The 132,223-nt window shown below is 32.0% G+C and overlaps 1 protein-coding gene across 6 annotated transcripts; it reads left to right on the top strand.

The window, feature by feature from the left end:
* The first annotated feature begins 506 nt into the window (after nucleotides 1-506).
* LOC142327935 (immediate early response 3-interacting protein 1-like) lies at nucleotides 507-120,136 on the top strand. Of its 6 annotated transcripts, XM_075371348.1 has the most exons (12): nucleotides 9,291-9,401; nucleotides 10,087-10,181; nucleotides 12,071-12,172; nucleotides 49,196-49,345; nucleotides 65,496-65,589; nucleotides 69,385-69,630; nucleotides 71,420-71,565; nucleotides 77,388-77,494; nucleotides 105,778-105,973; nucleotides 108,355-108,594; nucleotides 110,643-110,906; nucleotides 119,882-120,136. In XM_075371348.1, the coding sequence occupies exons 4-12, from the start codon at nucleotides 49,197-49,199 to the stop codon at nucleotides 120,036-120,038; spliced, it is 1,599 nt and encodes a 532-aa protein (XP_075227463.1). In that variant the 5' UTR covers nucleotides 9,291-9,401; nucleotides 10,087-10,181; nucleotides 12,071-12,172; nucleotide 49,196; the 3' UTR covers nucleotides 120,039-120,136. The 6 variants fall into 6 exon arrangements, with proteins under 6 accessions (XP_075227489.1, XP_075227452.1, XP_075227463.1 ...); XM_075371337.1 differs by lacking the exon at nucleotides 10,087-10,181 and having other exon boundaries at nucleotides 9,269-9,401; XM_075371329.1 differs by lacking the exons at nucleotides 9,291-9,401; nucleotides 10,087-10,181; nucleotides 12,071-12,172 and adding an exon at nucleotides 12,183-12,328.
* The last annotated feature ends 12,087 nt before the right edge of the window (nucleotides 120,137-132,223 follow it).

Below are 132,223 nucleotides of genomic sequence, written 5' to 3' on the forward strand. Positions count from 1 at the left end.
CCAAAATCCAAAACATTTGGATTTTGGCCTTTCTTTTAACTGTAGTAACAAGCCCTCATTGAGAGCTTTTCAACGATATATCATAAATGGTGCTTATTTTCATTGGTTCAGAGTTATAGCAAAATAAAATTTTAATTAATGAAATATTTGGATCTAACAAGGAGAATGCAGATCGGTTGGAAACACTTCCTTTTCTTTAGTTTAACTATATTGATTAATTAATAGTTTAACCTATGATTGTAACAAAAAATTACAATAAATAATAATACAATAATAACCATAAAAATCAATAAAAAAAATTATATAAAAAAAACAGAAGTTATTAGTGAAATAAAATTTTATGTAAGTTTCATTAAAAAAAAAAAAAAAAAAAATAAATGTAATTTAATATGCGTACAAGGAAGTCATGTGGTGTCCATATTTATCAATTTTTTTTATTTTATGTAAATTTCTAGTTCTCAAAATTTTTAATTACGTTCGAGTACAAATTTTATTTTGTTATGTTGCTACGTCTGGTTGTCAGTAAATCATATGATTGGTTCTGTTTACTTCCAACATGGCGTTTACGTTGTGGAACTTATTTGAAGCTGCATTGTTATGTTTAAATGCTGTCTGTGTTCTTCATGAGGAACGATTTTTGGTCAAAAGTAAGAGACAGTGTCTAATTTAATTTTCATATAGTAGTTATTCTAATTGTTATAATGTGTTTGGATTAAGCTTGTTTTATAAAAAAAGTAAGGTTAGCTGTCATTTAAATTCGACATCAATTTTACTGGACAATTTATTCATTAATTTTTGAAATTTTAGAAATGTATTTTCTGTTCTGTGCAGGATACTTTATTAGTTAGATGTTTGTTTTAATAATTTACGTCTTCTTAGATTAACGAGCTTACTCAGACTCATACAAAGTGTCTCTAAAAATTAATGAATTTCTGTTTTTGATTGGAAGTTACATTCATTGTTAAATTTAATTTATAGTTAATCTAACTGGTTTACATCTTAATTAACTTAATTTGCAATGTTAATGGATAACTTTCCCCAATTGCTATAATGTGATTTGAATGAGGCTTTTGCTTAGTCAGATGAGCAAGTATACATTCACTTTTATTAGTATATGTTTGATATACAGTAAATGGGTGGTCATTTTTCAATTTTTAAATAAACTGCAAACATTTCGACTGCTGGAATTTTTTTTTCTTTGAAGTATATACTTCTGCTGGAGTAACTACTGTAAATCAGCCCCTCAACGTCCTTTTGAAGAAAAGGTTTCAGTGATCGGAAAGCAACAAAATGAGCCATTTAATATTTAGTAATTTTGAATTGTGTTCTTATCATGCTATTCAACAGATGTAACTTTTTATTATACTTAATGCATTAACCACTGGGATGATTATATTTGTCTTCAGTCTGTAAAATTTATATTAATTATCTAACTACATTAAAAATGTTAATCTTTTTACTGAAAGAATGACGTAATGCTAAAAATCAGAATAACATTATCTTCATACATTGGTGTGTTTTACAACAGTTGTTATTAAATGTTTTTTCTTAATTTTAAATATGATTTTTTTACATTAATGTTTTTTATTTCTAATGAATTTATACATTTTTTTAATATAAATTTAATCTGAACTTTCATGAGTGTTTATATTAAAGTTAAATAATCTATAGGTTTATTTTTTGACTGTTGAAATAAAGTCTTCTGTAAATATATCTATTATTAAACATTTTATTTGGTTGATTAGTTTTTCTTTTTTCATTTATTTTTTGGAGTGTGCTATTTTACTAATATTAGGTCACAAACGGCTACCATAAAACCTTACTATAGTTAACCTAGCGCTTTTAATAGCTACTTTTAACTAAATAATCTAAATATTGAAAGAAAGAATATTCAAAACCTAAAATCAAAAATTAATTAGTTCATACGAATAAATGAAAAACAATGAACTCTTACAGGTACAGGTAACGGAATGACTTCAAGGCAAGAATTTTGTGCTGAAATTTTTAGAAACATTTATAAATCATGTAATCCATTTTATTGCAGTATTTAAAACTTAATGGCAAAAAGAAAAGTTGCCTTAGTACTATTGTCATTGAAATTCAGCCAACAAAATTGTAAATTGTCTTTTTTTTCCCAACATGTTAAGTTATTTTTAATATTTTATTTTTTTAATTTTATCTGCTAAATGTAATTAATTAAGTGAAGATCCAGATTACTTATGTAAAAAAATAGTGTAGTTTTCTTGATTAGATTTACATTATAATATTGTCTGGTCGCAAACTTATTAATTATAGACAAAGATGACAATTTTATGCATCATCCATTAACTGTATACTCCTACAGAAGAAATTTTTTATGTGGTGTTATATTGGCTTTTGCTTGTGCTTATTTGTACATAGATTTTAAATTGTCTAGCTTGACCTTTAGAATTTGCAGTTTGCATAGAGGTTTCTAGAAATTACATTAACAGAATTATGATATATATGGTGAGGATGCGTTTTGCTTAAAACTGTTAAATTGCTTGATGTGACAAATAAGCAGTTCTGTTTTTGTTAATAAATCTTTTTACAAAATAGTGCATTTGACAATCTGAAAATCTCTTTTGGAAAACATTATTTCATTTTGTCCATAATTGATAAATATAATACTTAAATATTTTTATGGAACTGTTTTAAAAAATGTTGTGATTTTTCCATTTATCTAATTTTATGTTTATTCTTGAACTTTATGATACTTTATGCAAAGGATGTTTAACATATAGCTATGCTTTGTGCTTAGTTACTTCTAAAACATGTGCTTCATCTGTCCTTGGACAGATTTATGCTACATCTAAAAAAAAAATTACAGGGAAGTAACGTGTAGGATGTAATATTTTATTCATTATTATAACGTAGTCTAGAGTTAATTAATATATTCATTTTCTAGCATCAATTTACCTTTCTATTGTAGTGGTGAGACTATTTATAAAAGTTTCTTTTTCACTGTTGACTATAAAATTTTAGTGATTTAATTTGTAGTCTGTCACAATGTAATTAGTTATAATATAGAAATGTTTTTTATGACTATGAAGATAAAAAATTGTTATCGTCCCATTTTGTTGATTATCATTTGCAATAATATGGCCATGTAAATAAAATATATTGAAAGTATGTAAAGTTATTGTAGAGTCAGGTACCATATAATATAATATGTTTTGTATTTTTAAACCTGAATGGTATATTATTATATTCATCGGTATATTATTTAATTTTTTTTTATAGTAATTTTGTTTGCATAGTTGTATTATCTGGAAAATAATCTAACAGATAATAAAGTGCAACTTTTATGTGTGCTTTGATATGTCTATTCTTTACTTATTCAGAATCTAATTGATTATAATTTGTAAATATTACTTTATTATTATTTTTGTTTAGATAGACAAACTACTTACCAGTTTTTCAATTTAAAAGTGTGATGATTAGAAAATTATACAAAAAATTTTTGTATCACTGTAAAAATAAATACATAACCTTAAAATTCTTGTGTTGTGGTTTCTTTTTTTTTGAGTTTACAGTATAGGAAGTTAAGATGTGTTGTCATAGGAACAAAGTAAACAGCTTGTCAAGTAATGAGTCCCTTTGAATACACCTGATAGAATTAATTGAGAATACTGTTGCAAATAAATTATAAATTTGAAATCAACGCTTATGAAAAGTTTTGTAATGTTTAATTTAAAAAGAAAAATTAATTTTATTTGTTATAGTTATTTACTTTAAAAATCTTCTCTTTTTATTATGTATATCTAAAAAAAATAATTGAGAATAGGTTGGTTTCTTAATGAGTAAGTAAACAAAATCATTCTGAAATTAGGACAGCTTTTTTGTCACTGCCCCAATCATTTTTGAAACTTTTCAAGAGATGCCCGCAGAAGAAAGGCAATCTGTAGTTAGTTAGTCACTGAAGTTAGTCAGTTAGTTGTTAGATGGCGCCACTGAAAGGAGAAAATAAATTGAAATTATAATCTCATTTTATATAATAAATAATTATAAATATAATCTAACCAAACATAACCTATGCTCGCTTCACTCGCTAACCTTGACTAGTGAGTGAAGGTTAAGTTTGGTTAGATTATTTTTAGATTTATTTATTATATGAAGTTAGTTTATAATTTTTACATATTTTTTTGCCCCTTTCAGTAGAGCCATCTAACAACTAACTGCAACGACTAACTTGTTAACTACAGATTGCCTGTGTGCATCTTCTTGAAAAGAACCTAATTTTTTTGTAGGATAAAGATTTTTTTATTTGCTATTCAACATTTTTTCAACTTCATTCCTTTCTAGCTGATTTATAACTGTTTCCTCTCCCGTTTACAATTTAGTTTTTCGATGATTTTTTTTTTTTTATCTTAATAAATTTAAATCTTCAATTCATCTTTCACCACACCAACTTGTGTCTCCTTTCTTCATTTTAACTACATTTAATTTTTAATGGTAGTATTTGTATTTACTCTTGTTAGCAATATATGGAAATAATAAAATGGCTGATTGGTCTGTCAGATTGTATATTCATGAATATAAAAGTGTGGATTTGAATGGTAGTATATTAAAAACTTTGTTAATTCAAATAATGATAATTCAAATTCCTCCCCTCGCAATAAAACAAAACTAGATTTTGAAGTTATACAAGTTTTTTGGCAATTAGAGCAAGCTTTTATTGTTAATTCTTATCTGTTTCCAAGTGATTAATTTTATTTTAAAACATACTTGGTACCCCTTTTCAATCTTTGGTTATTTAGTCGTAGCAGCAGTTTTCAAACTAACTGATGGATACATATGATGTTATTTAAGCTAATATAGCTTAGATAAGTCACGACTATTCCCCTTGCTTGTGTATTGATTTTTGTATCTATAGCTTATTACAGTGGTTCCAAAGTGTTCACCTCAGGTCCTGGAAAGTCATGAAATATTACATAATTTTCATAATTTAATTTCTATTTTCATATCATAGGGAATAACATCTGGTGAAGCTGGTACAAACCACCTAGTGATTGTAGAAATCTCTGTAAATGGTTTCTAGATCACGTGAAACTAGTTGCAATTGTTGTAATAGAAACCACTCACCTCGGTTATTAAATTTTGTGATTACTTTAGTATAAAGCAAAAAGAGTTAAATCAAGAAAAGGGTAGTTTTTATAAGCAGGCTTCACTTCCAAGCAATTCTTTACAAGATACCACAGTGAATTACAAAATGTAAGAAGTTCCATATAATTGCAGATCTCACTCTTTTGGCGGCTGTAGATATAGTAAACATTATAATCATTGTGTCTGCTGGGAAGATAATTCAAAAGGCCTTTGTCCAATAACTTTCTTAGCCACAGAATACTGATGATAGTGGATAATTTTAAAACCTCAATGATAAATTAACTGAAAAGGGAAGGAATTTGGCTTCCAGCTGGATAAGGTTACAAATAGTGAATATTAATAGTAATGATGATAATAGTGATGGTTACTTGATTTTCTATGTACAGTTTACAAATGATAGTAACATTGTAGAAGACTTTCTCTTCTGTAAAAGTATTACTAGTAGAAATACTCCAAACTTAATATCTCAAACTCAAATATCTTTGATATTTTTTTACCTTCTTTCTTTTTCTGTTTAACCTTTGGAACTACTATAAGGCATTACTTCAGAGGATGAGTGAGGATAATATGTATGAATGTAAATGAAGTGTAGTCTTGTACAGTTTCAGGTCAACCGTTCTTGAAATGTGTGGTTAATTGAAGCCCAACCACCAAAGAACACTGTTATTCACAATCTAGTATTCAAATCCATATAAAAGTAACTAACTGACTTTTCTAGGATTTTAATCTTAGAACTTTCATCTTCAAAATCAGCTGATTTGCAATGATGAGTTCTCCACTAGACCAACCCAGTGGGTTGATGTTTTTATACCTCTAAACTCTTTGGGGTGGTCTAATTGCATTGTCTGTAGTTAAAGTGCTCATTCTATGTCCAGCTATTTTTAAGGATTGGAGGTTTTTTGCGATGCAAAGCCCCTGAAGCACTGTAAACGCTGTTGCATTATTCATAGGGAATATTTAGGGAATGTAGTAAACTTTATAAAAACTTGGTCATTTGTAAGATTTTTCAAAAAACTATCTGAGGATATGAGATCCGAATACATGTCTTTATTGTACTAAGCACTTCACAATGGCTTTCTCATGTTTATGTATTGCCTCATACATGTGGACTGTGACAAGAATTTTGTTTAGAGAGAAGGAACAGTTATACCGTGCCATTTTTTTATTATAAAACTATCAAATTTAAATATTTGAATTTAGGCGTTTTTAAAAACAAGATTGCTCTAAATATCTCTCTGCAGGGGAGCAACATGCATATTTTAAAGCTAATTGAGAAAGTTTTAGCTTTTATAAAAAAAAATAAAGCTGTGGAAAAGAAAAACAGAAAAGAACACATGTTAAAATCCACAAAGAAAATTTAGTAATAAGACCCGTAACAAATTAAATGAATATGCTAGCGTATAAATTAGCAAAATGTTTAGCAAATATATTAAAAGGTATGAGAATATTAAAAACCAATATACAGTTCAATCGAAGTAGCAGAAAAATTAAAAAAATATAAGAATAACGAAGACTGTAGAATTGTATCATTTGACATAAAAAATTTATATCCATCTGTACCATTAAAAGAAACTTTTAAAAATTTGAGAAAAGAAACTAAATAAGGATAAGATAAATAGTAACTTAAAAACAGAAATTATTAAAACTTGAGAAACAATTCTTCAGCAAAACCAGTTTAAATTTAATAATAAAATATATAAAACAAAGGATGGATTGTGCATGGCTAACCCACATCAGCCATAATAAGCAAAGTATTCCTACCGAATATGGAAGAAGATAATATACCAGATGTGAAAAAATACAGATGTTTAGATTATATTAGGAATGTGGATGACACTAAAAAGAAATAAATAGTAATGAAGAAAAAATTCTAGAAGAAATGAAAAAAATTCCACCATAACATTAAATATGTGATGGAAATGTTAGATAAAATAAAACGTTAGGAAATCTATCTATAACATTGAACACAACAGGAGAGTATGTAAACACTTTCAAGGAGAGTATGAGTTAAACTGAGTCAAGAAATTTGGATTTAATTCAAACCTGAGTCACGGGACTCAAGCTTGCTTACTAGAACAAGTTCAGATATACCAAGACTAGTCTCATGCAAGCAGCATTATAAGAATAAAATAATGAATAAATAATAGGTAACAAGACTTTTATTTTTATCTGAACTTATTATTTCATAAAAAGTAGATAGCAGTTATATATTATCTAGCTCATTCTTAGCTCACCTGATGAATACATTTCTAAAATTCTTTTTTATTTTGGAGAGGGAATTTCCCAATTGTCTGTAAATTTTTCTGGGTAATTTAAGTGGAAGATGGGAGATTTTTAAGGGAAAATCACATCTTCAAATCTGATGATTTGAAGTTCATTTTTTTTATCATTGCTAGTATTGAATTAATGTAGTGTAATGATGTTTAGTAATATACTATTCTGATATTTAAAGTGCTTTTACCCAAAAAACTCTGGAAAATTAGTTAAAAAATGTATGCTAAAAAAATAATACATATTCCCATGTTCTAGAGAGGTTAGCACAATTTTTGAAACTAGGTGAAAAACTGAAGACTCTTAAGTTGGTGGTGGTAGTTTTATTTATTTGAAATAACTTATTAAAGTTGAAATTTAGCATTATTGAAAAAGTTCTTTATTTCATTTTTAGTATTTTTAAAGTTAGATTTATTTTCATAAAATTATTTTACAAAGAGTAACAGTTTCTATAATTGTAATGTAGTTTCAGTTAATTGTAGCAAATAATGATTAATAAATATGTTATACAGTGAACTCATTACTTGAAAGCTGTTTACTTTATTACTATCACAACTTATCTTACTTTACTATAAACTCAAAAAAGTGAAAAGCACAACTTAACAATTTTAAGCTTATCTATTTTTATAGCGATACAAAAACATTTTATAAAATTTCTTAATTGTGATGCCTACTTTTAAACTGAAAAAGTTGGTTTTTTTCTAAAAAATAAAAGTAATAATAAAATAATATTTACTGATTATAATCAGTTAGATTCTGTGTAAGTAAAGAAAAACGTTTCAAAGTACATACCACATTAAAGTTACACTTTATATTTTTGGCAGATTTTTAATTTCAGGTAATACACTATGCAAACAAAGTTACTGAAAAAGAGAGGGTAAATAATATATTATTGAATTGCTATACAGTTTACAAATATAAAACACATTATCATGATGTGTAGTATCTGGCTCAAATGATTTTCCTATTTACATTGTACTTTATTTACGTGGTTTGGAACATATTTCTCTGTTAGTTTTAACTGCCAAAGAGCTTTCTTTTTACTCAAGTATTATTGCATATAATCAAGAAAAAGGTACAATAACAAAAATTTACCTTCACAGTTACAACAAAACCATACAATCAGTGACAGAAACTTTCCTATATCATAATTAACCATATCCTGATATATGTGTGGTTATTAAACCATTAAAATTTCAACATTATCACTCAGAAAAATTAAAATCTTTGTTGTAAAATTCAGTTTAACAACTAAAATAGAAAAGTAAACTGATAATGGAAAATGAATATATTTTACAAAGAGTAACTATGTTAAAATAAGAATTTTTTTACAGGTAGATGTATTCTTTTCCAGCATAGATGTATTTTAGAGGTAATTCAGCATAAAGCAAAGCCAAATATCTATGATTCTTTGTATAAAATATTATGAAAGCAGAGGAATAAAAATAAAATTAAAGTAATTGGAAAAATCAGAATATTTTAAAAACATTTGGATGAAAATATGACTGTGTATATTAATAAATCAATTGTGATAGACTGGAAGGAATAACATAATCTTCTTTGACACAGAGACTTTCAGACTGTCAAGTGGGTTATTAAATGAATTATTCAGTTTAACAAAAACAGAACTGCTTGATGTTCTGCAAATCAATTTCATAATTTTATACTTCACACCCTCAGCACACGTGTTAAGAGAAGTAGCTGATATGTAATCCACAGTTGCTCATAACTTTCAAATGAAAAGAGATAGTAAAATAAATATAGCTTGAAAGTATACTTAATTTTCTATAAAAATTAATTAATTTTTCCAGTCTGTCAACATTTTCACCTACACATTTCTCTGAATTATGATTCAGGTTTTCCATTCCATCAATAAAGAAATGCTGGTGATCTTTCCTTAATCCATGCCCCAATGCATCCTTCATTTCATCATCCTTAGTGAAATAAGTATGCTGTATATCACTTCAATTAAGGAAAGAAATGAAAATCACAGGATATCAAATCTGGTGAGTATGAGGATGTTATTCAAACTTTCAACTTCACAAGCCTCAGTGGTTGCACATGATTTGTCTGTGGCTGAGCATTATTGTTTGGAAAATTATTGTCTTTGTGGATTGTTTAATACAATACACACATCATTATTAGTTGTTTTAACATCTGTATGTCAGAGAATTTACATTGAGCCAGCTTCCAAGTAGTCTGTCACATACACATGTTTGGAATCCCAGAACACTGTCATGAGAATTTTTTCAGATGGTTGTGTTTTTAATTGTGGCAAGTCTGATTTAACACCACTAGATTACTTCATTTGGGGCTAAATGAAAACGATAGTATACGAAAATGTTAATATGAAAGAAGAGTTACTCATAAAAGAAGAAATGCTATTGAATTTGTACAATAAATAACACATAATAAAGTGAATTGTATGAAATTTAAATTTTTCTATTGTTACCTTATTAATAGTTCAATATTAGTTTCAATCAGTCATTATAATGTTTTAAGTAAAATCAGACTGTTTTGGTATTTATAATTTAATTGTTCCTAAATTAATTTTTTGTTGTTTTTGTAAACAAAAGGGGATCAGTTTAAAAAAGAGACCAAATTTATCTGCATTAAAAACATTTCGGGTGCTGTTTTTTTAATTTGAAATTGCTTAATAGTTATTCGGCTTCTTTTTTTTTCATACTCTAGTACGATCCTGAGATGATATGGAAAGCCACCATAAATATTTTACATTGGGCTGAGTGCTGTGTACATTGCAAAGGAGTGCACTTCAAACAATTACTGTAAATGAGTTTTGTTATTCTGTTACCATTTATAATTTAATGTGTTTTATTTTTTTTCTTTTGTTACATTAAGAATAATTTTTATTAGGAACAGAAAGAGTATTATGATTTTCTGTCTGTTTTTTATCTGTTTTGCTTCAATAAAAAAATGATTTTTGAAAGTTTTTATTTAATTTTTATAGGCTGTATTTACATTAATTTTCTCAGAATTAAATTCTCTACAGGTTTTGTTACTAAATCTTCTGCATTTATTAGACACTTAACAAAGCTATTGTACTACAAACCTAAAAAAAACTTTGTTTTTTATGTAAGATATATAAAAACTATTGGAATTACAGCTCTGGGACATGTTTTATCCTATTTCCCAGCTCAAATTGCATAAGAAACCACAAACTTTACTCTTTAATTTGGGTTCCAAAGATTACAGTAGGGTTTTTTGTTTTATTAGATCTGAAATCCAGGCGAAATCCTTTTGCTAGCTGTAACTTGAAAACAAAGCGTTTCTAGAGCTATGTTTGTGTGAATTTTTTTCATTATTTTCACCAGTAGAACGTCTAAAAAATTTTCCATTTCTATGTGGAACACTCTGTAGTTAATGGTGATGCATAAAATTTATCATCAGTAAGGCATAGACAAAATCATAATGTTAATGTAATCAAGAAAACATTATTCTTTTTACAGAAGTAACTTGGATGAAGAAATTCAAACCAAAAAATATTTCTAAAAATTACTTTTTATATATATTGTAATGGGTAAAGAAGCTTCCAGAAATAAGAATCTAGAGAGAACGACCAAGGGATTCTTTCTAGAAAAAGACTTATAGAAAAGCATAGAAGGTGCAGACAATAAAAATTATGCTTAAACAATTAAAAGGACATACAGTACTGTAGGTCAGGAGATACAAATACTGCCAAGGACCAGCATAGTGACAGTTAGTTTTTTCAAGTTTGAATTCAGTGCAGTGTACATTAAAACTGATTTCAGTAAGTGTTAGGTAACGAATGAAGAGTGCATCATGAGTATTCAACATTGGACATTTGTTGAAAACAAGAAGCTGTTCGGTGAGATATTTGTAAACAGTAAAAGCAAATAATACTTGCAAAAAGGTGAATTGTATGAAGGTTAGATTTTTATATTGTTACTTTACTAATAATTCAATATTAGTTTCTGTTAGTCATTATAAAGTTTTTAGTAAAATCAGACTGTTTTGGTATTTATAATTTAATTGTTCTTAAATTACTATTACTATCTTATATAATTCTATTTATAAGAAATTTTTACCTCTCAATATCCTTGTAAAACAATGTATACCATTATTAACTAGATAACTTGTACTAAATTAGGTAACTTGGCCAGACAGTCTGATAAATGAAATTTTGATTTTTAAATGATGTATATATAAAAAATGAATCTTTTGATAATTCATTGAAAATTTTACAGATAAAATCACAATATAAAGTTAAAGACTTCAAACTTTTTATTGTTACTTTCTTTTTAGATGTGAATGTTTTAAAAATTCATTTTCTGGCACTACAAGCATAATGTTCTCAATTTAGACATTTTGTAAAAATTAGCAATATTTATGAACATATAAGAAAAAGTTTGTTTTAAAAAGTAATCATCTTTCACAAACATTAAAAAACTAGCAGAGAGGAATATCATTATTCATGATTTATATCAGTTTGGATGTTTTTAGTTATCTCATAACTACTGAGACTTTTTGAAAATCATTTCTCATGGCTGGATTCAGGGTAATATTTTATTTTTTATTTTATTTGGATTTTTAACTGTAAAACTATTATTTTAAAATTCTTCTGTTTAGTAACTTATACCTTTAGTTTGATATTTGTATATCATGGAGTAGTTGCATTAATTCCTGTCATTTTCAGTGGGATGGGGTGTTTCTAATACGGTACAAGGATTTGGAGAACAGCCAACAGTGAAACATCAAATACTTAACTTAATTAGATCTATTAGGACAGTTATGCGCAGTAAGTATTATCATATCAACTTTTAAGTATGGTATTAAATTATAACAGTCAGGTGGGTGTACCAAGAAAATTAAATTTTGTTATTCAGGACAACCATGCTGTTTGTAACTGAAAATAATATGATCAGTGCATGAATTTTTGCAGTCCCACCAAAATGTAAGGTATGTCTGTAAATATTTATTTCAGTGAGTGAATCCAGTTTACTATAGTGATTCAGCCACTGGATTTAACTAAAATGTAGATATTGAAATTGATTACTGAAAAAAATTTGTTTTGCATTTTTGATCATCCTACACATGAAAATAATGAGTCGGTATATATTCAAGAAAGATAATGTAAAATTAAAAATTATATTTAATCTTCTGGCATCGTGTGGTGAAATTCTGAAGATTAATATTATTTTGTGAAGTTAATAATTTGGCTTTTAAGAAACTGATGTGATTTTTATAAATATAAGCTATTTGGGAATAATATTACTTAAACAAAAAAACAAGGAAATTCATAAAGGTCATTCAATTTTAGTATATAATTTCATAATTTATGTTGTTTGTTGAACATTTTCTGTAAAGTAATGTCGACTTCACAATTCGTAATGTAGGTTTAATGTTTTTGTTTATAATCGTCATGTATAGTTCCATTATATATAATTATTACAGGATTTTTATTTTTTGTTAAGAAAGTTGAAAATTTTTCATAAATTCCTGCTTTATTTTTAATTAAAATTTTGTAAACTTTTGTATTTTTTATTCATACTTAAACAAATACAGTAAACTCTGCTTAATACAATTTTCATGGATCGGACACAAATTAGAATCTTAGGCGGAGAATTATCTTAGCTGAGAAGCAGCTAAGAGTTTTAAGATAATGCTTCTTAAAAAAAGCATTTTTGAGGGTGGTAGAGTGTTAATGTTTTAACATACAGTGTTATGTGAGAAAATATTAATGGCAGTAATTATAAATTCAAGGATAAGTACGTATACATTCATACTTTTTTTTGAATATCATGCATTTAATTAAAAAAACAAATCACTGAATATAACTATAATATAGATCAGAATGTTCCATTACTTATTTTAAAATAGTCATCAATTTTGCTTTATCTTGCCATTTTGAAATGTGAATTCAAAATTAAAGTTTCTAAAAAAATTATTTTGTATACAGTATTGCCCAGTAAATCAGAAAGACTGAATATATAACACCTAACCTCACTAAGAGCGTATAATGTGGCAGCTATTATCAGTGGTGGTGCAAGCTCATCTTCTTATTCATTATCACTTTTCTCATTCCTTGCCTCTTGTATAATTTTTTACCTTCTCACATGTTTTCTCCTTTTATGTTAGTATATTGCCGTCAGCTGATAAATACTCCAGAAACTGTCTTATATTAGCAGCCTCTTTCTCTTTGTTTTCAACATCAGTACTGTCAGTTCTTCTTTTGCCCACTTTATCCCAGTTTATAAAACGGTTTTAGAAGTAAGTGGGTGACTGCATCCCTCGCCTCAATGATGAAATTCATAGCATCCAAAATGGTTACTGTGGGAAAAGGTGAATCATAAAGTTGGACCAGTACCTTATGATAATGCTCTTTCAGTACTTTAATTACACCCTGTCCGTAGACTGTAGATGACTCATCCAGCTGGCAAGTAGAAAAAAAAATTTACATTTGATAGTTAGATGCCCTGCACTGTTATCAATAAAAAGAAGAAATTTCTGGTTTTGCCTTTGAAACGATCACATTCAGTTCTTTAGCCCAAAAAAAACAAAATGTTCCATTAGTCATCCGAGCCTTTACATTGATTGGTGTAACTACATTAGAATGTTTTGAAATTAAAAACATCTTTGTGATTTTGCCTTTCCTATGACAAGAAGCTTAATTTACTTTGTACTGTCTACATTAGTACAACCTAAAACCATAAGTATTCATTTACTTTTTTTGCCACTGTGAATTTGTCTTTTTTGTAAACCAAGAACTTATTTGGGATCACTTTAAAAAAGAGACCAAATTTATCTGCATTAAAAATATCTTGGGGGCTGTAATCCTTAAGCAGAGTAGGCAGAGTATTATTTTTCCTCGATGCAGCATCTTCTCCATTCACAGACTCTGATTCACAAAAGATTTGTTGATACTCAATTCTGTGTCATGATTTAAATCTGTCAATCCAACTATTAGATACAGTAAAATCAGCAATTTGGAGTTCCTTGGCTATTTCCAGTGCTTTTTCCTTTAACTGTGTACCATTCATTGGCAGGTGTAAGTTACGGACTTGCTGAAACCATTTCAATAATACATCTAACTGTTCATATGTACCAGTTTTTATCTTCTCTCTTTTTACTTTTTTGCATGGCACTTTCCTGAGTCTTTTTTCATTTTTTTAAATATTGTTCTTAATGTCGAATCTGGCATGTTCAAGGTCTTTAGCTATTTGAGTTTGAGTTTTTACTTAATAATTTTGATCATATGTTTTTAAAATTTTTAATTTATCAACTGATAATGTTTTTTTATAATGTTGCTCTACACCAATTTCATGACTGATGCTAAAAAAAATAAGTTTATGAAAGAAAAACAATTCAAACAGTTCTTACTCGGAGAAAACAACAAGAAGATCGCACATTACATCAGCTCAAGTTAACACTGAGCTGCAATGAACTGAAATCTATGATTCATATCTACTGTTATGATTGGTTATCAGACTGTTTTTTTCGGGGGAAATTTATGACAAACTTCCGGTGTATCATGTTTAATCTTATTTTCATGAGTAAATAAATTGCTAAACAGCTTTATGTAACAGTTTTCTATTCATCAGGTACAAAACGGAGAGCATATTAGGTGGAATTGAGTGTGTATTAAGCAGAAATATATTTATTGTTTTACAATATTGGTCTATGGACTTGGTAAAATATCACGTTTTCAGCAGAAAAACGTTTTATCAGAAACTGTATTAAGTGGTTTACTGTATTTCTGTTACTTCTACAATTTAGAAGTTAAATTTTTAGTTTTTTTTTCTATTTATAAGTTTTTGTTTTGGATTTTAAGATTGTTTTTGTCCAAAAAGAGTGTTATTTATATTGAAAATAATGTTAACAGAGGACTCTGTTTTTAACTCTTTTTTAACTCTTTGCTAATGAACTATTGGACTTCTTTGAAAGTCAAAGTGAGTCTCAAGAAGTTCAAATTTTAAATGACAATAGTGATGATGGAAGTATTAGTAGTAGGCACATCAAATTTGCAAAGGCTACCAAAATGTTGAGTAATGTTTAATGAAAGCAAACTGGATCATCTATAATCAGCAATTCTATAATTTTGATGATTCAGTTGTTGAATGATCAAATTAACTTGGCATCATGACTTGATTGGCACAGCAATCACCATTGGTCTACAAGCAACTTAACTTCACACAAAAAAAAAGTGAATCATTGGAATAAGGTGTGATAACAAAATTTGGCTGCATAATAAGCACATAGCAATGGACAATCATTCATACAGGTGTTATATTATGTGACAGTGGCATGTATTGAATTTAGTACATGATAGTTCAATACTCACTGTTTTGTGTACATTGCAAATGGTATTTATTAGAAGAAATAAATGCATCTCTAATGGTTGTAAAATCAAAATGAAACAGTATTATTTGTTATTTAATCACTAAATAAATTAAGAATTAAAAAATTAATTTAAAAAAACTAATTTGAATCTATTTCTGTGAACCCTGAAATGCTTCCTTATTGTTTCTCCTGAAGACTCATCAAGATGGATAACCAGTTGCTGAACCTTTTCTTCCATTTAACAATCATTTACTTCTCCAGGTCCTTAACCTGTTTCACAGTTGATCTTTATTGTTCATTCATTATTTCTTTAAAACATTTGGTTGGTATTTTTATATATTTTATTCTATTTTTTTTTTTTAGCAATAGCACTTTCACTGAACCTGATATTCTGTCAGGTTCAGTGAAAGTGTTAAGGTGGCAGGCTTATCATCTCATGCCCTTTCTCTTGTAAAGATTTGTTGGTGATATACCATCCATCATCTTGAATGTCTCATCATCTTGGATGTTGAAGAACAATTTGAAACAACTGTACTTTCATGTCAGATCATAGTGAATGTTATTTGTATTTGTCTACAACCACTCTTGTATTTCACTTTTTCTAGCAGCTGCCAATATGATTTGTCAATTTGTACTGAATGTTATGACATAGTATCCATGACAATAGTATAATTTTTCAAGTGAGAATTTTCCCTGAACCCAATCAGGAAAGTTTCAAAATTTATTTTGTGTGGTAATTGTCTTTTTATGTCTCGAATCAAGTATAATGAGCACCCGGAACAAATCCATCCGCACTACTACCATAAATAACTATCCCTTGTGAGCCTTTGTTGTCATTCTTTAACATGCCAACTTCAGTAGAAACTTTGCAGAATTTGCCTACAGTGTATCATGCATACCCAAGCTGGTCTAGTGGTGAACTGTTCATCGCAAATCAGCTGATGTTGAAGTTGATAGTTCATAGATTCAAATCCTAGTAAAGGCTGTTGCTTATATATGGATTTGAATATTAGATTGTGGATACAGGTGTTCTTTGGTGGTTGGGTTTCAATTAACCACATATCTCAGAAATGGTCAACCTGAGACTGTCCAAGACTAAACTTAATTGTTGCTGATGAAATCAACACATTGTTCTGTCGTAGTTACAAGTTACTGTAAACTGGATATGTAGAGGGAAATCATTGTTGAACAAATATTATATCATTTGTACTACTAAAACCCCACATTATTGCATATAAAAAAGCCCAATAATATGAGAGTGCTGGAGTTAAGATTTTTTTTATAAGCTAAAATTATTAATTATATAAATTAATTATTAACTTTTTGCTAAAATTATGTCACACAGTAGATTCAGTGTAATTCTGTGTATTACACAGTAGTGTAATTCTATGTATTACACAGTAGTGTAATTCTATGGAAAGGACAATTTATATTTAGGTAGGCAACATATTTCATCAAAAAGGGCTAGATTTTTAATAAAATTATTTTCAATTTGTAATTTTAAAACTGTGTTTTGTGTAGATACAATCATGTACACGGAAAGAAATATGTCAACTGCATCAGTTTGAACATGACCTGTCGGCAAAAATAGTAATAATATAATAAAACCCTATTTTGAAGAAAGCCACAAATAATTTATTAAAATGAATTTGTACACTTGTCCTTAAATATTTGAGCTGCTGTTGGTGAAAAAAACTAATGCATGTGACACAGTTAGATACAGCAGAAGAGGTCTTCCCTATGATGAAAAGTAGAAAACTAGATAGTTGAATGTGTTTTACTCTGACATACTTATATTCATTGGGATGCCATTTCATTTTTCATAATGATTGCTATTTTCTATTTTTAGTACTATCCACAAAAAATAAAATATGGCTTAGTGTGCTATGTATACTCTACTACCACACAAAAGACAAAAACAAATTTGACAAATTCCATCACATTTGTAAGAATGTTGAACATGTGTTACTCCCTATTTTGCAAAATATTCATTGAATAAAATTAGAATTTTATTTTTTTTACTTTGCTGTAGATAAACTTATGTAGCTACATGTTTAACTTAGTATACTTGTTTGCATAATGCAATAGAATTTATAAAAAAAAAAACTATAAAATTAATTAATTAATTGCATATGAAACATATATTTCTGCTTGGGACCTGAGAATAAACTTTTACTACCATTTAAGAAAAAAAGTCTCCTATATAAGTATGTTTTCAGCATAAAAAACTATATACCAATTTTTTTTCTTTTACATTTGTATTGTGTAGTCTTTTAAGTAGCTCTAAAGTTGTGTACAATATTTACCAATTGAAATTAATTGCTTAACCAAACTTCTTGTGCATTAATTATTTGGGAATAATGAATGAAATTACGCTGTATGATTAGAGTATTTCTTTTAAATATAAAAACAACCATTATTGGGTATATAGTTTAATAAATAATTTCCCTAGAAGGTCATTTTCTTTCCAAACTTTTGAGTATTGTCAGTATAATCTTTTTTGACAGTGTTGTTTACTTGTAGTTTAAGACAAGATATAAGGATTAATTAAATAAAGTGGTGGTATATTTAAATACTACTCAATTGGAATGTTAAACCAGGTTAACATAAATTATTGAATGTTAACTAGTAAAAAGAAATCTGTTTAACATTTAAAAAATATTTTTAGGTAACTAGTAAATTGTGCTTTTCAATAACTTAATTATATTACAGTTTTATCCAACGTAATAATATTTAAGTGGTGTTGAGTATTTAAATGGTTTTAAGACTGATTAGTTGATTTGCCGCTTTAATATTGTGATATTATTATTATCACAGAGTGGAGGAAAACTTGCAGAAAATTTTCCATTATAACTTAGTTTTCTAAAGTCTGATTTGAAATTTAAGTTATAATTTTGTTCACAATTAAATATTTAAAATTTTAGCTTTGTCAGACTAACAATAACCAAATAAAATTTTCAGAAAAAAATTATAGAGAATTAATTCTGAGAAAATTAGTTAATAAAATCCGAATAAGTTTTTTAAATTTGCTTTTATTGAAGCCAAACAAAAAACCAATCTGAAAATCTTGTACTACAAAGAGGTAAAAAGTTCTTTTTACTATGTATATTTAATTTTTTATTATTTTATATTCTTAAAATTGCTGTTAGTGATTTAATTTGATGAATAATTTAGAAAAATATTGTATAAATTCACAAACAAGAAGTACATAGATGTACATTTTATCTGTGAATACACTAATCTTAATGCTAGAAAAACTATTGAGAATTATCATTAGTAATTTCCTAATGGAATTATTAGCAGTAGATATGTATTTAAAGATACTCAGAAAACTGAGAAGAAGAGGGTCATTTGTAGTAAATTTAGAAAGGTAATTGCACATTTATAAATCCTGCCTGTAAGCATATGAAGAAAATTATTTCATAAAAGTCTTCGTTATAGTCTTTTGTACATTGTGGTTCTAACATTGTCATTCTAATAACATTTTTTAAAAAACGTTCAGTGTGGTGCAATGGAAAATGTTCCGATAAGATCTTATGTCTGTAGTTCATGTCTTTCAGAGATTTCTATTTAAATTTTCATTAAATGAGATTCCTTACCTGTTAGTCGATGCCTCTCTGATAACATGAACTTCAGGTATTTCCAGTTCCAGCAAGATGTAGTGCTAACTTGTTTGTTTAACTCAGCATCTGAGTGAAACATTTACTATTAGATGGATTGAGTGAGGAGAACAACAAAAGTGGTCACCAGATACTGTGATTTGAATCCTACAGATACTTATATGAAAATTCATAATGCATTAGTATATACTCTAAGACCCAATAATTAAAATGAATTTTTACACAATCATGTTTGCTGAAGAATGCACTCGTTCGTAAATCAGTATGGATTGACATGTTGATTTGGGGATTTTGAATAGCTAATGTAATATTATCACTGTTACTTAATTATATGGCATCTTAAATACTTTAATAAATGGTTGAAATATACTATTATTTTACAAGAATTAGCGTAACTTTTAACTCATCATTTTTAATGCAAGATTTTCATCAGTTTATTGTTGCATTTGGTTTTCAATAAAGATAAATTTTTTTACAATTAATAAAAAATATTAGTAAAAAATAGATTAAAAGATATGTAGGTAAATAATTTTACTGTTTCTCTGTTTCCAAATCTTTATTTACCAATTTTCTCTAAAAGTTGTGTTTGGATGTAATTTTGCATTTTAGCATATATGAAATATAGGAATATGTAATTGAAAATAAGTATTTGTGAGTTAGAACATTCAAATTACTTGTTTTAAAACTGCTGTTTAATTATTCATTCATAATATCAAACATTTAAAAAATATTGAAAGTTTTATTCATTCCAATTGAACAAGAGTGTTTATGCAAATGCTGGGAAAGTTCAACAAATAGCATTGATATTAGTATCGTTTTTATGTTTGTGCTGTCAACTGTAAACATCATGTAACTTTATCATATATTACTCTGTAATATTTTGCGTAGAGCAAATTGTGTAAAGTGAACCTTGCTCACTTCAGCAAATGAAAATTAAGAACAACAAAATATTACTTTAAATTCAAATTGAATTTGTTGCCTTAAATCCAAATTGAAATTAGCCATCCAAGGATGGCAAGTTAATCATTGTGATAGAGTTGATTAGTTGTGTTCTTTATGAATTATACATTATACAAGGACTTACTTAGCATATTCTGCCCTTCATTTTATTTTTATAAATATGTAATTAGATACGTAATGCCTTCAAAGAAAAGACTGATTTTATGAACTACTTGACTGAATGATTATGTTTTATATTGTTTAAAGTTGATTTTTTATTTAAAGTATATATATATATCTTATTCCTTTTTCTATGATCTTAAATTTTACTACTGTCGCATAATTTTAAATTGAATTTACTACTACTACTACTACTATGGAAAACATATAATGCAGTTATTTTACTACTTGTTCTGTAAAAATTATATGAATCATTATTTTATTTACTTTTTCTGATATCTTTTTTTATGTCCAAACAATTTTAGCTATCACTTTAATGTGTGTTATCAAATTTGGATGCTTACAGAAAGTGTTGGTTTTTTTTTATTTATTAAAATATGAAATTCTCATTAAAAAATTTTGTAATGTTATTTTCATGATTGTTTTTTCTAATCTACAGTTATCAGTCTAGAAAAATTGACAATTATCTAGAAAATCCAAAACAAAAACAGAAGTTGAAAAAGTAGAATTACATTTTGAAATTTCTTTATTCAATGCATGTTGTATGGTTGGTGTTATCATAATCTTTTTCTTTGATGTCTGGGCATTTAGGCTTTGTTTAGTTTTAGGCATGAATCATATAATCAGTATGATTTATGTGAAAATTAAAAAAAAATGAATTTGTAGATATGAAATTATTACTACTATAAGGTGTTTGTCTATATTATCCATAATAAATTTATTTTATTTTTTTACAGTACCACTAATATTTTTGAATATCTTTGCAATGGTTATAAAGCTTCTACTTGGGTGATAATTAAAGTGAAATCTTGAAGTGATTTTCTTAAGCAATCAACTGATAACAGTTCATCATAGGACATCATTTGTAATTGAACGTGATATCTAAATTACAATTTTTGTGCTGTGTATAAATATTTTTAAAGAAAGGAGCTTTAATTGTATGGTGTGGCCTCATTAACATTAAATAAAATATTTGTGTGTAATGTTTTCTATGTGTAAGAAGGATGTTTTTTTGGGGGGGGGGGGAAGTTATATGTATGAATAATGGTTTATTTGCAATATGTTTACCATGTTCCTGACTGACCTTAAAAATAAATAAGTTTTCCAAAATATAAACAAACTTTAATTAAAAAGTTTATTCATTTAATTGTTTTATTTTTTATTATTTTTGTATAATATTGATTATTTCCGTACCTGTAATAATCTAAAAAATATATATGTATTATTAAAATCTTTCTGAAATGCAGATAACATGTTTCAACAGGATTATTGAATTGGCTTAGTTTTTGTAATAAATTTTTCTCAGAATTATATGCAAGAACTTCTAAAACATTTGTTTTTACATTCCTTTTAAAAATGTTTATTTCGATTGCAGATAAGTGTATTTAATTAGATCCATTGTGATGGTCTAAATAATGGACGATTTTTTGGTGTTACTTTTTTTTAAGGTGGAATATTAATGTATTATAGTGAAAATACTATATCCTGAAAAATCATTTTTGTTCTGATTTCTCTTTAAGAGGAAATTATCAAAATATAAAAAATTGTATTTAAGTATTTTTAATATACAGTTATATATTAAATCATGTACAATACACATGACACTTTATAATAATTATTATGTTTAATCTGTTTTTACAATTTCAGATTAGAAAAAAATAATCGTTTTATTTATCAGAAGTTTTATTGATTGAAGTTTGATTGTTATTTTTGTATCTGACTTTTTGGGGCTGATTTTTTGAGGATATTTTAATTTTAACGAATATAAAATTTATAATACATTACATTCATATATTTATATTTCATTTATATACATGTGATTAATTTGTGCGTGCATGTGTGTGAATGTATAATGTAGTTGTAATGAAATCAGTTTAATAAAACATATTTCCACACACAATGTAAACGTGCTCATGCAGACTGGTAAACTAAAAATAATAACTGGTCCAATGGACTGGTCCAATGTACAATACACATGACACTTTATAATAATTATTATGTTTAATCTGTTTTTACAATTTCAGATTAGAAAAAAATAATCGTTTTATTTATCAGAAGTTTTATTGATTGAAGTTTGATTGTTATTTTTGTATCTGACTTTTTGGGGCTGATTTTTTGAGGATATTTTAATTTTAACGAATATAAAATTTATAATACATTACATTCATATATTTATATTTCATTTATATACATGTGATTAATTTGTGCGTGCATGTGTGTGAATGTATAATGTAGTTGTAATGAAATCAGTTTAATAAAACATATTTCCACACACAATGTAAACGTGCTCATGCAGACTGGTAAACTAAAAATAATAACTGGTCCAATGGACTAACACAAAATTCTCATTTTGGGTCTGCAGGAAATAAGAAACACCGACTAGAACACTATGGAGTCTCAAGAGTATAGACTCTACAAAGGTATACATGGAAAGAGAGTGATGAAAAATGTCCCACAGTTTGGAACTGGCTTTTTATAGTCAGCCTCAAAATAATAAAATTCCATACAAGTATTCATGTCACAATCCCCAAGAATATCAATACTCACCATAAAAATCTACACTATAATAAACGCTCATGCATCCACTAATAATAAAAATAACTCTCTAAAAGACCGAAAAGAAACAGAAAAGTTTTGGATCTACTCTACCTGACTATAAATTACATCCCCAAAAACCGTGTTAAACAATTAATCAGAGACTTTATTGCTCAGCTAGGCAGAGAAAGTAGGAAAGTAGATACCACATCATCATTGTAAAATTGCGTGCCCAAAAGGAAATAAAAAAAACAGACAGAGACTCATCGATCTCTGCAGAAACCACAACCTAATCTTGAAATCTACATATTTCAAGAGGAAACCTCAAAAACTCAAAACCTGGCAACACCCCGACTGCACTAAAGAAAAATGACAACTAGATTTTGTCTTCATGGACAAACACTACAAGGAGATCTACAACATAAAAGTCCTCCGAGGAGTAGACAAAGGTTCAGATCGCTATGTAGTCAGAATTAGAATTAAATTTACTCCCCAAAGAAAGCGACAAAACTCAGCCCATAGAATAAAAAGAAAAATGGACCCAACCCAACCAATCAGGAATGAAAATTACCAAAAACCAACCAAAAAGAATAATCAGTGATAAACTAAAAAATCTAGTCAACTGTAAACAAATCACAGAAAATGATTAATTTCCATAAAAAAACAACAATGGTGGAATGCGAATTTGATGAAACTGGAGAAAATACCTCAGGTATGGTTGTTTCACCAATCCCAAAAATCAGAAACATCCTTCCAAAATCTAGTAAAACAAAGAAAAGAATCCACCTGTACCCTAAGGAGAATAAAAAGACAACAACATAAAGACACACTGAAGTCAATAGAAGAAAAATTCAATAAAATAGTTTTGAGACTACTGCAAAACCTTAAAGAATTACCTCCAAAAATATGAACCCGCAACCCTATTAATAAAGAATGAAATGGTAAACTGACCAATAACAATAAAGATAGTGTGAAAACCCTAGTTAAATATTTCAACAAACTCCTATATTGCAAAGAACAAATAGAACTTCTGAACTTAAACATAAACACCACCAGAAAACATCAACCCTCCCACAATAAAAGAAGTCTACCAAGCACTGTGTGAGATGAAGAATTACAAAGCAGTGGGAGAAGATCAGACTTTTGTAGAGATCTGAAAACATGCAGGAAGACCAGCACAAATTGCCCTTCATCAACGGCTTGCCAACATCTGGATCAAAGAAAAACTACCAGAACACTGGATGGCAGCCCTTATTCATACATTACACAAAAATGGGGACAAAACAGACCCTAACAATTACAGGGGAATCTCACTCCAAGACACAACATACAAAACTCTTTCAAGAATCATTCTCAACAGGATCGGTTCATTACTCGAGAAAGAAGTAGAATACCAGGGAAGTTTCAGACCCTGAAGGAATTGTCTAGCCCAGTTCTTGAGCCTCAAGTTAATAATGAATTAACAGGAAAAAATGAGACATGGTGATAATGTTTTGAAGATTTCAAGAAACTCTATCCACACTGCACCCATAGAGAATCCTTACTAAAAATTCTAAGACACATTGGACTACAAACCAAATTAATAAACATGATAAAACAAGGCCCTCACAAACACTGACTTAAGGTAAAATTCAGAGGTGAGCTCTCAGAACCATTTATTTGAGATCAAAACAGGACTGCTCAAGGTGATGGGCTTTCACTGCTATTATTCAACTGCGCTCTAGTAATGGTAATGAGGGAAAGGCTCAGAAATGCCCCCAAAAGTAAAAATAGGCTGAAAAATCAAAACAAACTCTTGGTTTTGCTGACAACTTGGCATTGCTAGCAAATTACATCGACGAAGCTAAATCACAGATATTAGAACGTGAAAACACTGCAAATAAAATTGGCCTCAAAATATGAAAAGAGAGAAATTATGTCCCATAAACAAACACAATTAAAAAAGTATAAACATAAATGGTAAACCCAGCTTAAATACCTTTGAGAAATAATAACAAACAACCTAAGTGAAAAAAATCTCAATCCAAATAAGAAAAAACAAACTAGCTAAGGCTCAGAAATTAACCTGGTACACTTACAATAAAAAATACCTATCAATAAACACAAAAATAAGATACTAAGACATAGATATAAAACCAGAAGCTACTTATGTAACAGAAACAGTTTTCCACCTGAGTGAACAGTCAAAGACAGGCAGACTCCAGAAAATCAAAAGAATTGGTAGAATCTGCATCAATAACCAGAAAGACAGGCAGCGGTGGATTGTACAAAGAGTTAAAACCCATCACTGATACTAGGCATAAGAGGAGACTAGGATTCTTTGGACATACCATGAGAATGCAAGATTCAAGACCTCTGCTAGTACAGTACAATCTCGACTCGAAAAACACCAAGATAGAATGCAGATGGATCAGAGAAATAAGAGAGGATCTGAAGAAAATCAATCTTACACCAGAAGACATCACAGGTAAAATAAAATTAAACAAGAAATTCAAGAACAAAAACACTTCCTTAACACTCACTTGAAAAAAGTGGCAACATGAACATTTTCAACACTAGAAAGGGCACAAAGATCGGAACATATGAAAAAATACTGGGAAGACCACAGTCCCATCGAAGAGACTTTAATAATGGACTGACTAAAGTGATCCTATGCAGTCATAAAAGATAATAATAATAAAAGATATTTCTTACCATAAAGAAAATAAATTAGCTGTAATTGGTTGCCAGCCTTGAAGTTACTAAAGTGTATAAAATAAATAAATTATCATGAAATGTTTTATTTCCTGTAATTTTTTAATATAGCCTTGTATATGAGCCACAAAAGTAATGCTATAAGCCATAAATCCATTCCTTTTCTTTTCAAGAGCTATTTTCTATTCACCAATGACCTGAAACTTCAAAATTATCCTGTTGGCGCAATTGAGAGACTGGAAAACTCAAAATTTAAGTAAAGCCAACATTTCTTTTGATCTATCTTTGCACTGATTGTTAGTTTTCAAGAAATCTAGATTTAATCTCAGTGATATTAATCTAAAGTTTATTATAAAAAATTCACCTCCTTTATTTTGATAGCGCTACTGAAGTATTTGAGTTAAGTGTAGATATTTCTCCTTGTGTACACCAGCACTTCACCCTTCATTTAGCATTCAGTATTTTGTTGCATGATTTTTGTGTGTGACTGTACATTATTTTATAAAGTGAAGCTTTTGAAATGATGATTCAGAAGTAATGAAATGCCAACACTTGGGTTCTCATTTTTTAATCTGTTTATCATTATCATGTGACTTGCCATGCTCTCACATTTTAAGGATTTTTTTCACCCTTCCTTCAGTTATTGTTGCTACCTTATTATCTCTTCAGTCATAAACCTCAACAATTTGCCTATTAATTTCAGCAGCATTATTTTTTTTCCTAACAGAATAGAACATTGCAACTGTTCAGATTATTTATTGATGAATTCACTGTAAGTCACTCATATGGCACTATACAAGTGTCCAAGTGTTACTACTTAGTCACTTACTGTCACTTGCTTAAGTGACTTTAAAAAATGCACCTCATACTTATTTTATTTTTGAATCAACATATTCTCCTGAACTAGCATATGTTTCTGTGGATGGAATTGAAATCTTTGTTAAGATTTAATTTAACTTTACAAATAAATACTTTCTTGTCATTTGTCTAATGAATCTGTAAAAAAAACACTTTTCATAGGTATTGATATTAATGCCACCAATTGTTATTACTCTTTTTTATTGATGAATCTGTTAGTGAAAAATACTGAACTATGTTGTATTTATTTCTAGAAGAATTACTTTTTTTTATTTGTAGCATAGTTCTAAATGATGTAATATCATATAGTGTAAAGCTGCTGATGAACATTACTGCTAAGGTAAATATTAAGAAAATTTTTATAAATTATTAAAATAATTCTCTAAGCATTTGAAGTAAGGTTAGTCTTAAGTTTATACGGAATTGTAAGATGATAAATTTTGATGAAAAAATTAATTGCAGTTTAAAATAATCATTTTTGTGATTTATAGTTTCTTTGATGGGTTTTCTTTCTGTGAAAACTGTTATTGAAAATGTAGAATAGATTAGTTGGTTTTCGTTTTATGAAAATGTGAATGTCAGTTTTCTTTTAAAGGTTGTTAAATAAATGATGTGCTACATATTACTATGTTAACAGTAATTATTTAAAGTGTGTATAAACAGATTACAGGTAAGAAGCAAAAATAATTTTTAAATTATTTAGTTTTGGATATGTTTCTTCAAAGTTTGTTTTACACGTGTAACTTAATGGTTAAAGTATTTCAAATTATATTCTGTTAAGTTTTAAAACATAATCATACTGTATCAGTGAGTCAGCTGCAACACTTTGCTGTAACACAGTTATAGTTATACAGTAGTGTTTATTCAATTTCTCCTTATTAGCAGCATCTTTCCACCTCTTTAATTTAATTATCTTGTTGAACAGGTAATCTATATCCTACAAGTTGAATGTCTGCTTTCAGGCATCACTTTCAACATCTCATCATTTTTTATGAAATTCGTAGCTGATTTACTCTTGGCTCTGATTTACATTTAATCATCTATTTCATGTATTTGTAATAATAGTTCAACATGATTTTGATCAGAATCTGTTTTTTACCACTCTTGCATGAATGCCATTTTAGTAAATATTAAAACATTCATTTTCATATAATTATTGAAAAAATATCATAATTGAAGAATTATGTTTAGAAGAGACTTAAAATTTTGGACATTGTCACAAATTATTATTTATATCCAACAAGGTACAAGATATCACTTTGTGTATGGCTGATTGAATTAGTAATTGGTCTTAATTTGGAGAGCAAACATGAGCCAGTTAACAGTGGCATAGTATGTAAACACCATACTTCAACATAACATTGCTGGGTCTGCCACAGGTTTTTGGAATAATCCCAATTTTTTTTTTAAATGCAATGAAGACTGCATTAAAAAACTTATTGAATAAATAACTTAAGTTTTTACATACATGTGTGGCCCTTTGTAGTGTGTGTCCCTGTTTTGTATGTACGTGCCCCTCATACACTTTTGTTTGTAGTTAATTAAGCATTCGGATTGCTATTAAATATTGCATGCATAGAGGAGACAAATTTACAAAAATGGTTGATAACAAATTAGGTTACTTTACTTTTAATCTCCATTGAAAGCAGTCATTTATTATGTTCATAAGTTAGGACAAATTTGTAACTAATTGTTGCAAAGATAAGATTAGTCTACTACAAATATTGTATCATTAACTAGAGTGTTTTTCACTGACTGAAAATAATGAAAACTGCATAAATTTTTATGTATGATTCAGTTATTTCCTTAACATAAATTAAGTGTGATGTGTTCTCATAGAACATGAAGGTGATTTGTGTGAGTTATCATGAAGACCTTCAACATTACACTTTTAGGGATTGGCCTGTTCATGGTTGGGATCACTGCTTTAGTTTGTATTCATCAGAAATAAGCCAGTTTTAATGAGGTAGTCAACTCTCAAAGAAGGCCACAGTTAAAATTTGCGCATAATTTTTGGCTGTGGGTGGTCAACAGACTTATATCAAAGTAAAAATTCTAACTGCTAATCTTTTTTGTTGAGTCACATCTTTCTAATCTATATTATCTTTATTATTATAAACTGTATGCAATGATTAAGTAATATATTTAAAGGGAAGTCGGGAAGTCTAGGTGATATTTTGTGGCATTTTTTTATTTTAATTTAAGGCCTACAATCCTATTTTGTTAGTCTTAACATTTTTCTATAAAATGGTATGTTACTTGTAGCTGCATTACATTATAGATTCATTAAGCCTAAATATATTGTTAATTGGAACCTGAGAAACTTATTATTAAAATTTAATTGGTAGAGCTAAATTTGTTTATCTTGCGCATTTAAAGACTACTTTTCCAACACTCCAAACACAAAAATATTTGTTTATAGAAGTTCTTAATATGTGTTAACATTCTTTTTAAACATGTGCAAGGTGTTGTTGGCTTTATTAGAAAAATACATGATATTTACAGTATTATCTATACACAATTAGGTAACCTTCTGAAAGTTGTTTGTTTTGGTTTAAATGATTTTTTTATTCTTCTAATAATGTTAATTACTATGCTTAACTGCAATTTGTTCATACTAATTTTATTTACTTTTTTTTTTATTAGTTCACATAAGCAGAAATAGATTTGAAACCTAAATTAAGAACTCCAAATAAATAAAAGCACTGATGGGCTAAATATTATAAGGCCTATTGTACAGTTTACTCAGTATTAGTGTAGGTATTGAAAATTAATTGATTGTCTTTCCTGCCAACTGTAAGGTGCATGGTTTGATTAGTTTTTTGCAAGCAAAAGAATGTACTGATGCTGAGATTGAATCACATTTATGGTAATAATGTTTTGAGTAATGTTACTGTGAGAGACTGATCCCAAATATACATTTGGGCTGAAAATGTATATAACAAATTGTGAAAAAAAATTATACTCATTTCTGATGGAACTCATTCAAAAAGTTCAATAGATTTTGTGTGATTAACATTTGTACCGCTTTTTTAAATTTCAAGTGAATTTCTATTAATGTTGCTGGAAACTTCTATATGATTGTTATTAAACAGATTGGATTTCCATTAGTTGAGCAAGATGTATCAAAACAACTCACTAATTGTTAACAAATTTCAAAGAATAGCCATGGCATTGATATTACTTGTTAGTAACTGTTGAATATCTGGCAATGGAGATCTTTTACATTGGTATTCAAAAGCTGGTGACTATTGCAGTAATTGCTCAGAATAGATAGTGACTGTCTTAAAGTAATTGTGATAAATGTTTAGCCAGTTGAAAGTTTTGGAATAGCCTCATAATCATTAAGAATCATCTTAAGAAAATACTTTTGTATTGTGAATTAACTTATTTTAATTTAACTGTATTTTCAAATTACATTCATTTCTTCAGTTATATACTTATATGTTTACTATTTTAGTACTATGATAAACTACAAAGACATATGTAAAAAAAAATATTTCATTTTATTTAATTGACCTTGGTTGTTGTATAATTTATTGTATTTTCAAATTACATTCATTTCTTTAGTTATATACTTATATAATGTTTACTATTTTAGTACTATGATAAACTACAAAGACATATGTAAAAAAAATATTTCATTTTATTTAATTGACCTTGGTTGTTGTATAATTTATTGTTCATTGGACACATCACTTCCATCAGAAATTATTTATTCACAAATTTGCTTAACAAATGTTCATATTTAAATATTGGCAACTTGTATGGAAATTATAGCATTCATTTGTGACTATAATTGTTAGCATTTCTGTAGTTGCCTAAAATTAAGTTTTTATTGTATTATTTTTTATCTGAAGTCCGATTAGAAACACGAAATTACTATACCAACAAGAACAAGGTAAAGAATTTTTTTTTTCGTTATTTTCCAAGAGTATCCTTTTTTAAGTCAAATTTTAATCTATATCAATATTTATAAATGTAAGGTATCCTTTGCTGGTTATTATAATCTACAAATGAAGTTCTCTGAAGAATTACTATTTTTAGAGTTAGACATTTTTTGAAATTTATTTCTGTATTTGCTTGTATTTTCATTTGCATAAATTTATTGTTACTAGTTGTTAATTTTTGTTTTATTCAGGTAATGTTAACCATTAAACAGTAACACTATTTTAAAGTCTACTTGAAGGCATGAGAGGTGTTAACTACTTTTAGCTCATGAAAGACTTGTCATTAGTCAAAGTGACCTTTACAGTATTAATTATTCTGTGTTGCAGTAGTTACTAAACAATTTATTTGTAACATCTTCACAGTTTGACAGAATTTCAAGTTATTAATGTATACAAACTTTAATTTATCTATATTATTGTACTAAAAGCAATAGCATTAAAAAAGAATATAATTTAATACAGTGCATTCTGCTTAATTGGGCCATACTAAGGTTGATTTAAGGCTTAAGACCGCATATATGATTTGGCCCAATTAAGCGACTGACTCTTTTATGCAAAGTTGTATATATGTGTGTGTTAGTAGATTCAGTAGCTGGTATTATACTTTATTAAAAATAAAACATATAGACATTTCCAACTCACTATTTTTTAATGAATAATAATTAAATCTCGCTTATAGTTCAAAAGTACATATAATACAGGACAGAGAAGTACAATATATATTAACTTGTGAACAACATTAATGCACATATATTAAGAATTATAATACAATACAGTAATAATGTAATTGAAATTAGTACAGACTTATTTTATTTTAAAATTACAGTGTTAACTACGCATGAATGTCTGATTTACAGAAAAAAAAACAAAAATTCAATACACTGAAAACAATCTTAAATGCTAAGTGTCCACATGAGAGTACATATAAAGAATACAGAAATAGTTAGGCCATTGAAATTTATAACATTCAATAGAGAATTTACTTATATACTACTGAATTATTCTGAAAAAGTCATCTAAATTTAATTGCCTTATATTTTTAAATGATTGTTAACAAAATCAGCAGTGTCATCCAATGGGTGTATTGAAAAATGGGGCATCTTCTTCGTGGATAAAAAATTGTTGCAACCCACTGATGAATTTCTTAGTTTCCTGAATAATTAACTTATCAACTCAGGTTCATCGTCATCAGTTTTTTCAACAATTTGTGTATTTTCATTTTTAGATTTAATCCATTTAATGATTGTGCCCTCACATTCTCTTCTTCTTCTTTGTAACAATCAAGGTTTTCATCGATATGAAAAAATACATCATTATTTGTAACAAATTACAACTTTGTAGGTCATCTTCAATCATAGGCTCATCTGACGTTTCAGAATCGTAAAGCTTAAAACTGCAGCGTGAAAAGCAGTTATTAATTGAACTGTTGTCAGTTATCAGCAGCAAACTGTACAACTTGCAGAATATTAATTTTTGTGCTGATTTCTCTGGCCGTTGACTGTGATGAAAAAACATTTCTTTCAATTTCTTTAAGAATGTGCCTAACTAATCTTCCATGACACAGTGATGAGGGGTTGTATCAAACTTGTGGCATTTAGTGAGAAAAACTCTAATTGAATGTTGTGTGTAAACTTTAAATTTGGTTTTGGTGATCAACAACCAGAACGTTTCATGAATCTCATTTTAATTCAGCATCTCATTTCTTAAGCCGTTCTAAAAACGTTGTGTTGGTCATCTATGCATTTTTATGAGAAAAATATTCAATTGGTAACCAGTCAATTCGAAGTCCTTTGAAACAGCTTGGTTTTGCTGACAGTTATAACTAACAGTTTTTTTCTTGTTGTTTCCGGACATATTTGTGCAACACAACACTGTCAGACGATCTAATTCTTTTTTCGATCCTGAAAGTATTGCATGTTTGTTAAGTTAGCAACCCAAAATAAGACAAAAGTCCTATTTTGTCAGCATTGTAAATGTCATCTGAAAATTGTTCACGAAATCCAGCCAGTTTTGTTAATTTCCAGTCTTCATCAATTTCTGCATTTGCACTGCCCTTTTCACCATGCACTCTTAAATTTAATGTCGTGCCTGTGCTTCCAATGGGACAGCATCCATCCATGTCATTAAAGTCATCATGACATAATTCTGAGCTAATTCTGCTTTACTTTGAAGCATTGGATCGCTGATTCATACACTTCATGCTATTACGGCTTAAAACCACTCAATAAGTAGTTCCTTAATTTCTAGATCCTTACCTTCTGGGCTATCGTTTTTGAGATGTACCTGGCTCTCCTTCTTTTAAAGCCCACTCTTCTTGTATTTTGTAGCAGGTATATAATTGTTGATTTTGGGCTTCAATAATCTCTGCCAGCTACTGTTGACTGGTATTAGGTAATTGATTTATTTTTTTTTTTTATTAAAGTAAATTTTTCAGCTAATGTCAGATTTTTTCATGGCATATTCAAAGACACAGTAAAAAAAAAGCGTAAATAAAAAGCAAACTTTAAAATAAAAATATGTAATATACACAAAATGAAAATTAATGAACAGTGCCGCATGTTATACAACACACTATAAAACAGTATGAAAACAGCTTGCACACTAAGAAAAAATATGATTCAATAAAATAAAATGATAAAAGCTACATTATTCTTACTTTAAATACAATAGTGATATTGAATACAACAGAGACAAAACAAAATATGGATGTTCCTTAACAGGTGGCAGGTCATGTTTACTTGACCTGCCACAGCTTCTATGTCATTCCTTAGCCAATTTTAATCATTTTTTCTCGATATTCCAAACTTTCCATCTCATTAGTAACAAACTTATAATTCCAAATGATCTCTGCCTAAAAATAACCACAAAATTTGGGCCAATTAACTAGTGAATTGCCCTGTAAAAGCAAAGTAAATCATCATTTAATTTGACAATTTGTTTGTTTTTTTTTTTTTAATTTGCTCCATTTAACTGGCTGTTCCGATTAAACAGTGGCCCAATTAAGTGGTATGCACTGTATAAGCAAGTCTTTGAGTTTTCATGTTATTCATATGATTGTATTACAAAAATGAAACAATTTATTTCATTTTTGAATTTAACAAAGAAATATGAATTAAGAAATTCACAGGTTAATTAATATTAACATTTATTTCGGTAATTACAGTTACGTATACATATTGTAAAGAGACCTACCCTTAAAAAAGAACTTTTGTAAGAATTTTTATTTTTTTTTAATATTTAATAATAAGAAAACTGTTTCTTGTGATTATGTTACAAATGACATTAGCTTTATTTTCGTTATTCTTAACATTACTGGAATTATCTTTTTATTTTCATCCAGAGAATGAATTAAGATGAAGAGAACCCTCCTTGGGAACCTGATCTTAATAGAAAAGTTAAAACTTAAACTTTATTAGTCTTTCTACATTTTAGGGATACAAATTCAAAATTCTTTAAATTTTCATGGAGATTATTACATTTTTGTAATTCTCTGTTCATTAGGTGCCGCAACTTCTATAGTTGAAGGCAGCTGTGACTAGAGATTGAGGTCATTGCTCACCACGATAACCTAACCATTCTCGGCAACAGTGAAGTAATCTTGGGGAAATATGGATTGAAGTGCTTTTGCACCAAATATTTTATATTTGGTGCAATCTTTGAAATGCAATTTCTTACAAATATCATCACATTGTTTAATTTAGAGATGTGGTAGTGAACATCCCTTTCAGATAAAAAATTTCTTGTTTGGTACCTCTATGATAGCATTTCTTGTTTCACAGCGGTAATAGAGTCTGGAATAGCTAATGTAAAGCAACAAATTAACGTACCTTGTTATTGTGAAACATTTTATATTACATTATATGCTACACAGCCTCTGTGTATGGGATTTACTACACTAATGTTTATAAATGTTGCTCTTCATAAGGTATAAGGACACTCTATTACAGTTGATAAATTAGGTTTTTGCATGATGTTGAGATTTAAGAATGTCACTCAAAAGAAAAGATACTGAAGATGTTTGCTCCCTCACTTGCATTTAGGGGGTTATATTTTGGCTCATTAAATCAGGAAGTGGGAAACCACTTCATTGCTTTGCATGGCAGGCTATGGTCTTAAACCTTTTTCAGGAATGACTCGTATTCTCATTAATGTGTCGTATGAAGTTACCTATAACTGTTGTAGTTAGGCTTCTTAACAGAGCGAGTAAATAGTAATGTAATATTCTATAATATACAAACTCATTCTAGGTTTTATAATTGCTCAATATTTAAATTACATACATGTATATATATATATATATATATATATATACAGAATTAACTATAAATAAATTGAATATACTTATATTTAAAATAAATACATATACATTCATATAGAAAATGAGTTAAACATTCCTAATTAAAGACTATGATTAATTTACATACAGGTGACTCCAAATTGCATGTCAATCCCTTAGGAGATGATTCTATAGCTAAAAATAACAAAAAAAAGTTCACATAAACATAGGTCAGAAAACAGTTCATTAGCAAGTTTTGGCCCATACTAAAATTCTTGGGGTACAAATTGAGGGATAAATTTGGTTCATCGGACTTTTTCCTTTGGGGTTGGATGAAATCTTTAAGTCTATTCTACTCATATTGGCGCACAAGAAGAATTGAGACATCAAATAATAAAAACTGGAACTAATATTAGGAATAATAATGATACTATTAGATGTGCCTGGCCAGCATGGATTTACTGAGCTGTAACTGTGCATTGAACAGAATGGCAGCACATTGAGCAACTACTTTGAAGAAATGTTTATCATGTAACCATTTGATATTTAATAATTTTTATAAAAAACCAAAAAGTATGTGATTTTTATTTTTTTTATTCATTTCTTTGTTGTTTATAGTTTTTCTAAGTGTTTTCATTTATATTATGTTCAAATATTGATGAAAATTTTTCTGTTTAAAATTGTATCTTTTTCTGATCAGTTTGTGTGTTTTGTTTCTAAATAAAGTTGAACATCTGAAATTTGTGTTTAATTTTAATAGATGTTAATTAAGACCAATTTTCTCAGAATTAAATTCTCTACAAAGTTAAACAGAAATTTTTATTTGTTGATTAGTAAATTAACAATGATTTTTATTCCAAACCTAAAAAAGTGTATTCTTAGACAAAACTTTTTTGTTCCTTTTACCCTGTTTTTCATAAAACACTAAGTGAGGTAGAGGTCTGGTACTACTTTTATTCAATTTCTTAGATAAAAACCCCTAAGGCCATTGATTTTTACCCAAAGAATTTTAGTATAGTTTAATTTCACAGAGGGAGCAGAAAGCAGGGGGCTAAATGTTTCATGAGCTAAAACTCTCTAGTGAACCATTTTACGATATATGTTTATATGTACTTTTTTCTTATTTTTGGCTGTAGAATCATCTCCTAAGAGATTGTCATGCAATTTAAAAACACCTGTATATAAATAATAATTTAATGTCAAACATGTTTTATATATATATAAACTAGTCTTGTGTAATGTGGTTAATTCATAAATATTTTGTGGAATTTCCAAGGTTGTAAAAGTATCTTATTTAATAAAATGAGATACTTGATTTAATTTAATCAACGTTGTTGGTTCTACTGTATATATGATTATTTGATGTTGTATAAGTTGATCCCCATTAATGTTTTATTTATAAATTACACAGTAGTACCTGTTCAATTCTGTAAAAGCTATTTGTATAAGAAAATCATCTCGTAATTTTTTTGAAATGTTTGAAATTAATGTGTTTGATGTATTGTAAATGGTTTTGGGTTAAAGTAGTTATGCAAAAAGAATGAATGAAATATGTTTTTCTTCAATTAATCTTTGTAATTGTAAGGTAGAGTAATTAGTGAAAAAGATATAAAAACAGAAATAAAGTCTGAAACATTTATGATGGAGGCTGAGATAAATGGTAAGAAAGAGGGGCATTTTCAAATCAATTACTGTATTCCCAAATAGGATTAAGAGGTTTGCAGGAAGTTATTGGTTATACATCTGAGTTGAAGTGTGAGAAGTTAGTGATTAATGTGTAGTATGTTCAGACTGACAACATATGACTTGGAAAAGTACCAAAGAAATTAGCTTTTTATATGAAAAGGAAAACGGATTAAAATCCTTTAAAATGTACTGCCTTTATTATGAGTTTATATTCCAAAAATTGATGTTTTCATAGTGCAACTGCTTTTACACTTTTTTCTGACCCATTATATTAATTATCTGTTGCTTAAATTAAACTGTATTAAAGATATTTTCTGGTAGTTGAGGAAGGCAGCTGGTTGAATACTTGTGTAAATGAAATTTACTGTGTTGTAGATTTCATGTCAGTAACAGTTCTCTTGTCTATTGGTAAACTTATTCATCAATCAACTGTGTAATTTCCCTGACATCTATCTATAAGCTCCAATTCACCTATCCTTATTTTAGCAATATAAAGGTAGAGCTACCTATCAACTGTACAGCACTCATCAACTGCTGTTAAACAATTGTCATCTAACAGCAATAATTTTTTAATGTTAGACCAGTTGATAAATTTAGTTACCTAACCCACAATAACAGTGTTTATGGTGGATGGCTGCAATCCTCTGCAAGAGACCTACATTGCAGAGCCTGGTATTTTGCTCTATGTGGAGGAAAGAAATGCTTAGTTTTTATTTCAGAACACCTTATTACTAAATAATAACTTAAAAGAACTGAAGATGATGGTTTGTTTTAGGATTTTGATTTTCTCGTGTTGGAAGAATATCTTCAACTTCATTATTTTGACACAAGTATAAAATTGAGAGTTGCTATTCTAGGGATACTTATATGAATGAGGATTTTGAGATTTTTATAAAGATTAAGTCATGACACTAAAGAGTTAATTATTTTATCTTGTACCAGTACTCAATTTTACCCAAATGGTTCACTAACATAATTAGAAGTGATAAATATTGTTCCAAGAAAAAATTTATAAATCTTAATACAAACAAAATCTAACTTCTCTAATTTTTTTATTATGTAGAGGAAGGATCATTTGAAAATTATTACATGGATGAATATTGTCCTCAAATATTTCATGGTGAAAATAGAATATAATATATATTATAGTCAAAGTTTACATTTATAAATATTAATTTTACTCTGGTTGTGAGAACCATCAGATTTTCACAATTGAAGAATGCATGGAGAGGGAGGCAAGAGGAGACTAGACATGAACAACACGTTTGAGTTTTTTACATACTCCAGTTATAGAAGATTTGATAAAGAATGATTATAACAAAGTATTTTTTAATTTTTGTAGTTTAAACTTTGAAAATAATTTCATTATAATCAAATGAAGTTATATTTTGGAAGAGTTTCTGATGACTGAAGTTTTTATGTGGCTTGAGGTGATTGATGTAAGTTGATGAAAATAAATTAGAATATTACAAAATTTCTACATCTTTAATAAAAGTGCTTAAAGAACGTAGAGCACCAAGAATTTAAATACAGCTCAAATTTTCTTTTACTGACTTAAACTCTGAAAAAGAAGGAATTGAATATATTTTGATTCTGAATTAAAGGTATCTGCAGTACGTCTGGGAAATCCTTGTACCTATCCTTGCAGATGTTGCTACTGTTTTGAAAGTTGCAGAATACTCAGTTTCTAAATAATTTCTTTATTACAGTTGGTATCCTTGCTCTCAAGGTCACTTATTCCTTGTTTCAGTTGTAAGCTATGGTTAGTGGTAGACACAGTTAGGAGTGGTTGCATGAATGACAACACTCAGAGCAAACAATGCCATAAATAATGAATATATTTTTTTAAATCCTTAACAAGGAGCCGCCTCATAAAGCAATAATGGTTGATTATGAAAAATTTGTATTTGATTCCTGCTGTATTAAAGGCAGGCCACATAATAGTTGAAAGAAGATGCGAGCGAAAGTGAGTGTTGCCATCACAGATTCCACTGAGTTGACTCTAGTTAAATGCATTTATAAACGAGCAACCAAATTTAACATAGGTGATCAAAACTGCATGATGAAATTTAAAAAACTTTTAATATGACATTTAGCATTTTGACCAAATTTTTTGAATAAATTGTTGAATGTAGACTTGGAACAGCATGTTGCAACCTGCCATGCTCTATCAGCATGATTTCCAAATTTGGTGTACCACACAAGAATGACTGTGCAAGTCATGAGCCAGGAATGTGGTTGGCTTCTTATTTTGTGTTGGTTGAAAAGAATCCACTACTTGTCATGATATGAGATGGGATGACATTCTGATACTTGTTTAGACCATTTTTTTTTTAAAGTTTGTGAGTAGTGATTCTTATTTTAAAATATTGATAAGATGGTTAATATCCCAACTTCAAGATAAGGGAATCATTAAACATATCTAGATATAGCAAGACAGGGCTACAACTCGTTTTGCTCTTTGATGCACGATATCCTAACTGCACAATTTCTATGTAATTGGATTGGTCATAATTCAAAAACATCACCAACCCCAATATAGTTACTACCACAAAGCCGTACCTTACCAAACCCAACTCAGTTTAGGGATAATCAAGCCTATATATCTCAATGGAATAAATTTAAGAGCGTAAAGGAAGCCTTTAAAACATAACTCCAGGGCTGCTTTGCAATGTCAAGAAGTACATGAAGATGAATAGTTCTTAGCATTCAACACAGTAGTGTACACAAAAATCCATTAGATAAATAACTTGTAAGTACAAATGTTCAAAATTATGTATCACATCCAGAATGATATTTGTCTAAGGGAACTGGGACTTATCAGATATAATGTAGATATTATTGGAGAGCAAGGAGAACCTAACAATTTGAAAGAATGGTTTAAATATTGCAATACTTCAGTTTTGGTTAATTTAAAATGACAATTTGGCCCATGATAGACAAGTTCTGTAAATTGATCTGTTGGACACCTTTCTGTAACCTTTTTTTTTTCTTATATAGAATATACCTATAAATATTTAAAATATTCCATTTTTCAAGTTTTGTTGAAACTTAAAAGAGGGGGAACCTCTCAATCCTCCAATTAATTGTATTTAATTATGATTTACAAATTAATTTATCATTTAACTGTAGCAGTTGGTGACATGCATTTGGATGCATGAATGAATGACAATGCACAGAGCCCATAAATAATGAATATATTTTGTGAATCCTTAACAAGAAACCACCTCATAAAGAAACTATGATTATGAAAATCCTGTATTTGATTCCTTATATGTATGTATAAGGTAATTGTTTAAAAAGACTTCAAAATGTTACAATTGTTAAAAAACTATTCACTGGATGGATTGCTGCCATTAATTTTATATAAGAATAAAAAAAAACTACAGCATTGTGTTCTTCATATAGAAGTAACATTGTTGATCAGCTAGACAGAATTTCCATTTATGATAACGATAGTATTTCTGTTTCTGTTGCCATTTTGAATAAATTATGTAACCATTTAAAAGATCTTCCCATCAGTTTGTTTAAATTTCAGTTAAAATATTTTCTGTAAAAATTCTTGATTCTTTCTTTTACAGAAAAAATCGACCATCAAAATAATGAATTGTTTTAAATAATACTAATTAAAAAATTTTTTTAAATCCTGAATTTCTGTATTCTGTTCAAATAATTTTCATTACTGCCTTCAGAATTGTGAATTATTTTGTACTTATTTTTTTATACTTAGTATTTTCATGTATTTACCTTGACATTATCTCATGTGTTTATATTTGAAATAAACTTGGGCTGAAATAAATAAATATGGATCTCACATCAACTTATTTTATAATTAATTGTGTATTTTGTGGTGCTGCTCTGATCAAGGTTTTACCATTGTTTTGCTTGATCCTTCCAGGCAAATGCCATTGGCATTTCTTTTTCGTGATAATAAATTTTTAATCTTTGTGTGACATTGTTGAGCAAGTAAGTACTAAATGCTAAGAACCAGATTTCTTCTGAATGTTAGATGTTTTGAAATTGAGCACTATTTACAATAATCCTATTAATAGGATTAGATTATATGTAGTTATTTTGAAAAAAAATAGATTATTGTAAATAGTGCTTCGTTTCAAAATATTCAGAAGAAATCTGCCTCTCAGCTTTTGGTACCTACTTGCTGAACCAAGTAGCACGAAGAGGTAACATTTTTCCCATGGGAGTAAGATTGTAAAATAAAGAGCACATTCAGCTAATGAATTAATTTTTTAAAAGCTTTCCTCTTCATTACTAACAGCTGTGAATTAGATGTTGAATTTCTGTTATAATTTATTTATTTACTTTGAAACTACAAATTACATGTAATTTTTTTTTTAGCTGACTTTCATATATTTATTTTTCAAAGAACCCTCAGGAGAAGTAAGCAAGAATTAGTTTGATTAACATAACAACTTGTAAGAACTTAACTAAATACGGGTTCTGAGATAAAAAAAAACTTTAAATATGGAACAGATCCCCACATTAGGTAGTAAGCTGCCACTAGATTTTTTTTTGAGTCATTGGTCACTTGACTGATGAGGTGCTATTCTGTGTAACTTTCTTTTCTGTGCTAATATTTTAATACCATCTTATATACTACTTATATCATCAGCATTCTTTTTGTGTATTCAGATTTGTTTCAATGCTACAGTTTTATTACAAATCTCCCCTTTCAAAATTAATTAAACAAGGATGTCTTAATTAAGGCCTAGTTCATCTCTTTACAAGATTTTCTTTTAAAATTTCTCCCCATTCCTACTTATTTTAAGACCTATTCATTTAAAATTTTAACAACCCATCAAATTTTTAACATTCTCTTCTCCGTAACACCACATTTTAAAGATCTCTGTTCTTCTTTTTACAATTTCTCCTATTGTGAATGTTTTACTGCCAGAAAATGCTACATTCCTGACAAGTATTTTCAAAAATTTATTTTTATTTGATCTGTATTTAAAACTAATAAACTTCATTTTTACTAGGAACCTCTCCTTGTTTATGACAGTTTGTTTTCAATGTCTGCATTACTTCATCCATCCTTTCTAATTTTAGTATCTGTATAGTCTCCTACTTCATGTCTATTGTGTTCTTCTATATTATAAAAATTCCAAATTTTCTTCTTTCTTATCACAGTTTGTTACCTTTGGCTTTTTGTTTTATTTATTTTGAAACTAAATTTCTCTTCTAACTGTAAATTCTTGTCGTTCATTATTTTTTCTTAATCATTCTTGGTTTCATCCAAAAGAACAATGTCATCGATAAGTCTTATTTTTCTTTCCTTGGATAATTACTCCACTCTAAAAATTTTCATTTCACAACTGTATTGGTTCTTCTGTGCCTAAGTTAAAAAGCAGTAGGGATAGAATACATCCTTATCTCAATCTTTTGTGAACTGGAGTTCATTTTTATATTTTTAGTTTATGCATAAAGAATAGAATAACCAATGAATCTGAGCATCATTATTTCCTTTCCTTGGCATGTTATTCTGCCCTTTAGTCTCTCTGCTTTTTCTAAATATAAGTTGGAAAGCAAATAGTATAGATTACAACCTTCTCTCAACACTTTTTAAATAACTAAATAATGCTCTTGTAACTTCAACTTGATTCTTGTACACCTTGTAAATAATTCTTTTTTCCCTTTATTAAAGTTTACTCCTTCTATGAATCAAGAGACCTTGCTGGAGATGAGGGGGCTTGAGCGCTCAGTGATACAGAGTTGCTGGACCAAAGGTGCAACCACGTCAGAGAGGTGTCTGTTCAGAGCCAAACTAAGGAAAGATTCCTGAAAGAGGGCTACAGCTCTTTCAGTAGTTGTTAAGGGCGTAGGTCAGGAGTACTTAAACAGCCATATCAACATCATTCAATCTTCTGAGTACTGCACAGCTGAAAGCAATAGAAAACTACAGCTGCTTTTTTTTTTTCAAGAAAATGTAACTATCTGCATTTTCATGTAACAAAGATGGAGGCACCTTCCTTGGTAAAATATTCCGGAGATAAACTTGTCCCTCATTCAGATCTCTGGGTGGGGACTACTAAGGAAGGGGTCACCAGAAAATTAAAAGATAACATTCGTCGGAGTGTGGAATGTTAGAAGTCTAAAGAGGTTGGTAGGTTAGAAAATTTAAAGAGGGAAATGGATAGATTAAATGTAAATGTAGTAGAAATTAGCGAGGTTCAGTGGGAAGAGGAAAACTACTTTTGGTCAGGTAATTTTAGAATAATTAACTCAGCTTCAAATAAAGGGCAGGCAGGAGTATTTTTCGTAATAACAAGAAGATAAGGAAGTGAGTAGAGTATTTCAAAATGCATAGCAATAGAATCATTGTAATAAGGATAAAATCAAAACTTAAGCCGACAATGATTATTAACGTCTGTATGCCTACAAGTGGCCATGATGATGATGAGGTAGAGTGTGTATATGAAGAAATTGATGAAGCAATTAAACACGTAAAAGGGGATGAAAATTTAATAATAGTTGGAGATTGGAATGCAAGCACTGGAAAAGGCAAGGAAGGAAATGTAATGGGTGAATATGGGCTGGGCAAAAGGAATGAAAGAGGGGACTGACTTATAGAGTTTTGCACGAAGTATAATTTAGAAATTGTTAACACCCAGTTTAAAAATCATAATAGAAGAATATACATATGAAAAAAGCCAAGTGATATCGCAAGGTGTTAGGTAGATTATACTCGTATTATGGTTGGGCAGAGATTTAGAAATCAACTCGTTGACTGCAAAGCTTACCCTGGAACAGAGATTGATAGCAACTATAATTTAGTGATAATGAAATGTAGATTGGGTATAATAATGTGTTTAACAAAGATGGTACACTGATATATACTACGAAAGAAAAGGTCGATAGGTGCGTGGAGTATATTGAAGAGTTATATGGAGGAAATGAATTAGAAACTAGTGCTATAGAGGAAGAAGAAGAAGTCGAAGAGGATAAAAAGGGAGATACAATACTGAGGTCTGAATTTAAGAGACCAATAAAAGATCTGAATGGCAGAAAGGCTCCTGGCATGGATGGGATACCTGCAGAATTACTGTGAAATGCAGGTGAGGAAGTGATAGATAGATTGTACAAACTGGTGTGTAATATTTACGAAAAAGGGGAAGTTCTGTCAAACTTCAAAAAGTGTTATTGTCGTGATACCAAAGAAAGCAGGAGCAGATAAATGTGAAGAATACAGAACAATTAACTTACCTACTCATGTATCAAAAGTCTTAACTTGAATTCTGTACAGAAGAATTCATAAGTGAGTGGAAGAAGTGTTAGGAGAAGTCCAATTTGGTTTCAGAAAAAGTATAGGAACAAGGGAAGAAATTTTAGCACTCAGATTAATAGTAGAAGGAAAATTAAAGAAAACCATTCCAACATACTTGGCATTTATAGACTTTTTACATTTGATAACGTAGACTGAAATGGTCAGCATTTTAACAAATTTAGGGTTCAAGTATAGAGATTGAAGAACAATTAATAACATTTACAGGAACCAAACAGCAACAGTAATAATTGAAGAACATAAGAAAGAAGCCATAATAAAAAAGGGAGTTCGACAAGGATGTTCCTATCCCCGTTGCTTTTTAATCTTTACGTAGAACTAGCAGTTAATGATGTTAAAGCAATTTAGATCCTGAGTAACAGTACAAGGTGAAAATATAAAGATGCTATGATTTACTGATAATATAGTAATTCTAGGTGAGAGTAAAAAAGATTTAGAAGAAACAATGAACGGCATGGATGAAGTCCAATGCAAAAACTACTGCATGAAAATAAACATGAGCAAACAAAGGTAATGAAATGTAGTAGAAATAATGTAGATGGACCACATATAAAAATCAGAAGAGAAAAGATTACGGTAGTAGAAGAATTTTTTTATTTGGGGAGTAGAGTTATTAAAGATGGACGAAGCAGGAGTGATGTAAAATGCAGGCGAAATGAGCCTTCAGTCGAAAATATAATTTGTTTACATCAAAAATTAATTTAAACATCAGGAAAACATTTTTGTAAGTATATGTTTGGAGCATAGCTTTTTATGGAAGTAAAACTTGGATGATCAGAGTACCTAAGAAAAGATTAGAAGCTTTTGAAATGTGGTGCTATAGGGGAATGTTAAAAATTATATGGGTGGATAAAGTGACAAATGAAGAGGTGTTGTGGCAAATTGATGAAGAAAGAAGCAATTGGAAAAATATAGTTAAAAGAAGAGACAGAGTTATAGGCCACATATTAAGCCATCCTGGAATAGTTGCTTTGATATTGGAGGGATAGGTAGAAGGGAAAAATTGTGCAGGCAGGCAATGTTTGGAATAGGTTAAACAAACTGTTAGGGATGTAGGATGTAGGGGGTATACCGAAATGAAATTACTGGCTCTAGATGGTGAATTGGAGAGCTGCATCAAACCAGTCAAATGGTTGAAGACAAAAAAAAATTAAAGTTTGCATTTTAAACAATTCACCCACTCAACTTTATCAAATGCTTTCTAAAATTGATATGTATTACTACTAACCATTACTAATAAGGAATTTTTTCTTATTCATTCCTGAGAGTAAAAAGATGCGTATGTAGTCTATGAACGATGTAAGATAATAAATGTTTAATTTTAGCAAAGACAACTCAGCCATATTATGATTATCATCTCTGCATTTTTATTTGAACCAACCTTAAAAGGTGAAGCTAGATTAAGGATGTAATTTTAGTTTTGTTCTCTTTTAATATGTTATGATAAAATTTCAGAATTCACAATAAACATTTCTCTGCATGATTATTCAGTGCTAGATCAGAAGAAGGTGTAAAGGATAAACACAGAGTCTGTAATTCCCATTATTTTTTTGTTGTTGGCATTTTGAAGGTAAAATAAATTATTTGATGCAGATTCCAACAATAAAATCTTATGAATATGTATTTGGGATTTCCCTAAAACCATCCTTTAGAGGGTTAAATAGGAAAAAGTTATTTTGTATTTCCAGGTAAAATTCCAACAGTGCATGCAAAATTGTATTAAGTACCGAATCTTAGCACCAGAAATTTCAAATTGTCCTAACTAAAAAGATTGTGTGTTGATTTCCATGTACAGAACATTTTCTTGAGCTTAATAGAGCAAATAAATACAAAAGAGGAGCTTAAAAATTCAGTATTTGTATATGTGTTGTACAGATTCTTTAACTGGTATGAAATAAATTATGTATGTTCACTACTCTGTGAATAGTTGTTACAGTTCTGGGAACTACAAAAATTACTTGCATATTACAGTATTTAGTTTACACAGATTTTTATTTAATATACTGTATTAGTTACCTAGATACTGAATTAAAGATAATCTTACTTTTCACACCAAGATTTTTAAGGTTATCTTGACCTTAAACTTGTATATGATATGATAATACATTACATAAGTATTATTACTATTATTACACTAACAATTTTATAAAACGTGCAGAACTGTGAAATAGTGAAATAAATAATGTAACCATTGCATAATAATAACTTTATTTTAATTTATATATATTACTGCCATTTAGTTATTGTTAGTAAATTATCATTACTTTATGTTTACTGCAAATTAGTATGCACATATTTTAACAGTGAATTATCTGTGAGAGTTTTTGATGTCAGTACATAAATTATTAATTTATTACCATAAATTAGGTGATCAGTTCTGTGAATTGTGAATTTAATCATAAAATTTATGTGATCAAAAAAAAATTTATATAAGTTACCTAACCGGTTTATAACATGATCATCTCAACTTAAAAAATATAGCTTTTTTAAAAAAGCTTCAGAAATCCCTTGACTCCTTCAACTAAAATATTATCAATTGATACATCACAGTATTTAATGTAAGAAAATGTAAGAGATTTAACTAAGGTTATCTTAACTTGTTGACTTATGGTAAAAGAATATAGACTTAAAGCACATGATAAAAAAAATGAAAATTCCAGCTTAGAGGTAATGCCTTTCTTTTCTTTCTTTTTCCTGTTTAGCCTCCGGTAACTACTGTTTTTAGATAATACTTCAGAGGATGAATGAGGATGATATGTATGAGTGTAAATGAAGTGTGGTCTTTTACATTCTCAGTTCGACCAATCCTGAGATGTGTGGTTAATTGAAACCCAACCACCAAAGAACACCGGTATCCACGATCTAACATTCAAATCCATGTAAAAATAACTGGATTTACTAGGACTTGAACGCTGGAACTCTCGGCTTCCAAATCAGCTGATTTGGGAAGACGCATTCACCACTAGACCAACCCGGTGGGTTAGAGGTAATGCCTAAAAAAATTTATCTCACATTTTCTACATTCAGCAAATCATGAGGTTTTTTTACCTTGTTTAATAGGCAAATATCAGCCTACATCCAGATGTCAGGAAAGGACATTGCCTACTGAGATTTGTTGAAAATATTACTTATAAATAAATAAAATAATAGGAAGTGAATGTTTCTTTAATAATTATAACAAAAATACAACCATTGTCGATTATTCCATTTTGATTACTATAACTTGGATAATAACTTTTCAAATGATATCTTCATAGACAGATGAAAACTGAAACTTGTAATTCTATAATAATTTTTTCTTACTCTTAGTAAAACGTGAAACACTACAAAGACCATTAGAGAGGTTGCAAAAGAATGATTGGAACCCATTCACACCATGAGAAATAGAAATATCAGAAATTGACTTTAAAATATACATTGATTTAAAAAACACCAATGTGAGGTATTTTGTTTCATGCTGTAACTGAAAAATTCCCATGATTAGCCAAACAGCTGACATCACTAAAGTTACTTAATCAATGAGTATGTTGTTTATAATGGTAAAAAGGGTATATACATGACATACTGACATCAAAATAATCTTATATAAATAAATTGTATTTTTATCAACCAATCTATTTCAAAAGTTTTAAACATTATAAATTGGACATCTTAAAAATAATTATTAAAATATCACAAATCAATACACCTAAATCAGACAGATCCAATTGTTTGTGTATAGTAAAAAATCACCTAAAAGTATTTTATTAGTGATTACAAAAACTTCAATTGACACACTTACTCAAAGTTTTTATTATAGTCTTGAGTAGCGTAAACAACAGTAGTCTGAATATTAAAAAAAATTTGTCTTTATGTATAATGCAAACCACCATGTATTTTATTTAAATGATTTTTATGAAATAACTAGCTCATCAAAGAAACAGTTGGAGGATTTACACTAGTAGCGAAATATGCTGGAAATGCAGTTCGTAGCCAAATTATTGGGCAGAAAAGTATGGAATTCATCAATATTATAGTAGTACAGTGACTATTGACATGAGCAACCATAAATTATAAAATTGTTTACATCTCTATAATCAATATTTTTATCATTCCAGAGGGACAATGTGGTGTAAATATATGATCACGACAGGTTTGTGATCACTACACTGACTGTTGAAGACATGGAAATAAAGTAGGACTACAAGGGGAAATGCTGTTGTTTGTGTAACAATGGACAATAGAAACACAAATGATCCATGTTTGAGAAGATACTAGATTTTGGGAGGATCTAAATCCTCTCAAACTTTCCCTACAATAATTCCTTTGGAAGAACAAGAATTTAACATGATTATTTTACAGTAAGTAACTTTATCCTAATAAAGTTACTTATTGTAAAATATGGAGGCAGAATTTGAAGGCACATTCTACCTCTGATTCTGATTCTTTTTCATGTAATTCATGACTTCTGATTTTTTATTGTGTAATTTTCATCATTTTTTACCATGGATAAGGAATGTTTACTTCTGTAAATTCAGAATGTTGTTCCTTTATGCTAATTCATTACAAATGAATAAGGATAGATCTCAATTGTAACAGTTCATTTGGGGTTAATTGTTATGGGTTTTTGTGTTTATGTAGTTCATAGTGTTCAGGTGTGTTAAGATGGCAATTTTTTTTAATTTTAGAATTTCTATATTGATAATATTTTACCCATCATCATTCACAATAATCAGTGTATTTGATACATATACAAAAAAGGACCACATCTTTATCTCTTATGAAATATACAAATACACAAAATCCACAATGATGTATATTGTAGTAAGTGAATAAGTATAATACAAGTGTAATACACTTCATGACACTATCCTAATTGAGAAAAAAACAATTAGTAGTAACATAAACTGACTGTGAAAAGCCAGAATACCAGGTCCCTTAAGATGGCTGCAAATATGTCTGAAATGTCATAAGTGAAAAAATATTATTTGAAAATATTTAATTTTGGTTTATCACTAAAAATAAGTAATTCTATTGTAATTTTCATCTATTGTTATTGTGGACAATATTTCAATTATACATTTTTTGTCATTTTTTGCCTAGTTCATTGTTGAGAGAGCATGTAGCATCTACAAATTCAGTTCCAAAATTTTCCCTTAAGAGTTGCTATTTTTACATTGTTTTTGAGAATACCACATCCCTTTGATGCAAGGGGGTTTTCAAGGTATCACCTATTCTTGAACTGCTCCATCACCTATCTTCAAACTCATTAACTTTTAACAACATTAATTATAATATTACAGATTTTTAAAATTATAAAGGTTTAAAAATAATAATGTTTTATATATAATTTATGTTTTTTTTAATAATAGTAGAGATAATCTACTTGTTTTACAGTAACTATAGCACTATAAATTAATTTATAACACAAATTACTGTAATGGGTTTTTTTTTATAATTACAGAATGGATTATTATGATTCAAGAGATTATCTTACCGAGAATACAGAAATAGAAGGAAAATCAGATATTGTTGACTTCTTTGATGGAACTTCTGTTTTGATAACTGGAGTTACTGGTTTCATTGGTCACCTTCTTTTGGAAAAAATATTAAGGTAGCAAAAGTTATTACACAGTAAATAAAAATAAAAATACCATTCTGAATTAGTGCTTATTTGTTTTCTTTTTCTTAGTAAAACATTTTTTATTCATTAATTCTTTGTGGTTATACTATTAAACATTTACACTTATCTGTAATAAAATTTTAAATTTTAATTCATACCTTTAAAAAAAAAATTAGACAAGGAAGCACATTTGGATTAAGTTAATAATTCAAAAATTTCCACATATAATTACAAATTATATGTGGAAAAAACAAAACCTTAACTACAGATGAGAGTAGTATAGAAACCTTACTTCCTGCGCTTATACATTAATGCGCTATATGAGGTCTCTTTTCACGAGAGCGACTGCCACTTTTCAGTTAAATTCTCACCACGAAAGCATCTACTACAAAAAGCATACCAAAACACGACTCTGTTTTCTCCAATAATCGATTCCAATGAAGTGTGGCAGTATGTATGTAATTTATTCAAATACATTAAAGAAGATTGGGGCAGTATGTAAGGTTTCTTCTCACGGAGAGCACCGCCACTTTTCAGTTAAATTCTCACCACGAAAGCGTCTACCTACTAAAAAAAGCATACCAAAACACGACTCTGTTTTCTTCAATAAATTGGTCCAGTATCTATGTAACTTATTCAAATACATTAAAGAAGATTGGGGCAGTATGTAAGGTTTTTTTTTACTAGCGTTGATTGGTCGACAAATCACCCGCCAATTTTAAATCCAAAAATTTTTTAATTAAGAAAAGGGCGTAATCCGAAAACGGTTCGTCCTGGTGAAATAAAATGAAAATGTGCTCGGTTAACAGTTTTAATCACTTTTAAATTAATTTAAAAAAATCGGACATCATTACTTTTAGCGAAAGCGGGATCAACGTATTAAAGATTGATCCAGAACCCGAGTAACTTGTTCAAATACATTAAAGAAGATTGAGCCAGTATACGAGTAAATTATTCATTACATTAAAAAAGATTCTGTCAAATTTTAAAAAAGGGCGTATCTCGAAAACGATGCGTCCTAGACGATTTTTAACGCGAATTTGAAAGCCTTGAGCGAAAGGATACTTTCCAACTTTTTGAATCGATGCCGGTATTTTCATCCGACCAAGTCCAACAGTTCTCGAGATACGCCCTTTTCACAACGTTTTTTTTAAAATTGACGCTGAAATAAAATGAAAATGTGCTCAGTTAACAGTTTTATTCACTTTTAAATTAATTTTAAAAGTCGGTCATCATACTTTTAGCAAAAGCAAAAACAAAATAATTAAAATTTCTACTTATGAAGGTTGTTTACTACTTTGCCGGTTAACGGCGAGTAAGCCACTACATTTTCATATATTAACAAACAATATGCGATTGTATTTGGTTTAAAATTCTCTTCAACTTCAATATTAATTTTCAAATCAATAACGCTCATTTTTATTGATTCATCCTGTCGTGAACAATCAATCACGTACAAGGGATATTTGTTTTTATAATCTGAAAATGTATATGGTGAATCTGTCAATTTATAATACAATTGTTTAAACTCGACAAACATTTTGTACATCAACATTCGATCACCTCTAAATCCTTGTATGGATAACAGTTTGAATTTATAAATACTTTAATATTTTTAACGTTGCACGAATCAAATTCCGACGCGTTCTTAGTAGCTTTATTTAATCTATCGGTTTGAAACCCTACAATAACGTATCTAGGTTTGTCCAACTGTGATGATGTTTTGACATTACAAACCATAGAGTTTGTCTGTGGCACTGTTGGATTCTGATGAATTTCCCAACTTCTAAACGGTATACGCAATTAGTCATTTTTTTCTCTCAATTTGGTCAATTCCAACTGATATTGACTCGAAATCTTTAAATGTGGTACAAGCCATGCAACATCTGTTATTTCTAGTCTAGATTTATGATCTGAAACCGTGGCCAGTATAGCGTTTACATCATCACTAGTACGTTTCAATAACAATCCTTGCCTGTTTATAATTATTTTCTTATAATCTTCGGCAAAACCCAACAACATTGAAAGGGGAATGTAAAAAGTAAACGCCCCATCTTCGTCTATATTAATTTTATTTGTACCAGTAACCTACCCAGCTTGTTGCAACAATAAAATTGAATTGTTTGTTATTGAAATTACATTTTTCATAATAGTGGTCACGCCTACGTTCTTCGTGCTAGCTACCTCTTGCTCGTTTATTTTATAAACAATCTCATCGAATAAAAAGGTGCAGGCAAAATTAACCAATTCTGATGTTGTTGATTTTTTATTGTTTTCACCAAGTTTCCCACGAATACGTAGACAACTGTCGCCCGGAACAGTATACTCGTCCGGTTGATTTATTCTTATTATAATCTTGTCACCCGTTTTATAGTTGTTTTCAAATGGAGTGTGTTTATGTATTTGTTTATATGTTAACGATTTGTCAGTAGACGCGACTTTTTTAACATTTAAATAATTCATCTATATATAAGAAAAAATTATTTTTCATTTCAACAACTTATTGGTGCTTTTTAATGTTTCACCGACAATTTCAAATCCTAGAGATTTCAATTTCTTAATACGTAATTTCTTGTTACGTAATTTTTCTTTGTAAATTCATAATTGTTATTTTCATCTTTTTTAACGTCCTTGTCGAACTCAAAACACAATTTATTATTTTTATTCTCTTCAACATTTGAAATTGTGTTGGCCGTCATCAACCATTTTAAGCCCAATTCATATTGGCCTTTTAAAAGGACTATTGGAGGAAAAAATGTTTTTTAATCAACGAATCGTTTACGTCAATCGACAAGAAACACGACATTGTCTAAAATGAGAAAAATAAAAATTAAAATATACAATTTATTCGGATAAAAACTCTAAACACAATCAACCACAAATTACATCATTATCGGCTTGATATTTGTTGTAATTTTACGTTACATTGGAATTTCAAAAATAATTCATCAATTCTGGAGGTGGGTGTATGTTTCCTATGCCATAAACGTATTCTACATTTTTACCGGCTTTTCTAAAGCAAACCCAATGCGTACCATTACCCATTGAAGTGTCCAAATTGACTATAGCGCATTCATTTTTTCCAATCTTTTTTGGTAAAGCGTCCAACATAAAAACACCGCTGAAATGTGGAATTTTCAATCGTTTTGCATACTCTCCCAATTCGTCATCATATAAAGCACGCCTCGGTATTAAATCGATTATTTTTTTTTTACTCGACCGCCACTTTACTTTAATTTTACTCGCCTGCCAGTTATCTTTAATTTTAATCGACACTGAATTAAGATTTTAATTTCATCGCATTTGCTTCAGCATATGCGTATGCGGCCGCTCTTTCAGTTAAACTACTATTCGGGGCAATTATACGTTCCCAGCTCTCTCAGCCAGTGCTTTGTCGGCTTGGGCTCTGGTTTTGGTGTCCGAATATTTCGAATAGGCAATATCGTGCAATTTATAGGCATCATCCAACTTATTAACGCCTTTATCCCCTCGTTTTAACCTTTTATCCAATTTTGTGCCAGACCACAATAATTGTAACCTGGTAAATGCGCTTAAACTGGTAATAAATCTACAGCTTTATTAACAACAGAACCAATAATATCACGACCTTTTTTCATAGTTTTAGTCTTGCCTTTTTTCTTCATGTCTATATATAAAAAAAAGTAATTTCAATTTAAATAAACTATTGATGTAAAAATTAAGGAAGAAACGAATCATTTGGTCACTCTAATTCGAGGCACCAAAATATTTCATGGTTTATCGACTACTTTTAATTTGGTCATTTCATTTTCTCGAATCATTGCTCCGACATTTAATTTGGTTCGCGATGAGATCTTCTGTAATGTAACCGTTTAATGCCTTTTTCAAAACACAAATACATATCGGGGTCTGTAACAAGTTCCAATTGTACTTTTGTCGCCTTGAGTGCTGCAAACCATGATAAATGTGGAGCCGATATATAAAGACAAGGATCCAAATTGTTTGTATGAATCATTTTATTCCGAAAATTTACAAATACGTCAGCCAACAGTATAACGTCCAATTTCATATAGAAATCATGGTATTCACCAAGTGTCTTAATTTTAAAACTATTCCAAACGTTTTGCGCATGACTATAATTATATTCAGAGATGTTTTCTCTCTTTAAATCATCATAAAACGCTTCGATGGGTGGCAATTGTCTTTCATTGAAAACAGATGCTGATGTAACATATGTATAGGGATAAACACCTTTTCGACGGCTCAACATATTAAACATCTCCATTTGTTTAATCTTTTCTTCACAATTTATTTCAAATTGAAGAAATGTCGTTTTAAACACCTCTGCCTATACTTCTTACTATATGAACTACAATGATCAAATGAACTTTGCACCAAATCATCTAAGCTATAAGATAGAAATTGGTACGAATCTATAAATCGGTATGATATTTCATTCTGGAGTGTTATAGATTCAAGTTTTCCCTGTTGTTTGCAATACAAGAAATTTCAAATTTATCCTTCAATTCATTCAGCGCCAATACAATATGATGTGAATCGTAACCGCGTAAATTATGAAGTACAACTGGAATAAATGTTGCGTGTTTACAATTTAAATTGCATTGTTCATGGGTCGGTCCAATAAATTTACCACTTGTATGTGAATGGTGTCTTACACGTTTCCCATTAATCGCATCTCCACATATAACACATTTTGTATCATCTTCAAATATTTTTTGATCTTTTTCAATCATAGTACACTCTTTATTAGTACACAATTCCATTTTGAAATATTGCATTTATTATATAAATCAACGAGAAACTTTTAAACTACCTTATCATTATCTAGTGGCCCTGTATAATTTCGATTCGACAACACAACGGTTTTCGTTGATAATTGCATAGCAATTTCCAGATGGTTTATGGGTATGTGTTTTTGTAGTATTACTAGTACCCAGTTCGGGGTTTGCAATGTGGTTTGGAATTATAAACGATTCGAAATCTGCATATATAACAAACGACACGGGTAATGTTGAAGGATAGTCTTTAAACGATACTACATTACCACGTCTACGATTCTCACCTACACCAATCCACTCCTTTGGCATTGTATTTCTCTGAAACTTTCCTTGTTTACAAGCTTCAATATGCTTTGAAAACCTTTCTTTAGCTTTCCTTTCACTTGACCGAGATTTAAAATAATACAAACAATAGGAGCAATATTCACATTTTCTACGACTTTTATTATTACCACTCAACATCCTTGACAAACCATTATATTCGTTTGTCATATTTATTAGAGTATAATGGGAGCGAATTAATTTAATATCGGTTAATAACAATAACCAAACGACAAATTTTCGATTATTATTCATGCTTTTTATATATACATCATTAGGATTAAATGATTCTTTGTCATCTTCAATATCATAACACAAGACATTTACACCAATATTTGGGTTTTTTGCTTCAAATTTATCAATATCTATAACATAAACAGGATATTCTGTTCCTTTCATGTTTAATCGATTTTCAAATTGTTTATAGGATGAAACACGCCACTTGTATTATTACAAGGAAATATATGTGCTGGAATTGACCATAAAAAAAAACATTTTTTATCATCATTTGTACATTTTGTACATTTATTATAGCATATTTATTTAATAGAGCTTTTGGTGTTTGTAAATATGTACTGAGATCCAAGCTTAATATTTTATTCATAACCCATCCACTTCCCATTTGAATAAATTTTTCAAAAGATTCGTTAATTTTTTCATAGGCTTGTAAATACTGTTCATTCAAGACGGTTGGATTTTCACATACATATAAAGCAAATCGAGTGCTGCTGTGCAAGTTAACTTTACAAAAATCACATTTATCACCCACACATTTTTCCATCTCTACAACAACGACTAAATAATATTTAATATTGTCTCCTTTATATTTTTCAACTTGTAATCTTATAGCGTTAAATACCACATCTTTCATAACCGTTAAAAATTCATAAATATCTACAAAATTTTCGTCACTAACATTCCAAGAGTGTTTTATTAAAGAAACATTAATGCTTTGTTTTTTGTAACTGGTATTTGAATATGCAACATCAATTCAGAAACAGATATTTCTTTATTTGGTTTGTGTTTCAATTCAAAATATTATTCAATTAAATTATCAAAAGCGCTTTCAATAGACAACTTATTTTCCACGGAAAGTTTTATTTTCTCCAATTTGATTGATTTATAAAGATTTTTTCCATATGAAGTAAATAAATTTTTAGTATTTTATATTTTTATATTCACACATTAATTGCATAGCAAATGGATTAGAAGTGTATTTTTTATACAATTGTTCAATATCACCATTTATATTGTCTAAAAATGTAATTAAATCATACTTGTTAGACAGATTTTTCTAACAAAATACTAATTTACTGGCATTCTCAGTTCGTTCAAAATTCATAGTCTTAAAATGAAAATAATTTTAATAATGGTGTGTTATTGTTGTTATTCTGGCACAATCTTCTTTAATGTATTGAATAATTTACTCGGGTTTAATGCTTTGATCCCGCTTTTGATGAACGTAATGATGTCAGATTTTTAAATTAATTTAAACGTTATTAAAACTGTTATCCGAGCATATTTTCATTTTATTTCAGCATCAATTTAAAAAAAAATGTTGTGAAAAGGGCGTATCTCGAGAACGGGTGGACTTGGGTGGATTAAACTACCGGCAATCGTTCCCAAATGTTGGAAAGTGGCCTTTGAATGAAGCCTTTCAAATCGCGTTAAAATTGGGCTAGGACGCACCGTTTTCGAAATACGCCTTATTTTAAAAATTTAAAGATTTTTGGATTTAAAATTGGCGGGCTTGCCTGAGGGTCTCGACCAATCAGCGCGTGTGAAAAAGATGGTGACATTTGGGACCAGGGGGCGGAACCATAAAATGGTGGGGGGAGAATCGACCAGTCAGCGCGCGTGAAGATGTTTACATACGGGACCAGTAAATACATTAATAGCAGTCTCTTTTTACGAGAGCACCGCCACTTTCCAGTTAAATTCTCACCACGAAAGCGTCTATATACTGCAAAAAGCATACCAAAACGCGACTCTATTTTCTTGAATAATCGATTTCAATGAAGTGGTCCCAAATGTAAACCAAACGTACTACTGATGAGTGCAATTATTATATCAGTATATCTAGATATTAATGTGCTTATGAAAGTAGATTAACACCTAGTGGCACTGCTAGCAGTAACTAGTGCATATGCATGTTTGTTATAACTTCATAGAATATATCAAGTGTTGTCCCCAGCAGTCATTTTGTGTTAGTGTTACAGGGATTTATGGCATTTTTTATTTTGTGCATAAAGTTAGAATTGATGAATAACATCTGATCAAGTAATACTAAAAATTTCTTGGTATTCAAAGCGAAATTATTTGTGAGATTTAACACGCTTTTGAAAACAAATTTAAGAGTGTTACAACCATTTTCAAGATGGCTGAACTTCATTGAGAGTGACTAGCATACTGGTGGGAGTGAACAGCTGAAATTAATAACTGTTTAGTAATGAACTATCATCAGCTGACTCTCAATGAAACTGAAAATTGTATTGAAATTGGAGGTGGTGCCACACACATGATTTGTGCATGCATAAAATGGCCGCCTAATTTGTGTAAAAGCTACTTTCTCTTAAACAGAGGCTAGTTTTGATGTTGCATAGAACATGCTGAGTACACCAATGGTGTAATCCTAACTTCCTTAAGACCGTGGTAACTGCTGATGAGTCTTTATTGTACAGATATGACTCATAAAGTAAAGCTCAGTCATCATCATCATTCTCCAACACCAAAGAAATTAAGATAAGTGAGGAGCGAAGAAAAGTGACCTTGACTGCTTTTTCTGCTACAGTGGTGTTTTGTATCATAAAAAGCACTAGAAGGATAAACTGTCAACAAACAATACTATCTGGAAGTTCTGCAACATATTATTGTTAGATAAAATAATATAACATATTATTGTTGATGTATTTTGGTGAAAAGATCAGTCTGTGGGAATTACCAAGTGAAGTGACAGTTACATCAAGATAATGCTCCTACCTACTTGTTACATGTAATCCAGGATTTATTGGTTGGCATAGAATTTTTCAAGTATGCCAGGCCTCTGACTCACTAGACATGACCCCTTGTGATTTCTGGTTGTCACCAAGTTGAAGAAGCTATTGAAAAGATCCTGATCTGACAGCCTGAAGGACATAATAATGAACAAGACACTACAACCATTGGTAGCCATTCCAGAAGAGAATTACCAAAAACTTTTTCTAACAGTGAAAGAACTGCTGGGTTAAGTATGTGGTGTTACAAGAAGATTAAATTAAAGAAGGCTAACATTGAATTGGATACTTTCTGAATAGACTTTGTATAAATTTACAAATATATGTGTATTATATATATATATATGAAAAAAAAAATTAAATTCAGCAATCCACCACAGTACAGAAGCAAATAAGAGCTCTTACCTTATTTTTCATTTTTATTATTCTCCCTTATGCAACAATAGTGCTTTTGTGGAATTCCTCATTATCAGTTGATTAAAATTTCAAAATTACGCATTAAATACCAAGTTATTACATCTTTAAAATATGTGTAATCAAATAAAAAATTTTTTATTTGACTACTAAATTTGACACTAAATACCACGCTGTAATTATTTAATAAAGTCTAGCTAATATCTTGCCAAAAGTGCTGCTGCCTATAGCAGCTTTGATAAGAGCATCATTGTCAAACTCTGTCTGTAGATTGATTAGGCTGAATTTCCCTTTATATTTATAAATATGGTATTTTTCCAATATGTCCAATTTTTTATTATCACCTTCATTTGTAATTTCAATTATTTTCAAGTTAGTTTCTAAGTCAGTAATAGAATGTTTATTTATTATTAGATACTCTGCAACATTAGAAAAATCTAATTTATTGTTTATATAGTACCTAAAATGTTCTGAAAATCTTGCCTTAAAGGATCTATTAGTTTGCTCAATAAAAATTTTATTGGAATCATTACATGTTATTTTATAAATTCCACATAAACTATTAAAATCATTACGTTTCTTTAAATGCCTTACTATATGGTTTTTTGACTTTTATCCTGGTTTGTATTTTTCATCATTATAAACATTAATTAAATTTTCAATAATATTATTAATATAAGAGTATTTCATATAGATATTGTCAAAGCTATATGTATTATTTATAGGTATCAATGTTACATTAATAGATAGATTTTAAATCTTTTTTTCGATAAATATTATCAATTAACAAGAAATTTCATCCATTTTTTACGTTTGAAACAGATAAATGCAGAAACATAAGTTTTTTAGATATTAATATGAGATGAATAAAAAGAATCAAATTTCAATACTGGGCATCAGTATATAGGAAACCTACGCAAGTAAAATAATTATTAATAGAAAGTCGAATCATCCCTGGTCACACAAGATTAATATATTCACAAATATTATAAATACAGCGATAAAATTTTTAATAGAACTGTTTAATTTCTTAACAGATCAAATTTTTATTTGGTTCTGTATTTTGGTGGATTGTTGAATTTTATATTTGCTTTTGAATTAATTAGCACAGAGGAAAATGTAGAAATTTAAAAATCTATTTTACTAAATTATATATATATATATATATAATATAATATTTTTTCAGCCTTTGCAAAGTACAGAATTATTGTACACGTACAATTAAAGTACAAATTTCATTATAGAACACATGTTCAAAATGTTTTTAGGCCTAAGCCCATCTTCAGTGATATTTTTTAATTTTTAATAATTCTTCATCTGTTTACATTTACACATTAAATTTTAACTTTTTACTTTTATTTTGTAAAAATTGTTATTAATAAAATTTAAAAACATTTTAAAAATTCAGAACAAATATTTGTTCATTCAATGAAAAAGTACTGCAATAACTATTAATTTATCAATATCTTTTTTTTATGCCAACTTAAATAATTTCAATAAGAATGTACCCATCAAATTCTGTTTGCAGATTTATAAGATAAATTTACATTTATATAAAATTTTATATTTTCTAAAATTTCTATTTTTTATTACTATTTTCATGCTCAATATTTATTCTTTCAATTATTTCTAAATTGGTTATATTATGATTATTATTTATTAAGTGGTCGGCTACGTTTGAGAAACCTATTTTTTTATTTTTAAAGGTTCTAAAATGTTCATTAAATCTATCTTCAAAGGACTATTTGTTTTACCGATATATATATTTTTGTAATTATTGCATTTTATTTGAAAATGCCAGAAGAATCAAATTTATTTTTTACTTTTCTATTATTATAATATTTTAAATGTTTTATTATATGATTATCAGGTTTATAAGCAGGTTTATACTTTTTATCATTAATTTTGATGCATCAATCAAGTTTTCTATAATTTTATTTGTATAAGAGTACTTTATGTAATTATTTTCTCTATTTTTATTTTTATTTATAGATATTAATGTAGTAAATGTTCGTATTATTAAAAAAATCTGGATTATATTTTTTATCATATTATCAATACATAACGTAGATATCCATTTTTTATAGCTATATTTTTTATATTATTTATTTCATTATACAATTCCTGTTTATCGTTTATGTATTTTATTGCTCTATTTATCATGTTTTTAAAAATATTAATTTTTATGGACCAACAATGATTAGAATTCTTGTTGATAATGATTTCATTTGAGGTAGGTTTTTATATACTCCAGTTATTATTTGATTGATTTTATTTATTTTAATATTTGTGTCTAAATAATTTATTTTTCTATTATGTTTCATTTCATATGTACATTTTAATGTTTTATTATATAAAATTTAATTTATTTAAAATTACTTCATGTTGCTTATTTATATCTGGTTCATATATAACTAAAATATCTTCCATGTATCAACTCTTAATAAAATTTTATGTATGTGATTTATGCCATAGACTATTCTACTCTCAAATTCCTGCAGATAAATTTCCGACATTACAGCAGATAAAGGAAATCCCATGGTTAAAACATTTTCTTGAGTATAACAGGTTCCATTAAATTCAAAATATTTCTGCTTACATATATTTCTAATTATTTTTATAATATTTATAAATTTTTGATCTTCAACCTGTTTTTATTAATTTTTCTATTATTGAGATTTTATATTATCAATGGGTGTATTTGGGTACATATTAGTTATATTGAAGATAATCATTTTAGTTATATTATTAATTTTTAATTTATTAATCAATTCGTACCCATTTTTTATATTATATTTATATTCTAAATTTGTCTTTGATCTAATTTCTTTATCAATAATTTCAGTAATTATATAACTTAGGGCTATTTAGAAATTGATTAATAGTCTCATAGGGATACCATCTTTACGTAATTTTGGGACACCTGTGAGTTTTGGGGCATAAAGTTTATGAATATAATCTGCTGTGATATTTTAATTTATTATTATAATTAAATATTTCTTTGTATTTAACCATAAGGTCTTTTGCAATTCATAAAAATTTATTGGTTGGGTCATTAATATTTTTTAAAACCATTTTCATTTATATATTTATTTACTAAATCATTGTATTCATCATTTGAATAATCACAGTTCTTATTTTATCAGATTTTGTCACTATACAATTAATTATTTTCTTTTAATTTGTTTTTTAGTTCATATATTTTATTTTTATTTATTATTACATTTTTATTATGATTAATTTTTTATCATTTTTATTTTTAAACTTCTTAATTTTATTACTTATGTCATTTTTTAATAGTTCAGCCTTATATACATTTGAAAGTGTCAATCTTAAACTATTTTTCTACATACTTGCCATGTAATTAAGGGACTTATCATAACGATTGCACAAACTCTTCAATTCCTTCTGTGTAGAAACCTGCTGCCTCAGATTTTTGGCACCCATCTTGCACAAAACTTATGATAACCAAGCTTCCTTGATACAATTTCATGTAGTAAACTTTGTGAAATTTGGGGGAAATGAAGCGAGAGTTCCGTAATCGTAATGTGGTGATTTTCAAGACTTTTATTGTTGATTTTCATTGTCAGTTCATCAGTCACAAGGTTAGGCCGACCATTGCGGTCCTCATATGAACATTGGTGCGGTCATTTTCAAACTGAATGTACCACTACCTCACTCCACCTTCACTCATTATTCCATCTCTGTACACCTCACAAAGTTGCCGATGAATTTCAATTGGTTTGAGGTTTTTTGCCATTAAAAACCTAATCACTGAACGCACCTCACAATTCATGGGATTTTCTATTGAAGCGCACATTTCAATAATTCACAACAAATAAAGTAGAAAAATCACAGTCCACATGCTTCGACAGCTTGATGCGTACCGAGTGTAGATATGTTTTGACACCAAGATGGCGGCTCTATCCCTACCCATCTCCACGCTAGGCACAAACATAAGTTACTTTCTGAACCGTCCTCATATATATATATATATATATATATTTACTTATTTGATACAAGTTATGTCAGGTCAATTATTTGTCTGCAGTTTAAAAAACAAGTCAATTTTTATACTTAACCAATTTTCTACCATTCTACTCTTTACACTTTCATTGGTACATAAAATTCTTTCTACTTTTCCAGATTATATATTATTTGGACTTATAGCAGCATAGCCTCACTTGGAAATACTAGCCTCTTTCAATGCCTGTAACAATTTTTATATTTCATCATAGCTAATTTAATCATATACAGTATTAATATTAGATAGCTCTTATTAAAGAGAAAGTCAGGCTTTAATATGGAAAGGAGAGATAAGAATACTGCCTATCCTTTTCTTCTTATATATTGTATAAATGATAATAAAAGAATTGAAAGAAGAATTTGAAAACATAAAAATTGTTCAAGAAGAAAAGATTAGGATTTTATAATTTACTTACAATTTTGTTCATTAAATAAAACTAAAAATAAGTTAAGTAATAAAGAGTATCAAAAGTGAATTAGCTGATTTATCTGATGGAGTTTCCCAGGCAAAGTATTATTTGTATGAATGTCTTATTTAAATTCAAATATAATGCTCGTATTAACTGTAAAATCATACCATCTGTGGATGATACTGTGATTATTTGTACTGGGATTACATGCTTAATTCATTGAATGAAAGTCTATTATGCATAAAGAATTTGCTAGATTATAATTTTTTAACTTTAAATGTTAACAAGCACTTTTTATCACTTAAAATCACTTATTAAGCACTTTTTGTACAACCACTGTGTTACTGGACCCAGTACCTACACAATTAATATAGGTAATGAACTAATTACAAGAGTTAATAATGCCAAGTAATTAGGCATTGTAATTGATTCTAATATGAAATGGGACTATCACATACAAACTTTAGTTAATAAAAACAAATACATTATCTATGGTCCAGAAAGATTAAGTAAGCTACATAGTCATAACAATTTATACATAATTATGTATGTATTTTATTTATAATATAATAACACATGACATTTTAAATGGGGTTCTGTAAATAAAATATTTTATGAACTTGTGAGAATAATGCACGTTAGAATCCATTACTCATCATTATAAGAATTAAAAGTACTTTTCTAAAAAGTATTAGCAACACAAATATGAGTAATAAAAATTGTCAACAAAATCACAAATTTATTACTTATAAATATTTAGACAAGCTTCCTGAAAGCCTTAAAAATGTAATAATGAACAACTTTAAAATAAAATTAAAGGTGAGTATAAAAGCTTTGGAAATCAAAGAATTTATATAATCAGTATTACTTAAAGTTACATGTTGAACATATACTACAGATTAAGCATAGCTTATGAATAAGTAAAGTAATTATCAAATTGTAATTAGTTTTAAGTTATATACAAGCTGCATACATACATATTATATGTATCACTGCAGTATATGGTATAGGCTCTGTGTTGTATATAACAAAAGTAATTTGTTATTAAAAAACTTTTGGTTGGTCTAGTGGTAAACGTGTTTTAAATCAGCTGATTTTGAAATCGAGAGTTCTCAGGTTCAAATCCTAATAAAGGCTTTTTTTCAGATTTGAATACTAGATTGTGAATACGTTTGTTATTTGGTGGTTGGGTTTCAATTAACCACACGTCTAGGAATGGTCAGCCTAAATTTGTTCATATTTACTGGTACAGTTCCATTACACTGTTAAGTCACTAATGAATTTTATTGTTAATACGGCTATAAATAAAAGTATTAAAAAAAAAGTAATTTATAAATAATTATAAAAAAATCAAATCAAAAATTATTCGCTGGATGGATTGTAACAATCTAATTTTAAATATGGATAAAAGTGTTGCAATGTGCATCTCAGGTAGACATAACACTGGTTAGTAACTTTTTAATTTTTTCATTTCAGTTTCTCCTACAGGTTATCTAGAATTTTCTTGACATGTATTGGTACTGTTTGAAATTTCAAATTAAACTTATTACCTGCATTTCTAATTGGTTCGCTCTGTAACATCATTTTGACAGCTTCTTTCATCATATCTGCATTAAATACTCCTTTTATTTTCAGTTTTTCCTCTTCTTCACCATCTTTTAATAATAGCAGAAGTCTTAAAACAAAGGGAACCTTATAGAATAACTGCGGATTTTAAAAGGCATCTTATTGTATTTAAATGTTTCACTTTATCTCAACCTGCCCTCTATACTTCTGTCTCAATGTACCCCATCCTACCTTTCCAAACAAATCAGCCACTCTTAACTTGTTTTTGTGAAAACTAAAACACATTTTTATCTCTACTTATACACCAGTAAGTGGGTTATTCAACAATACCTAGAATGAATTATTTAAACTAACAAAGAATAAAATAAGCTTCAACCTGGAAATGAAAATAATTACTTTCAGAGATGAAAACCAAACATTTTATTCTAATAAAACCATGCAAATTAATCTTTCCACTTAGATGTAGAATTCTAGCAGGAAACAGGTTAGGAGGAGCACCAAATGATTTACTGGCCCTACAACACGTATTTTAGATAATTAATATGGTTTTTAATTATTTTTATTTTTTAACTAATAATTTATGTTTTTATGTTTATAATTTATCTTATACTGACAAGATTAAAAATAATATATTTTTACGTATCAATCAGAATGAAAAATTTATTTATTTATAACAGCAGATTCGGCAATGCTTCACTATTGCTAGATTTGAGACTTTGACACTCTTTCTATATATATATATAGAGAGAGAGAGAGAGAGAGAGAGATTAAATGAACACAATTGAAAGTTTGATAAAACATTAAAAAAATGAACTTTACGTAACTTTACAAAATTAACCTTTCCTTTTTACCTTTTACCCTTTCTTCCATTTCCCCTTTTCCCTTTTTTCATTTTAACATATCCCCTTTCATCCTCCCCATTCCTCCTTTTCCAATTTCCCTTTTCTTCCCCCATTTATCTTTCACTTATTTCTTCCCCCTTTTTCATTTTTTCCTCCTTTCCCATTTTTCCTTTTCCCCATTTTCCCTTTTTTCTTTTTTCCCTTTTCTGATTTTTCCCTTTCTCAAGAGAGATACCAAACTCACTGAAATGTGATTTGAAAATGATTAACAGAGTTTTTGAAGTTAAAGAAACGAGATGAAATAAGGAGAATTGAAGAAATAAGGAGCCCAAGATAAATTTTTTACTAGAAAAGGATTTGTATGTTATGTCATTTATTAAGATATCCTTGATGGTTGGTTAGTTTAGTAATGGAAAGAAAGATAGATTGTAAAAACTACAGACTGACCGAAATACATGAGTCAAATAATTAAAGACATTTGGTGTAATATGTATAAACTAAGAGATTAGCAAAGAATGTGGAGTCATGCATCAAACCAGTTGTCTAATTGATGTCTTCAGAAAATGAATGTGTGTCTGACATGTAAGTCCATTGTTTAATTGGAGATCTTATTCTTCTAAAATTGTTCTTAATACCAATTAATATTGAAAAAAATTAAAATGTAAAACTGGTGTTCATTTCATTATAGCTATATCTTTATTATATTTTTAGTAAAATATTGGCCTACAGATTTCTTCATGTTTTAAATTTCATTAACCTATTTAAAATTTATCTCATTTTTAATTCTGCAGATGCTGCCCAGGTGTCAGACAGATTTTTCTTTTGATAAGAATGAAGAAAGGCGTATCAGAACACCAACGTTTGAAGGAATTATTTGAAAATTATGTAAGTCATAAATAATCGTGATCTTTTTGTAATAAATAATATAGTCTCTATTAAAATAATGTTTCTAATATTTAGGTTGCTTAGTATCAACCTGCAGACCAATTACTAATTTGAATGCATATGCATTAACTTAATTGAAATAATATTCTATGTTCAACTCCATACTTCATTTTACAGCTTTGGCAAAAATATCTTTCTTAGACCTAAAAATAATTGTATATTAGAAAAACACTTGTAAAAAATTTGCTTAAAATGGGATTGCTGAAAAGTTTACCTCAGCATCTCACCGACCCATATATACTGGGTGAATGTTATTAATACAATTTTGAAAAATGTTTTATACTATTTATAAAAATCTAATGGTTTCTGTGAGTCTGTTTCTCTTTCAAGTAAAAATTATTCAATCAACTGTGCTGAAATTTTGCATGACCATAGTTTTTACAAGCCATAAAATGGTCGGCCACTATATTGAAATTTTTCACCATTTCAAGATGGTGGCCGGCCATTTTATGTTTTCTGGTAATAACTGGATTATGTCCTTGCTGATATTTAACTTTACTGGCCAAATCATTTGTCAAATAAAATTCAGAAATCACTTGCTGTATTTCAAATAAAATTTTCCACAAAAAAGGTTTCTTGACTCTTTTGGTTATTTAGAAAAGTAGCTATAAAGATATGATGGTGTACAGTGTATATTCCTTTAAATTAGCCCTTCACTTTTAATTGCCTCCAGTTTTCACTTACAGTTGCTTTTTCAATGACAATAAATAAGTCATAAGAGCAGATGCTTCAAATGACTGGTCTCCAGTAGGAGAGTCAGTGCTTCTCATGTGGGCAAATGTATGTAATTTGCTCCAGTCTTCTATAAAAACAATATATTTATATATATTCACACTCCAGAGAAAAATGTAGTAAATATTGTATATATATATATATATATTATATATGAGGGTAAGTCAATTATTATCTGCAATTTAGTTATATTTTTGTTTATGTTGGTAGTACTGTTGTGTTGCGTAGATGACGCATACGTGGTTTAACTGTTGTTATGTTTGTGCAGGTTTGATGCTGCTAGGTTAGTTCCATTATCGCTGCCCTGCCATTAACCATGGCTGCTCCGCTTTCTGTTTGCACTAAAGAAGAGCAACGTTCAGTGATCCGTTTTTACTGCCACAAATGAGGAAAACATTGAGTGTGCATATGACATGGTTTTCTAAGGCAGACGAATAACTATTGATGAAGTGGCACATCGTCTGCAAATTAGTCATGGTTCTGCCTACGAAATCATCCACAACAGACAAAGTCTTTATCTTTCATAAAATCTGTGCACGGTGGGTCCCAAGACAACTCACACAGCTGCATAAACAAACGCGCTTGGACATCTGCCAAAAACATTTGGATCGCTATGTTAATGAACGAGACATTTTCTTAGACAGAATCATCACTGGTGACAAAACATGGATCCATCATTATGAGCCGGAGAGTAAAAGGCAGAGTATGGAATAGAAACATCCAAATTCGCCCTCCAAAAAAATGTTCGAGACCCAACCATCTGCAGGAAAACTGATGCTTACGGTTTTTTGGGACTAACATGGGTCAGTACTGGAACATTATGAGGAAAGGGGCATGCCAATAAACAATGGGCATTACAGTGAGTTGTTTACTGCCTAGCCGAAGCCTGCAATTTGAAGCAAATGCCGAGGACCGCTGTCGAAAGGTGTTGTGTTGTTGCACGACAATGCCTGTCTACATACTGCTGCCCACACTGCTTAAACACTCCACAAACTCAACTTTGAAGTACTGGCTCATCCTCCATATAGTCCTGATCTTGCCCCTTATGACTACCACTTGTTTGGTCCACTCAAAGAGGCATTAAGGGGCCTTCGATTTACCTCAGACAAAACAGTGAAAGAAGCGGTGTATTCCTGGTTTGTAGCTCAACCGAAAACCTTCTTTTATGAGGGCATCTGGAAGCTTGTGCAATGATGGACCAAGTGCGTTGAAATGCAAGGGGACTATGTTGAAAAATGATGTGCATGTAAGTTTCGTATTTGTATTGCAATAAAATTTATAACTACAATGCGGATAATAATTACCCTCGTATGACTTACCCTTGTAAATATACAATATTTACAATATATATATATATATATATATACACATTCTTTAGTTTATGTTGTTCAAAACCGATCCACAAAAACACAAAGAAGTTAAATAAAAACGTAAAATAAAAAACAGAAAAAAATGAGAAGTGAAGTTCAGTCACCTCATTGTGGTGTTGGTCAGGTAATAATGTTAAGAATCATGCAAAATACTTTTTGACTCATATGTAGGACTGGTAACCAGGTTTAACTACTATTTGAAACTCAGCCGACTATTCTGAAACTCACATACTTCAGAAAGTTTTGAGTCTTGTGCTGACCAAATTGTTGCTCTGAAAAAAAATTACAATACACTAAAGCTTTATGAATTGGACAGGCTTTGTTAATTGTTATTTATCAGTATAATTCTCACAAACATGAGAATAATAAATTCAGTGGGGTCCAGAGGGCTCTGTCCCCTGGCTAGATGGAAAGGGTAAGTAAAACAAGCCCTGTATGTGTAGTTAAAACATAAAAAGAAGTATAGTTTTGAAATTGCACATATCAATTCAATGTATCAAAATAAATTTCTTTCCAATCTTAACAGAATTTGAGTTAGAAAATCTTGTAAAAATTAGATAAATTTTTCTTTGTGTGCTGAGAAAATGCTATAGCATATAAAATGTTAAAATTAGGTAAACATATTTGCTTTTGAATTTACTACATTAGGAAATTATTTAGGTGTATGTAAACTACATTATATTAACACTATGCTGCTGGTTATTTTATTAAATAACTTTAAAGATACAAAAGTGTGTTTCATGATGTAATCTAGGTTTATGAGTTTTCTATGCTTGTTATGCTATAAAACAGGATCTGTTAGATTTTTATTTAATAAATCAGTGTGATTGACCCATGGTTTAAACTTTTAAAACTAAAGTGTAAAATTAATTCTCTGTCTAATCATATGGAGATATACTTCAGAAGATTACGTGACATTTATCATTTCCTTCATAAGTAGTGTTGCAAATTACGATATTGTTAATACTGCTTGTTTCTAAGTTGTTCAAACTCAGAATAAAAAGTACTTTAAAATCTAACTACTTGTCTGTTTTAAAGAACAAAATGCACTTTAACCATTTATAAAGTTGCTGTCATGGAGAATTCTTAAATAAAATAAATGTTTTCTAAAATTATTATTTATTGTTTTATTGCAGAAGCTTTGTAAATTGCTGTACAGTTTTCAGATTATCAATGGAATTTTAAAAATTGGATAAACCTGAAATTTGTCCCTTCCACCATTTTGAATTCGGGTTTTGTAAAGACTTTCTTTTCACAAGTTTCCTCACTTTAATGAAATGTTTATAGTAAGGTACCACACAATGGATGCTGGTATTTACAATTTTTTAGTAATCTCTACTTACTCTCCAAGGACATTTAACTAATAATTACACCTGTAATGCAAAAAAATTCAATAATTGAATCAAAAAATATGCTGGAAGTTACACCTGTGACAGAAATAACCTGTTAGTAAACAGGGGTTGCAATTTTTTTTTTCTTACAGTATGCACAAGCACTATTCATTACAATTGAATTCTTAGAGACAGGATGAATACATATTTTAAAAAAACACAATTCGTATAATTTATGCATTTTATGTTATAGACATGAACTCATCTCACTTCAAATAATAATTACTACATTTTTTTTTCAGCTATTCTACACAGTAAGGAAACAAGATCCAAACTGTATTAAAAAGGTAACATTAATTTCAGGAGATTGCTCTCAACCACAGCTTGGCCTATCTGATGACCAAAGAAAATGTTTATTGGATGTAAATGTGGTAATTCATGTTGCAGCTTGTTTACAATTTGATGCACACTTTCGTAATTCTTTCCACACTAATGTTGTTGCTACTCATTACCTTCTTGAACTTGCAAAAAAGATGAAGAATATCAAGGTATTAGTTTAATCACACTCAGAATAATGAGTTCAAATTCAACTACAAACTGTTCAGCTAGTAATAAATGTTTTCCATTTATTAAATGAAATAATTCCATTTAATAAATGGACCAGAAGGAATAAATGATGTCATATAATAAATAACATCAGAAAATTGCTTATACTGGTGTTTGCCAATTACAAATAATATTCAGCTGATCTGCAAACATTTTTACTTTCCTTACCACTACAACTGGCTGTTAAGTGAATATAACTTCAAGGAAGGCAATTCTGACTCTCACCTTTTACAGCACAGGTACTTTACATATGTCACAGCTGCATGAAAGACTGAGATATGACGCCTTTCTGTTTAAACACCTATCACTTTTCTTTATATATTAATTTTTGTATGCATAATAAAGTAAGTACATTATATGAAACCCACTGGGTTGGTCTAGTGGTGAGTGTGTTTTCTTAAATTAGCTGATTTGGAAGTTGAGAGTTCTAGCGTTCAAGTCCTAGTAAAATCAGTTATTTTTATACGGATTTGAATACTAGATTGTGGATACCGGTGTTCTTTAGTGGTTGGGTTTCAATTAAACCACACATCTCAGGAATGGTCGAACTGAGACTACACTTCATTTACATTCATACATATCATCCTCATTCATCCTCTGAAGTAATACCTGAACGGTAATTCCTGGAGGCTAAACAGGAAAAAAAGTACTTTATATGAATTATTGGGCGATTTAATAAAATTAACAATTATAAAAAATGGCAATTTATTTGAAACCAAGAAACAACATTGCAATGTTGTACACTTGCATTAAAGTGTATTTAATCACATATATAAACAGTTTTAATCTCTTTAAATACAACACAGTATATGTTGGAAGTATCCTTATACCTCATTCTTAAAGATAGACCTGTAAAAAAAAAAAACAAATAATAATAATGACCACATATTTTTTTTTAAATTTTTTTTCTTGGTTGTTCCCTTCCAAGTCATTTGCTTCAAACAGTGAAATCCCATTATGTTCATTAGGAACAACTCATGAATTTTCAAAATATATATTTTTTTTTAAATCTGCATAATTATCATAAATCACAATGTAAACTTTTGTAACCTGGTGAGTCATACAAAAATTTATAATTACTTTTCATAGGCAAAAAAAATAGTAAATGGAGAGAGATTTTGGATTATCTCAGAAGATTCCTAAAAAAATGGTAACTGAAAAAATGAATGTTAATAGGAATACAAAATCAAAATAAACTATTAGTATTTTATTTCAAGTCACTAGTCAAAACTAATGATAATTAAAAAGTGGTGCTAATTATTATTAGCACCACATACTAACGTAAATGTGGTGCCAAAATGTATTAAAAAACTGTGAAACATAATTCATGAATTATTTTAGACATGTAACATCTCCAGTCAACTGAAATTAAGCAAAAACAAATAATTATGAATTAAACAATAGATTGAGAACATGTAATACATCCAGAATCATACTATTTTTAATCCATGAATTCTTCTAGATTCTTGAAAACTATAATCCATTTTTCTTTTTTTTTTCAGTTGCCAATACATAAATTTTCTATTTTTAGGTTTTGTTGCAATTTAAAATTGTTATTTCTGTTTATGTCAGATTTGACACCCTAAAATTTTAAAGTGCATAAAATTTAGTATATTTTAAGTAACAAATTGTAGTAAAAGTATAGTATCGATAGTATTGGTTAAGTGTGATTATACCTGAGATTATTTTTATTTTTGCCTCGGAGTTTCCAGTCAATTTTTTATTTTCCAGGCATTTACTTATGTATCTACTGCTTACTCACATATTGATAATAGGGCGTTGAAAGAAGTGTTTGAGAAACCAAAATACAGTTATGAAGAAATGAGGAGAATCATTGATGGTTGTACTGATGAGCAAATAACTGGATTAATGCCTTTGTAAGTTACAGGAATAGTTTTTTTTTCTTAAAAATGTCATTATATCTAAGAAATTTAGTTCAACTTCATTTGATAAAAAATTATTTATTATTTAAATTCTTCACTGAATAGTCCAATTTGAATTATTCTCATAGTCACACTGTTATGATTAACAAATTGTGTTTGTATTACTGCGCGTAGATTATTATGGAGATGGGTTCAGCTGTTAACGTGAATGGATGTTTAAAAAGAGAAAAGATGTTTTCTGACAAGTGATCTATTTCATTGGAAAGTAGAGTATGTATATTTCAGGTAAAAGATTTCTCATAAAAAACGATTCCTTGAACTGCCTATATTGAGAATACCAACTGATAGATATCAGCAGATCATAGAATCAAACTATTATGATTTAAAAATATACTTAAAAAAAATCAAAGAGTAGAAAATGATAAACATTACTCTTCTTTTCTTTCAGTTATTTTGTCTGGGTATTTTCTGCCTCATTGCCTATCCCTTCTATTTGAGGAGAAAACAGCCACACTTTCCACAAAGGCATAATAACTTCATAGGCCCTTATACCCTTAATATGATTCTTGAGAACATCCAAACAAAACCCACAGAAGAATCCACTTAAGAAGATATTATGGAGATTGAAAAGGGATGGTACTGAAAACGGAAGATATATAGGATTGTGAAATAGTCAATGCTGCAAAAAATTGCTTTTATTTTAGACACTAAAGATTCACCTGAGAATTGGCTTGATCTACCCCTAGGCAAAACTCTTGTCCATCTAAAGATGGACTAGAGTTTTCCATTTGTGTGATGTGTGAGGAGGAATCCAAATTGAGCTATAAACTGTTCAGCTAGATCTGGATGAAAACATTGATTTGGTAAAAATAATTGATAGAAAACTTACACTATACCTGCACCGATTCTTGAACCCTACCAGTGGTGAAGGGAATACAACTTTGTTAACTCTTAGCTTAGAGTTAGTAATAATTTAGATATCTCACTCACATCCTGAAAACATTAGTCTTCAGCGATGCAGCAGTGTTTATTATTTAGTTATTTGAAATGGTGTACTGATTTGTGCATTAATGCTAGCTTAATTTCACTTCATTATTAATTTTAGATGAATATATATGTATTTATTTTATAATTTAAAATTAGTTTATTATTCACAATTTTTCCGCACAGTAGTTACTACAATATGGTTTAAACTTTAATTTTGGTTCTTATTTTAATATTAACATATCTTTTCAAAAAATTAACAAAGTAATTCATTCTAATGGGCATGAATCATTGTGCCAGTTATTAAACAATGTGATGAAGAATTGAAAAAAGAGCATGTCTACATCCTGTTAAAAAGACAACACATTATTCCAACATTTCTGTATCAAGAGTTAAGAAGATCTGCAGAGAAAATAAAGAAAAACAAAACAACAGCACATTGTGGCGAAAGTGGATGAACAATTCAGGAGTTTTACACAGTTCAAAAGAAAATCCCTAGCCTGGCAAAACGTTTACATATTGTGAAGAACAAAATAGTTTCCTGTGAGGCAATATTTCATTATTAAAATTAATTAAGAAAATGTGGTTTAAATGGAATAAATTCCAAGTAAAAAAAAAAGATACTAATTGTAAAACTAGAAATTGTTATCGCGGCACAGACATCTAACGCAGACAAAGCAGTTTTGTAAGGGAAATAAAAAAGTAATGTATTTAGATTAAACTGGGATAGATAGTGATTTAGCGTTTGAAAAAGGGTGGAAAAAATTATGATTATAGTGTTCAACCAAAATATTGGATGTTGGGCGAAGGAATGGGTCCATAAAAGTGCTAAGCTTGTATTTAAAGCCGGTTTGATTTTCGAAGTGTATCCCGACCAAACGGATGACGTCAATTTTGACACTAAAAAAATAAAGAAATAAAAGAAAGAAAGAAATTGACACTAAAGATTAAAAAGGATACGAGAAAAACTTATAAAAAATTTTGTAAAAGGATCAGTGGTCATAATTGTCAACGTTTCTTATCATTGCATACAGATAAACAAGAAGCCTTGTAAGTGTACGCGGTGAAAGAAGAAATGTGACAGTGGCATTGCGTCTGATAAAGGAATGCTCAAACAGAAGCTTTTTTTCTCTTAGAAGCACGGAAAACCAAAAGATAAGAGCAAAACGGATTCCATTTAAAAACTTAACGTACAACTATTTGATCACCACTGTGTGTACAATCTAAACAATCGATTTAATCTGGATGAAAATGAAATTATGATACGAAGCAATAATGTAAACGAGGGTTCGTCATCGGATGCGCTTTTACAACTCATTGAAATTGCCCTTAAAGGGAACAACTGATGGCTGGATCGGTACGAAAATCATGTGATAAAGTCAGAGAATGACGACCGATATTAAGATGGCCTATGAAGGCCTAACAGCTGACATTATTAATAGTTCCTTCATTGCATTGGGAAAAGATTTATGTTTCTGTTCTTGTAAAATTATATATTAATTTTTTTTTAACCACTGTATATGCCTTGCAAATTTAATTAATTTATTTCCTAAATTCAGAAGTTTTATGATTCTAATAAAAAAAGCAATTCCAAAAAATAAAATATAAATAAATTGATGGATAAATCAGTTATGTTTTTCAAACGTAATTAAAAGTGTATTATTTAAAGTTTGCAATGTTTTATTCTTACTACACAATAATTTTTGGCTGTTTTTGTGCAACAAATACAATATTTCTCAATGAAATTGTAAAATAAGACTACGATAAATGCAACATAAGATGTAATATCTTAGAGTTCGTATTGCACTCTATGAACGTACTTTCAGTTTGCGGATAAAGATCAGAATTAAGTATTTATAAAAAGTTAAAAAAATAAAATTCTATAAAAGTCTTACTTCAGCCCTGAATTGTTCGGCGTTACGAAAATAAATTGACAAGTTTTTTAATTTTTTTTTTAACCTCCGGATCCACCGTTAGGAATTCTTTAGAGGATGAAGTGAATGATTTTTAGCGTGCGTGAAAATGCCTTGCATACCGGGATTCGAACTCGCGCCCTCCGGATGAAAGGCCGAGACGCTACCACTCGCGCCACGGAGGCGCCGACTTCCGTGGCGCCGGCTTCAGTTGATGAGTTGCTTGATTATATTGAAGTCTGGATTTCTTATTGAAATGTCGAGGCAAAGCAGCAGCCAATGTGATGGTGGCATTCATCCTCGACCGAAGAAATTCGTTAACAAAAACGTCCCATAAAGAAGTTTAGGCTACTGTTTTCAGGGATAAAAATGATGTCTTCCACGTCGAATTAGGTGATTGCGGAACTATTGTGAATGCAGATAAGTTCTGCGAAACGTTAAAAACCTTAGAAGAGCTACACGAAAAAGCAAACGACGTGAGATGCTATACCGCGGGATTTTATTTTTGTATGATAATATCCGGCCACACACGCAAATCAGACAGTGAGGTACAGTAACTGGAAAAATTTCGTTTAAAAAAATCAATCGTGACTTAATATTCGGCGATTATTTTCTTTTACTTCACGTTAGCTTGCATCACCAAACTTTCACGATGATGAGAATTAAAAAGTGAGTTACTTATTAGTTTGAATCACTGGCGACGTATTTCTGGAAGAGGGAAGAAGGTGAATGAAGAAGAAACCCTACGAAAAATGTGTTGAAGTTAACTCGTATGTAAAAAAGTGGTAAATAAAAATAGTATTTATGCATAAATAATAAAGTTTGTTGATATCTTTCAGTTTTGTTTTTATTTCAGAAGTGAGTTCACTTTAAAAACAGGTGTCTTATTTTTTTTATACATGTAGATATGAACGCCGTGTAACGGCGAGCTTGGATGATCAGTCCGCACGTCACTGCTATACTATTGTTCTGTGAAACACAAGTACACCATGATTAGTTATCTCTTAGCAACATAAACATGATATGCATGTTATGTGAAACAATGGTACTCAATGATTAGTCATCTCTTAGTAGCATAAACATGATACAACTATTGCTTACTAAGCAACATATTTTTGTGTGTCCACAGTATTAAAAAAAGTGACATCATGTTTAAAACATAAAACAATTATTTTTATTCTATTTTTGTTTCTCTTTTGGTTTCCCTCGTATATAAAGTTCAATTCTGTGGTTCTCCGTCTCGGTACGATTCTTATGGCGTGTATCGTGTATTTTGTTAAATTAATGCACGATACAATATTTTGTAAACTGGTTTTTTGTGGTTTACGGTTCAAACTTTTTAAAGTAGTTCGTTCACGTGCGAATAGTTATGGCTTAATTTTACAGTAAGTAATTAAAGTTACAGTAATAACCATCTATCGCAATATTTAGCATATAATTAGTAATAGAAAATATTTTGTCATCTGTTATAAATTTTACAATGTGCAGTACAGAATTAGCAGATTATTTCATTTCAAAATTGTTGCATTCATTTGTTAAAAAGTAGAACATTTATTTGGTAAGGGGGATTATTAAGAGTGGGAACATGTTTTTATGATGGGTGGTAATCGTCGCTACTCCAAGCTCGGCATTACTTGGCGGGAACTGCAGTTAAACATTTATATTTAACTACATAGTGATTAAATAACAGGAAATTCGTTAATTGCTTGTATTCACATAATGAAAGATTTTAAAGTACTGACTGCAAACTTCCTCTTTCAGGCGGTAGATGTTTTCTTCATAAGATTATACATAAAGTATAAGAGCATTTAAAAAAAAAACATTAAAAATATCAACTAATTATGATTAAAAAATGGGAAATTTGTAGGTAGATAAATTTCCTTTGCAGTCTTACTTGCTTAAGATTTTAGAGCACCGTCTGTTAACTTCCTTGTACAGTTAGTAGATGGAAATTATTTTTACAATAGAAAAGCTTTTAAGATATAAATCTATCGATCATTTAAGGCTAAAAAATGGGAAATTCTGGTGAATTAAAATTCATCTAAAAACACAATTACTTAAATTGGTAAAACTTTACTGACTGATGCTAGAAATTGGTTTTTAGAAAAAATTCAAAGTTACAAATGATTCTTTTTAAGAGAAAATGCATGCAAGATGATTTTGAGATGAGGTTAAAAGTTATGAATTATTAATAATTTTCTCTTTGTACACTCTCCATCTTCTTTTTATTCAGATAGTATAAATTAATTTAGTATTAATTAATTTTTCACAAAAGTTTCTCATTGCTTTAAAGTGTATACCTTGCAAATGTAACCTACTTAAATACGAAAAAAACTTAAATTTCTTAAAAATTATTACTAGTACCTTAGCTGGCTGTGAGGGTTGAATTCCATTACAAGTGATTGCTATTATAAGGGCTAATTCTAACCACTAAGGAGGGAAGGCTGAATAAATTAGTCACATGTCAGTAGTTGGAACACATCATTTCATTTTGAGATAAATTAAAGTTATACTTGCTGAGTAAACAACATGACATTGGCAGTGGAATGGGATAGTTAGATTTACATTTTGAAATGATTCAGAACCTTTACGCAACTGACTTCAATGTGTGTTCTTAGCTTGATGGCACCCTTTAACATAAAGAATAATTGATCATTCATCAATTTCCTTAATACTTAGAGCCCTGTGAATTATATAATTCTTATATAATTCTGCCCTTATAATTATATAATTATTATAATTCCCTGTGGGAATTATAAATGAAAGATAAGTTGTAGTGATATTATAATAAATTACTTAATTCTGTTCACTGTGTTTCACATAACACTATTTAGTATGTTGTAATTATCACTTTTTATACATTATAACTTTCTAGTTAATTATTTTAAATCTTCAAATACATATGTAACTTCTTTTCAGATTATTAAATAACAACACAACTTACAGCCTAATGAAGTCAATATCAGAAGATGTAGTAAAAGAATACATCGACTGTCTTCCTGTGGGAATTGTTAGACCATCTATAGGTAAACTTCTTCAGGAATATTACTTTAATTTACATTATTTCAGAAAATAGAAAATATTTATTATATTTGATTTAATATTATGTGCAGTTGTATTTGAAGACAAATATGTTGGAATTTCATAATCAAATTTTTATGAAATGTAAATGAAAATTTAGCTTGACAAGTGTAGTCTGTTGAATGACTAAAAATATAAATTTTGATTATAAATGATAGAAGTTTTTACTGTTAATAACTGATGTTCCAAAAAAAGAATACTTAAAGCACCTGGTTGTACAATTAACAATGAAATATAATTGTTTTAGAAATGGAGCAGCATTCTGTCTGGCTCTTAGAGGATTCAGGCTGTCAAAGAGTGCATAATTTATCATATGATGTAACTAGAGCTGATTTTCTGTCGTTTCTTAGTTTTCTTGGGAACTATATTCTATTTCAAGAAAACTAAAAAAAGCGAACCTAATAATTTTTCTTGTAAAGCTTATTAATTCATGATTAAGAGAATAAGAAAATCATTGATGGATTAGTAATAACAAGATTACACTACATTACATTAGTAGCAGTAGATTACACTTGGATTAGTAGTAATAAATATATGAAAATTACACTTTTAAAATTGTTTTCCTCATTCTGTGTTTCTATATATTCACCTGCTTGTTTTAATGTGTTAGCTGAGCTGCAAACTAAATTTCTAAGCCAAGTTAATAAAATATTTTTCAACTATCATTATGTATACATGTTATAAAATGAAACTACTTTTGATTTATTTATGTGATAGACATACAGTTGCCTTTTTATATTTAGTATGCGTAATTAGGCTTTGAACTTTGTCTGATCACAGTGGATCCTTCTTCTGGCCAACAAATTACTTTATGTTAGTTGCATAAAAAAATATTTGTAAAACCTTGAGTATGTTTGTAATATTATTGCGTCAAACTGTTTTTTGTTGTACTATATAATTATATCTTACATTTTGTAAAACAGCTTTTTGTTTTGTTAAAATGAATTACTACTATTAACTGTGTTTTTTTCAAATTATTAACATTTAGCACTTTTAAAAAGACCTATATTTCTTTAGAGAAGACTTTTTTAAAAATAATTTAAAACAATAAAAATTATAGAGATAACATTACTGTATCTCAATCACTGAACAAAAATAAAAGTACTTTGCGTCTATCACAATTGTAGTTGTTTTCGCCCTTGTAAATTGCAGTTGTTTTAAATATGACTTAAAAATTTTTAATTATTTTAAATTCATTTTTGTTCTAAGCAAATTATTGTTTTTGAATTTAACTTTTACAATAATTGTTATTTTTGTTACCGTTTTTTATTATATATACTGGGTGATCATTTGAAAGGTCAAACAACTATCAACAACTACCAGTCCCATTGTATTTTTGTTTGCAGGCATGTACACCATTCTCAAGGGGAATCTTTTTAAGATTTTTTCAAAGGGGTGGAAACCACCCTCTCCACTGCACCTACCCCAGCTCAAAAGTATTAAATGGCAGATAACATTTAATTACAATAATTGACAACCCAAAAAAAGTAATGAATTTTGGTAGAAAAAAAATTAAAATCCATCCCTTCATTCAGTAGGTGCAAAAAACCATTTGGAGTTGAACTTGATTTAAATTTCAGTCCAACAAAAATAACTACAAATTACATGATATTAAATCTGTGGGTTAAAACTGTTAAAATAATTTTTAAATTACAAACACAAAATTCCACCCTTTGTTTTCAAAATTTTCAAGGGTTGAAAACTTTTTTTTTCAAATGAGATGATGTAGCTTGTGACACTTCATTGGAAAGCTCTTTGAATGATAAATAATTTGGTACAAATAAAATAAAAATTGGTTTACTGGTATTGAAGTTGTGATTAAAAGTGTGTTTTTTAGGTTATGTTGGAATACGGCTTATATTGTGTATGTTATATTGTGTATTCAGCTGCCAGAGGTCAATGGATACCCGACAGGAATGGGACTGTGGTCATCAGAAGGATACTCGGTAGAGTGGATTATAACTTGTACAGCAGAGAAGACGGAATAATAGCTATTGAATTAAGTGACACGATTATTGTGGGTACATATATCAGCCCCAATTGCACTATAGAGTTTTTCAAAACCAGATATTTAACCTACAGCAGATCATGACCAGATCGCTGAAAAGAGTGGTAGTGCTCGGAGATTTTAATTGTAGAACTACTGTAGCGGGTGCCAATTCTACAAATGCTAGAGGTAGAATTCTCGAGGACTTGTTGGAGGTTACGGGTGCGTGCTGTATAAATGATGGGGCTCCTACATACAGCGCAAGAGGTCACTAATCAACAATAGACTTGGTAATTGTGGATAGTAGGTTTAGAGCAGATACCGTTGATTTTGCTGTCCTTACCGAAGAAACTGGTAGTGATCACAAGGCCGTATTGGTTAACATCAGAGATTGTCCAATGCGGGTAAGGCAGGATAATATTATCTCTAGATTAACAGATTTCCAGATACACCAGGTGTCAAATAATGCGGCAATTAGGATTAGGAACTGTGAAAACATAGAACCGGAGAAATTTCAAGAAATAATCAAAGAGGAAATTGCTAACATACCGCAGTCCGGTAATAGATATCACCCGGTGTACTGGTGGACCAGAGAAATCGAAGACCAAAGGAAAATCATGCAGCATCACAAAAGAACTGCTCAGAGGTTGCGAGCAAGGAATAAATAACGATGAAGAAAGTCGACGTGCTGCCCAAGACTATAGACAGGCCAGGAAAAGCTCAACTTTCTCATTAAGCAATCTAAGAGAAATAAATGGCAAGAGCTCTGTAATGAACTTGATGCTGACCCTTGGGGTAAAGCTTTTAAGATAATTACCAAAAGGCTAGGTAGACAGGTGCCAACATTGAGTAAGGAGGAAGCGGAACGACAAGTTAGGATTCTTTTCCCTAGACCTGAAAATCTGAATTGGGAGACAATTGTTTGTGAAGGTGGCAGATTCACAGAACAAGAGGTAATGGAGGCCATTAAAAAGTTGAAAAACTGGAAAAGTCCAGGGCCGGATGGCATACCGGCGGCCATCATTAAGACTATAGCAGGAATAATACCCTGGGAAATTGTGGATCTGGCTAGTTATGGTCTACAAAACCGTAATTTTCCTGGCTGCTTTCCAGCAGCCTGGACGGTCTTTATACCCAAGGCAGGGGTAAATAACGGATGTAGGCCGATTACTCTTATTAATAATATGGGAAATGTGGTTGAGAGGCTGATAGAAGGCAGGCTTAGGGCAGAGCTTGAGGAAAAGGACTGTCTACATCCACAACAATATGGATTCAGAAAAGGCCGATCTACCATAAATGCCTTAGAGAAAGTTAAAAATTGGGCTTTAAATAGCAGGAGGGGTACCTGGAGGACCAGGAAAATCCCCCTAGTGATAATGCTGGACATTAGGAACGCGTTCGGATCAGTCATCTATAATTGATGCATTACATGAGATGTGAATAAGCGTATATCTAATAAATCAAGTTAATCACTATCTACATCAAAGGTTTCTTGAGATCAAAACTTTGGAGGGTAAGGCAGTTTTCCAGATGTTTGGTGGTGTTCCTCAAGGTTCAGTGCTGGGCCCAACCTTGTGGAACATTTTTTATGATGCAGTCTTCAGACTGAATTATCCTGAAGGAGTTACTGCAATTGGCTATGCCGATGACATAGCAATCCTCGTTGAGGATAGGGATGTAGATAACTTAGAACGCAAAGCCAATCTGGCATTAGGAATTATAGATGAGTGGTTACAAAGAAACCAATTACAGATAGCCCCAGGGAATTCCAGTTGTATTGCCCTTTTCGGCAGAAGACCTATTAGAGGTATAAATTTGAATATCAGAGGAGAGCTAATTATGCAAGTTAATGAAGCAAAATATCTGGAAATCATACTCTATAAAAATTTGAGATTTAGCAGACACATCGATATGATGTGTAGTAGGGTCACTCCAATGGTCAAAGCTCTGAGAGGACTCTTCCAGAACCATGGAACACCAAAAATAGAAACTAGGAAATTAATAACTGCTGCAACAACATCTACGATATTATACACGGCCCCCGTTTGGGGACATACAATTAATATTAAACGGAATAAAGGAAAATTGAGAAGCGCGCATAGACTTGCACTGTTGAGGGTGGCCGCTAGTTACAGAACGGTGTCCTATGACGCACTTTGCGTAATAACAGAGGTTCTACCAATAGACCTGCAGATTAAAAGCAGGATGCTTAGATATGCGGGACTCCCACAAGACGAGATAGCGGCTCTATTGGAGCAAGAATGGCAGTTGGAGTGGTCACGCTCAAGAGTCGGGGATTGGACTAGAAGACTAAACCCTGATATAGGTAGGTGGTATGGAAATAGGCGCGGAAACGTTGACTTCTGTATGACACAGTTATTATCAGGGCATGGATCTTTCGGGCAGTACCTAGCCAGATTTGGAAAAAGGGACACACCACAATGTGTTTATTGTGAGTAAACAGATAATGCCGAGCACACTATATTTGTATGTCCTAGATGAGCCGAAAACAGGAGGGTAATTATAACAATTCGATTAACACCGGTTAATCTAATTAATTGGATGGTTCAAAATCAAGAGAACTGGGACTGGTTCAGAAGGTTTGCTGGAGAGATCCTGAGAGCTAAGGAAGAAGAGGGCGGTAGACTGTGATTAAGTTAAGTAGAGAAGGGTGGACAGTCTCTCCGTGGAGGGCCCGTATGCCTTGGTATGCGGGTTCCTGCAAAGGGGGAGAACTCCAGGGGAGATGGGAATAAAAGAAAAGACCGAGTCCCGACTGACGGTGTTTCTCCCTGCGGGCGTCTAGGCGCTTTATGGGGGGGGTACCGTCGGTTAGAGGCATAGGCGTAAAGACCGAGACCCGGTTCCCTGCGGAGGGGCTGGGGGACGGCATCGCCGGACCTTGGCCCTAACGCGGGGAATTACAGGCAGGCAAAAATAAAACAAAAGATCCAAGACCGGGGGGCCAACCTGCCATGCCGGATGTAAAGCCGGTGGGTGGGGGACGCCTCCTTTGAGTAGAAGGACACTCTTCCCGACTGAGTATACTTAAATGGATATCCGGTCGGGGAGAGTAGGGAAAAAAAAAAATGTTGGAATACAGTGTTACTAATCCAAAGCATTAGGTCTGAAACCATCAGTTCTTGTTAAAAATATGGATTTTAGGTTTCTCCAGCATTAAACAAATGTACCAGTAAACACAGCATTACAACATCTGTTAAACTTGTGAAAAACCAATAAAAAGGTACCTACTTCTTTGCTGGTAACACGTTGAAAAATTGATTACCTTGGTATAACAGGTTATAATTTTCTGCCAATTATTGAGATCTTAGTTTCTATGGTAGATTTTTGCAAATTGTTTTCTTTTATATTGTGTATAATTAGTGGCAAAAAGTATTTATTGTATTTATTTCATCATCATATTTTATTTAAATTGTTGTGTTCTTTAGTTAAAATTGGCATTTGGTTTGTGTTATTGTTCTACCATTAGGCCCTTCACTTTTTGTCTTCAGTAAATTTGTCTTACTAAAATGACTTACAATCTGAAAGAAAGTACTGAACTAATTTTTACGGACAGAGAACAAAATAAATGTGCTAGAAGAACTGCCCAAGCGTTTAATGAACGGTATCCAAATAAAAATGTTTTACATTTTTACATTGTAAAACTTGGAACAAAAATTCTAAGAAACGGGATCTATTATGAATAAGAAACGTGCAGGACAAAAGGTTTTAGATGAATTAACTTTGGTTGAAATCTTGGGAAATGTAGTAGCAAACATGTAGTGGAAATCCTCTGAGCTCAATTTGTAAAATATCCTGTGAAACTATGGTTTTTTACGGTTCTGTTTTTGTTAAATTAAAATTGAATAAATTTTTTCTGTATAAAATTCAACTGCATCAAGAACTGAATGAGGATGATGCTGACTGAATTCTGTGGATGCGGATTGAATTCTGTGAAGAAATGATTCAATTAATTGATGCCAATCCAATGTTTACCAAAAATATTTGTTTTTCTGATAAATTCACCTTTTTTTAAATGGCTTTGTTAATAAACATAACTACCGATACTGGAGGGATGTAAATACTCATGTTTTTAATGTTGGAAACATGCAGCATCGTGAAAAAATAAATGTGTAGGGTGGGATTCATGGTGATAACATAATAGGTTCAGTATTTATAGATGGGAATTTGACAGGTGAAAAGTATTTGCAGTTGTTGGATGAAGTTATTCCACCACTAATAGTCCAGCTTTAGAAAATCAGTTTGATGACAATTGAAACATGTTACTTAATGAAGACATGTTTCACTTTCAGCAAGATGGAGCACTTGCTCACTGTTCACTTCCCATTTGACAGTGATTGGACCAAATGTTTCCTGGGCATTGGTTAGGTGGAAGAGGAACAGTTGAGTGGCTGGCAAGATCTGATCTTGCCAGCCACTGGAATTTTTTTTGTGAGGTCATTTAAAATCAATAATTAATAAAGAAATTCATACTAACATAAAAAAGTTGAAAATAAAATTGTAAGAGCATGTAGGGATGTAACTAAAGAAACTTTAATAGAAGTAGAATTTGAATTTCAACAGACTTTATTCTTAGCAGGCTATCTTCAGCAGGCTGTAATACTATCTTTGGCTTAACAGCTTCTTTACTGCTGAAAGGCTTCATCTTGTTTTCAATGATCCTTTCAATCATGTTAGCCAAAGTCGGTGCAAGTTTGCTGATGAGCTAACTTTCATCAACAGCAACTGGAGCAGGAACAGGAACAGCAGCCGCAGCCTGAGCATAAGTTGTTGTTGCTCTAGGTTTGCGGGCGTTTACTATCTTTTTAGCTTCGAGGTAGCTGACTTTCTGCAGGGTTTTAACTTCCTGCACAGCTATCTCGTCTTTGTAGACAGGACAATTCCGGGATCTACATGAATGCTGTCCCTTGCAATTGATACATGTAAGAGACTCCCTTACACGGCTCTCCTTCATGTACCTCATCGCCACACACGCATATTTGCGGTCTTTCACATCTAACAGTGGTGTGGCCAAAGTGTTGGCACTTGAAGCATCTCACTGGCAGCGGGACAAATGCCTGCACATCCAATCGATATATTCCCGCTCTTACCTTCTCCGGCAAAGTAGGCCGGTTAAATGTGAGAACATGAGAGGCTGAGGATAGGACCTCGCCATTCCTTCTCATGTTTAATCGGCGACACTCTATTACTCCTTGTGATGCTAATTATTCAACAATTTCTTGCTCCGAACAGTTTAAAAGATCCCGACAGACCACAACACCCCTTGAGGTGTTGAGCGTGCCATGCGGATCGACGCGTAAAGCCAATTCTCCAATTTTTTTCAGCTCTTGGATCTTCTGAGCTTGAGTATCATTTACAGTCTTCACATGAAGTCCAGTGAAGGTTTTTCTAATTTCCTTAACAGAGCCTCCAGCACATTTATTTATTTCCCGAGCAATGAGAAAGGGACTCACCCTCGAGAAATTACCATTTTCCTTTGTAATCACTAAGTATTTAGGTTTCGGTACGTTGCTCTTGAAAAAAGCTTTTTGCAAGTTCTTTCTTGCCTCAACCTCAATACGACGAGATTCTGCACTCTTTCTCCGTTTCGCCTCAGTCGAAACGGCTGGTTCTAAACGAGGGTGCTTTCGTGAACCCTCTGACAAGTTTGGTTGTTGTTCAAGAATATTCATGTGCGTTGATCCCTTCTGTAGCAAGGCTAGCCGCTGGGGTACACCCCCACTCCAGGGCTACTAACCTAGGAGGTCCGATCCGGTACTTCAGTGGAACCGGCATATGTCTGGCAGAGAGCGGATGGGCAATCTCTGCACTGACTCCAAGCTCCTACTTACTGAAGCTTTCAGAGCTTCCATGCACCGATATACATGGGCACCATTGTTACATGCTTGCCATCGCAGGGGGTATGTGGACAACGGAAGAGTCTCCGATACACCTGCAATAACATTGACCCCGGCCGCCACATCACCAGCTCTAGATATGGTGTGAGTCCATTTCCAAATCATTTAGCTGTTCATATCCTGCAGGTGGCCGAAAAATTCAATCCATGTGGTGATCTGAAGGTGGAAGCAGGTCAAAAGAAAAGCATATCCGAGGAATTTACTCGGAACCCCGTTAGCCAGCTATATGTATTGTACGTAAGTACAGGTGTTGCCGCCCTGGACGTGGAACGTAGGTATTGTGTTCCGGACGTGGTGATTACTATTTTTTTTTTTTTTTTTTTGAGGTTTTTAGGGGCATCTACTACTTTTGTCATTAGCCCCGTCCGTCCCACTTAAAAAAATAAAAATAAAAAATAAAATAAAAAAAGGTTCATAATTTCCGATTTCTATTTCACTTTCGAAACCTAATTTTTAGCGCCTAGGCTTTCCTTTCGGCCATCCTTTCTTGCGCCGCTTTTCCATTCTTCGTACGACCTCAACTTCTGATGATAGTATGTCTGAGGCCTCGGACATGGCGTTTTCTTTTTTTTCTGATACCAATGATGTTCTCCGGCTTCCATCAGGTGATGAAAGCTTCGTTGGTTCTGTTAGCATCGTTGCTATGGAATCTAAACTAGCAAGCGATACACTTTCGGCGGCTGATGAGCTGGATTCGATCTCTAAGGGAGTGCTAGGTCCAGCTGAAATAGACGCTCTCACCGAAGCTGTTCTTTAAGCTTTTAGAGGCTCTATTGGTACAGGTTTTATATCGTCTGTGTCTGGTGCTTTCTCAATAATGACTTGCACCTCCATTTCTGTAGACTCAGATATTTCCTGTACTCTCGTCACAATTTCCTTAGCCTTGTGACTAGACGACGGAGTGATCTTTTTCTCTTTTCCAGATAAATTCGAAATTTTATTTATTACGTCAAGTGGTTGTGTTATGATCGCAGGTTTTGCTTTTGCTTTTGTTTTGTCGACACACCAACAGGAGGGGACCGATCTCCTGGAAACTGCCGGCTGCATCTGCATTAATGACGATACGCCCACGTACGTAGCGAGAGGTCATCGGTCGGTGCTTGACCTCACCATTCTGGACTGTAGGTGGAGGAGGAATCAGTACCAGTGGATGGTTCTCTCAGAAAATATAGCGAGCGATCACCGCGCCACTATCTTGGATCTGAAAGACGTAGATTTCAGGCGTGAAGTGCACTCCCCCCCACCGAGATTCTCATCAGTACAAATAGAGCAAATCGTCAACAGGACTGCAAGTAGACTGTCTGATAGACATCAACAATCACCTGAGGCTTTATCTAATATAATAAAGCAGGAAATGGACAGAATGGCAGCTAACAATACAAGGAGGCGCTCCGTATATTGGTGGACTGCTGAAATTGAAGCAATGAGACAAGAGCTCCAGTCCCTTAGGAGAAGGAAACAACGTATTCTTAGAAATAACAGAGAAGGGTACCAGGAAATAGCCAATAGATACCTCGAGGCAAGAAGAACGCTCAATAAGGCTATTAAGAGACGTAAAAAGGATTGCTGGATCAGGCTCTGCGAAGAGCTTGACAGCAATCCCTGGAGCCAGGCATATCGTATTGTGACCAAAAAGTTCGGGAGACGTATGCCTATCCTCAATAAGACCAGTGTTGCAAGGGAGGTAGCCAGGTTGTTCCCGCATACAGTGCCTGATATCGTGAGATCCACACCTTGCGACAATAGAAGATTCACCATGGAAGAGCTGCAACTTGCGGCGAGGAGTTTGGCAACCAAAAAGAGCCCTGGCCCGGATAAGATTCCCGCGGCAGTGATCAAGGGGCTGGTTCAGAAGGCTCCCTGGGAGATGCTCGAGATTGCCAGCCATGGCATGGAGAACGGAGACTTCCCCGACTGCTGGAAGGAGGCCAGAGTGGTATTCCTACCTAAAGGCACCTCTTCGGAGGAAGATATAACCTATAGACCCCTGAGCCTCCTTAACATGATGGGGAAGCTAGTAGAAAAGATGCTGGCTCGCCGCATCATCAAAGAACTAGAAGAGGGAGCCGGAATCAGTCCTAACCAGTACGGGTTTATGCGGGGGCGATCCACCGTGCAGGCTATCTGCCGAATTTCGGGATGGGCCGACGAGGTGAAGAGAGGCACTTGGCGAACCAGGAGAATTCCACTGATGTTATCACTAGACATAAAAAACGCGTTCGGGGCTATTGGTTGGGGTCATATTAATGACGCAATTGCGGCTAGGGGCCTCAGCCCGTACCTGCGTAGGCAAATTGAATGTTACTTGTCCAACAGAGGATGTCTGGTGGAAGCACAGGAAGAAACAGTACATTTTCAAATGCAAGTGGAGTTCCGCAGGGCTCTGTTTTGGGGCCGTTGTTGTGGCTGGTGATTATAGATGAACTCCTTCAGAAGGAGTTTCCTGTCGGCGTTCAGGTGCTGGCTTATGCAGATGACCTTGCAGTCCTCGTAGAGGGAAGGACGGTCTTGGAGGTGCGGGAGAGGGTGTATGCGGCCATCGACATTATACAGGAGTGGTTGAGGTCCAGGGGTCTGCAACTGTCTACGGAAAAATGCCGGTGTATTGCCTTTACGGGTAGAAGAGTGCTAGAACCGTTCAATATTTCCATCAACGGTCATGCTATAGAAGAAGCGAATAACATCAAGTACTTAGGAGTTATCCTCCAGAAAAACGGTAGATACACCGAGCACATAGTCAATCTATGCAACAAGGCAGAAAGGATGATAAAAAGTCTAAACATCATTATGTCATCGCAGAATGCCCCTCGGGCCTCAAAGCGCCGTTTACTGGCGACCACCGTCGTGTCTTCGCTCATGTATGCCGTTCCGGCCTGGTGGCGCTCTATCGCCATCAGGCGCAACAAAGAGAGACTGGCGAGGACGCACAGGTGTGTGCTCCTAGGTGTTGTGTCCGCATACAGGACAGTGTCCTATGCCGCCCTGTGCGTGTTATCGGGTACACCTCCTATTGACCTAATCGTAAAAAAGAGGGTGGAGAGGGCACAAGGCAAGCCAGAACAAGAGGTCAGGGATGCCGTTTATAATATCTGGCATGAAAGATGGTCGCAGGAAGCTGTGGGTCGATGGACGAGAACCCTCATCTCCAACATCAAGCCATGGTTGTCGAGAAGATTTGGTGAGGTTGATCATCACCTATCGCAGTTTTTTACAGGACATGGTTCCTTCAATAACCTGCACAAAATAGGCAAGAGAGAAGAACCAATTTGCAACTACTGCAACGAGATAGATGATGCTGAGCACACCTTTTTTGAGTGCAATAGGTGGGACACACTTAGACATAGTAAGGCACTCACAGGTATAACTCCAGAGACAACAATAGACTACATGCTAAGAAGCGAGTCAAACTGGAATAATTTTGCTAGTTTTGTTAGACAAGTTGTTCTACAGAAATACTCCGATGAGAGAAGACAAGGTGTTGGCTAGAATAGGACTGGGTGGACAGCCTTGCTGGTGAGGTCCAGCATGCTGCGGTGTGTTGGCACTGATGAGCCACCAAGGACTCCACGGGTAACAGTCAGGCAAGAGCACACTGAATACTGAAGGGACCCGGTACCGCGTCGCGGCGAACTGGGTCTGGCGTGGTGTATTAGTATTGCCCTTTTGGGTCCCCAAGGGGCCAATATTGATAAAGAACTCTCAAAAAGAGCTAACCGGTAGGCCGACCTGCCTTGCCGGTATATAGCCGGTAGGTGGGGAGGCCTATTTGAGTTTAAAGACACTCCCCTGGGCGGCGTAATACCAACAAGTCGGTCCGGCCCAGGGGAGCTGAGAGAAAAAAAAAAAAAAAAAAAAAAAAAAAAGGTTTTGCTAGTTTTTTATTCTGCGCTGGTACGTTTCTTATATCAACGATGTTAGTCTGGGAATGAGCCTTCTCATGTTTAGTTGGTTCTGTCCGATGAGTCGATTCAATCTTTGAATCAATGATTCTTTCTATCATTGTCGCAAGACTTGGTGCCATTGTGTTAAGCAACTGCTCCACGTTAATTTTAGATGTGGAAGGGGCAGCAGCTGCTTCTGCGTATGTGGTTGATGGTCGCGGTGTTCGTTGACTAACAATTTTCTCCCTTCAGGATAACTAACCTTTTGAAGCGTTTTAACTTCCTGAATGTTCGTTTCCAATTTATATACTGGGCAGTTCCTTGATCGGCAGTTATGGTGCCCTTTACAATTAATGCAACTTGGAGGGTCTTTACATGGATCACCCTCATGTGTTTTCATTCCACATATGCATATTTCCTGCGCTTCACATCTAGCTGCAGTGTGTCCGAAACGTTGACACTTAAAGCATCTCATAGGCTGCGGAATAAAAGCTCGTACATCAAGTCGATGGATGCCAGCTGGTACCTTTTCAGGAAGGTTAGGCCAATTAAATATCAAAACATGTGAGGCCGAAGGAACAACTTCACCATTTCTTCTCATGGTTAGTCTACGACACTGAGTCACTCCCTGACTCGACATTTCTTGTACAATTTCTTCTTTTGTACAATTTAGAAGATCGCGACAAACAACAACTCCTCTTGATGTATTAATGGTGCTTTGCGGTTGCACAGACACCGCAAATACACCGATCTTCTTCAATGGCAGACTTTCTGGCTTTGACTGTCGTTGATAGTTTCGACGTGCAGTCCATTAAAAGTCTTCCGGATTTCTTTAACAGGACCACCAGCACAATTAGCAATCTCTCTAGCGATTAAGAATGGACTAACCTTTTGAAAGTTTCCATTCTGCTTCATAATAATTAAAAATCTTGGCTTAGGTACATTATAGCCAAATAAACTTTTCCTTAAGTCTTTACTAATTCTATCAGCATCTTTCTTAATTTTATCTGATTCTTTACTTTTTTCCTCAGCTAAGGCACCCCGAGAACAGTCTGCCAAGCGGTTCTCTTATGACAGACAGCAGATGGTAAAATATATCCGGGTCAAGTTGGTCAATTCCCGGTGCTTTCTTCAATGCCATTCGAGAAACCACTCGGTCTATATCATCGGATTCCACGGTCCGAACGCCAGGGAATGGTGTTTCACCCGCCCTAACGCCGATTTCCGCTTCACCCTCCGGAGCATCTGGAAACAGAGTATCCAGGAACGCCTGGTAAGTCGCCACAGATTTTAATGTGTGGTCACGACCTCCAAATCTGCACCGAACACTGGACAACACGTTCAATGGCTTCGGCTTGTAACAAGTCTTTGCGAGCTGCCAGGGATTGCGTTGCAACTCGCATGGAGTCCTGCCAGAACTTGAGTTTGGCTTCCTTGATGGCGTGAACGTATTCATTTCGGCCACGCCGGTAGGCCCAAAGATGCTCAGCGCGCAAGTGGTTAACGATGGTCCCCGTTAGGGGGCAGCGCTGGTACCTTAGCCTCGCGAACCTCACTCTTGCGCGCAGCACGGTAAGGTCAGAGGACAACCATTTCTTACCGGGCCTCCGTCTGCGTTCCCCAGACGCCCCTGCGGAAGAAGGGGTCATGACGGCTCCAGGCACGCTAAGATCAGCGGACTGGCTGTTTATGATGGGTCCATCCATTGGCCTAGGCAGCCGTAGGACCACATCACAGCCATTCTTGATGGCTCGGCCGATTTGCTCCGCCATCAATTCCACCTCCTCCTTACATTCCATGCGCCACTGCAATCCCTGTAAGGCAGTATCGCATACACGCCTCAGCCTGCGTCAATCCAGGGCCGTTAGGTTGTAGCGACCTCAATCTAGTGCTCGTAGACTGCCTCCGTAAGCAATATCATAGGTTATAAGCCTATGATCGCTCACACTGGTCTCGGGTCAGACAGTTTAAGATTTTTGAGATGGGGTAGGTGTATTGGAGCGGGTGGGTTCCACCCCTTTGAAAATAAACTTAAAAAGCTTTTTAAGTTTAAGAATGGTGTTGTATATGCTTGCCAACAAAAATACAATGGGACTTATAGTTGTTGAATAATAAATATGATTTCAAATGATTACCTGGTATATATTTAGAAATATAAATATATATACCGGAAAGAATCACTATATATATAATATATATATATATATATATATATATATATATATATATGTAGTGAGTAACGATTATTTGAAGTTGTTTCAGATGGATTTTAAATGCTCAAGAGATTCATGAGTCAATTACTCAACATTTTGGCAATAATAATGAGATTTTGCTCCTTTCGGGAGAGGTTTATAACTCAAATTTTTTAAATATTACACCGTATTGTGTCACCCTTAATTTTAAAGACCAAATCAATACAAGATAAATATTATAAAGAACAACACTTTAAGATAATCCAATTTAAAAACTATTTTGGTTGCTATTTATTTTATACTTTTAATAAATAAATTTTGATTTAATTTAATTCTTTTTTTTATGACATGAATGTAATTAAATCAGTGATTGTTATTTTTACTGCTAAACTCAAAGTCAGTTATTGTACAAAAGAATGCATTTTTGTTTCAACTCTCAGTTTTTCTTTTTTTATAACTACATGAGATTTAAATGTTTATTAACTTATCTCTAATGTTGACTTGTTTTCGATATTTGAAAATGTGCATATATTTTCCCTCAAATGATCAGCATAATCAGATTTTTGTTAATGTTTCTGAAAGTGTTTTTAGAAAGTTTTTGAAGTTGTCATTCCAATGTAAAATCTTTTTAGTTTTGCTTAAATAAATTAAAAAATTAATTAATGAAAAAGTGAAGTTCAAAAACTGATTGACTTACAGAAATAATACATTTCATTTAAACAAATTTTAAAACGTTTCATTGATGTTTAAAATAAATTCAAAACATAGTGCTAAATATTAGTGTCATAATTAGTCGTAGATTATAAATTAAATACTATAAATAAATTTATATTTAAAATAACAGATTTATAGATTCAATATACTTGAATTGATTATTACTTCTAAAGACAGATATGTAATAAAGACAAATTAATTATTGTACAAGATGACCTTCTTCTGTTAATACATTAATTGGTAGTAAATTTTGTTGTATGAGAGCATCATGCAATTCCTTAAACCTCTTGAAGAGAAGAATTCAAAACATTTTTAATATATAACAGTAATAGTGTATTGAACTCTAATTCTACAGAGTGGGGCACGAAATAATGCACATTTATTTTGGCAATAATTGTCGCCGAATGGCTTCGATAACACGTGGCACTTAGTAACCTTCTGTAGCCCTGAAAAGGGCCGTTTTTGTCGTCGATTGGCTTCAACAGCTCGTTGTAATTACTAAGCTTATAGTAGCTCTGAGAAGGGCTGTTGATGTCGAATGGCTTCGACGGCTCGTAATTCATAACCTTGTGGTGGCCCTGAAAAGGGTTGTTTTTTGCGTTAGCTCTGAGAAAAGCTGTTGGGTCCGGAAGCTGGTCTTCGGCGAAGTCGGGGAGTTGCGACTCGTTCATTGAAGTCAGACCGGTATTCCCCTCAGCGGCAGTTGGGACCCCACAAGAGTGTGGCAGTGGTGGCCCCCCGAGGCCCCAAGGTCGGGTCGGCGTCGGTTATCCTTCGCCGGCGCGGCTGAGGCGGTTCTCCCCGAGCAATCCCACGCTGGGCCGGCTACTGCTGCCCAGGAGCCGGCCCAGCGTGGACAAATCAACAAGAAAAGCAGCAGCACAACTTGGGATTTATAGGTGTTTTGTGCAGCAAATTTTAAAAAGTGATTTTCATTTGTATCCACACAAAATAACAGTATTGCCTAAATTTGTGGTACAATAAACATCAGAGAATGGCATTCACTGAATGGACTGTGAGGCAAGACGTATTATTGAGCATGTTGGTTTGTAAACCAAACCATGTTTGGTTTTCAGATGATGCACATTTTCGCCTAGACGGGGTTGTTAATAAACAAAATGTGCATTTTTGGGCTTCCGAAAATCCACACTTGCTTCAAGAAAAGGTGCATTATACTCCAAGAATTACAGCTGGGCCGCTATCTCAAATCATTGGGTAATAGGGCCATTCTTTTTTGAACAGTGAATGTTATCTAAACATGCTGCGTAATAATTTTGGTAGATTTTAGAGAGAGGTTGGACTGTATATTCGTAGTTGATGAATGAAGACAACGCCTTGTTGCTTGTTGAATAATGGTTTAATGAATTGTCGTCTTGACAGTTAATGAAATGAATTGTAACATAACGAATAATTTGACATATAAAAATAAAAATATAAAATTAAATAAAATATTAAAGCTAACACGTTCATACGAACAAAGAATAGAGTCCATCCGGACTAAGAGTATGACGTGACCGCCTTGGATCAGATTCGAGCGCCGAAAGCTAGTAACTATGAGTAACACCGATTGTCCATCCGGACGAAATGAAAAGTGCGACCGCACTGCGTGGGATTCTAACGTAGAATGCTAGTACGGCTTAACTTTCCGGTGAGCGCTAGCACCCACTAGATCGCAGCACCGGACGGCTCGACGTGGAACGAAACACCCCCTTCCACCCAACGAGGGTGTGTTCCGTTTATACCAATTAACCAATTATTGGTTCCGTTTACCAATTATAATTACCTTAATTATAATTTCGTGATACATTACATGAAATGAAACTTAATATACCAACAAAGAGTACTACATAAAATAATTACGTAAACTTTGAAAGTACAAAAATTAAAGTTAACTCAACAAATCTAATATTGATACAGGCAAAGCTTACAACCAAAATAAATTGACATAAACAAATACATTAGGAGGACGTTAAATAAATCCCATTGATTACATTCGGGATGACTTATGTCATTGCAAGCATTTAAATTTGGAAGAACAATCAATTTATAAATAGTTATTTTTACTATCGTGTTATTAGTTTTCACATCAACTAATCGAACTAGTCCATCGTTATCTGGATACACTTCAACAATTATTTCTAATTTCCACATTAGTGGAGGAAGATTACTTTCTTTAATTATAACTACATTGCCAACGCAAATGTTATTATTTGAAATTTACACTTGTTCCTCTGCTGCAAGGAATAATCGATAGATCATGCTTTCCTAAAGTCTTTCAATATTCTTTGTATAAGCTGCCACCTAGTAAGCTTATTTACATTGATGCCTGAGAAATCAGGATCAGGTAGAGATATTAAAGGAGCGAAGGTTAGAAAATGTCCAGGAATAAGTGGAGTAGGATCAGATGTCTGCCGCCCACCATGACAGATAGGTAGATAGGCAACGTGGAATTGATTTCTTCCGGTGAAAGATCTGACAATATACGATTATTTTTATTTTTTAAATTATAAATAAAATGATGGCAATATGAAATATGTTTAATGTTCGTACGAATGAAAAAAATGCTTTTGAAAGTTCTAAAGTTTCTGTTGTTTGAAGAGCAGCTGAAAACACATTAGTTTTGCTAGACTTCTTCTCTTCCATGAGCGAATCTGGCGGAATCATAGAAATGATAGGCGAATTGGATGGCCAGGCGTTCTCCTGTTCCTTCAGAAAAGACGGACCATTCCACCAGAGTTGTGACGAGTTTAATGTATCCGGCATGCAACCACGTGACAGCATGCCTGTAGGGTTATCCCTTGAACAAATGTGCTACCATAAGCATTCCTTAGTTAGCTCTTGAATTTCGCAAACTCTATTTGCGACGAATACCTTCCATCGATTAGGAAGCGATGACAACCAGTAAAGTACGATTTGAGAATCGGACCAAAGGTGGATTGAATGAAACCTTATACCTAAAATACACTTAACTCTATTGAATAGACGAGATAATAGAAGAGCCGCATTTAACTTTAACCTAGGAATAGAGATTTGCTTGATTGGAGCAACTCTAGATTTTGAACACAATAAGAGGGTTTCAATGCATTGCTATCAACAGATCTGATGAAAAGACAAGCACCATATGCGCTACTACTTGCATCACAAAATCCGTGCAATTGATAACTCTTACTTAAACTAATTTTATCTAATCTAGGAATCTTAAAATTGCTTGACGATGTGAGCTGAGAATACAGAGAATTTCATTTTTCAGCTAGCGGAGCGGGAAGAACTTCATCCCATTGAAGGTTAGCGCACCATAACTCTTGGATGAACCCTTTAAATGGTACGATTATAGGAGCAAGTAGACCCAAAGGATCGAACAATGAAGAAATAATTGATAAAGCAGAACGTTTAGTGTAAGAAGTATTACTATTCTTTGGTTTGATTTGATAAATGAAATCATCATCTTGAGGATCCCAAGACAACCCAAGTGTCTTGGTATTTTCATCTTTATTTAAATTGATGAAAGAATCAGAATTGTCAAATATATCTGGAACGTTGGAATGGTATTTATGTAGGGAAAGTCCATATTTGATAAGCAATAACGAAACATCATTGTATAATTATTTCAACTGATCGATGTTGTCACAACCAGTGAGCAGATCATCGTCATAAAAATCGTGCCTAATTACTTGGCAAGGTTGAAGAAAAGAGGCTTCATTCTGATTGGAAATTTCAATCAGATATCTTGTTGCTAGAAAACTTGAAGATGCTAAACCATAAGTAACTGTCTGTAAGTTATATGGAATGATTGATGAGTTGGTATCATCATACCAGAGAATTCTTTGTAATGAAAAATCTCGAGGATTAATGCGAATTTGTCTGTACATTTTAGGAATGTCTCCTGATAGCACGTAGTTGTGAGTTCTAAAACGAATTACAATTGAAAATAAATCTTGTTGTACTACTGGACCTGTAGCAAGAATTGAATTGAGTGATTGGCCATTTGAAGTTTTCGCACTACCATCAAATACTACTCTGGTTTTGGTGGTGGTGGAAGATTCACGAAATACTGCGTGGTGGGCAAATAAAAGGTTTCAGATAGAGCCTTGGACTAAGATGAATCTACAGGTTGCATGTGATCTAATTCTTGATATTCTTTCATGAAATGGAAGTAGTCTTCCTTAAGTTTAGGATTTTTCTTAAATCTACGCTGTAATAAATTGAAACGATGCTTGGCATTTGCATACGAATCTCCTATACAATTTTCCTTACAAGGAAGGTACAACAAATCTGCCCTTGTCATCACAAAGGTATTATCAACGAAATGTTTTTCGCAGAAAGATTCCTCCTTGGTCGGTAAACGATCTTCTATCTCTTCGGATCTCCAAAATTATTCTAATTGAGAGGAAAGCTGTTCATTGCTGACAAAAAGTGATGTTGAATTTGAATTGTTTTTCCTCTTACTTTTTTTTAGTAGGGATTTGACCAGGATCTATGAAACCAAGACGAGTTTCTTGAAGTATGGTATGATTGGAATTATGAGTTAACTGAACAGGCTTAAGTAGAGAAAGATAATATTGAGCTCCTAGGAGAATGTCGATTTGCCCAGGAATATTAAAATTAGGATCGGCAAGAAAAAGTTGAGAAGGAATTTCCCAGTCAGTTACGTTTACAAAATCATTCGGTAACAGACCTGTAATAGATGGCAGAACATGACATGTCAATTTAAAATTAAAATCTTCATATCTAGAATTAATAATTAAATCAATACTTAGCTTAGATTTGGTAATGACATTGCTAATACCTGTAATCGGCATGAGAACAGGTTTGGTTTGAAGCCCAAGTTTGGTGGCAAACCTTTCAGTACAAAATTTTTTACATTTACGATTGCTTTGACACCTTTTCATAATATGCTGTTTACTTAAACAATTAAGACATAATTTATCCTGAAATACAAAATTTTTCCTTTCATTAACATTATAACTTATCACATCAATATAATGGATGGTTGCTTGTTTTACATAATGTACACATAAAATTATTAGAATTATTTACATGAAATACATGTTTACTAGAACTAGGTTTTGAATAATCATATTTTTTGCCGCTAAATCCTACAATTGGCGGCTGTGGTTTTTGATTACTTTGAATCGTGTCTGTGGATTAAGTAGTTTATGCTTACATTCTAAGAAAGAAATGAGTTGTTCTAACTTTTGAAATTCATTATTTTCCAATGTTTTTTCCCAGTCTCTTAAAGTATTTAAATTTAAGTTTTGAGTAATTAAATGTATTACAATAAATACTAAATAGTCAATATTTAGATTCTTCAATGCATTAATATTTGAATTAACTTGGTCAATGAATTTAGATAAATTTTCAGAATTTTCCTTTTTTAATTAATAATTTTTAAAGCATGTTTAGCTGCTACTAGCCTTTTGTTATCATAACGAGCTTTAAATAGTTCTATTGCAGTTTCATAATTTTCAGATGTTACTGATAAATTTTTTATTACGTCAAGAGCATTGCCTCTTAAGAAATTTGTAAGGGAATAAAATTTTTAAACATTAGAAAATTCTCGGTTATGAACTAAATTATTAAAAAGATCAAAGAATTTATGCCAAGCCTTTACATCATCGTGAAAGGGCTCAATTTGTATAGATTTTAAAGAAATTGGATTAGGTTTGTTAATCACTTTATAGTTGCATCCAGTTACCTCTGAAATTTTGAAACGATTTTCTAATTTTTTATGTTTTAATTTAAGTTTGTCGAAAAGGTTATCATAAGTGTCTCTGACTTCAAGGTCCTTATCAGTCGCATCTTGGTGCAATTCGATTTCAGATTGAACATCGAAAAATAGTTTTTCTTATTCTAACAGTTTATCAAACTTAATGGTAAATAGATCGTAATCGCCTGAATTAAGATCAAAGTTTTCAATGAATGTTTTTAATTTGGCTATACTATTCTTCATAATGCCTCGTTTTTAAATTAAATCCTTGAATTCTATTTTTATTAGAACCGTACACAAAATAATATTAAATTTGAATTAAATAAAGTTATTATAAAACCAGGTTAAAAGATAAATGTCATATACAACAATATTGTTAAAGTATAGCCTATGAACAAAGTTGAATAAACTGGATTGGTTGTAAATATGATACGATATCTGCTAACATCTGCGTGTGCAGGTCAACGAACAATAGAAAGATTGCATGAGATGTGCGCGTGCGTGTAATTTGTACAGCGCGATAAAGAAAACGTGTCCAAACTGGAATCGAGGATTGATCTTTATACCTGGGGATGTAAGATTGTGCTTATAGTCAAAAACTTAACTGCGTTATAAACAATTAAAATATTTAACTATTGAAATATTCACAAACTTGAATGTTTCACTAATGTTAATTTTTTGATTGCACTTTTAACATACACCGTTAATTTTTGAAACTCTTTTTATAAATAAATTATAAATACTGTGTTGTTGACTTGGTTTGACCTTGTCAAAACCCATGGATGAATGCTGTAGAGCAGCTAAGTCCGTGTCGTTAATACAGCGACTTGACGATTCTGTCCCTCTAACCGGCCAATTAACGATCCGGCGACGGAGGACCATAAAACGTGTAGTAGATTTTAGAGCGAGGTTGGACTGTATATTTATAGGTTATGAATGAAGACAACGCCTTGTTGCTTGTTGAATAATGGTTTAATGAATTGTCGTCTTGACAGTTAATGAAATGAATTGTAACATAATGTATAACTTGACATATGAACATAAAAAAATATAAAATTAAATAAAACATTAAAGTTAACGTTCATACGAACAAAGAATAGAGTCCATCCGGACTAAGAGTATGACGTGACCGCCTTGGATCAGATTCGAGCGCCGAAAGCTAGTAACTATGAGTAACACCGATTGTCCATCCGGACGAAATGAAAAGTGCGACCGCACTGCGCGGGATTCTAACGTAGAATGCTAGTACGGCTTAACTTTCCGGTGAGGGCTAGCACCACTAGATCGCAACACCGGACGGCTCGACGTGGAACGAAACAAATTTTGTTTCTCAGCTTCTTACAAACCAGTTTCAATTAGAAAACAAATAGTTCATGCAGAATGGAGCCAGACCACATACATACAGAGCACATACAGCTAATGTTGTTTTAGACTTTTTGCATGAAACTTTTAACGCAAATGTCATTTCAAACTGATTTCCTAATCGTTATGTATGTGGACAGAACTGGCTCCCGAACAGTCCTGATTTGAATCCGTGTCATTATTTTCTTTGGGGATTTCTAAAGAAAAAGAATTTTCTCTAAACATCCTTGTACAGTGATGAAACTGAGTGCTGATCATTGGGGCGTGCAACAAGGTACACGAGGAAATGTGTCGATAAGTTATTAACAATGTAGGAATTCATGTTGAAAAAGTTGTTAGATGTGATGGTGGTCATATTGAATATGTGATATGCAGATCATAATCTCCAGGTATATAGTAAACACGTTGTATTCTACTTTTCTGCATTGCGATTCAAATAAATATTTTTTAACTAAACCAAATGTTGGATCATTTCATGTGCCACTCAGTATGTTTTTGTTGGTAGAGAAAGTTTTTATTGCAATACTCAACAATTTTGAAAGAAAAATATTTGTTGTGGGATTATTCTGAAAAAGCTACTGATTAGCATGTATAAATAGTTACTGCAGAAGTGTATTATAACTAAAATAAAAACTGTAGTAATTGTTGAACTAATATTATGTTTAATACATTTTTTGTTTCATACTAAACCCGTAATTTTTTTTTTTTTATCCCTTCTTTTTTAATTTTTCTTTACATTCATTAACATTTGTAGCAATGTTATTGGCAGCACTATCTATTACATATTCCTTCTACTGAGGAAAAACATTATCCACTTCTTTTATATGTATTGTATTGGTCTCCCAATTTAAAGCAATCATGCTGACAGTCCTCTCTCAAAAGGTTTTCTACAGCATCTGAGGTGTTTTCTTAATTTTCAGTAATCAGATAATTTTAATTTGATTCAGTTCAGAGTGGCAATCTTAAAATTGAATTTGTTTACATTGAAAAATTTTACATGTAGTTGCTTTGAATGTTTCTTTGAATGCACAAAAAATTGTTGTGTTTTGGTTTTATTGTTATTTCATGTAATTCTGCCCTGTTACATTAATCTACTAAAAGGTAATTTTTTTTTAACCAGTTCTACTTTCATTGAATTGGAACTTGGAGGTAGGATATGAATTTAATTATAATGCAGGTGTGGCCAGGCATGATTGTAGAATTAGGAGGTGGTAATATAAAAAGGTAGTATAAAGGTAATATATAAAGGAGGTAGTAATTAAGGTACAAAGAAACAAAAATATTATTTGTAATGAGGAAATGAGCAAATAGAAAACAATTACAACCATAAACAATTATTAATAATAGCTGTGATTAAGAATGTTATTTATCATTTCAATTAACACAATGTATCTGAAAAAATTGGATGAGACATTGTTTGTATTTTTCCTGTTACCTGAATTCAGGGATTTATTAATACTGTAGATAAAAACATAATAGTATGATATCAAAAGGAGATAAAAAAAAGGTGAAATTAGAATGATTTTTATTACTAATATATTTTTTAAGTGGAATTTTGTGATTATAATTTGTCTAAGCAAAAGTAAGTTTTTAACGAATGGATTACTAAATAGTCTTACTGCTATGAAGTTTGAATACTGGTGATGGAAAGTATGTAAAACTTGGAGCAAAAAGTAGTTAATAAATATCTCCTGTTGGCTGGTAACATACTAGCCAGCTCCTAAAACTAGAATAGTAATACACACATACATATATGTATCAGGGATATACTACTAAAAGTGACCAAATCAAAAAAAATCTGAAAATGAGTTAAAGTGCCCAACTGTTTTAAAAATAAGATATCTGTTTCCAAAAAAATTGACCAAGTCAACATTTGTAGTAAAACAACCATACTAAACAAACTTCAAAATGACCAAGTACCAGGCCACATAATCTGAATTGATTGATTCATCTCGGTCATTTTTACATGCTAGCGTATTTCTTTAATAAAAGTTATCAACAAAATGTGACCATCTGTCCCTAGTCACTTATAATTGTAGAACATAGTTATTTGTAAAATGGTAAAGTTGCATTTGGTCATTTTCAGCAGAATGAAAATAGATTAGGTCAGCTGCCGGTCGCCGTGGCGCGAGTGGTAGCGTCTCGGCCTTTCATCCAGAAGTCCCAGGTTCAAACTCCGGTTAGGCACGGCATCTTCACACGCTATTTGGCTGTTATTTTTCTGTATCTGAGTTTTATTTTGTGGTTTAAGTTTTTAGTGAAATTGTTAGTAAACATGAACAGAGATTTAAGAATGGTTGAAATTATTAAAATAAAGGAAAACTGAAGATAATGAATGTTAGAATGCAATTATATTAGTCAGTTTATATGTAAGTAATCTATTACAAGGTTTAATTATACATTAAAAAACAACAAATGTCATGAAGTACTGTTACCTGCTATAATCTGTTTGCTAAAAGTTAAACTATTAAATTAGGCTTAGAAACTGAATTAGTTAGTAGTTGATTATTACAGTTTTAACCTAATGATTATGAATGCTATTTTTATTGCAGGTTAGGTTTTTATTTGAACTCATATATTTAGTGTTATGTGATAAAGCTTCACATTCAAGCAGGTTACAAAAATTAATCCATGTTTTCAGAGAATAAGTTTGTTAACTACGTACCGTGTTATTATTCACAAAATTCAACTCTTATTCAGTGCGACATTAATTCATTGTCCACTAATCAAGTTGCTTTAGTTTTACTAACTGGTTATACCAAATGAATATACATTTGGATACTACGGAACGGAACGTAAAAGTGGCGGGAGTATCACAATTCTCCCTTCGAATCGCAGAACCTGGACAATATCCCTTGCTGCTGTATGATTCTATAATTGGGCGTGTTTCAAGGGTTTATTTTTTAGTGTCGGATATAAGTTTTAAGTTTTGTTTTTTATTTTTATTTTTTTGTTTTATTTTGGATACTAGAACTAGCTGGTTCTACTATCCAAATGAATGAAGTTTTACAAAGTGGGACTGGATCAGCTTGTAGTTCCTTCCAAAGAAATCACGATGTTTTAACAGAGCCGTGTTGTAGTAATTATAATAATAGAAACAAAAACAATAATAATAATAATTTTGAGTTTTTCGAGAACATTTAATGTTATCTGAAAATGGTAGTGATGATTTATTTGAACCACCTGATTCTGAGAAATCAAATTCGTCTGAAGCAGAATGTAGAAAGAAAAATACAAAAGCTCAGTGTACTTATGTACGCACGTAAGAAGTTATACTTCTTTGGCGTGAATAAAAAAAGAGTTTTTTACGCAGTCAAACAAATTTGAACCGAGTCAAACGATCGATAGACGACATTAAATACCATGAATAAAACTTTGAATAAATAGCACTAAAATTAAATAGAATAATATTTATTTTATTCAGTTTAAAAAGTACTGACGTATTCGTTGTCATATAAAACAAAGTTCATCGAATATATTTCGATCAATTTAGTTCCATTAATTATTCGAATGACGATTGAATAGGCTCGAGGTTTATGTTATGTTTGCAAACGTCCTAATCACTTAATTGCATCAAACGACTGACTGAATTAGACATTCCACGCATGTGCGTGAAAACTGATCCACTTGGGCCTGCGCAAATCTTCATGGTGTATTACATCGGCGCGCGCAACTTCCGTAACTTGCTGAAAATACACCCTGATCAGTTTCTCCTAACGCGCCAAAAGAAGTAGACTTTCAAAAATTAACCAGATGGAGAAAATCAGATCCAAGTAACTGGGTGAAAAACAAAATTAAAAAAAGCAGTATATCAGGCCAATCTTATAAAAGAAATAAAGGTATAAAGGCTGGTAAATCACCAAAAGAAGTGAACTGTGTGATTCATGTAGGTGGAAGTGTACTTCTGAATTTTATGATGGTTTGAGAAAAGAAATTTGTTCAGCATTCTGGAGACTTAGTTATTGTCATAAAAAAATTTCTTTTAATAACCATGTTTCAAACAAACTGAAAAAATAACCAGAATATGTAGTGGAACAGGAGTAAACAAAAATAACAGTAGAGCTTATCTTCAAAAAGGTGAAGAATGAGTATGTACTTGCAAAACCTTCTTTTTAAAGACTTCATGCATTAGCCATGGCCCTGTAGAAAAGACATTAGCAGGAGCAAATGAAGCTGGATTATTTAAATAAATATATATGCGTGGGAAAAGGGGACCACCTACAAAACAGACCCAGCAATGACGCAAAGAGTTAAGAATCATACTGAAAGCTTTCTGACTGTCGAGTCCATAATTGCTAAAAATTAACCAGGAGGTGCTTCCTAAATAATAATCTTTCAATTAAAAAAATGTATAAATTTTATCTAGAAGAAGCAAAAAAAGAGAGAAAAATTCAAAACTAATGAATCAATTGTCTTAGAACACATATGGAAATCACACACAGAATCAATTGGCTTACATACAGAAGATGTTTCGGTGAAAATTACAATCTTTCATTTTTTCAGCCCAAGAAAGATCAGTGCATAATTTATAAAAGTTATGAAAAAACCACAGATGAATGAATGAAGGCTGTCTTCATATACAAAAAAAAAATTAAGCAAATAGAGCAAAAGAAGATAAATTGCATGCAGTAAACGACAATAGTTTTATGAGTGTTAATTTTGGTTTGCAGAGTGTTTTGCAGCTACCTTCTTCTGAAGCTTCACATATGTACTACAACAAAAAGATTTGTGCATACAATCTAACATTTTATATAGCTGCTTCACCAAACAAGGGGTACTGTTTTGTTTGGTCTGAGCTCAATGGTCAAAGAGGAAGCTGCAAGATTGGAATTGCAATTTTTCAGTGGATACAGCAAATTCCTGATCATGTAAATAAAATTTCACTCTTTTCTGATACCTGTAGCGGTCAGAATCGCAACCAGTTCAAAGCTGCTCTTTTCTATCTGTAGTCCAGATTACACACCTCCAACTGGTAGAACATAAATTTTTGGCAAAGGGTTACACCCTAATGAAGTGATTCAATGCACAGTGCAATAGAGAGTGTCAAAAGACATGTTTCAGCCTTTTCTTTAAATGACTGGATTAACATTTTTCATATGGCCTGTTTCTGTAGACGGGAAAAAACTAGTGGCAGCTACAAAGTTAAATAATTAAGTTAAGATTTTATCAGTTTGAAAAGTCTTGAAGCAAAGTCAGGTCACAGTTGTCCTCTGGTTATTTTGGCAGATTTACCAAAATTATATAAAAGTCTAATCATGATTTCAGAAGGTAGAAAAAAGGTCTTATTAAGCTGTGCACTACGAATGTAATTCCTGAAGAATTTCATGCTTGATACAAGTCACTTCCAACGGACAAAAAGCAGAAAGGTTGTATTTGAGAACCAACCATTGATGACTTCAGTGATTCGGACAAATTTTTAGATTATTTTTTTAATTTTTTGACTGAACGGTTACTGCATTCAGAAAAATTGTTTTTTATTAGATGAAATTATTATTTTTTAGGCTATTGTTTTCAATAACTTTGAATAAAGTTACCAGTAAGTAGTTGAACAAAGTAAGTTATTTTTTTAGTTTGTAAGAATTTTCACTTTTTTAATTAAATATTGCTGTCGTAATTTTTTTGTCCTAAGTTTCTCCTACATGAGAATGATAGTTTTCAATAGTTTTTAGTTGAATGTGTAAGTTTGCCATTTTCTATAAAATTGTGTCGAGTTAAAATAACATTAAGTATTAAAAGTTTTTTTCATTTTTGTGATAGTTTGATTTATTAAATTAATATTTCTGTTTGTGTGCTTTACTCCTGATTAGTAGGGAATAATTTTTTTAAGATTATGAATAGTTTTAATATGAATGTGATAAGTTTGTGGTTCTTTCATTTGTATTATCCATTTTTTGTAACATTTGGTTCTATTTTTCAATATTTTTGTAACTTTTATTCTAATATTATTTGTTGTTTGCAATTCATTGATTAAAATACTATATTTTACATGCACTTTGGCTTTTTTCATTAATAATTCTTATTAAAAAGTGAGTGAACAAGTCATGTTATGTGGAAAATGTATTGTGACCAAATCATTCCCCACCTCATCCTCACTGTATACAATACATTTTTATTAATATTTACCAAATATAAAAAATGCAGATTGATTAATTAATCAATCTGTTTTTTCCTCTTAATTAAGAGGAAAAAACATATTCATATAAACAAAATATTTAAAACTTGATTTTTCAAATCACATAGAACTTTAAATCATGTTTTCCCAGAAATTACATTTTTTGACTATGTCACTTTTAGCAGTATGCCCATCATATATATATATATATATATATATATATATATATATGATGTATATATATATATATATATATATATATATATATATATATGATGGGTATACTATATATAAATATATTCATAAATAATAATTGCTGTATAATATTTTTACACTAATCCATTTTTTCTTTTAGTAATAAACACTTATGATGAACCAATCAGAAGCTGGATAAATGGTATAAATGGACAGTCAGCTACTATTCTTGGTACTCTCTTGGGAATATTACATACATTAAATACTAAATCAACATATGTTATTGATAATATACCAGCTGATAAAGTAGTTTCTGCTATACTTGCATCTACATGGGATATAGCTATCAACAAACAGTAAGTTATGGTAGACATATCTGACTAAAAAGTGATTTCAGATATTTTAGATTTCCCTTTATTATTTTTGTATGATATAACTATATAACGATTATTGATGTATGAGAGTCATCTAACTTTTTCAGTTTTTAAAACCCAAGAGTAGATGTAACACTCAACTGGGACTCTTTTTTTGTTCACCTGTTCAAGAAATTGCTTCTAGTAGCTTAGACAAACTGTTTCCAAAAATGTAAAGAGTCTGTTGACATGATTCAACTGTTAGATTCAGTTGCCTTACATTGTGATTATTAAATTATGAGTACTCCTCTTAACTAAAGCTACATTACTGTTCTTGTAGAAAATAGAAATATGTTATAATTTGTTGGATCGAGTTGTGGAGAGAGGTAAAAGTATTGAATTATTTTCTCACAGTACTATTTTAAAATTTAATTAACTAAAACTTTTCCAGTATTTTTTACCTTCCAATTGCAGTTTATTTGTCTCAATTACTGTGTTTATAAAAACATGCTAATGTTTTAAAAAAATACATGAATAACATCATTTAATTTTTTTTGATTGGTCAGTGAATTAGAAATTATAAGTAGGACAAAATATAAATAAGTTACAGTGACATTAAATAATAATGTATCTTAATTTTGTAGTAAAAAATTTAATTTACAATTTTTTAAGTGGCATTGACCATCATTTCAGAAAACTTTACCCAGAATTGTTTTTACAGATTTAGGGGAAGTGGATTTATAATGTTATTATAAATATAACAATTATGTATTATAATCTTAATAACAAGATTTTAAAAAAAGGGTTTAAAAAGAAGTGTTTTGAACATGGCAGAAAGGATTTTTATTGTGAAGAATTATTTAACAACTAAATTTTTTGTGCCAAGAAGCTTTTCATTTGCAATTGCCATGTAAGAATGCGCCAAATAAATCTTCTATTCATCATTTGATAAAGAAATATAATGGGACTGGTTCTGTTTGCAATCAAAGACATAGCCAGAAACATTCAGTATTTATTGACAAAACATTGAAATTTGTTAGGTTTAAGCTTTTACCTAACAAATCATTACGAAAACTTATAAAATAAAAAGAAATATTCCTGTGTAGCACCTTTAAAGTTACCTGGCTAGTCAATTTAAAGCATACCGAATATGTATAATTTCAATTACACTCAGTTGATTATGCTGCTAGGCTCCACTACTGTCAATGGTTTAATCAGTTAGTTCAGGAGAGTATTAAAATGTTAGATAATGTATTTTTTAGAGAAGAGGCTTGGTTTCATTTAAGTGTTTATGTTAATAGTTGGAATGATCACTACTGGAGCTCCAATAATCCTCACATCATTCATTTATGACCACTACATCTACAGAAAATTTGTGTGTGGTGTGCAATTTCCTGGTGAAGAATAAAAATTGGCCCCATATTCTTTGTCATCTGATTTTTCTCCTGCAGAATTTTTTCTCTGGGGATATATAAAAGGTTGTATATTCAAAAATAATCCACACATTGTTGAAGAACTGAAAGCCAACATAATTCAAGAATTTCCAGAAACTGGAAGAGGATTTATCTCTTACATTTCGAAAGGTTCCATGGAATATGAAAAAGATGGTTGAAGTTAAAGGGCATTGATGAAAATGTAGCACTTTTAACACTTGTTATAAAAAAATGTGATCTCAATATTGTATTGTACAAATTATTGTAATGTTTATAACTAATCGCATTAAATATAACATATTATTCTTCATTAAATTGTGTTTTAAAACAAATGTTCTATATATATATATATATATATATATATATATATGTATTTGAATTTTTATTATTATTATTATTTTACAAATTCATTGTTTTATGCAAATAATGTACTGTTTTGTTTTCTTCTTTGCAGTTTAAAGAATTCACTTGTTTGTTTTATTTCATTGGTGTACCTGAAATAATGCATTACTTTACTTTTTCTATTGAAATTAGTAGATTTATGGGTATACAGATGGTAATATTTGCAATAATTTTAGATTAGTAGTTTGTTATACTGTAGCTGTGCATAATCTTTGTCTTTACATCTGTCATTTCCTGAATAGTTCTGCAACTCTGTACTAAATTTAATTTATTAAAAATTCATTTCTTTCAGGATATATATTTTGGTCCTATTCATCTTGTAAATTTTATACACTTTAAAACGATTTACATTATTTATCTGGAATAAATGATTTTACAAAAAATTCTCACTGCTGATAATAGTTAATATTTACTTAGATTTTTTCAAATGTAAATATTATTATGATAAAAAATTAATCTGTTATGGTCTACTTTATAAATGTGTAAATATTTACTATTGAAAAGTTCTGTACTGATAATAATTTTCTTCTCTCTCTTTTTAATTAATAGGAAAGAACGGATTTACAATGTTGTTTCAAGTAAAAGAAATCAAATTACGTGGAAAGGAGTGCGTAATCGAATTTATAGTTCAGAAAAAGTAGTAAGTTTGTCTTCAAAATTTTCTCTATGGGAACCATATGTTATAATTCAAAGTAATCGTATTCTGGATAAAATTTTGATCTTACTTTTACATGTCATGCCTGCATGTTTAGTGGATATATTTCTAATTATAAAGGGTAAAAAACCAATGTAAGTATAGTTATTTAATAGTGTCAGGACTATTATTATTATTGTTGTGTTTAGTTATTATAAATCATTTTACTGTTATAATACATTATGTCTTGTATGCTTAGTCACATGAATTAATAATTTCAGCAGATGATGACATTCATTGTAGGATAAATAATTATTGACATTAGCTTTTGATGTTTATTTACAGTTAACATTTTTTTTGTTGAATCTATATCTCGGTAACCTCTAATATTAATCTTTATATTGTTAAAAGAATGAAAATTGCAAAACAAGTCTTCAGCTGAAATTTTACAAGATTTCTAATAATGCAGAAGGTACAGCACTCTTAATTTTGAGGGTGGAAGGTCATACTTCTTAAATTTTAGTACATTTTAAGATATTCAATGTAATGGGAATTTAAGAGAGTTTCTTACTTTATGAGATATGTTACTCCATGGAGTATACTGGAAGGAGAGGATCTTGCTGGATCTCTTGTTTCTGTTAGGCCACTCTATGGCAGTTACAGAACATTGTTATTAGTGATATCACACTCAGATTGTTTATAACATACATGCATTTCAATCAGAATTTAGAAACATCTCTAAATTTTTGAACCGATATAAATTTTGAGTCATCATCATCCTCAGTTGCTTGATAACTGGGCCTTATGCAACCTACATCCAGGTGATGGATGCTACCAACACCTGGTTGTATCCCTAAAACCAAAACTAAAAACTAAAACTTTATATATGCTATATCTCTGAGATGTTCCAGATACTTTGGAGCCATCTGAGGTATTCAACTGTGTGTTATACAACTCATGCAAAATATTGGTTGCCTATTTGGTAGCAAAACATGAATGATGACATCAACACAGATCTCTAGGATGCAGACTGCTTTTTTGGCATTTTTATGCGGTACATCTCCATTTATAAAGTTCAAAAATATTGATATATGTACTTGAGAAAAATATAAGTCCAAATTTGTATTTACCTCTGTAAGCTTACAGTATCTCATCCAGTTATTTATGAACATACATTATGTTAAACTGATATGTTCATACAAGTGTGAGAAATCTACTTTTGGGTGTTAGCTAAAGAAATTCCAGGTGAGTACCATCTGTGCACTGTTCTGTTTCTAGTTTTGAGTTGCCCTTTGCCACTAATCAAATTTAACAAATCTTAAAAAAAGGTGATTGAAATTGAAAAGGGTTTTTCATATGGATTCCAAATAATTATTTATTACTAGGTAACTAATAATTTGTGAACTATAGAACCTCAGTGACTGTGTTATCAAAAGGAATATTTTCCAATAGTCAGTAACTGCTCCCCACAATCTTTAGCAGCAGTCTTTACTTCTGGTATTTTATATGTATATATATATATATATATAGAGAGAGAGAGAGAGAGAGAGAAAGCTAATATCTAAAAACAGTTTTATAAAATAAGTAACACACCACTAATACAAAACTGTGAAAAGTTAGCAAGCCATAAAATCAAACAGTGCTATAAATATTTTTATCCATTCATTTTTAAGATTTTTTTGTAATACATATAAAACATTACAGAGGTGTGATCATTCTTGATAGTTTTCTACTTATAAACTTGTAAGAAGAAGCTAAATGCTTGTCACCAACTCCTTTCCATGTTAACCACCCAGCAGAATTAATTACTAGAAGTTGTACACAGGAATGTATGAAAGGAAACTGCCTTTAAATAAAAAAATGCATAACTTTTTTCTTAAATTGGTTAATTTTTCTGTTTGTTATAATTGATGATAAGTTGTGTACTTAACACAAGCATTTTAAGAAACCTGTAAAATATTGCTGAAAATAGATGATTTTCATAAATTTGTATTCTGAATCAAACTTTATTGTGAGAGTTAAAGACATGACAATGACAACTGCAAAGAGTGATTTAAAAAAGAAAAAAATGTGAGAGAAGTATGGCAAATTGCTGATACAGATAGTAACACCATTAGAAAAATTTTATTAACTTATAAAATTTATTTTACAATTAACCTGTAAAAATTTGTTTATGAATTAAAACAGTAATTAATTGTTCCAGGTTGATGAAATTATATCGGAAGGCTTCTTACTTGGTCGATTTAATGTATGTGTATTTCAGTGTAGAATGGTTTTTTGATGATAATAATTTGTACTCACTTTGGGAGAAAATGAATCCTGTTGATAAAACAAAGTTTAATTTCTCCATGATTGATTTTAACTGGGAAGCATATTATACTTATTATGTCAGAGGTCTTCAATTATATGTGCTTAAAGAATCAACTAATTATGATGATGCAGTAAAATCACGTCATCGAAGAAAGTGGTAAGTTTCTTGAAAAAGTATAAGCTCTAATAATTGCAGACAGAGAGCAATAGATGCATAATATACGCTGCAACATTGGCCTAGTTACCGTGACACTTGACCTGAAACAGTTCCTGCTGATTTTGGTTATAACATTTTGAGCACTTTTTTGGCTTTGCTGTTCAAGATTAGTAGTTGAAAATCAATAACTCAGAATTAATACATTTAAAAAAAAAATTATTTATTCTGAAACCAAAAGTGTTCAAAGGAGTTTTTTTCCATTCTTTGAGTAGAAGATTGTCAATTGAAGTTTCATTTACATCTTAATGATTCCTTTCTAAAATAGTTTTGTATAGCTATTCTAAAAATAATGTTCTGTTAACTTTCCATTTAATCTTAATTTTATTTCATTTCTCAGGATGAGAAAATGTTAACAGAACAATTATACATTCTTGCATCCTTATTACCCTTTGTTATTAAGGGTCTATTTGGATTTATGGATTGAAGATAATGTGTAAGTGATTTCTAGAACTATTACTATGCACATTTAGATCTCCATAAAAAATTATTTAAAGATTTATTTTAGTTTGAAAATGTGATTTAGTTAAATTTTTCTCTGATAGTTTTTCAGACTATTTCCAAGAATGGGAATTTGAAGTGATTCTTGAATTTCTTGTTGTGTAACTAAGTGTAAGATATGGAAGTGATAACAATAAAAAGATAACCTATGATTTACACAGTCTTTTGAAAGTGAATGAGTATTCTGCAAAATAGTATCTCATGGATTTCCTGAATTTGATTTAATTTCTGTCATGACACTTATAGTTTTCTTATGAACACATGCATTTGCATTAATATTTATGATATTGAGAATTTCAGTGTTCTATATTAACAAACTATAAACCAGTCTGTAAATGGATGGCTTAAAAAACTGTATTAGAGGGAGAATTCTATGACAGAGGAATTATAATTACTGCTGAAGGAATTTTTTGAAATTGTGTTTTATGTTGCACTTTATGTATTGCACGTAAGATTTTTATCTTTTTCCAAAAGATTTTTTATCAATATATGATGTTTGGTATGTTTTTCAACATACCATTATACAATATAAGAGTACAAAATACAGTATACATGTCTAGAAATTACATTCTATATATTTTTTGAACATCTTTTTCAGAATTCTATTTAAATATTTCAATAGACATTTATTTTGAAAAAGGATTTTTACAAAAAAGGTGTTTGTGGTGAGAGAGACATCTTTTAATTAATTCACTATAATTTTTATACTCCCAATTAAAACATCAAGATTCTATGATGAAAGAAGAAGAAAATTATGAGTTTTAATGGTCATAAAAATGCTTTTAAGTAATCCCGTATTAACAATAAAAATAAGGAATGAAAATCCTGTCAAAGAATGAAGATTTTTTTTTATTGATATCAAAGAGGATAAATGGATATATATTCAACCAGAGAAACAATTACAAGCATTACACACCACATTAGAATCAAACTTTACAGTTCACTTCATATAATTTGGGCACACAAACTAAGATATTAATCAACATATGCAAATTCTATACATTACATACTAAAGCCATGAACTCAATGTGTATATAGAATGAACAGTAGAAATATTCTAAATTTAATTAATGAAAAAAAATACTGTATTAAATATCATTTTAAGAAAGATTATACACATAAAATATAATCTTATCATAACCTAAACAAGTTTCATAACCATTCACGCACTGTTACCAAGACCACTTGGTACACCTGTGGAGTAGCTCTGAAAAATCTTCTAGCTCTTCTTTCTATTTAGAAGTGAATTGTTTCTTAAACAGCATAATATTTTTTAAATGCTGATCTATGAGTCAGTAAATACTTATTGCACTTCTAGTCTGTATTAGCTTTTTTAAATGCTACGATTGATTTCAGCAAATGATAATATTTTAGGTATGAGCATTCTCAAATTGGATTAATCATTTCATATGTTAAAAACTACATATTTTCTGCTTTCTTTTAATTTGAAAGACAGTGGGTCCCTTTTAGACAGCACCCGGTGCTGGGTGCCTGTCTAAAAGTTTGCTTTAAGGTGTTTGTTAGAGGTTAGCAGTAGTGAAGTGTGTATGCATTTCATTCTTTAAGGAATCTTTAATCCGTCGAAGTTTATTATCGACGGCAGCCGTCCAGCCACTTTGCCACCTCGCTCGCAGTGATTGTTTTATATGATTGATAAAATCAAAGGTAGTAACTCGGGTGGTGAAAGGAGGCTGAATACATGCTTCTTTCGCGGCAAAATCTGCCCTCTTGTTACCTAGAATTCCAACGTGGCTAGGGATACAGCAAAAACCTACCCCCGTTTCGTTTATCTAACTCAGCGATTTTATCATAAATGCCAACGACGACAGGATGTCCGGAATAAAGGTTTTCCAACGCCTGGAGAGCACTGTACGAGTCACTGCAAATAAGAATGCTCCTATATTTAGGGCCAACGATACTTAGAGCCCTATCCACAGCGAGTAGTTCCTCGCTGAACACACTCGTAACACCGGGTAGGCCAAACATATAAGTCTGTTCATCGAAAACAAAAGCACAGCCAACGTTACCGTCATGTTCGACCCATCAGTGAATACCACCACGTCTGGGTTTGACTTGGTGAGGAGAAACTGAAACATCTGCTGGAAAACAATAGGAGGCGTTGATCGTTTATCATACGTTGTAAGATCAAACTTAAAATCCACATGGTTTATTCCCCACGGGGGATTCGAGCACGGACATGATGGAAGCAACGGGGGAGTGCCAACATTCATACGCTGCAGCAGACGTCGTGCACGGACACCCACAGGCGCAGTACAACGTGGACGGTCCTCATATTTCCTCAAATTAGGATCCCTATGAATTGGGTCAAAAGCTGGGTGATTCGGTTGTCTGCTGAGACGGGCAAAATAAGACAACAAAAGCTAGACGCTGGTCACGTCTATTCCAAAGTGATGGCTCACCACTGTCTACAAGTAAGCTTGCGATAAGGCTCAATCTAAACGCAGTTGTAGCAAGCCGAAGAAAAGAATGATGCACACCGTCCAGCATCTTAAGTACGGTTTGACGAGCTGAAGAATAGGCGACACAACCATAATCCAAATGGGAACGAACAAGGGAGTAGTAGAAACGCAACATACATGACCGCTCGGCCCCCCAGCTGGTGTTACTAAGGACCCGCATCATATCCAATAGTTTGGAGCACTTTGTCCTCAATTCCCTTATATGTGTGACCCAGGTAAGACGGCTATCAAAAAGCAAACCCAGAAACCTGACGAAAGTAGAGACAGCAATAAGCTACACATTTCGTCTTGTCGGGAGAAAATGTAAAACCAGTAGTCCCTGGCCAAGCCTCAAGGCGAAATATAGTGTTCTATATCAGTCGCTCAGCAGTGGGTCTAGAGCGGCTCGCAACGTAAATAACAAAATCATCAACGAAAAGACAACAAGAGACAGGAGCCTTTACACAATCGGTAATGCTGTTTATGGCCACAGAAAACAAGGTGGCAGTTAATACACTATCTTGAGGTACCCCATTTTCCGCGACGACACTTTCTGAAAGTGAATCGTCTGAAGATTTCGCCAAAGCATTTGCTACAGCCGAAGATGATGTAAGGAGTTCTCCCTCATCGACGAGACCGAGAATAGAATGCCCTGGCGACCTGTAAATTGCATGGATTTTTCTCCACACAGTAGATGTGGGAGTAATACGTGAACACGAAACGTCCGGTGATTCAAGAATCCCCGGATAAAAGCAAGCATATTGCCAGTGATCCCCCACCTCCTAAGGGTGTTAAGAATGCCACGTCGCCAGGCCGTGTCGTACGCCTTTTTTATATCGAAGAAGATAGCAACGAGGTGTTGGCGGTTCAGGAAGGCGTTTTGTATGGCTGCCTCCATCGACACCAAATGGCCAATGGAAGATCCTGTCGGAAACCACACTGCTCCGAAGAAAGAAAGCCATGTTTCTCCAAGTACCATGCAAGCCTGCGGTTCACCATCCTCTCCATTACTTTACACAATACGCTTGTTAAAGAAATAGGACGATAGCTTAAGGGATCGGTATTCTCTTTGCCAGGCTTTAGTACTGGTATAATAAATGCTTCTGACCAGTCGGGCGGAAAGACTTGCCCGGAGAATAAACCACTGTAAATACTCAAAAGATGTTGTAGTGCTGAGTCAGGAAGATGCGAAAGCATACAAAGGCGAACGTTGTCTGGTCCAGGGGAAGTGTCACGTGAGTTCCTAAGTGCGTGTAACAATTCTTTAAGTAAGAATGTAGTGTTCAATTCACCAACCGAAACACCAATATTCAACGCCATTTATAATATTCCATCCGTGCTTTGTATCTCTGAAAGTCGTTACTATATGACGAGGTGAGAGACACCAAACGGAAAGATTTCGCTAAAGCATTTGCTACAGCCGAAGATGATGTAAGGAGTTCTCCCTCATCGACGAGACCGAGAATAGAATGCCCTGGCGACCTGTAAATTGCATGGATTTTTCTCCACACAGTAGATGTGGGAGTAGTACGTGAGATGGTGTTCACATACTTCGTCCATGAATTCCTCTTAGCGGTTAAGAAGACCCGACGGCACACCGCCCTAGCTCTGCGGTACATATCTAGATATTCAGTCGTACGTCTATTATTGAATTTGCGTAATGCACGCCGTCGATTCCGAATAGCACATTTGCAATCATCATTCCACCACGGAACGGAAAGACGTTTAGGATTGCCCGATGTTTGTGGGACATATCTGCTGGCAGTTTCAAGTATTTTGGACGTAAGAGAGGAAAATTGCTCAAGGATGCCCGCACCGACGTCACACTACGATTGGTAGGCCGTGCGATATCCATCCCAATTCGTCTTTTCAACAATCCACCTCCGTGGCCTTCTCCGAATCTCGTGGTCCACACCGAAACGAAGAACAATTGGTTTATGGTCGATGCCATGAAAATCGTCACAAACAGACCAACCAAAACGAGGGAGTAAAGCCGGCGACCATATGGAGAGATCGATATTAGACATAGTACCAGATGATAAAGACATGAATGTATGAGATCCATCATTCAGCAAACAAAGGTCCAAGGCCTGTCTTACATTGTGTACTATATTTCCCCGAATGGAGCAGAAAGTCGAGCCCTAAGAAACATGGTGTGCATAGAAGTCTCCTACTATTAATGATGGAGACGGTATTTGTGCGAGGAGGTTTGAGATATCCAGAGCACTGAACTCAGTGTTCGGCGAGAGATATAGATTGCAGATATGCAGCTTGAAGGGGACAGAGATCTTCACTGCAACAGCAGGAACGAGAGTGGTCAGCTGAATCCTTGTAGCTGATATCTTATTCCTCATGAAAATAGCCACAACAACACTCTCTCTACCGTCCACTTCACAGTCGAATCTCTCACAAAAGTATCCCCTGAGTGCGATTGGGTCATGTCGCAGAAGATGAGTCTCTTGGAAACACATGACAATCGGATCATGTAGCTGCGCCAGTACTCCAATATCTGCAATGCGGGACCGTACACCCCGAACATTCTACTGAATAATGTTCATAAAATTAAAATAAAGTAAAAAATATAAGTATAATAACAATAAATAATATATATACTCAGGAAACCACATAGAATTCAGTTGTATTTTTATTTTTTGTAGTCTTCAACTTAGATAACTCCGACGCCTTTGGGTCGGGAGGTTCCTCAACCATATCCTCCAGTATATGGGGTGACGGCGGAGGACATTTATGAGAACGGGACGTCGCTACTGACATCCCAGAGGGGTGGTCATGCGGGTTACTTTCGTGGGGGCCTTGTTAGATGGCTTACCGCCGTCTGTGGTAGCCTCTGCCCGTACCGATAGCACATTGGGAGCAGGAACTTTTGTATGGACGACACTGTTGGATTCACTTATTGCGACACGGACTTTTCACTCACCCTTGTCAGCGCGGAAATAGTGGCTGTCGGCAGGACTTTGGGAGTAGGAACTTTTGTACGGACCACACTGCTGGGTTCAGTTGTTGCAACGCAGGACTTTTCACTTATCCTTGTCAGCCCGGAAATAGTGGCCGTAAGCGAAGTAACCTGATCAGAAAGCATCTGAACGAGTTTCTTAAGTTCCGTGCAGGATCCGCACTGTGGAGCATGAACAGGTGAAGCAGTCTGTTTTGACGCAGCAGTGGCGAAGGACACATCAGGTTGAACGAGGTTCCGTGAGTTAACTATCTTCCTATACTCCCTGCGTGCAGCCGGGAAAGATAGTTTCTGCTCAGTACAGATCTTGAGAATCGCCTTCTCTTCCTTAAAGGATGGGCAATCTCGGGAGCGAGCCGTATGCGAACCATTGCAGTTCGCACATTTTTCTCTTTCCTCGCAGTTAGCGTCACTGTGGCCTTCGGTAGCACATCGAGCACAGACCTCCGACCTCGAGCAAGATGTTGTAGTGTGACCGTACCTTTGGCACCTGAAACACCGCCGTGGGTTGGGAATGAACTGGCGTACCCGAACGGAGAAGTAACCCACTCTAATCCTCTCTGGAGGAACAGGAAGACTGAACGTCAGTATAAGGGACGGCGTCGGTTCTTCTGTCCCGTTCTGCCATTTCATCATACGTTTCACCTCTACAACACCTTGAGTACTAAGTTCATCAGCAATTTCCCTTAAATTCATTTCTAGAAGGTTGCGACAAAAAATCACTCCTCGACTGAGGAGTGATTCACTGTATTCAGGGTCTTGTGGCATGCCGTACTTACGATTATGCCGCCCATATTGGTCAGACGTAACAAAGATCGACTCTGCTCGTCGTTATATGTCTCTACCAGAATTGTCCCGTCACGTAATTTTTTAATGTTAAAAAACATTAAAAACTCGGAGAACCTATACATCCTGTGATGCATTTACTAATCAAGAAAGGTGAGACCTTTTGAAGGGAGCCACCCTCCTGATTATTCTTAACAACAACAAAGCGAACATTCTTGCACCTAACACCACCTTCATCGGCTGTAGCAAAACTATCCTCGTCAGACGAAGCTGACCGAGGCCTTTTCACCAGAAAAACCAGTGGTGGTTTTTTCAGATGGACCACCAACCATAATAAAATTGGTTGTAGGAACTGAAATTTTGGTCCCACGAGAACCGGTAATGTAATAAGATTAATTGTTTCTCTGGTACAATAATGATTAATAGTTTGATACACATCAATAATGATTAATAGTTTCATCTTTTTTATAATTTTGTGCTTTATTATTTAATTATACTTTATTGTAGAGTTCATTTTTTTATAAAATTCAATAAATATGAGTGAGTGTAATGTTCAAACTGCTAGTAGTAAAAGTGTAGTTTTACAAGTAAGGTATAGGATTATTATTTCTTTGGAATTACAAACAACATTTAAAGTTTTAATAGAACTGTCTACCATCTATTTATTTTTACGACTATTCACTATGAGGTGTTTATAAAAAAACTACTTGGTTCCAAAAAATCATAATGAAATAATAGAATGAATTAAAAGCAACCTGTTTTCATATTTATGTTAATTATACTATTAAATATAATTAAATATTTGTCACTGTTGGCACCACTGTGTATCCTGTCTGGCAGTCTCACTCTGTCATGATGACACCACAACAGAAAGCTCAGTGTGTGATTTGGTTTATCTAAACAAGATTGGTTATCACAGTTCAGCGTAATTATCAATGTGAATATGATGATGCTGCACCTACGAATAAAACAATACTCCAGTGGTTTAATCAGTTTGACGAAACAGGAAGTGTCTAAAAGGGAAACTCACCAGGCAGGTCGTCTGTATCAGATCAGAATGTGGAACAGATCCGAGCATCTTGTACATGTAGCCCAAAAAATGTCAGTAAATAAACACAATTGTAGGATTTGGGAATCAGAGTCACCGCATGTAATTATAGAACATCAGTATGATTCTCCCAAAGCCAATGTTTGGTACAGACTGATGAATGACCATATTGTTCATTTTTGTAGAAAGCACAATTAATGGGGATATTTTCTGTGATATGCTCAAACTTTACGTCTTTCCACAGATTGATCATATAGAAGAAGAAAAAGGATTAATTTTCTATTAACTAGATGAGGCTCTACCGCATTAAAGCAACCATATCTGTGCTGCATTAAACATTTGGTTTCAAAACAGGTGGTTTGGAAGAGGAAGGCCGATTGCATCCCCACCAAGGAACCTAGATTGATCCCACTAAATTTCTCTTTATGGGGTTATGTGAAAAATATTGTTTATTCAGAGAAAATCCATGACATCAACCAACTACAGGAGAGGAATGTTGCAGCAGTAGCATCCATTACTCCTGACATGCTGGCGAGTACACTGGAAGAGCTAGATTACGGTCTGAACATGTGTAGGGTAACAAATGGTGCATATATTGAAGTGTATTAAACACAAAAAAACACCAGAATCTACACTTTCATAATTACTGTATACTCATGTAAGTAATCCTTTAAATATAATGTTGATTAAATAATAGTTGAAACCCAGGAGTTCTCTTATAAACACTGTATTTTGAAAATGTTGTACTCATAGCAAATTTGGTTTTGGCATATGTGAATGAAGATTCTGAAAGAAATTGAAATAGTCATAGTAAGAATATAAATGTGAAAATGGATACTAGTGACGTAGATGTAGCAAAAACACTTCTTGCCCTGTATTGCTCTTTGTTGATTTATATTGCGATCAGTAAAGTTGCATGTCTTAAAATGAAACTTTGCTCTAAGTATAATGTAGTAAACCAGTGTTAAATACAGTGGTGTATAAAGAACTGTTAGTAAACAAAATCTCCTATACTAAACGAAACATTTTCTCTGAAATAAAGTTTAAACTATATTTTTCTTTACTCACAACAGTTATTGAATGTGTTTTACATCCTTTTTTTGGGATATAAATTAAGATAAATTTTTTAATAATATTATTTTTGTGTTTTCAGGTTAAAAATTGCACATTATGCACTTTTAATGATAACTGGTTTTTTGGTTTTGTGGATACTTAAAATTCTTACAGGATATATATTTTATAAAACATGTAGTTATGTACTATTCTACCAAAACACTTACAATATTTTTCCTAATTTAAAATTATTTTAAAAGAATTGGATCAAATTTTTACTGAACCAGGAAATTTCATTTATCTGAATAGTTAATGTGAAACATTAACATTGCGGATTAAGTTGTAACGATTTATTTACTTACATGATTAATAAAATATATTTAATTAAAATAATTTGTTTTTTCTTCAATTTCCACTCTCAAAAACTGATAAATTTTGCATTGTATAACAGCAGCTTGGTGTATCAAATATTTCAGTTTGTTTACTTGTGTGATAATATAATACCATTTTAGATTGAATTTGTAAATTATTTGCCAGGAAGTAGTTCACAGCATTTTATTTTTTATTTTTATTAAGAAAAATCATTTTCAATATTTATGCCATTTATTTATTTGTCATTTTTGAATAATTACAATTGTAAAATAAAATATTAATTTTCACGGAGAATAAAACATACATGTTTGAATAGTCATGTAGATTATAGTTTTCAAAGTCCTTTCTGAGTTATTACTGTTTTGTGTTGATAGTTGAAGTTAATATAAAGTGGACTGTAAAATAAAACACTTGAATTAAACATACTATGAGACTAATAACTTTACTAATAAAAGAATATTGATACATTAGTAGGCGACTCAGCCGTATAGTATGTTTGCTCGTAGCACACTAACTTATTACTATATGATACAAGAATAGTTCACTCTTCTGCCGCAAGAAAGCGATGCAACAATTACCATCTCTACAGTAGAACCGTTTTTGTTGATGATGCATGTCCTAAAAAAGTCTCAAAATCCTTTTATATGATGAAATTTAATATATTAAATTTATGTTTGGTTTTTTGACCATTTAATATGATGAATAATCTATTTATTATGATAGGAAGTTAAAAATCAAAACCTCAACACACTTGAACCATGTGTAACTTACAACTACTAACACACAACTTACACACTAAATTTGACAAAACCATCATGTTAAACAAACAAAAAAGATTCAATTACATAGTCAAGGGGGTTTTCTAACTTTTTTTTAATATATAATACTTCCCAAAATCTACTATACTGGAAAATATATACATATTTTTTTAAAGTACTATTATTAATGTTCATTATCACAGAACTTTTTTACACTATTTGTGAATGCTGCATTTCACAAAGAGTAAAAGGTTGCTAACTAATAATATAATTTTCTTGATTGCATTTTAAGATATAAAGAAAAAATGCAGATAAATATAAAATTCTCAGATGAACCAAGATAAGTAACCATTTTTTAAATTTATAACTTTTCCAATAACAGTAATAAACTTATTATTAAGTTAGACAAGAATTGTTTTGTAGAGTAGAAAACTACTGACAGGTATCCTCATAACGTGTATTGAGGTGGTTTGGTGTGCAACACTCTATACAGTACCAAGTATTATTTCCATTAAGTTCCAAAAAGTTTAATTTATTTCAATTTTTGTAACATTTTTATAAAGCTAGATTATTCATATTTTTTAAATATACGATATATAGTATAAATTATAGTGAATAATGATGTCGAGGCTTACTTACTTACTTGATCTGAAGATAAAAGACTTTCTCTTTTTAAATTCCAAACAAGTTGGTTATTAATCATTTCTTCAAAGATTTTTCCAGTAGTGCTAATCAAGGAAATAGAGTAATAACTATTGGGATTGGTCAGATTTTTATCTTTTTTTTGAATGTATGCTTTCTTCCAATACCACAGGTTCATTCCGTTCCACTATATCTAATTATACAGTTCTAGTAATCTGAGTTTCGCAGTGGTTCCTAACCATTGCAAATGACGTATGATAAATGATGTAATGAATTTCATCTGGATCAGGTGCTGTATTACCAGTTTTCTCCAACACTGTAATATGTTCATCTATTTTGAAAGGTACATTGTATAAAAAATTCATTTGGATTCCAAAATTTAGGTGTTCCTCAACTTCTGTTGTAATCCTAATTTAGGAAAGTATGAGGACTGTCCACATTGTACTGCACCTGTAGGTATCCGTACCCGACGTCTGCTGCAGCATATAAGTGTTGACACACCGTCATTCTTTTCATCGTATCCGTGCTCATATCCTCCGTGGGGAATAAGCCTTAAAAATTTTATTTTTGACCTTAAGACGTATAATAAACAATCAACACTACCTACTGTCTTCCAGCAAATGTTTTAGTGTGTTCTATCCAAGATGAACCCAGACGCGGTGGTATGCACTGATGGATCGGAACAAAACAATACCGTTGGTTGTGCATTTGTTGTCAATGAAAGAACTTATATGTTTGGTCTACCCGGAATTACGAGTGTGTTTACCGCAGAACTATACACTATAAGTAAGACTCTAAATATCATTAACCCTAAATATAGAAACATTCTTATTTGCAGTGGCTTGTGTAGTGCTCTCCAAGCCTTAAAAAACTTTTATTCCAAACATCCTATCGTCGTTGAAATTTACAACGCAATCGCTGAGTTGAACAATCGCAACATAGAAGTAAGTTTTTGCTGGGTCCCTAGCCACGTAGGGATTCCAGGTAATGAACATGCAGATTCCGCTGCCAAAGAAGCATGTAATCAACCTCCTTTCACCACCCGAGTTGCTACTTCTGATTTTATTATTTATATAAAACAATCACTAAGAGCAAGGTGGCAAGGTGACAGGACGGCTACCGTTGATAATAAACTCCAGCAGATTAAAGATTCTGTGTTGCCATGGGACTCCTCATGCAGAAAAACTCGGCGTGAGGAGGTAGTCCTCTGTCGATTGCGAATAGGACATACGAGGGTCACACACGAGTACCTGATGTCAGGAAGACACGCACCCCTATGCGCACGATGAACTGCCGTATGACTGTGCACCACATACTCACAGATTGCATATGTTATGCGGCGTTGAGTCGTAAATTTAATCTATCCATAAACATCCGTGGTGTCTTGTACAATGATAATGAAATTTTAAACCGGATGTTTCTATTTCTGCGTAGTACTGGTTTAATACAAAAATATTAATATTGTCGTGTATATTTTTTATGTTAGATATTTTATGGTTTTTAGTTTTCCTTTTAGTCTCTTATCCGAGAATGGGTCCTTTACACCATTCTCGGACTTTGTTAAATTCTATTCACTTTTGGTTTTATTTTAGATTTTATCTGTGATATTAGTTGTAAGTTTTATTCATCTTTTAGATGAATAAAACTTACAACTTTATTTTCTTTTTTTTTTAATAAAAAAAATTCCGAGCAATGATAACGCGCAGGCGTTTTTCGCCCCAAAAAAACTTATGTTTTTTCTATTTTTGAAGTATTCGTCGCAGTTAGCCATTTTACTGACTCCTTCAAACCTACTAGCTAATAATTCAGTAATTTTGTTTGAAGTATCTATTAAATCAACTTTATACTGAAGGCACGTTAAGTGAGTAAAGTTTGCACGCCCACAGGTAGACTTCACATTCTTCCAAAAATCTACTGAAATCATATTTCTGGTAAGAGATCGGGTATATTTTTTGTGTTGTTGCCAGGATTTTGTTTTTGAATCTGTCATAAGTCTTTTTGCACACCCCGTGTTTTTGAAGGCATTTAGGTTTTCTGATTGTACTTTTCTTGAAACCGTATAAGCCATTTTTTTCTTTTTATTGCTTCACTTATTTCGTCATTCCACCACATAACAGGTGGCTTCTTGAATTTTCCAGTTCTAGGAAAATATCTTGATGCTGAGTCAAATATAGCATTGATTTTTAACTTCGACAACATTTTCAATAGCTCCAGTTGTTTCAGGGAGTTTGGTATCAGCAGTGAAGCTCGTCCAATCTGCCTTATCAAATAGCCGTTATCAAATAACTCCTCTATTGTTGGATTCCACCAGTAAATTTCTTCTGATCTGCCTTATTATTTCGTCTTCCAAGGGCCTCCCGACAGGCCTCGATAATAGCCTCATGTGATCTCTCAGGTTCCGTCCCAAGGCTCGACACTTTGTTCTAGAAAACCTCACAAAGTATAGATATTTGAGACGTCGCCATCTGTCAAGGCCGAATCCAATCAGCAGGGCCACTTCATGACCTCTCCTCATAAACGCTACCACGTTGAGGATGCCCACGATCATCTCTATACAGCTATGATCGCTGACTGTCTCATCCTCCATCACACGCCATTGCACCACTCCAGCGTAAGTCTCGTAGACAAATGACAGGTCTAAGGTAGACCCACAGCCCTTCCTGTGGAATGCGTACACGCCGAACTCATTCACACACACCATTCCAAGGGAGGTTATCACCTCTGCAAGTAGTCTGCTCCTCTCATTAACAACCTCGCTACCCAGCTCCTGACTTTTCGAATTGAAGTCTCCTTCAATAATGACCGGACCTGTCCTGCGCCTTGCCTTCAAGGCTAATTCCTCAACAATCTCCGAGAATTCATCCCAGGGTATGTTGCGTGAAATGTAACAACTGAAAATGGACATTCCGGTCACCTCAGTTCAACCAAATCCTCTGCCGCCTCTCCAGCTAGTGACTGCGACCCGACCAGCAACCACGGTTATAGCACAGGACCCTCAAGATCACTGACCTATCTACTGTCTTCCCAACTCTCCTTTTTTCGGCTCAGAGACCAACAGTTTATGGGGCATTGCCAAAAACAGTGGAGCTGTTTTTGGCAATGCTCCATAAAAGGTCCTGCGATTTGCGGCTCCGGTTAGCATTCAATTGTAATATTTTTATTGCTTGCATAGAGGGCTACCATATCTATGGCCCTCCGTGCTACACTTTCTGCAGGCCATAGGTTCCTTGCAACCGGCCTTGAAATGCCCCTACTTGCCGCAATTGAAGCAGCTCCTCGACCTGTCGGGACCCTGGCATTTGGAGGTCTTGTGACCAAGGTTCCGGCATCGATATCAACGCTACTGCTTCATATCCGGTGTCACTCAACAAGACACCAACCCGATACGCAGGCGCCCCCTCTGGAGGAGCTTTTCCGCTTCCCCGCTACTAACCAGCAATGAGGCCACCTGTGTACCCGAATGGGGCGGTCTCAGTCTAATGGCCTGCACTTCTTCCTCCTCCACCTCAGTATTATCCATTACCGCTTTAACGACTTCCTCCTTAGTAGCGAGAGCGTCAATGTATCCAATATTAAACCTTTGATTACGTACATTACGCTTGGAGGCAACCCTCACACCTTGCATTCCATCCTGAAGCTTCTTTAACATTTTCTCCGGGTTCTCGTCCTCATCTTTGTCTCGGATCCAGAGATCCTCTCTTCCTGCCCCTTACGAACTTCTAACCTCCGTAGGGGAACACACCCACCTTGTGACGATTCACAAGGAGGCTGCTCCGTTAAAGCCCATCAGGGCTTTAACGGAGCAGCCTCCTCCTTACGAACCGGGAGAATCTCCGGGTTCCCATCCTCGACCCCACATTTCACCTCTCTTATTAGGTCAGCAAATGTTTGTTTTCCCTGCCTATCAGCCGTTTTCACCACAAGGGTCTTGCCTCTTATCAGCGGAACCCTGCGGGTTGCCTGTCCGTCAGTGTATATATTTAGCATTTCAGTTTACTACAGGCTACAAATTTTTCACCTCTCCACAAAAATTCTGAAGGTAAAAAAATGGAGTATTGAACAAAAATAAAATAACAAGTAAAACATAAATCGTATTGAAAATATTTCATTAATCTTTGCAAATTATTTTAATGAATTTTCATTCTTAATACAGGTTTTTTGTTGTTCACCTTTGTCTTAAAACAAAAAAGAATTTGCTGAAGGCTTCTAACATTCACCTATATCTAACAATTCTTGTTTATTATGAAAACGAATCTTCATTAATAAGTAAGAAACCAATAGACATGTAATATAATTAAAAATGGTCTCATTTATGCAATGGAACCAACAAAACCGGGCTAGCATCAAGTTAAATAGATAATATAAATAATAATGATAATAAATAATGAAAAAACCCGTTCCATGGTGGAACGATGAAATAAGTGAAGCTATAAAAACAAAGAAAAGGGCGTATAACGCCTTTAAGAAGCGTCCTAGTATAGAAAATCTTGTTGCCTTTAAGAAATACGTATGCAAAACGTCTTATGATAGACTCGAAAGAACGATCCTGGCAGCAATACGTGTCATCTATCGACAAAACTACTACTGCATCAGATGTTTGGAGGAAAGTGAAGGCGATTTGTGGGCGTAATGATTTTGCTCCCATAACTAGCCTTCAAGATGAAGATGAAATAAAAGACACTCCATATGAAATTGCAGAGCTGTTATCCAATCACTTCGAAAAGGCCAGCAGAACGGCCAACTACGAGGAAGGTTTTCGAACCAAAAAAGAAGAACTCGAAGGTCTACTAAATTTTAGAACTGAGTATAATTACTCATATAATGTACCATTTAAAATGGAAGAACTCGCGAAAGCGTTGGAAAAAGCAGGTAACACAGCTGCTGGTCCGGATGAAATCCATTATAATATGATCAGGCAGCTGAATGCCACTGCAAAACGCAGATTATTAGAACTTTGTAATAAAATTTGGCGGGATGGAACGTACCCGCAGCAGTGGAAAAAAGCTCATGTTGTTCCAGTACCAAAGAAAAATAAAAATTTAACAGACCCCAATAGCTATCGTCCTATTTCTTTGACGTGTGCTATGGGAAAAATACTGGAAAAAATTATTAATAATCGACTCGTCTGGGTTTTGGAAAAAGAAAACCTGATATCACCGTATCAAGCAGGTTTTCGGCAATACCATTCTACCACTGATCAAATGATCAGCTTAGAGGACATTATATATAACAGCTTTATTAAAAGGAAACATTGTGTCGGAGTCTTCTTTGATCTTCAGAAGGCTTTCGATATGACCTGGCGTCATGGTATAATGCTCCAGATACATGAATGGGGCATTCGTGGCAATCTGCCTATACTGCTCAGCAACTACATGAATGACCGTACCTTCCAAGTACGCGTCAACAATGAATATTCATGTGAAAGAATCTTGGAAAATGGCATACCGCAGGGTTCGCCGTTTAGCGGTACCTTGTTTACCATTACCATTAATAAATAGATACTAGCCATTCCAGTAGAAATCAGCAAAAGCGTCTATGTTGATGATCTGGCAATTGTGTATGCCAGCAACAAGACTGCTATGGTGAGGTACAAATTGCAACGAGCGATCAATGCTCTAAATGAAGTTGCAAGGAATAACGGATTCCAATTCTCACCAGAGAAAACGTGCTGTGTACACTTTTGTAGGAAGAGAATTCCTCATCAAAGTCCTGCGTTGACAATTGACGATAATCCAATACAATATAAAGATAGCGTAAGATATTTAGGACTAGTATTGGATAAATCCCTTACATGGGGATTACATATACAGGACTTGAGTGATAGATGCAAAAGAGCCCTAAACATTATAAAATGTTTATCGAATTTAAATTGGGGCTCAGACAAAGAGACATTATTGAGATTGTATAAAGCATTGGTTCAATCTAAACTAGACTACGGATGTATCGTATATTCATCCGCTAGAAAGTCGCACTTAAGAAAGTTAGACGTAGTTCATAGTAGCGGAATAAGATATGCAACAGGCGCTTTCCGCACAAGTCCGGCGGCTAGTCTAATGTCTGAAGCCGGAATAATGCCACTACATTATAGAAGAGATATCCTTTTGTTAAGATATGCAGCAAATGTATGGGCTTTCCCTGCTCATATAAATAATAAATTGTTTACGAATCATCCTATGGCTGCAGTATATGAACATCGTGCTACCTATTCCAGACCAACCGGAATTAGGTACCACGAATTAAGAAGAAAATATGAAATTGCTATACCAGAGACACTAGCAATTTCTACTAGAGAAATACCGCCATGGCTCTTGCCAGCGGTAAATACAAGTTTGGATCTCTCTCAAGGAGAAATAAAAAAGAAACCAGCAGTGATCATCCAGCAGGAATTTTTAGCAACCGTCAGTAGTTACGAAGAACATATTAGAATTTATACTGACGGTTCTAAAACCGAAAATGGTGTTGGATGCTCGATATATGTAAATGAAGAAGCCCACTCTTGGGGACTGCCAGATGTGGCCAGTGTCTACACGGCAGAACTCACTGCAATTCAGCAAGCTCTTCGCTACACTGAACACTATTGCGAAGAGAGTGCTAATATGTTCCGATTCATTAAGTGCACTCGTCGCAATTCGGAACAAGAACATTAAGGATGTCCTAATTGCAAACATCCTGTCCATTTTATACGTACTAAAACAACGAAGACAGCGATGCGTATTTGTATGGACTCCAGGGCATGCTGGTATTATAGGTAATGAAATCGCAGACGAAGCTGCCAGAAAGGCAACAGTCTGCGATGACTTGGATGCATTTCCTGTAAGAGTGGCAGATGTTAAAAACCGTCTAACCAACATAGTAAGAAACAAGTGGAACGCTGAATGGAGGAGTTTAAATACAAAATTAAACTCGGTTAAAACTTCTCCTTATAAATGGAAAAGCGACTTAAGTTGACTCGCCGTGAACAAGTAGCGGTGACCAGACTTAGAATCGGTCACACGCGATTAACAAATTTATATTTGTTAACCGGCGAAGTGAGACCAATGTGCGGTGTTTGTTATAAAACACTGACAATCAAGCATCTAATAGAAGAGTGTACCATATATGAGGACCTCAGAAAGAGGTTCCGTCTTACAAATAATATTAGTGCTGATCTGGATAATGAAAATGAAGAAAATATAGTTGCATTTTTACACGCCAGTGGACTTCTTAAAAGTCTATAAAATGGAAGTTTAAAGCTGTGGTAAGAGATACTCTAAGCGGTAGTTTTATATATACATATAAGGGAGTCTCGAAGCATGGCACGTGTAGTGACGGGAGGTAGCCCTCTTGCCTAGGCCATTTTGGCTCACCTGCATTCAAGAGCAGTGAGTCGGGGTGTGTCCGATGATGGCATGGGGGGACCCTCAAGGGTGGATTGAGGGCGCGAGGCTATAGGTGTACGCCGTGCATGCCTATGGCCTGATATAAGAAGGATTCAACTGCCACGGCACCCTGGCACGACTGATATACTGCTCAACGGCGGTTCTGGTCGCCCCGAGGGTGCTTAAGCAAACTATAAATGAGACTTCGTAGAAGAAAGAAAGATATGGTATTGATTAGTTTAATTTTAATTTTAAGTTCATGGTCTTTTGAGAACCTATCTCAAATTTTAATATTGGGGCCCTTTACACCCCGTAAGTGTTTGTGATTGCCCTTGTCTTTCATGTTTTAATGTTTATTGTGAAGTTTGTGTTTTTAAATAAAATGTAAGGGCCCTTTACACCCTTACATATGACGATCCTGATGGAGATAATAATTTCTTTTAAAGAATGTGACGAGGGCTAATGACCTTAGCAGTCGATGCCCGTAAAAATTCAGTTAAAAAAAAAAAAAAAAAAAAAAAAAAATGAGCTAGGACTTATTTTTAAAAAAATATTACAAAGAAAAATGGTTAGCTATTAACCAATGATAGAATTTACATCTAGATTTCATTGTTAAACTGTCATCGTCATAAAGAGGAAATAGTAAAAGTAAATGTATACATAATAAAAAGTAAATTAAAATTAATTAAAAGAAAAGAAAATATTAATATTAAATAAATAATGCAATCATTAACAAAATCTTACGAAACACTATAAAGAAGGTATTTCTACAGGTGTAAAAAAACATCGGTCTTCATGGCGCGAGTGTAGAATTTCGGCTTTTCATCCAGAGATCCCAGGTTCGAATCCCGGTCAGGCATGGCATACTCACGCTACAAAAAGTTTCATTCTTCTCATCCTCTGAAGCAATACTTAATGGTGGTACAAGAAGTTAAAAAAAATAAAAAATTAGTTCTAGATATACAGTCGAAAACAAAGTTTTTGTTACCAATTTTTTTATTAATTACTTTTTTTATTATTCCCTCGGGACTTATTGATGGTAATTATTCAGCAATTGATACGTTGATGTAGATTTTTTCTGTATACAGTTTTTCATATTTTCACTTTTATTGAAGTGATTTTATTTAAATGACGCATTATAAATAATTAAGTAGGGCGATAGACCTACATTGTCCCCCAGGGTTGCCGACCTCCACAGTGGAAGGTTATGTCTCAGCCTTTTATTCAAAAATTGTCGATTTATATCATGGTTGTTCTTTGATAAGCCATAAAATTTTCATTAAATTATTCCTGATATCTATTACAGACATAAGAACTATATAAAAAATATAACATATGTTATTTATATTTTAAAAATAATATATTAATCTGAAATAAAGATTAATCTCATATAAAAGAGATTGTCCTGACTGATTCATTGACTCATAACAAAAGGAACAACCGAAACTATTATAGGTAGAGACTTGAAATTTTCAGGGTACCTTCGTATCTTTAAGTAGGCGTGCACTAAGAAAGGATTTTGCGAAATTTTGATTTTAAGGGGTTCAAATCGATAAAAAACTAAATTTCGTGTTAACAGCGCTATCCGTTGGACGTAAAGGAACATACGCTTTACTAAATATTTTACAATTCCATTGCAGTGTTTCCGATATGTCTGTCCGCTATAGACTAAAAACACTACTGGACCGATTTACGCGCTGGGAAGAAGGGAGAAAGGGAAAAATTGAAAAAGTAAAAGGGAAAAAGGGGAAAATGTAAAAAAGAAAAGGGGGAAAGGGGGAAAAGGAAACGGGAATGGAAAAGAGAAAAAATTAAAGATAAAGAGGAATGGGGGAAGAGGAAGGGATTTAATAAATTTAATTAAAATTAAATAAAATAATATTAAATTAAATTAAAATATTAGAATATGCAAACCAAATAATTGAAGATGTCAGATGCAAAACAACTGGTTGAGATTAAAAACGTAGGTAAAGCATGGAAATGAAGTAACTCATTACATCTGTCAAATAAGTAATATTAATATATTGTGTGCGTGCGCAGAACGACAGAATGAGTGTGTGAGTGCTCCAGAAGAATGCCGTTAAATTTTAAAGTTGTATTTCTCTGTTTAAAATAATGAAAAAAGTTCATAATAAACATATGTCCGGCAAAGGCTTTGTTTTTAAATTAGGAATATCAAAGAATTTTACCATGATTTCTGCTTAGCGGAAAAATGAACCTATACCGAAATTTATCGAAAACCAACTGGAATCAAAACCCGGTGGAGAAGGGAGAAAGGGAAAAATCGGAAAAGGTAAAAGGGAAGAGGGTAAAAAGGGAAGAAGGGGAAAATGGAAAAAAGAAAAAAGCAAAACAGGGAAAAGAAAAAACGGAAAAAGGAAATGGAAAGGTAAAAGATAAAAGAGGAAAGAAAAAGGGGGAAAGGGAATTGGGGGAAGATGAAGGGGAAATGTAAGTAAGGGAAAGAGAAACGGGAGAAGAAAAGGGAAACGGGAGAAAACGGGAAGGAAGAGCGAAGCGAGCCGTGACCCTCTGATCGTGACGGGAAGCGCAAGTAACCATAGAGCAGGCGCGAAGCCGCGATGGGGATGCTAGATTTGGGATTTTAATAAATTTTTTGTTTATCTTTATTGGACTTTTATATTGAACTATGTTAATTCATTCATAAAATGGTCTAACAAATATTATTAAATTTTCTTATCTTTCTTTTTTGGGTTTCCTTTATTTATGTTTTGGGCAACAATTCATTGTTTGTCGTATATTCCTTCAGTATTTTTCATAAAAAAAATTATTTATAGTTTTATCAGGATTTAATGAAAATCTAAATATATTATTGTTGATTAAATATTTTTTATTTAAAAAAAAATAAGTTTGCTATTAAAAAGCATTGCGAATGAAGCTACAACTATATTGTGGGCGAAGTCGCGACGGGGTATGCTAGTTTAAAATATATAATTGAAAATTATAAGCTTAAAATATAAGCTAATTATAGTTTAAAAAGCTAGCTAGCAATATTAAATGAAGCAACGTTTGCTACAAAACAATTACAATCTAGAAATATTCCTTTACTTTACTTCTTGGGCCAAGTGTTAGTCTTCTCTATTTACTACTAATATTACATCCATAATTATACATTAAATAATATTTCATAGTGTTAAAAGAAAAATGCTCTAAATGTTTTAACTATTGAGTTAGCACATTAAGCAGCATACTTAATATTTGTGCATAACAATATAGTAAGGGTGTTGATAAAGTCTTTCCATGATTACAAAAATTTATTACAAAAAAACTATTACAGTTACAGCTGTGTCG

The sequence above is a fragment of the Lycorma delicatula genome, chromosome 1 (assembly GCF_047948215.1).
Source record: "Lycorma delicatula isolate Av1 chromosome 1, ASM4794821v1, whole genome shotgun sequence".
Classification (NCBI taxonomy): Eukaryota; Metazoa; Arthropoda; class Insecta; order Hemiptera; family Fulgoridae; genus Lycorma; species Lycorma delicatula.

Excerpts from the sequence above, each read along its gene's own strand:
- LOC142327935 (XM_075371329.1), top strand. The coding sequence starts at position 12,303 with ATGAATTTTTGCAGTCCCACCAAAAT. Across the intron at positions 69,631-71,419 it reads AAAAGATGAAGAATATCAAG|GCATTTACTTATGTATCTAC; the intron begins GTATTAGTTTAA and ends TTTATTTTCCAG. Across the intron at positions 108,595-110,642 it reads ATAAAGGGTAAAAAACCAAT|GTTGATGAAATTATATCGGA; the intron begins GTAAGTATAGTT and ends TAATTGTTCCAG.